At 39.6% G+C, this 118,956-nt stretch overlaps 1 protein-coding gene across 6 annotated transcripts; it reads left to right on the top strand.

Annotated features, from left to right (window-relative positions):
* The first annotated feature begins 46,504 nt into the window (after positions 1-46,504).
* Ptpn12 (protein tyrosine phosphatase non-receptor type 12) lies at positions 46,505-112,253 on the top strand. Of its 6 annotated transcripts, none has more exons than XM_036181127.1 (18): positions 46,505-46,655; positions 69,603-69,711; positions 77,103-77,179; positions 79,214-79,309; positions 81,975-82,013; positions 84,702-84,773; positions 87,599-87,658; positions 89,613-89,755; positions 93,119-93,185; positions 95,624-95,701; positions 95,798-95,893; positions 96,823-96,908; positions 99,024-99,991; positions 103,115-103,195; positions 103,752-103,819; positions 105,495-105,525; positions 107,895-107,996; positions 111,754-112,253. In XM_036181127.1, the coding sequence occupies exons 1-18, from the start codon at positions 46,557-46,559 to the stop codon at positions 111,813-111,815; spliced, it is 2,334 nt and encodes a 777-aa protein (XP_036037020.1). In that variant the 5' UTR covers positions 46,505-46,556; the 3' UTR covers positions 111,816-112,253. The 6 variants fall into 6 exon arrangements, with proteins under 6 accessions (XP_036037020.1, XP_036037021.1, XP_036037023.1 ...); XM_036181131.1 differs by lacking the exon at positions 46,505-46,655 and adding an exon at positions 46,926-47,225; XM_036181128.1 differs by lacking the exon at positions 107,895-107,996.
* The last annotated feature ends 6,703 nt before the right edge of the window (positions 112,254-118,956 follow it).

Here is a 118,956-nt window from a genome sequence, read left to right as displayed (position 1 = left end):
AGGGGACCCAAGGCCCTCTCCTGACCTCCACAGGCACTAGGAATATATGGTGCACTTACATCCATGCAGGAAAACACTTATACACATAAAATAAGTAAATAAATATTTTTTTAAAAACTGGAGAGAAAAAAAATGTGAAAACTGAGCCTTTCTGCAAAGGGTATCTTGAAAGTGATTTGTCAAAAAGGTGAAAAACAGTAAATGATGAACATTTTGAAAATTAAGGCTATTCTTATGTAGCATCCAGGCTTTTATGCCATAGTACCTATGACAGTCACTATCTTTGGGAAATAGAAAGAATTGGATAGAGAGCAGGCAAAGGGAAGAGAGATATTATGCTGTATTTTGATTATTATATACATGCAAGTTGCACTGATAAAAAAGTTTTAAGTAAAATCTTTAAGACTCTGTCTTGGTGTGTGTGTGTGTGTGTGTGTGTGTGTGTGTCTGTGTGTGTGTGTGTGTGTGTGTGTCTGTGTGCATGTAGGTCTGTGTGTGTGTGTGTGTGTCTGTTTGTATGTACCAAAAGTTAGCAGCAGATGTCTTCCTCAATCTCATTCCATCTTCCCAAGACAGGATCTCTCACTGAACCCAGAGCTCACTGATTTGGCTAGTCTAGATATCCATCTTACCTAAATGTATCTCTTTTGTCTGTCTCCAAAGTGGGCTTTCATGCCCACCTGGCCTCCATTGTGGATCTAAACTCTGGTCCTCATGCTTGCATGCCAAGCGTTTTATCCACTAAGCCATCTTCCCAGCCCAGCCCCTAATCTTTTGAAATATCAAATACCAGAATGTAATATTTAATCTTGGAGATGCAGAGATGGTTCAGTGAGTTATAGCACTATTGCACAGCAGAGAACCAGCATCCATAAAAATCTGGGAGTGGCTGCACTGTAACCCAATGATGGATAGAAAAGTCTCTAGGGGGAGAGATAGAGACAAAATTGTTGCTAGGACTTTCAGGTTCAAGGAGAAGCCTTTCCTAAAGGAATAAGGGGGAGAGTCAGAGAATGAGACACCTGATACCTTCCTCAGGACTCTGAATGCACAGGCACACCCACCACACCCACACATACATGTGATTTTACAACACACATAGTTAATTTTGTTTCCAGGTTCCAGAGAATTATGACTAGTAGGCACTTAAAACACTTTAAATAAATTATAATATGTATTATTTGTTAATTGTTAATATATTAATATTTGACTGTGAAAACCAATGTACTAAATTGGAGTTTGTTTTTTTAAAGGTTTTACTTTTATTTGCTGGATCCAAATTTGCCTATGTATGTTTTAAAACCATTCACTGTTGCTACTGCTTTCTAGTTACTCATTAATAATGTAAACTTTTACATGCAGATCTATCCATGACCATATGTTTGGCTGGAGGAGGAACCCATTAAAAGAATGAAATTCCTCATCCTCACTACTTCTCTCAAGGATATATATGAATCCAGAACTGATTATGATAAATCAATATTCATACATTGACAAGGGCATGCTTGAGCCTGATTTGAACTAATTAGCTCTTTCTAAGTAAATCCTACTTTAAGAAAAACAGTTGCATCAAGAGATCAATTACTTTCTATAAAATAAGATTTTTTTTCATTTTGGTTTTTCTTGTGATAGGGACTTACTTTGTAGCCCAGGCTGGCATCAAATTCATCAATCCTCCTGCCTCAGCTTCAAAACAGTTTTTCTTAAAAACAATAAACATATAAAAAACACTTTTTAACTTCAAACTTATAGTATGCTGTAGCTGGAGAACTTCTCTCCCGATTCTGCCAAGCCCCTGAAGTCCTGCAGCCCACTTATAAAATAAACACACAGATACTTGTATTATTTAAACTGTTTGGCCTAATGGCTCCGGCTTCTAGCTAGCTGTTCTTATATCTTAAATTAACCCATTTCTTTTCATCTCTAAGTTGCCACATGGCTAGTAGCTTACCGGTATCTTAACTAATCTTCTCATGGCAGTGGCTGGCAGCATCTCTCTGCCTCAGCCTTCTACTTCCCAGACTTCTCCTCTCTCTTTGTCCTGCCTATACTTCCTGCCTGGCTACTGGCCAATCAGCTTTTTATTTATCAATCAATCATCCACAGCAGAATGCCATCAGGTTTGACACAATTGCCTCAGTACTTACTCTGTCTTTGTCAGTATCTGTCTACAATATTCATCATCATCATCATCATCTCTCTCTCTCTCTCTCTCTCTCTCTCTCTCTCTCTGTGTGTGTGTGTGTGTGTGTGTGTGTGTGAGAAAGAAAGAGAGAGAGAGAGAGAGAGAGAGAGAGATTCTTTTCCACATTTGGGAAACCTAACATTAATAAATATTATATGAATACACTGTCCATATTCAAACTATCAATTTCCCAATGATAATTTGTATGTGTGAGCCAGTGAGTAGTGTATCTGCATGTTCAAGGAGGGTAAGCTCAGAGGCAGAGGCCAGGCATCTTCTTCAATAGCTTTACACCTTTCTTTTTTCTTGAGACAGGGTCTGTCTGGACTTAGACTCACCAATGGGCTAAGTTAGCTCGCCAAGGAGTTTCAGGGATCACTTCTATCTCCACCCACTCATAGCACTGGGTTTACACATGTGCCCAGCCAGGTGAAGTTTTGATGAGTTGTGGAAATGCAAACTCAGGTCCTCATGCTTGCATGACAAACATCTTACCAGCCAAGCCATCTCTCCAGTGGCCCCAAACTGATCTTTGTGAAAAGTTATCTCTCCTCCAAAGTCCAACCCAGAATCACTCACTAAACTGGATGTGATGGTGCACACCCAGGATTCCAGCACTCAGAGAAGAAGCAATAGAGCCAGGAGCTCAGCTACTGTCAACTCAAGGCCGATCACTAAAAACAAAGCAGAATCAGCAGATAAAGATGCCCAGAAGTCATTCACTGTATTCAGTTATTCTATCTGTGAATCTGCTTCAATCTTAAAAATTGCTCAGACTGTTTCAGCATTAACATTATTTTAGAATAAGGTCCATTTGTTTTTATACACTATCCTCCAATCTGGATTTCTTTGTGCTTTCTCATTATTAGATCAAAGTGTGTGTTTTGGGCAAGAATACTTACTAAGTGATGTGTCCTGGCACACCACGCTAGGGACATATGCTGAGCGCTTCTCATCAGAGATAGGAGCTTGATCACTGAGCTGAGGTGATGCCCATTGGGAAAACAAGATAAATTCCTGGTGGCAAAAAAAGAAGTAATTAGATAAGATTTCATAGTTACTTTTGTCATTGGTCTGAATATTGAATTTTCGTGTGACAAAATACAGAACATACAAAGTGAGGAAATGCACACTCCCTGATAGTAAATGTCAAGGATCCAAAAGAGAAACATTACTTACTTATGACTATTTTAACTACATGATCTTACAAAAATATCTTTGGTTTGTTTCATGCATACTCTCTACAACACATTTTGCATACTTCCAAAACTTGTACATGTCTGAAATATTTTAATATTATCCCCATTTCACACAATCGGAAACTAAAGGCAAAATAACTCAATAACTCCAGGTTTCATAGGTTATAACTGAATCCAGATTTGCCTGCTTTTCAAACTTCTGCTTGTTCTAACATATCGTGTACAATTAAATAAAACCTGTCTGTATGTGCTATCTACAACTAAGTATATGTTACTAATTACTATAAAGTTCTAGTGGTGAATTGGTTTTTTTTGGACAGTATCTTCTCATGTAACTCAGGCTGATCTGGAACTCTATGCAGTCTGGCTGACTTGGAACTTGTGATCCTTCTACCTCAGCCTTCGGAGTGCTGGATTACAGGCATGTGCTACCATGACTTGCTAAAAGCATATTTTAAAATAGGCACTGAAATGGGTATATACTAATAGTGTTCACACACACACACACACACACACACACACACACACACACACACACCCCTATTACCTATGCATCTGTGTGTCCATGGTTAGATGGATATCTGTGTCTATCTCTGTACTTCTTTCTTCTTGGCTGTTTGGTTCTCTCACTCTCTACCCTAATGCTCTCTCTTATCTGTGGTGATATTTTATTTGTACTGAAATGTGATTTTATTTGTATATTAATAAAGTTGCCATGGGGTCAGAGCAATCCACAGCAGAAGCTGGGTGGTGGTGGTTGCACACTTTTAATCCCAGCACTTGGGAGGCAGAGCTAGGTGGATCTCTGTGTGTTCAAGGATACAGCCAGCATGGCGACACACGCCTTTAATCTCAGTACCAACCATAGAAGACCTGGAGGTCCTGTACAGACAGGCAGTGACGAGGAGGTCATGTGGCTGGGTTACAACCAATGAGAAGACAGAACAGAAAGTCTATATAAAAGACAGGACACAGGAAGTAGCTCTCTTGCAGAGAGGAAAGACAGAGCAGCAGTGAAGGGTAAGGTTTTCAGCTCTCAGCTCTTGCTCTGACCTCTTGGCTTTTGACTCTGCAATTGGCTCTGTGTTCTTATTTAAAAGACGGTTACGTCTACACTTATCCTTTTGTATGTAGGCTCATTCCTTTTCCACATATTTCTCCACCTCTAGAATGAAGTCGTTTTCTCCTCTTATGCCAACTGGAAGTTGGACATTCATCATGATCTTAAAGGATTGGTCCTGAACCCTTGCCAGTTAGCACTTTATCAGTGCTTTAGGTGGCAAGAATTGAAACTAATCCCAAACTGCAGGGAGTAGCTCCATCCTAGAAAAAACCTCATTAGAATGAAAACTTCCAACAAGATAGAAGTGAGTGGATAAGAACTGAAAATGTTTTGTGAGATCCTGTAGTAGAATTAATTACTTTATGGAAGAAATACAAGAACATACCTTATACACTATACAGTATATCAAGAATGAATAGAAAGAATATAGTATCTGGGAAAGTCCTGTCCTAAATATGCACTGGAAAGAAGCACATTTAGGAATAGGTATAATTCATTATGTATTAGTGATGTAAAATTGCCAAGAGATACGCCACCTTTGTTCTCCCATTGGTTAAATCTTAGTTATAGCAATGTTTCTATGCTGCCTGTTCACATCAAAATGTATTCCTTTTAAAGAAATCCTGGAAGATACCTGTTTATGGACAGTTTACAAACTATTTGGAAATCACAGGGAAAGTCAATCTTACCTACAAGGACAGACTAGAGAATCTGAGCTTATGAATCTACCCTCCATGTCTTTCAGAACCATAAAATAGACTAGAAATCTCCCATATAAAGCCAGAGAAATCTCATTCATGGGTTCAAAGATTATTTTGCTGTTAAGACAACAGATCAACAAGAATGCAGCATGCTAAGCATTTTGTTATTATTTCTAAATTTTATATCAGCCTGAAAGGAAGTAATATTAACCCTAAGAGCTAATGTCTTTCAATAATAAACATTTTCTTCCTTAATGCCTACTAGAGGAGAACAAGGAGTTCTCAAGCATTCAAATCGAATGTGCAGTAGAATGCTGTCCTTTGATCATAGCATGGCTATCTGCATCAGAGCAATTGACTACCCACATGAATACATCCCAAGATCAGTCCTGTTGAAGTTCCCCCATAGGAGGGATGGGAAAGGTCATTAGACCTTCATCTGAGAGTCTAGGTCCTTGTTCCTGAACTGCTCTCCCAGACGTATGTAATCCTACCCTAATGCTCTTGGTCTCAGGAAGTACCAGCCTATGTAGAGATTGAATGTTAGCTGAAGGGGGCTTCTACTTTTACAGCTATGAGGAAGTCACAAGCATGCTAAGTGGGATATTTTGATAATGTAACTGTTTGAGGGTCACCCACCCTCTTATAAGTAACCAACTCCTTGTCCATGTTCCAGTATGTGGTGATATTTTATTTGTGCTGAAATGTGGTGATGTTTTATTTGTATGTTAATAAATAAAGCATGCCTGGAGGTCAAGGGGAAAAGGCTAGCCATTTTTAAGTAAACATAGAAGTCAGGCAATGATAGCACATGCCCTTAATCCTATCACATGGCAGGCAGGGCCTCTGTGTTCAAGTGCACACTAGGGAACAGCCAAGCATGGTGACTTGCACCTTTAATCCCAGTACCAACCACAGAGACCTGAGGGTCTGTACAGACAGGCAGTAACAAGGAAGTGAGGTAGCTGGGCTAAGAGCCAATGGGAGGGCAGAACAGCAAGGCAATAAAAGCCTGGGTAGACAGGAAGTAGCTCTCTTGGGAAGCTACGGCAGCGGCGTGGTGAGTTAAGGCTAGCTGGCAGCTCTCACTATTTCCCTGATCTCTAGGGCTTTCACCCCTATATTTTGCTCTCTGTTTCTTATTTAATAAGACCATTTAGAAATTTGTCTACACCAATAATAACAATAAATCCATTGGTTCACCAAGCTGGGCTTGGGCAGAATCATTCCTTTGGTCTGTCACTGATGCTCTCTATATAGACATTTATTCATGTCTACCTAGGAAAAGCCAACACAACAAACTTTAAAAAGATTAATAACATAATTTATTGTTCCATTCCTTACATCTAATAAATAGCCATCCTGATGGAGAGGAGTTAGAATAATTTAAAGGTACTGAGATTTCATAAGCAGCCAGTTCAAACTGACATTAAAATGAGTCTATGGCCCCTTACAGTGCATAATAAGCCCCTTTGCACTGTGTGTGTGTGTGGGGGGGGGTATGTGTTATATGTGTACATATGTGAGCTTGTGTGTAGAGGCCCAAAGATGATGCTGGTGTCTTTCTCAAAATCTGTCTCCATTTTGTTTATTAACAAATGGTCTCTCACTGAACACAGAGCCTGCTGTTTCCAGCTAATCTGGCTTCCTAGCGTGTCTACAGATCCTGTCTCTGCCTCCTTAGTGATGGGATTACAGGCAGCTGCTGTGTCTGATCTCATGAGGGATCTGAACTCTGGCAGTCACTTTATCCACTGAGCCTTGTATACTCTATTGCAACGTGCTGGGGCACTTCCTGTGGCTGCTGATGCCACTGAACATCACTTGCTGGAGAACTTGGGAAGGGACCATCTGAGCCCATTTCTGCCCATTGCATACCAGAGTCAGTAGGAAGCACACATTGTAAACACAAATAGAACTTCCTGGCTTAAAGATGAGTAAACACTGGCCCCCACATTAAAGAAGGAATCTCTAAGATTTCGATCCTAGAAAAAGAGCTCTCATAAGCAAAAGCTGTATGGCAAAAGGCAGCCCTGTGGATAAGGTACCTCTGACCAGACAGGGCTGGAGACAGGGAAGGAGGGCGAGTTTGACTGCATGAAAGGCAGAGAGATTTTCCTTGTGAAAACTAAATACTGAGTGTTTGTTTCTGTCCAAAAGAAAAGTAGACAGTGTCACATTTCAGAAGACTTAGTAAACAAACACAGAGAACCTTGCAGTTCAGAATTTCAGATCTACTGATCTCCTCTGGTAATTGAGCCACCCCTACCACTGTTTTAGAAGATAGAAGTATCTCCAATTGAATGAGTAAAATGTAGACTAGTTTGGGGGGACTTTATACTCCTAATATATACCTCTAATATTTCTCAACAATTTAATTAGCATATAAAAGGGAATTAGGACAGGAGGTGGGAAGATGGGTCAGTTGGTAAAGTGCTTGCTTCAAAAGCAAATGGACCTGAATTTGGATCACAAGCACCCACACAGAAATCCAGATACAGTGGCATATAGCTATAATCCCAGCACTGGGGAGGTGAATACAGATCATAGATCTCACTGGCTAGACAGACTTGCTAAACAGTAAGCTCCAGGTTCAGGTCCAGTGGAAGAGCCTGCTTCAAAAACTAGGGTGGGCAGTGATTAAATAAACATCTAACATCAACCTCTAGCTTCCTTTCAGGTGATTGTGAATGTACATACACACATACACATACACACACTCACACACAGGGAGATGATGGCATCGGAGGAAATACAGAGAACTCAGAAAAACACATTGATGATTCCCCTGCCAGCAACATCCTTACCACAAACCACTAATAATAACCACAGCATTTTTTGCTCCTTTATAAAAATATGAAAGCCTATAATATACTAAGCAAAGAATTTAATTAACTCAACAGTTTCAGCCATTATTATTATCAGAAAGCAAATTAGTAGTAAGGTGCCTCAGTTTCTTCTGTGGAAAGCTGGAGTGCCGCATGAGGTGTTTTGTTCCGTGGCATGATCTATGCTACCTCTTTGAACTTTTTTTTTTTTCATCAGGTTTTTGGTTTTTCAAGACAAGGTTTCTCTGTATAGCCCTGGATGTCCTGGAACTCACTTTGTAGTCCAGGCTGGCCTCAAACTCACAGAGATCCACCTGTCTCTGCCTCCCGAGTGCTGGGATTAAAGGCGTGGGTCGTCATCGTCATTGTCGTCTTCGCCGCCGCCGCCACCACCACTGGGTGGTGGTGGCACACGCCTTTTATCCCAGCACTCGGGAGGCAGAGCTAGGCAGATCTCTGTGAGTTTGAGGCCAGCCTGGCTTCTCTTTCAACCTTCAGACTGTGCTTCTGTGTCTGCCACACTGACCAGGTTGGTTGCATGTGGACTATGAAGTCAGATCTTGGGTCTGGGACTCTGGGGAAGCTGCCCAACTCTCTCTGGAGCAAACACCTCATTGTTCCTGCTGTCCTAACCATCTTTTCTTTGTCAGCCAAATTGTCTATCTGTTTGCTCATAAATGAAAGTGTATGGTTGGGGTTTCAAGACATTTAAATCCTGTGGAAATGTCCATAATAATGTTTTATGTTGTCTTCCCCAGGGAGCCTCAATAAAGGAGTTATCCTTTTCCCCACCTTTGGAGAGACTCCTCACTCACTCCAAATTAATGTCGCACACAAGTTCTCATGAAAGAAAGAAGTTGGGAATTTTGTGGTTGGTTTTTGCTTTAGAATTTGACCCAGTCAAGTAGACATGTACGTTATCTATTATTAATTATGGACTATCTATCCAGTGATGAAATCTTCATGAAACTTCTAGGGCACACATGAAACCAGTGTGCAAGTTATTAAGCCAATAATACCAGCTACACTAATAAAAGCAGATCTCAGGTCTGTGACCTTTAAAATGTGTTTGTACTTCTGTCACTGTTTATCAAATGGGATACTCGGAGGCAAAACAGAGTCCTTGTTCACACCACCACTCTCCCCAAATTACAAAATTATTCTATGTAATGATCAAAAGCCAATTTTGAAATGACCATGTGAGAAACATTCAGACATCTTTTATGACTAAAAGGATGTCACAAACTTTGTTTGTTTTGTGCCTTTATAACAAGATCTATAGGGTACAAATTTCCCATTTGTACTTCAGTGCAAGACAAGTAATATGCACTTTGATAAAAGAGTAGGCTTCATTTTAGTAGTTAGTAAGAACCCTGAGGATCTGGAGAGATGACTCAGTGATTAAGTGTTTGCTGCTCTGGCAGAACACCTGGGTTCAAGTCCCCACATGCACATGACAGGACACTTCCTCTTTTAATTCCAGATTCAGGGGATCAGGGCTTTCTTCTGACCCCTCTGGGCTCCTGTGTGTACCCACAGTACACAAACTTACACTCAGGAATAAACATACCCATGAAATGTTTAACATTTTTTAAAATAAGAACTATGCAGCTTATATTTCTGCCACAAGCCCAGAGCTATGTTCTTTGTGTAGTTTCCACACCTAATAGTGCTTACATTTCACTTTGATTGCTCATGATCCTGTGCCTTCTGCTCCCACTATCCTATTAACACACCTTTATCATAAACTGTACTTTATTAGAAACTACAAAATTTTTAGAAAAAAATTCAGATAAATAATTATACATTGCCAAAACAGTATAATTTTTTAATTAGCCACATTATAATAAAAGCTGGTATGCTAAACCTTAAGCTAGAAGAAAACACTGGGCAATTCACGCTCACAAGAGGTCCATGCTAAGACATCGGCTGTTCCTACTATGCAGTGCTGGTGGCCGCTCTGGTTGTCACCCTCAAACAAGCAAAATGACTCTAAGCAGAAATCCATACAATATTAATATAACCCTGTACACCAAAGACTCTCAGGCAGTCTTTTAATTCATCCTATAAATCATTTGGTCCTATACCTAAATTCAATTTTAAAATATTGTTTCTTGGATTTGTAGTACAAATGTAAATAAATATGACGCATTTTTGCTGTGGTCTCTAAAGTTTATAGCTGGCTGTGTTTGATTTTAGTGACTATTTGAAGTTATCTTGAAATAGGATCCCTGTCAGTCAATAGCTGAATACACTTGTCCATGAGAAAACCTAATAAACGCGCTGCTGAAGCAGTCTCCTGGACTTACCTTTCTGGTATGTATGCATCAGGGGGGCTCAGCTGACATGATGAGAGCCAGGATTCCCATGTACCCTGCTTAGATTTTTTCAGCCATACTCTCCAGCTCTAATATAATTCTGGTTCAAGTCCTTTTATGGGGTCCATCATCTACAAACTTCAAATTGATTACTTAGAAGAAAATCAAACATTAATATCAATGGTGAGAAGTACAATCAAAGAAAAAAAAACATTGAAAGTGTCCTGTGAATGCTGTTCCTGGGAGGTAAGCCAGTCCTTTCCTAGTCACAAGTGTGCTGTGGAAAAAAGATAACTTTAAAATTAATACTCTGTTGATCATTTGATTATTTCATAAAAGTTGAGAAGGAATAATCAAGTGATGGAAATGAATACATCACTGTCTCTTCCTTTTTAACTTTACTCAGGGCCTCATGTTATTTAAGGAAGTCTATTGTTTTGTTGATGTGTTGTGTGATGTGTGGGTAGATATTCACAAGTGTATGTAGATGCATACATGTGCATGTAGGGGCCAAAGAATAACCATCAGTATAGTACCTTAGGAGATGCTTGTTTTTAAGATAGGTTCTATCTCTAAGACAGGATACTTTCCAATAAGTCTAGGCGGCAGACAACAGGTTCCCAGGACCCATTGGTCCCCCTCCCCAGCACAGATCACAAGCCTCTGCCACCACACCCAGCTGTGTAGGGAAACGCTGGAAATCAAATTTAGATGTCTTCATGGCTACAAAGCAAATGTTTTACCAACTAAACCATCTCTCCAGTCTAAAAATTCTTCAATATTTAAACAATCTTACCCCAAACTCAGAAAATAACTAAAACAAGCATATAGGCTGAGAGAAGCATGCCTGTGTTAGGCTACCTGAAAGAAATGAACTCAGTCCATTCTTCTAGATAACCATTCACAAACTGGATCTCCTTAGCTCATAGAAATAATTAACCTGACTTATGTAATACTTGAAAAAAATATTAAGCATCTTTGAAAAATTTAAGCCAGAGGCTGAGCAGTGGTGGCTCACGCTTTTGATCCCAGCACTCTGGAGGCAGAGGCAGGCAGATCTCTGTGAGTTCAAGACCAGCCTGCTCTATAAAGCAAGTTCCAGGACAGGCTCCAAAAGCTACACAGAGAAATCTTGTTTAAAAAAAAGAAAAGAAAAGAAAGGAAAAAAAGAAAGAAAAATTGAAGGTAGGTATTGGTAGTACAAGCCTATATTCCTTGGGCGGTGGAGGCAGGAAAATCAGGAGTTCAAGGCTAGGATTTTTTTGTTTTGCTTTTTTTTTGTTGTTGTTGTTTGTTTGTTTATTTGTTTGTTTGTTTGTTTTTTGAGAAAGGGTTTCTCTGTGTAGCCCTGGCTGTCCTGGAATTTATTCTATAGACCAGGCTGGCCTTGAACTCACAGAGATCCACCTGCCTCTGCCTCCCAAGTGCTGGGATTAAAGACATGTGCCACTACCACCCAGCTCAAGACTAGTTTTGATTATAGTTTAAGGGTAGCCTAGGCTGCCTGAGATCCTGTCACAAAAAATTAAATAGAAAAAGAAATTGGGATTTCAAATCTGAAAGGAGAGACCACACTATACCAGATGTGTCAACATCTACTGGAGTTGAGAAATACTTGTTGCTCCATTTGATTAAAGATGGAGGCTATGGTCCACACATCACAGACATACCATCACCTCACAGATGGCCCCTGTAGTCATTTGCAATTGTAAGTCCTACAAATATCCTAATACTGGTCAGACCACCAGAGAGCTGAAAGCTAAGTCTGCATGGTGCCGCCGCCTTTTTGACTTCTGCTGTGGTGACTGTCCTGTCAGTCTGTACAGATACTCTAACATAGCCTTTAAACCTTATTTTCATCTCAGAGTGTGATATGTTGTCTTTTTTGCCTTTTGTTTTTTTCTTTGGAGACAATATCTCCATAGGTAGTCTGGGCTGGCCCCAAATATCTCATGATCCTCCTGACTCAACTTCCCAAGTACTGGGGTTATAATAGGTGTGAACCACCACACTGTTGCTAGAGTTTTCTCTCCAGGTCCCGCCAAGCCCGGCAGTCCTGCAGCCCACTTATAACATAAACACACAGACGCTTATATTATTTAAACTGTTTGGCCTAGTGGCTCAGGCTTCTTGCTAGCTGTTCTTATATCTTAAATTAACCCATTTTTATTAGTCTACAAGTTGCCACGTGGCTCGTGGCTTACATCTCGCTTGTCGCTTGTCGTGGTGGCAGCTGGCAATGTCTCTCTGGCTCAACCTTCCCAGAATTCTCTTCTCTACTTGTCCCACCTGTACTTCCTCCCTGGATACTGGCCAATCAGTGTTTTATTTATTAACCAATCAGAGCAACACATTTGACATACAGACTGTCCCACAGCACCACACCCAGCTGATAATATGACCTTTTTGGTGAGAATGCTGGGACACAAGCGGGGAAGCATTCTCACCATTCTATTGTGAGCTACATCCTCATTTCTTAGCAGCATGTTCTTAGCAAACACTGGCTATGCTCATCTGAAGCAGTGAGCTTGCTTTTCCCTCAAAAACACGGCTCTTCATCAGCTTATTCTCCTTTACCTGATGGCTAAAAATTCTAAAGTCAAATCTGCAGGCCATTCTCAGCACCATTCTTGGCTACAGCTCTGATTACTCTGTCCTTTGCTTCAGTCTTCCCTTTCACACTATGGACACAGTAACATTTATTATATTTTAGTGGAGAAAAATCAAAGACTAAAAAGTGTGATACCTAGTGTTCTAGTTTCATTTCTGTTGCAATAACATGCCCTGACAAAAAGCAACAGGTGCAGTGGAGAAGCAACAGGGAGAGGGTTTATTTGGCTTGCAGTCATTACAGCAAGGATGTCAAGGCAGGAACTCAAAACACCACAGCTGCAGTCAAGAGCAGAGAGAATAAATGCATAGTTTCTTGTTTCTTGTTCTCTTTGTTCCCAACTTGCTTCCTCTTAGACAACCTAGGACCCAGCCCACAAAAAGGTGCCACCCACAATGGGCATACAAGATTGAGGCAGGAGGATGATGAGTACAAATTCACCAGGACCAAAACAACAGAAGAATAAAAGGAGGGTGAAGAGATCCTAGAAAATTTCTAAATATGGAGAGCAGGAAACCAGTGAGGAAAACCAGCTTGGAGTAAGAGAATTGGATAAATATGAGCCAGTTGGAGCTGAGGAGTGAGCGCAGCCAGTACACACATGCAAGAGTGAGAACTGGAGTCTGAAGCCCTAATGCCCACATAGAAGCTGGGCAGCGTGGCACATGTCTGTAATCGCAACACTCAGAGGGTAGAGACAGTCTGATCCTTGGAATTCATTGGTAACCCAATCTCAAATAAGTAAATAGGAATCAGGACATGATAACATAAAGGGTTAGAAACCCAAGAAAAAAATAAAGCAATGCTTAAGAAAAGAACAAATGTAATAGTAAGATGCTGCTTGGCCTTCCAATCTGTGCCACTTATATATCACAGTAATGAAAGCATGGGCCCTGAGAAAGGAAGTAACCTAAGCTTCTTGGACAGATAGAAGCAGCACAGACAGTGTGGTAGTATGAAAGTCCTAAGTGCAAATCCACAAAGTTAAAGATTAAGCACAGTCTGTGATGATAACAAAATACAAGTATTTTAATAACACTTCCTAATACTTCGAGTTTGGAGAGCAATTCCCCTTCCTCAGCATGACCTGAACTTAGAAACTTACTTGTGAAACAGAAAAAAGTGCTAGCAACGAAAACCAACCTTGGAGAGTGGATCATAGAGCACCACTGTAACTGGAGTTTTCCTGTGCCCCACCAGTCCGCAGCCACTCAGACCCAAGTCAACACACAGAGTTTTAATATTAATTAAAACTACTTGGCCATTAGCTCAGGCCTACCACTGACTTGCTCCTACACTTAAACTCAGCCCATTTCTGTTCATCTGTATGTCACCACATTTTCTGTGGCCTTACTTGTGTGTCATTACATGCTGCTCCCAGGGCTGGCGGGCATCTCCCCACTCAGCCTTGCTCTCCCAGAATTCTCTTTGTCTGCTTGTCCTCCCTACTGTTCCTGCCTGGCCACTGGCCAATTGGCATTTTATTAAACCAGTGCACAAAAGCATCACCCCACAGCATTTTCCCTTTTTTATTTAATTAAAAAGGAAGTTTTTAACTTTAACATAGTAAAATTACATATAACAAAACAATTATCTAGCAAGAATTACAGTTACAATATCTAGTCTATTTGTATTTGGCAAAATTAAAGAAGATATCCTATCTATCCTATATTTGTGAGTCCAAGGTTTCATAGCTACCTTATCTCCTATCAAAACCAAGGAAAACCATAATTATAATTATCTAGTCTTCAACTACATCAAAGACCCCAGAAGGATATAATATTACCTAAGTAAACAGGAAGAGCATTGTAAGCAACTTCCAAAAATCTAGAATGACAGAGACAGCTGGCAGCCTGGACAGTCATCCAAAGTTCTTCTGCAATGTTGGGGCATCCCTCTTCACCTTATAGGCCAATAGTCTCTCAGTCACTTCTCTCTGTGTCCTGTAGAATGTCTGACTGTTTCTTCTGTGAAGCAGGAACCTGAAGGACCATTTCACCAAGAAAAGTTCAGTGGTCACCTTCCTATGGGTCCTGCATGTCCAGTTTATACAACATTTTGTCAAGCAGTCCAGGCAAGAACAGTTTCTTGCCCAAATGGCTATTTTTGCCAAGAAGAAGATAAACTCTACATGGAGTGTCTTCGATGCCCATCCTCCTCTCTGAAGTAAATTATTCCTGCCGGGAGTTTTTAAAACATTTTAAATGCCATATTCTGTAGGTCTATGAAGTGTTTGAAGATTACCTATCCATCAGAAATATATCTATGTATGCCTAGAAAACTTAACTAACATGACTTTAAGTTTGACTATCATAGAAGACTAATTATTAATCTGTATTTCTTAATTATACATTACAATTTTAAATGAGTTGCATAAACATAATACCTTAAATGAGAGTAGAAATATATATATATATAACAAAAATAACTTTAAATTTGTATAAATAAACTAAAATCCACAGCAATGTAAAACATTTTAAACAAGTTGTTGTTCTTTAAAAGTAGATTCAATAATCTACCCTTTCATCCTATCATATCTATATCCCCTTTCTTTTTTTTTTTTTTTTTTCGAGACAGGGTTTCTCTGTGTAGCTTTGCGCCTTTCCTGGATCTCCCTCTGTATACCAGGCTGGCCTCAAACTCACAGAGATCCGCCTGCCTCTGCCTCCTGAGTGCTGGGATTAAAGGCATGAGCCCCCACATGCCCCCCTTTCTTTCTTTAGAAAGAGATTGTATTTATAATCAACCCCCTTTAAATAAAAATAAACATTTATAAACAGTATTTTAGGAATCTGGGTGTAGCTTCTCATACTACATCCTGCTAAAAGGAGGCACTGGCAGTCTTATGGGATCCTGAAAAAAATTAAGCATTATGGTCAAGTCCTGACTGTTGTAGTCTGTGAGGCTGTATTCTCTGTGCCAGTTGCCTTGAAGTTGCTTTTGGATGTTGGATGATCTGGGTCATGGTGTCATTGGAGACCTTTCAGGGGGTCTTGGCTGGTCAAACCTTGATGTGTCTTAATCTGGAACAAATCCATAGCCTCTTGCTTCCTGTGGAAACAAAAGAAGCAGAGCCTCCTTTCCAAAGCAACATATCCTTAGACTCAAGTTTTGAAATTAAGATACCTTTAATATATATATATAGAGGCTTTGGTAATGGTCATGCCTACAGGGCGGGGCTGAGGGAGGACGCTGAAGACCCAGAATCGAGAGGAGAGGCTTCTCTTGGTTCCGGGACCCTGGACGCTGGAGGTGGACCAACAGAGTTCTCCAGAGAACAAGGCTGGACTGTGCCATACCTTTCCCAGACCCTGCAACCTATCCCTTCATTTGTAAGCTACCCCACAAAATAAACCTCCCTTTTAATTATGGGGAGTGGCCTTAATAATTTCACATATATATATGCTTAATTTAGTGGCCTTTACAATCAAATGTCTTTCTACAGTTAAAAATATCAAAAACAACACAATCCAAATTATCTGTGTAATGTCCATCTTTGGCTTATTTTTTATACTACCTTTACTATCTCTTTGAATCCTTTATTTTTTAAAACCATTTCTTTATATGACTGTCTATATTCATTTTCTTCTCTCTTCCAAGCCTACATATATTTTTATACACATTGTAAACCATTTAAAGTCTTGTTCCATCTTAATCTGCCTTATTGTGAATCTATTGCTTTAAACTGCAGCATGAGTAGGACTGAAATGGCAGCTTTGGCTGCTGGCTTTGCCCACCTCAGGTTTCCAACATGGCAGAACTATGTTATCCCCAGCTCTGGGAACCAGGCTCACTGCTAACTATGGGAAGCAATGGGTCTATGCTTTGATCCTGCAGCGTGTAGCCCAGAAACCTCTTTTTGTTTTTGTTTTTGTTTTTGTTCTTCTTGTACTAGTAAAAGCTAAATCTGTCACAATACCGTGCACTGTGCGGCTTGGAGATGCCACTGTGTACCATGACAAAAATCTGCCATGCTACACTCAAGCCCCTATGCCACTACAAACCTGCCATACTGTAGCTCACAGATGGCCTGAGAGACATAACTAGGAAGCTGTTTTTAGCCCCATTTTTTTTTTTTTTTAAGATCTTTCAGGTTTTAGGCCCCACATTGGATGCCATTTGTAGCTGGAGTTTTCCTGTGCCCCACCCAGTCCGCAGCCACTCAGACCCAAGTCAACACACAGAGTTTTAATATTAATTAAAACTGCTCAGCCATTAGCTCAGGCCTACCACTGACTTGCTCCTACATTTAAACTCAGCCCATTTCTGTTCATCTATATGTCGCCACATTTCCTGTGGCTTTACCTGTGTGCCATTACATGCTGCTCTCAGGGCTGGCATCTCCCCACTCAGCCTTCCTCTTCCCAGAATGCTCCTTGTCTGCTTATCCTTCCTACACTTCTTGCCTGGCTACTGGCCAATTGGCATTTTATTAAACTAGTGCACAAAAGCATCATCCCACAGCACACCACACATTGACACCCATACTTTCTTGGACCACTGGATGTGGAAAAGCAAGCTGCTGTGTCATGAGCCCCAAAGGAGAGGACAAGTAGTAAGGAATTTGGGACTCTAGCCAAGAAACTGCAAGAAGCCAACACACACGTGAGTGAGCCATCTTAGGACCAGTCCTCCCCTGCAGGCAAGCCTTCAAATGCTTACACACAGAGCCAGAATCACCACCTGTGATGGTTAATTCTGGCTCTCAGCTTGACTGAATTAACACCTATGGAAATGGTGAAGAAAATTGGTAATAACCAACAATGGTGTCCAAAGACAAATAGATCAAGCGGTCTCTGACCTAATCAAGATGAATCCCTGGATGGGTTTACAATATGATGACTTTTGGGAGGTGGTGAAAAGTAGAGTTGGGACCTGTGGGAGAAGCAGGTCATCATGACTGTCCTTGGGGATACGTTGAGCCCTGACCCCTTCCTGGATCAGATTTCTCTGTTTCCGATCTTCCAAGAAGTAAAGGGTATCTTCCACTCTCTGAGTTCTTCCTGGGTACAGTACCAGCCAACAATGAAGCCCTGAAGCCATAAGCAAAAACATGATTCCTTTCCCCCTTACTGTGTTTCTGTTAAGTATTCGGTTACAGTGACAAACATAATACATTTAAAAAATCTTTTAACATTTATAAATCTATTTATTTATTTATTTATTTATTTATCTATCTATCTATCTATCTATTTATTTATTTATTTATTTGTAGGGGGGTGAGTGTGTGCACCTGAGTGTGCACAGGTGTTTGTGTATAGGTCAGAGGACAACTTGCAAGAACCATCAATTAGTTCTCTCTTACCATGCTGGTTCTGGGGACTGAGCCTTCAACTCCTAACTCCTAGAAACTGAGAGGAAATAAATACTTGTTGTTTTAAGCCATTGTTCTTGTTGGTAATTTGCTACATGACAGCAGATTGCAAATATAAATTCTTTTTTTTTTTTTTTTTGGTTCTGTAGCTTTGGAGTCTGTCCTGGACTAGCTCTGTAGATCAGGCTGGCCTCAAACTCACAGAGATCCGCCTGCCTCTGCCTCCCCGAGTGCTGGGATTACAGGTGTGCACCACCACCACCTGGCTGCAAATATAAATTCTTAAACTGATAAATAAAAAAATATAATATAGGTATATAAAAGACTGTTCTTTGATTAAAAAAACAAACAAACAAACAAACAAACAAAGAAAGACATTGTTTGCTGAGGACTCCTAATATAGACATGGAGAAGAAGGAGAGAGTCTGATGTTTTTCAGTAAAAAGATTTTGTTCAGGCCTGGTAGTGGTGCGTAGGTATTTAATCCCAGAACTCGGGAGACAGAGCTAGGCAGATCTCTGTGAGTTCAAGGCCAGCCTGGTCTACAAAGCGAGTTCCAGGAAAGGAACAAAGCTACAGAGAGAAACCCTGTCTTGAAAAACCAAAAAAAAAAAAAAAAAGATTTTGTTCCTTATCTGTTATTTTTAGATTATTTATTTATTTTATGGGCATTGGTGTTTTATCCACATATGTCTGTGTACCACATGCATGAGTTTTAGATAGTTGTGAGCCACCATGTGGTTGCTGGACATTGAACCTAGGTCCTTTGGATGAGCAGTCAGTGCTCTTAGCCACCAACCCATCTTTTCCAGTCCTCATAACCTGTCTTTTAAAGACACGCTGCAGACATTTCATTAATTTTTTACTGTGAAAAAGTTGTTGGTCAGTAAGACGAATTGCTAAATTGTCTTATTAATAAAAAACCTGGAACCAGATATTGGGATGAAAATCAAAATATCAGAGGATTAGGACAAGCCACAGCCAACCTCACCTCACCAACCCCTCAGCCTCCAGAGAGATCTACTTCCTGTATACTCACACCTATATGCCTTTCTGTCCCTGCCACCTCACTTCCTCTTTCCACTCAGCTACATCACTTCCTCTTTCTGCCCAGCTTTGTCATTTCCTGTTTGTCTGTACAGACAGCCAGACTTTTATGGTTAACTAGTGTTGGAATTTAAAGGTGTGTGCCACTACACCTGGCTCTGTTCCCAGTGTGGCCTTGAACTCACAGAGATCTAGACGAATCTCTGCCTCCTGAATGCTAGGATTAAAGGCGTGTGCTACCACTGCCTGGCCTCTATGTCTATATAGTGGCTGGCTTTTTCCTTTGATCTCCAAGTGTTATTCATTAGAGCACAAATGAAATATCATCACATTTTCCCTTTTTTTATCTAAAATAAAAAAATTATAACTAAGATAAGAAAAACCATATACAATAAGTACAATAACTATATATACTATATACAGACAATAAATACATCAACAATGTCTAGTCCATTTGCATTTGACAAATTCAGAGAAAATATTCTATTATCTATCCTATCTTTGTGAATCTAAAGGATTTTATCTAATTTACCTTCTATCCTGATTTGCATTACCAACCAAAAACTATCTTTTGATGTCTTTCAAACTTATACACTTTATACCTCTTTAGTGAGTTTCTTTCCTGAAATTGTTAACAAGGAAAACTATAACTATCTAATCTTCAGCTCCCTCAGAGACCCGAGAAGGAAATGAAAACACAGGAAGTGCAAACAAGCAACTTCCAAAACCTGTGAGTTATGACAGAAACAGCCAGCTGCCTAGACAGTCGACCGAGGTTTCTCTGCAGTTTTGGGGCATCATCTTTGGCTTACAGGCTTAGCATATTGGACAGGCTCATCTGTGAAGCAGGATTTTCTAAAGAGCCTTCCTACCTTGACTTGGCAAGGATCTACAGTCCTTTGTTTTGTCCTGCTTGTCCATTTTGGACAGCATACTGTCAGCAGTCAATGCAAGGGCACTTTCTTGCCCAGTGGCTAATTTTTGCCACAATAAAAGTAAACTCCATATGGAGTTTCTTCAATGTCCATCATCTTCTCTGAAGTAGATTGGTGCTGCCAGGAGCAGACATGTATCATAGTCCAGAAAAAAAGAAAAAAAAATCTATGCTATTAAAACATCTTAAATGCCATATTCTGCAGATCTCTGAAGTGTTTGAAGATGACCTGTCTATCTAAAATATATCTCTGCTTGACCTTGAAAACATACCTAATATGACTACAAGTTCAATTGTAATGACTAACTACTAACTTACATTTCTTTATCTCCTAATTAGTTGGTAACAATAACTTTCAAGGGCTAGCAATTTACATTACATTGTTAAATGAACTGTGTAGGTACAAGATTGAACAAGATTGAAAATATATGTATGATATTTTCTACCAAAATCAATCTCAAATTTGTATCAATAAACAAAATTTATATATAATATGCAAAAAATCCAATCCAATGTAAAATATTTAAAACTAAAACTAGTAGTTGCCTTCTAAAAGTAGATTCAATATTGGTCTACATGTGTTGAAACTTTAAAAATCTGATGAAATTCATACAACACACACATACACACACACACAGAGAGAGAGAGAGAGAGCAACTATGTAGCCTTGGCCTGGAATTTGCTATGTAAACCAGGCTGATCTCAAATTCAGAGATCTCTTGCTTCTGCCCTCTGAGTGCTGGGATTAAAGGTGTATATGACATTTAATATATTTAAACTCAGGTGTGGTCATATATTTGATGTGTGTGTATTTATAGATATCCACACATATACACATCTATATAAATGTAACATTTGGACGGATAGTTTCCAAAAAGGTTGAAGTATAGCTGAAAAAAATATAATTAATACAGAATTAGAGAAACGTTAAAAGTGATTTTCATCAAATGTAGATGTTATATTGTTTACTTGGTAATATATGTGCAAAGTGAATGGTCATTGACACATCGAAAGCAGTGGTTCTCAACCTTCCTAATGCTGTGACACTTTAATACAGTTCCTCAAGCTGCAGTGACCCCCAATCAGAAAACTGTTTTTGTTGCTACTTCATACCATTAGCAATAACAGTAATTTTGCTAATGTTACGAATCATAATGTAAATATCTCTGTCTTCCAATGGTCATAAGTGACCCCTGTGAAAGGAATCATTCAACCCCCAAAGGCATCATGAAAACCAATGATCTAAAGGCTCTAACAGCTCTAGGAACATTTGTTGTTGTTGTTGTTTTTCGAGACAGGGTTCTCTGTGTAGCTTTGTGCCTTTCCTGGAACTTGCTTTGGAGACCAGGCTGGCCTCGAACTCACAAAGATCTGCCTGTCTCTGCCTCTCGAGTGCTGGGACGAAAGGCATGCGCCACCAACGCCCAGCAAAGATTTATTTATTTATTATGTACACAGAAGAGGGCGCTAGATCTCATTACAAATGGTTGTGAGCCACCATGTGGTTGCTGGGAATTGAACTCAGGACCTCTGGAAGAGCAGTCAGTGCTCTTAACCTCTGAGCCAGGAACATTTTTTAAGGAGAAAAATATATTCAGTATTGTTCCAGAGAACAGCAAGTTGGGCAGTAATTAGAGTACCACCTGCAGTCTTCAAGGAAGTATTATTTTGGCTAAAGGAAAAGAGCTACTTATAATCAAGAAGATATATGCAATACAAGAAAGATACTAAATTACATTTTCTGGAAAGACTTACAGCATAAGAGACACTTGTAAAGTGATTAAGAGCACTGTCTGTGACCCACACTGCTTGCTTGTGAGCACTCAACTTTCCTGTGCACAACTTGGATGCTCTTGGCCTCCCTGGGCCTCTACATTGGCATCTCTAAAATGGAGATAGTAGTGGGACCTACGCAGGAGGCCTGGCTCCTAAACAATTCCAATGAATTCATAGACATGCAACACTTGACACAGTGGCCAAGGAAGAACAATAAAAGCATTAATAAAAAGCATGTTGTAAGTGGAGTTAGCAACAACACTGTGAGAGACTTGAGTGGAGTCTGCTTCTCTGACATAGTCATGCCTCTAGAATTCATATAAAAGATGAACATGAAAACAATAATTTGAATCCATGATTATACAGGAAACACAATTCCTATATAAGCAAATGTGAGGTAGTTTGGAAAATTCTAAAAGATTTCATGGTCTTCACATTTTATTATATAGCAAGCACATTTGTACTTAGATCATGTGTTTGGTCCTTTAGATGATACGAGGTTTAATACGGCTGGATGTGGAGCCTCTGGCCACTGTCAGGTACACAACCTGTTCTATCACATTGGAGAAATTATTTTAATCTCTTCAGTCCTCAGCTTCCTTGTCTGTAAAACTAGGACAGGGAAATACATAACTTAAAACCTTTGCTTTAGAGTCTATGGTACTGGTCGTCTGTGCACAGAACTCAGATGAGGCCTGGGGTGATGCCAGTAGTAAAATGCTTGTACAAGGCTCTGGACTTTTACCTAGCTCTGGGAATACAGAGTACAGTCATGAACACATGACATGAGTCGGCTCAAATAGTGATTTTTTAATCATACTTAATCAGCATGTATGTTTTTTTTAGCATATTTTAGAATATTGTTATTATCGTTATTATTAGAGGCATTACAGAATTGCCGTTAAGAACTTGAGCTCAGCAGTTAAAAGCACATAAACTGTTCATGCAGAGGACCCAGGTTCAATTCCCAAAACTTGTGTCAGGTCATTCACAACCTCCTATAACTCCAGCTCCAGTGAATCTGACAGTCTCCACTGGTCTCCACAGGCAACTGCACTCACACACATACCACCCAACACACACGTGATTTTAAAATAACAATGATAAAGCTTTTTTTAAAGATTCCAATTCTAAGTGTGATTGTGCATGACTCTAATTCTAGCACTTGGGATGGGAAGGAGGAAGGATCTCAAGTTCAAATCAGTCTAAAATACACAGAAGGCCTCTCTCAGAAAGCCAAGCACTGTAGATGTAGCCCAACGGTAGAACAATTGCTCAGCAGGCTGAACGCCCTGGGTTTGGTGCCCAGCAGAAGGAATGAGAGCAAGAGAGTGTAATTTCAGATTCTCAGATTTAAAAGTCTGTATTCAAATTTCATCTGTGCCATGTCATCTGTGTGGCAACTCTGGTGTCCACAAAAGTAAAATGAATGCAAACTTAGTTGTCTGGCTGAATGAGATAACATATATTAATATAAAGAATATAAACGTTAGCTACTACTAATTATGAAGCTATAGAACTAGCCATCTAACATTGCGCTTAGGGGCAGGCGGACCGATGTCTTACAAGAGCGATGTTCACTTCCTATTTGGCTACCACTCCTGCCACATTTCATCACTTCCACCTCATTTGAGTCTGCAAAAATCACAAATCAAGAAATAAATTCATTAGGCCATATAACCCTGAAATAATAATTATTTTTCAAGAAACAGACCAAAAGCCAGGCCTAAATACACACAGCTGTAATCCTAGCACTTGGCCATCCTCTATTACACAGTGAGTTTGAGGCCCGTCCAGTCCACGTGAGACCCTGGGGAGATGGGAACAGAGCGGGGTGGGCAGAGGGGAGAGCCCATATACTCTTTATTACCATGACTTTTTGACTTTTTACTGCTTAAGTAAGGAACCCAGTAATGTTTGTTGTCATTTTTTAATCAAATAAATTTACCTATAACGAATAGAAATATAAAAAGCTGGTCCAAGACATCAGAAATAACTTTTCACCAGGAAAATCTTGACATGAGCACAGTTGTCTATTTCTGTATATCTCTCACTTCATTTCTGGTGGGGATTGAATCCACAGCCTCGTGCGTGCTGAGCGAACACTGTCGACCACGGAGCTGCTGCTGCAACTATCTTTCACATTCTAATTATTTTTTAAAGATATCAAAGTTGTAAGCATTCTCTAAGATTTCTTTGTAATTATGTGTATGGGGGTGGTATGCGTTCTGGTTGCAGGTGCCAGCAGTCAGAAGAGGAAGTCGGATCCTCTGAACTGGAGTTCCAGGCAGTTGTGAGCCACCTGTGAGGGCACTGAGAACTGAACTCCTGTCCTCTGGAAGACCAGTGACCTTAACTGCAGAGCCATCTCTCCATGCAGCCCCTGAAGCACTTTAAAAAAAAAATAGCCTTTACTACATCAAATGCAAGGGGTGGGCAAGCTATAAATCAATCCACCTATTGTTTCTTTAAAGCTAGATTTATATGAAATTCCTGCCTCTTCTGCAGAGGTAAGACACTGCCCTGTGTGAGGCTGGAACTAACAGTGCTCTCGCCTCCCAGGAAGAAGCAGCCTCTCCCTTTGTTCTTGCTCAGTCTTCAGAGTGAGCAGCACTCAGCGTGTGACATCGACAGTCATTGGGTTTGCTCTTGTTGACTTGGGCCTTACAGAGGATGTCTTATTCTACAACATGCTCTTTGAATTTGGTTTTGATCAACTGATTTCTCTTTTGTAAGAGATCTGGCTGCCTTTGTTGAGTCTATTCTGCTCTCACCTGGGACAGCTTGCTCTTTTCCTGAAAGGGTTTGTGCCCACAGCTTGGCTTCTTTGACTTCCAGTTAATTACATGGCCTTTTTACTCTCCCAGCTTGTGCTTGCCTTTCAGCACGCATTTGCATTAGATAGCGACAGGTCAAAGCCTCTTGGCTTTCTTTGCTTTTTAGATTAGGGAAACGATGACCAGCTGATCATATTCCTTCCCTTCATTGAAGCCAATGTTCACTGAGCACATGATGAGCCCATGCAGGGATGACTTTTCTCAGCAAACCTTGCACCTATAAGTAACTTACCACCAATGCCCTTCAGATAAACACTTCAGAAATAGGCAGTAACTTGAGCAAGTTCAGTTTGTTATTTGCTGTAAGAAGCAGAACACTGACTGTGGGGAATGACGGGAATCAAAGGTGGGATTAGAAAGGATACTCTATAGGTGTCTTATTAGGGTTTTATTGCTGTAAAGAGATACCATGATCATGGCAATTCTTTTATATATAAAAACATTTAATTGGGGCTGGCTTATAGTCCATTATCATCATGGCAGGAGGCATGTCTGCATGCAGGCAGACATGGTGCTGGAGAGGTAGCAGAAAGTTCTACATCTGGATTGGCAGGCAGCAGGAAGAGAGGGTGACACTGGGCCTGCTTGAGTTTCTGAAACCTCAAGACCATTCCTAGTGACACACTTCCTGCAACAAGGCCCCACTCCTAATAGAACCCCTGCCTCTGGGCCTCTGGGCAACATTTTCACTCAGACCACAGCAGAATTTGTCTGTTAGGTAATTCCAGGAGTTGTTCAGGAAGCCAGGTTTTACTCTGGATTAGAAAACAGAAGTGATTCTGTCATTAGATATTTTAAAACACTCCCTGAGGAATGAAGCACAGAAGAAGCTGTGAGTGATAGGAAACCAGAAAAGGCAGAATAGGGAGGTATGGCCACTTTGCAGTTTGCACAGTGTTACATGTTGTTATCTCCAACACTGTTCACTGTAGGAAATTATTGAAAGTCACAATGTGGAGCCAAGCATAAAGCTAACTTCCTCCAGAATGGCTTTTTGGTTTTTCATCTCGGCTAGGACCTGTGGGTACCACTGATTGGCGATACAGCACCTTTACTCAGCTAAGTCCTGAAGTCACCTTCAGCCATCTAGCAAATGCTAGCCCAAACTGTTGCATGGAGCACAGGTTTATCCTTGTCCCAAGGTGTATTTTTTAGAGGCTCAGCTAACTGTCTTAGCGCAGACTCCCTGCTAGTCTCCCAGTGATGACCAGGTGCTTTGTGCCCTTGTAATCAGAATTAAAGCTAGAATTTGCTAGAGGTCAGTACATGTCTTTAGCAGATGGTTTCTGGCTAACTAACTCTTCTGGGTCCATTTCCCCTTCTCTCCAATGCTTTTAAACTATGCCTTTACATGTTTGCCAGCATTTTTAAGTTATTTTTAGAAAGCTTGGTTCAAGTAACCTAACATACTATTATTAGTCAAAATATTTATTTTATAATACTAAAACATATTTCTATTTTTTGCTTGCTTTTTTGGCTTTCCATATACACACATTCCTGTTATATTTAGTTATAAGAACTGTAAAGCTAAAAAACAATTATTTATAACTTCAAAGCACAACTTATGGCTTTGGGTATATGTGGCATTATACTAGCAAAGTCTAAACTATTTCTAGGTCTTATATGTAGGTCGTTGCTCTAGTTTGCTTTCTGTTGCTATGATAAACACCATGACCAAAAACTACTTTTGGAGGAAAGTTTATTTCCTCTTACAGCTTACATCATTGGAGGAAGCTAGGGAAGAAACTCAAGGCAGGAACCTGGAAGCAGGAACTGAAGCAGAGGCCGAGCAGAAACACGCTTACTGGTTTCCTCCCCATCACTCTCTCAGCTTGCTTTTGGTTTGTTTGTGTGAGGTACAGTCTCATGGTATAGCTCAGATTTGTAGATCAGGCTTGCTTCGAATTCACAGAGACCCACCTGCCTCTGCCTCTCTATTGCTGGGATTAAAGGTGTGCACCTTTAAGCCAGATAAACTTGCTTTTATACCACCCAGGATCACCTGCCCAGGGGCACACTACCCAGAAGAGCCAGACTCTTCCACATCAGTCATTAATAAAGAAAATGCCCAAAGGCTGCCTGTAGGACAATCTAACGGAAGCAGTTCCTAAACAGATTCTCTTCCCAGACATGTCTAGGCTTGTGCCATTGACAAAACTAGCCATCATGGTTATAAATTGCTAAACTCACATTATCAATAGGTACTAGTCTGACCTCTTTGAAAAATGCATCATTTCCTTATCATTTGTTTGTGGTATCTATCGTACTATTTGTGAAAATATATACTTATCTTTAGAACTATTTGTTTGATAGCATATGGTAATTTAGCTCATTTTTTATGAATGTGATTTATTTCTTCCACTAAGAACTAAATTCCTGGAAGAAATTGTGTATTGTGCATCTTTGCAAGTTACATGTCACCTTACTCAATATTTTTGGTAGGTCATGTTTTTAAAGTTTTGTGAAAGATTTAAATAATTATTTCCTGAATAAAACCAGATTTAGAAGTAGAGTACTTCATGAGTTTGAACGTTATCTGGGCTGAATAGCTGGTTTGAGGCCATTTTGAACTAGACAGAAAGACCCTGTATAGGGTAGGGTAGGTTTAGAAAACATTTTAAAAACTGTAACACAGGAGATAGGTATGTGGCTCAGTGTGTAGTGCAAATTCTAATTGGTCTTAAAAATAAAAACCTGGATTCAGATATTGGGGTAAATGATGAAAGATCAGAGAAGTAAAGGAGCCAGCTAGTAGAGAGACTTCTTACCTCTACCGAATCCTCAGACGGAAAGAGGAGCCCCTGACCCCAGATTGAGTCTCCTCCCACTTTATATTCCTGTCTCCACCTCCCATGTGCTGACATTAAAGGCTTGAACCTCTTGTGTACTAGGATTAAAGGTATGAGCCACTAGTGGCTGGCTCTGCCCTTTGATCTTCAGGTAAGCTTTATTTGTCAGAACACAAACAAAATATAATATATCAGTGGGTAAAGTATTTACTGTGCAAGCATGAGGAACTGAGTTCAGATCCTCAGCACCTACATAAAAAAGCCGGGTGTGGAGTAATCCAAGTGTTCAGTAGGGCCAGGACAGGAAGATCTCTAGAGCTAGCCAGTTAATTTAGCTAAAATGATGAGCTCTGCAGGGATTTAGCAAGAGAGGCCCTTCCTCAGAACCAAGTGTTAGAGGAAGACATATGAAGTCACCCTCTGTGCTGCAAACACGTGAGCCCAGGCACACACAGTTTTAGAGCTGGCGAGATGGATCAGCAAGTAAAGGTGCTTGCCACCAAGCCTGATGACTTGAATTCAATCCCTGGGATCCATGTTATGGAAGCCGAGGACTGATTCCAAAAGCTGTGCTGTGACCTCTGCAAATAAATAAGTGTAAAAAATTAAGTAAACTTTTTTTTTTGAGTCAGAGTTCCTCTGTTTTAGCCTTGACTGGCCTATAAATTGCTATATAGACCAACCAACCTGTCTCTGCCTCCCCATTGCTGGGATTAAGGGAATGCACTACCACACCCAATTATAAAATGTTTTCATTATACTAATATATGGAATAGAGAAAGACTATATTATTATATGGTTTTTCTTCTTAAAATAACTCTTCTTAAAATTTTGAAGTGTGGTAGGCCTTTTACTGAGCTGGCTTTACCCAGTACAGATTTTTACCATTTGAAAAGTACCTGTTGTTCCTGCTTCCTATCTTTTAGATATTTCCCATTTACACCTATGGTAGACAGAGTTTGATGATTAAGCTAAGACTGAGAAAATACCAATAAATTGATTAGTTGGACTTGAGGCATATTTGTTTATATATGCACATTTTTAATATGTATATTCTAATGGTAGTGTTTTGATTCAGAGTAACCTCTTATTAAGGGAATTCAAATGAGACAAAGTAACTTTTATATTCAATGAACACAGTAAGCATTCAACAAACATTGATAATTTTAATGGAGTAGCATAACTTTCCTTCCTTCTATATCTTCATGACTTCAAGGAGCCAGCCTAGTGTCTACCATCTTAGGAGTAATTAAAATGTGTAAAAAGTCAATAAATCTTCAAATTTTCTGAGGTTTATTACAAAGACAGAAATACAAAATTTTATAGGCATAACACAGAGAAGGGTTTCCTCAAACCAGAGGCAAAATTCCCAAGGCTGCCAACAAGGAGTGGGAAGTATTTAATGACTCTGTGGTTCCAAGACAAAGAGCTCAGGTTGTTCTGGGGCAGAGACAGAAGAATGATGCAAGCCTGCTAAATGAATTAGTGTATGCTATGTTGGGGAAATCTTTAGATTTGAAGGGGTACCCTATACTAGTTGCAACATTAGTATAATAAATTATTGCTCTAAAACTTAGTGGGTTACAACAACAAATACTATTTATCTTTCTCATGCTCTGTAAGGAACAGTTTAGCTAAGCAGTTCTAGCCCCTGAAGTTGTAGTCATCCACTGGTGAAGTCATCTGAAGGTCTGCCTGGGGCTAGAGAATCAGCTTCAGAGGCACATTCCCATAGCAAGGTGGTGCTGGTTGCTGGGAAGCCCCATTTCTTCATCTTTTGAACCCTGGCACAGACTTGCTTGGGTACCATTATGCATGGCATCTATGAATGTGACATCAAACAGCGAAGGTCAGAAGTGACCGTGTCAATTTTTGATCCATTCTTAGAAGTGACACTATCTGAACTCTGTGTCACACAGACCAAACTTAGTATGAAGTCGGGGGAGACCGTTCGAGGGCATGGATATCAGGAAGTGAAGATCTCTGAGAACTGTCTTGGATGTTACATACGATGAGGGCAGTAATTGTATCAGTAGTCTAAAGTACTGTCTACTAATGGAATGAGACAGAATATATGGCAACTTAGCAAAGTGGAAGATACTGATACTAGAACCTGGTATAATTGAGACAGACAGAAAAGCTTACATAGGTTTAGTGAGCTGCCCTTAAAGAGTGACTATCTTAATTTTTCTAAATGACTTCGATTTCAGGAGACAAGTAATTTTTAATCTTGGCAATGTAGATGACTCAAGTAGGATGAGCCTCTGATGTCACTGATTGAGATCAGGGCCTGGGGATCATGTTTTCTAAAGACTCCTAGGTTGAGCAGGGAACATAGTTCTATAGTAGAGTACTTGCCTAGTATGTTTAAGACGTTGAGTTCAATCCCTAATAACACACACACACACACACACACACACACACACACACACACGATTCTAATCTGTAACTAGGTGTTGGGAAATATTATTTTAAGGTGTGTTACTTTTGTTTATGTTGCTGCATTTGTTTAACTCTGTGAAGCTGTGATACTGTGCCTGTCTAAAGCACCTGATGGTTTAATAAAGAGCTGAATGGCCAATAGTGAGGAAGGAGAGAGACACAGGTAGGGTTGGCAGGCAGAAAGGATGAATAGAAGAAGAAATCTGGGAGAAGGAAGAAGTAGCCAGTGAGGGAAAAGGACTCCAGGGGTGTAGACCAATTTCTAAATGGTCTTATTAAATAAGAAACACAGAGCCAAATACAGAGTTAAAGCCTAAGAGATCAGAGCAAGAGCCACGACTACCTTTAGCTTACCACTCTGTGTAATCCTTCCAGAGAGAGAGAGAGAGAGAGAGACAGAGAGACAGAGAGAGAGCTTTCTGTGTGCCTTGTGTTTTATTGCTTTCCTGTTCTGCCTTCTCATTGGCTCTAAGCCCAGCCACATGACTTCCTCATCACTGCCTGTCTATATATACCTCCTGGTCTTTATGGTTGGTACTGGGATTAAAGACTCAAGGGTCACCATGCTTGGCTGTATCCTTGACCACACAGAGGCTCTGCCTGCCATGTGATCGGATTAAGGATGTGGGCTACCACCACCTGACTTCTATTCCTGGCTCAATGATGACCTCTGATCTCCAGGCAAACTTTATTTATTAACATACAAATAAAATCACATTTCAGCACAATTAAAATATCACCACACAGGGTCTCACCACCCAGCTCCCAAATAAATCATACATGGAGGTTTATTCTTACTTATAAATGTCCGGCCTGGGCTGGAGAGACGGCTCAGAGGTTAAGAGCACTGACTACTCTTCCAGAGGTCCTGAGTTCAATTCCCAGCACCCACATGATGGCTTACAACCATCTATAATGAGATCTGGCACCCTCTTCTGTATACATAATAAATAAGTAAATCTTTAAAAAAATAAAAAATAAATAAATGTCCAGCCTTAGCCTGGCTACTTTCTTGCCTTTTTCCTTAACCTAGATTATCCCATCTAATTTTTGCCTCTGGGCATTTTTCATTCTCTTACTTCTGTAAATCTGTGGCTTGTTGTGTAGCTGGGTGGCTGGCCCCTGGAATAAGCCTCTTGTGTGTGATTCATTTGGGAGCTGGATGACAGGGCCCCCAAAAGAGTAAACAACCAACAACAACTAGGTTTGACATCTAATACTATAATTCAAATCCAAGACTTTCTTGCTATTTCAAATGCCTAAGATTCTATCAGGAGTTCATTATATAGTAGGTTGGGAGATTCCTCCTATTAACTGCCTGGAAGAAATTTCTTCAGAAATTCCAGGGTAATTTCTCAGTAATATTCTACAATGTAAAAGTTTGCTAAAAACAAAAAGATCAAGGAGATCTCCTCTTCTGGTATCATATTATCAAACACAGTGAATGAAACTCTGCCTTATGCCTATCACTTTGAGCAATGTTCGCCCAACAGCAATTCATTCACATCATATTTATTCTCTCTCTCTCTCTCTCTCTCTCTCTCTCTCTCTCTCTCTCTCTCTCTCATCCTTCCATCTCTGTTTACAATTACTCAAGGTTTTTAAGGTATCCAAACTTTAAAAATGTCTCCTTGAGCAGGTTAATCCCAGCACCGGGGAGGCAGAGGCAGGCGGATCTCTGTGAGCTTGAGACCTGGTCTACAGAGTGAGTCAGCCAGGACTGTATAGTCAGACCTTCATTCAGAAAACAAACATCTCCCTGGACTCAAAAAACATAACTGACCTCAAGATCTTTCCTAACCTGACAATACTGGCCTTTCTCTGCCTGCTTTTTAAAGGGATCCCTAACTTCCAGTTCTTGCCTCTTTTCATCTCCCTCTGCACTGTTTTCCAGGACTGAAACAAACTCACTTCAGCAGTTACATCTGTTACTTAGTTTTGTTCCAAATCTTTGTTTTCCCATCCAGAACAACTTACATTCCAGAACTTCATTTTTGTCACCTCCTGTTAATGGAGCCAACCCAACACATTCAAAATCAGCCTTCCCCAAAGCCACTTTCCAGGGAGCTTTCCGTCTTCCATTTCTATAGTATTGAAGTGCCCCACACTTCCTCAGTTCTTAAAATGTTTGCTTACTTATTTATTTTGATTTGTACAGGCATTTTGCCTGAATGTGTGTCTGTACACCCTGTGTGTACAGTGCCAGAAGACGCCAGAAGAGGACATTAGATCCCCTGGAACTGGAGTTACACACAGTTGTGAACCACTGTGTAGGTGCAGGGAATCAAATCTGGGTCCTCTGGAAGAGCAAGCAGCTAGTGTTCTTGAATGTTGTCTATGTAGTCCCCACACTTCCTTACTTTAACCTCATGGTTCTCTTTGCTTTTTATCCCACTTTATTGGGGTATAATAATAAAATGTATATATTTGAGGCATATGGCATGTTTGGGGACACATACACACACACACAGTATCTGCTCTTTGGCTGGCAACATGCTTCTAGTCACTAACTGTAGAAGAGCTTCCCAGAACAGGCTGTCATACTTCCTGATACCTGTTATTATTATTTACTGTCACCTATATTATTTTTGTGTAGTCAGATTTTTCTTTGGGTTGCCAGTTCACAAATAATGACATGGAGACTTCTTTTTAATTATAAAAATTTAGCCTTAGCTTAGGCTAGTCCCACTACCTCTTATAACTTAAATTAACCCATTTATATTTTAACCTATTATTTTGCCTCATGGATTTTACCTTTATTTCATTCTATATGTCCGACTCTCTCCATGTCTTGTTGGCATCTTCCTGCACCTCAATTATCTCCTACTTCCTATGTCTGTGCCTGGAATTCCCGCCTATACCTCCTGCCTAGTTATTGACCAGTCAACTTTTTATTACCCCAATCACAGCAACATATTTTCACATGGTGTACAAATATCCCACATCACTTTTGCTTATTCACTTCCAGCTAGTACTTTAGGGAATCTTTAGGACATCACCTAAGATTTGGGAGATTTTACATGAAATACATATTTAGACTTGTCTTAAGAAGTCAAGTGAGGCCACAAAAAGGCCTATCTGCATAGAACTGGTAAGAGTGGGCAGTAAGTGTCTCTGTGAAACTCAAATAAGTTTGTGTCGTTCTCACAGTGGCCACTGGAGATGCCAAAGCTCCTCTTATGGATGCATGTACATGTGTGGACAGAAGCCACAGGACAACCTTAGGTATCATTAGAAGGTATCATCCACCTTGGTTTTGGAGGCAGGATCTCTCATTGGCTTAGAGTTCACCTATAGGCCAGTGAGGCTGACTAGCCAGAGTCTGTGATTTCCCCACCTCTGCCTTCTCAGTGCAGGGATCAGAAACATGCATTATGTTCCCAGCTTTAAAAAAAAAAAAAAAAGCCAGTGGTGGTGGTATACCCCTTTAATTCCAGCACTTGGGAGGCAGAGGCAGATGGATCTTTGCTGTGGGATGTCTTTCTATACGCAGTGAATATGTGTTTCTCTGATTGGTTGATAAATAAAGCCGATTGGCCCGTGGCAAATAAGGTTATAGCTAGGTGGGAAATTGAAGAGATAGACAGGAAGAAGAAAGGAGAGGGGAGAGGGATGCCAGCACCACTTGGAGAAGCAAGATATGAAAATACTGGTAAGCCATGGCCACGTGGCAACTTATAGATTAATAGAAATGGGTTAAGTTATTATAAGAGCTAGCTAGCAAGAAACTTGAGCCATAGGCCATCTAGTTTGTAAATAATATAAGCCTCTTTGTGTTTACTTGGGACTAAGCAGCTTCAGGATACAAGCAGGAAAGATTTGTTCCAACCTTGGGCTGGGAAGGATACAGGAAAACTTCTGAGTACATTTGGCTGCTCAACGTGTTGGCTTGAGTTTCCACCTAAAACCTGAAAAAGCTTTAAAAAAAATTCTGCAATAGAGCTAAAAACAGCTTCTTAAATGTGTATCTTAGGCAAGCCATGAGCTACAGTATGGCAGGTTTGTGGCTTGTGGGCTTGACCTACAGCATGGCAGATTCCCACCACAGTACATAGAGGCATCTCCAAGTCAAGAAACGTGGTTGATTTAGCTTTTGCTAGTACAGACAAAAAAATAGTTACATGCTCTTTTATAGAGGTATAGACCCACTGCCTCCCAGAGTCAGTGGAGAGCATGGCTCCCAGAGCTGGCAGTGAGTTACTCCACCATGTTGGGAAGCTGAGGTGAGTGGAGTCAGCCACCAGGGCTGCCTCTTCTGTTAGGCATGCTATGCTACAGTTTAAAGCAATAGATATAAAAAAAGACAGATTCAGATGGCATAAACCCTAAACAGTTTACAATGTGTGTAACAATGTATGTAGGCTTGGAAGAGAGAGGAAAAGGAATATAGACAGTTATATAAAGAAATAGTTTTAAAAAATTAAGTCTTTAAAGAGACAACAAAAGTAATATAAAAAATAGCCATGTAAAGATGGATATTACACAGAGAATCTGGGTTGTGTTGTCTTTGGGATTTTTAACTGCAGAAAGACATTTGATTATAAAGGCTGCTGAGTTAAACCAATATGTATATCTTAAAGGTATCTTGACTTCAAAATTTGTGTCTAAGGATACATTGCTTTAGAAAAGAGGTTCTGCTTTTGTTTTCACAGAAGATGAGAACCTGTGGATTGCTTCCAAGCTAATATGTTTTGATTAACTGAGACCCCCTGAAAGGTCTCTGATGACAGCCATGGCTCACATGAGCCAATATCCAGAACAGCTTCAAAGCAACTGGCTAAGATGATCCATTCTCACAGACTACTACAGCCAAGATATAATTATAATTATTAATTTTCTCAAGATCCCCATAAGATTCCAGCACCTCCAACCAGTAGGAAGTAGTATGAGAAGCTATGCCAAAATTCTAAAATATTGTTTATGAATTTTATTTTCATTTAAAGCAGGTTGATTATAAATGCAACCTCTTTCTAAAGGAGAGAAGGGGATATAGATATGATAGGATAAAAGGGTAGATTATTGAATCTACTTTTAAAGAGCAACAACTTGTTTGAAATGTTTTACATTGCTATGGTTTTTAGTTTATTTACACAAATTTAGTTAATTTTGTTATACTGTGTGTATGTTTCTACTCTTGTTTAAGGTATGTTTCTGCAGCTCATTTGAAATTGTAATGTATAATTAAGAAATACAGATTAATAGTTAATCATCTATGATAATCAAACTTACAATCATATTAGTTGTTTTTTAGGTATATAAAGGCATATTTCAGTTAGGTAGATAATCGTCAAACACTTTAAAGATCTATAGAATATGGCATTTAAAATGTTATAAAAACATAGACTTTCTGGACAATGAGACACATCTGCTCCTGGCAGCACTGATTTACTTCAGAGAGGAGGATGGGCATTGAAGACACTCTGTATAGAGTTTATCTTCTTGGCAAAAATAGCCATTTGGTCAAGAAATTGCTCTTGCCTGGACTGCTGATAATACGTTGTATAAACTGGACATGCAGGACCCATAGCAAAACAACCACTGAATTTGCCAAAATGGTTCTTCAGATTCCTGCTTCACAGAGGAGACTGCCAGACATTCTACAGGACATAGGGAGAAGCAACTGAAAAACCCTAGGTCTATTTGCTGAAGATGGATGCCCCAACATTACAGAGAAACTTTGTGTAACTGTTCAGGAAGGCAGCTGTCTCTATCATTTCCAGCATTTTGGAAGTTGCTTACAATGCATTTCCTGTTTACTTAGGTAATATTATATCCTTCTGGGGTCTTTGATGTAGTTGAAGACTAAATAGTTATAGTTATAATTCTCCTTGGTTATGATAAAAGATTAATTAGATAAAAAACTTTAGACTAACAAATATAGGATAGATAGTATATTTTCTTTAATTTTGCCAAATATAAATAGACTAGCTATTGTGACTGTAATTCTTGCTTGATAACCGTTTTGTTATATGTAATTTTACCCTGTTAAAGTTAAAACTTTCCTTTTTGATTAGACAGAAAAGGGGAAGTGCTGTGGGATGTCTCTCTGTATGCTATAAATATGTGTTGCTCTGATTGGTTGACAAATGAAGCTATTTGGCCAATGGTGAGGCAGAATAAGGTTAGGTGGTACATTCCAGCTGGAGAGACAGAAAGAAGAAAGGCAGAGGGGAGAGAGACACCAGCACCACCAGGAGAAGCAAGATGTGAAAATACTGGTAAGCCATGGCCACATGGCAACTTATAGATTAATAGAAATGGGCCAAGTTATAAGGGCTAGCTAGCAAGAAGCCTTCCATAGGCCATGCAGATAGTAATTAATATTAAGCCTCTGAATAATTATTTTATAAGCAGCTGAGGGACCGCAGGCTGGGCAGGACTGGAGGAACCTTCCAACTACAGTTTTTTGTGAGTTTGAGGTCAGCCTGGTCTACAGAGAGTTCCAGGACAGCCAGGGATACACACAGAAACCTTGCCTTGAAAAACCAACCAATCAAACAAACAAACACAAGAACCAAACATGGGTTCTGAAAATCAAACTCACTTTTTCAGCTTCTCTTGAGTTACCGCTATAGATTTCTGCTTCATTCTCAATCCCATGGTGTCTATGACCTTTATACTCTCATCTCCTCCAGCCCCTAGACGGTCCATTCACATATTGCCACATTTTATTATACTTAGTTGTTTACTTGATGTGCTTCTGTTAGATTATAAGTTCCTTAAAGGTATGAGTTATGCCTTGTTTGTCCTTATAGTTGCTGATCTATTCTTGATGCATACAGTGGTTAATAAATATTGACTAGATGAATAAATGATTACCTCACATGATTATTTGCAAGTAGGTTATTTTTTAATACACTGATCCACTTCCTAAAATCATATTCACGCCACTGATCTGGTTTTGTTCTGGGAGTATGAAAGGATAAACATATTAAATTTTTGAAATAGCATGGCCTCAAATCAATGTGTATTAACATTGGTTTTCTATTTTTATTCTTAGAAATGATGCCATATATTACCTTTAACACCTGGAGGCAAATGATTGATAAGTAAATTTATGAGTCAGCTAATTATACCATAAATAGGACACTCATCAGTATGGCTGATGGGTATGCCTTATAAATAACACCAGCTTTAGCTGCCAATGTTCTTAATGAGGAAAGGAATACAAAAGGACTGTAAGAGCCAGTTATGAGTCAATCAGTTTTTACTGCATGAAGGAGAGTAAATGGCACTATTCCAGGTAATATACTTTGTATTGCTTTCTTGAAAGCCACAGCAATATAAGAGTCAAAAACTAAATTTACACACACACACACACACACACACACACACACACAATTTTAAAAGCCAATGTAGATAGAAATTGGATGCTGGTGAGTTCAGGAGCTTTGCAGACCAGCAGGGAGGCCAGGGCAAGTGAGCAAAGGAGAATGGTAACTGAAGAAGTAGTTGGCTGGACTCAGAGGATCTAGAGAGGGAAAATGCTGGGCCGGAATGTGCAAGGCAGCCCTTCTCTAATGAACAGCCAATATCCCTTCCTATAGCAAGAATTCGAATTCTTACTATTTTGAGATTATAACCACATATATACATACACAAATGTACACATCTAAGTTCACAATGATCAATACATGCCGATTCAGTTTTGCGGGATGGAAAAAGTCTAGAGATTTGTCTCGGAACAATGTGAATATATTTAATAATTAAGTAATTAAAATTAAGATGGTAAACTTTATGTTACATGTTTCTTACATTTTTAGAGTCAGAATCTTGCTTTGTGGCTCAAGTGGCCTTGAACTGATAGCAATCTTCCTGCCTCAGCATCCCCAGTACTATGACTACAGGCATGCATTTTACATTCATAATAATAATAACAATAAAGACAACACCCTACTCAACATAAGGCTACAAATGCATACAAAACAACATTCTACATACAAGACAATGGTTAACAAGCAAACAGTATGCTAAATGAAAGAAGCTACATAGGAGCTTATACAGTACATGATTCCATTATACAAAACACAGAGTCTAAGAAATTTACAGGGACAGAACACAGATTAGTAGCTGTCAGAGTTTGAGCAAGGAGTGAGTAGAGAGCAAACACTTAGTGCAGATGTGGTTTTCTTTTGGGAATATTATGAAAATGCTGTGAAGTATACTAAACACCACTGAAATGTTCGTTTAAAAATGGTTAACTAAGCCAGGTGGTTGTGGCGCACACCTTTAATCCCAGCACTCGGGAGGCAGAGGCAGGTGGATCTCTGTGAGTTCGAGGCCAGCCTGCTCTACAGAGTGAGATCCAGGATAGCCAGGGCTACACAGGGAAACCCTGTCTCGAAAAACAAGTAAACAAACTAAGGGCTGGGGAGATGTTTCAGTGGGTAAGATCTCTTGCTAGGTAGGCATGAGAACCTGAGTTCAAATCCTTGGCACTTATGTAGAAACGTGGGCACGGACGCAGCACTGGGAGTTGGGCGGGGTAGACACAGGTAGATCTTGAGATCTCTCAGTGAGAGATATTGTCTCAAGGAAATAAAGCAGAGAGCAATAGAGAAAGGACATCTACATCCTGCTTTGGTCACTACATGGGTACACACATCTGTATACTCACATGCTTGCGCCATACATAACACAAAACATGTATACATAAAAAACAGATAATTATATATCAACTTAATTTTTTAACTGAAGGAAGTTTTCAGGAAGGAAGGTATTGTGTAACTTTCCCTGGGAGCTGTGAACAAATGTCTATTCAATTATTCTATACAAAAAGGACACAAACAACAGATCTTTGAAACAATTCTCTAGTTTGCAGAAGAATATGTTTTTTTTGGGGGGGTAACTGATATGTGAATGAGTGAGGGACTAATTACAAGAGCATGAGCAACTCAAAGGCAGAAACCTCATAGAAAAATCATCATGTTAAAGAATCACTAGTCAGATGTTCAGGTAGTACATTTACTTTGAAGTTATTTGTAAAATTTTCATCTTTCTTTGAATGTTAAATGGCACAGGAATATCAAATAGAAAAAGGTAGAGAGGGTAGATCTCACTACCACATTCTTCTGCAGTGGTTGATTCTATATGTATGCAGCCTTGTGATTGGGCTGCAGTTTCCTTGAGTGGAGTGTCACACGGGCTATCGTTTCAGCCACTGGATTTCCCTGTTAGTATTTTAATGTGTGTGGGTATTTTGCCTGCATATATGTACATGAACCATATGTGTGCCTGATACCCTCAGAGGATGACAGATCTCCTGGAACTGGAATTATAGATTGCAGTTAGCTGCCATGTGTGTGCTAGGAATTGAACTCAGGTCCTCTGGAAGAGCAGTCAGTGCTCTTAACTAATGAGCCATCTCTTTAACTCCCCCCTCTACTTTTTTGTATTTTAGAGATTATAATATAATTACATTTCTCTCTTCTTTTTCTTCCCTTCCCACTATCCATCAAATTCATGGCCTCTTCTTTCACTGATGTTTTTTTGTGCGTGTATGTATATACATATATATTCCTAACTATAACCTGCTCATTACAGGTTACTTGTACGTATGTTTTCTTAGGTGACCATTTGGCAGTGTGCAACCACTTGGTGTGCTCTTCTCTGGGGAAAACCAAATACACCATTCTCAGGTCTCCTTAGTTACCCATAGGCCTGTGGGTCGAGGCCTTCATTCCATCCGGTTTGGCGTCCTCACCATGTCATCCTTCTCCTCATGTGTGGGCAGTCATGTTGGTTACTTTACGTATGTAGCTTCTGACATTGGTAGAAGCCACAATTTCACAGAAAACTCCCTGATCCTCTGCAGTGTTCCCCAAGCCTTAGGTGCAGGAGGATTTTATAAATACATCTGTTGGGACTTGGCTCTATAGCTGCGTAATTTGATTAATGTGGTTTTCTGTAGTAGTTTCCATCTGTTGTGAATAGAAGTTTCACTTGATGAGGCGTGTAGACTGTACTTATCTGTGTGAATGAGGACACATGTTTATATGGTTGTTATTAGGGATTATGCTGGTTCAGTAAGGTGACTGTAGATTCTCCTCCAATAACCCATGACTTCACTAGTACTGAGTAGTAAGTTAGGTTTCCGTTTCCAGTGCCAGGCATGGTTTCCCTCTTGTTGAGTCTGATTAGAGAGCTTTTGATTACTGCCAAGTATGCATGCCACTAAGGCATCCTTAGAGTTACCACGCCATGCTAGTCATCGATGCTGTTTTAAGCATTCATAGCTGGGTAGGTGGCCTCCCTCCTTTGGGAGTTTGCATGGTGCCTTTTGGTGCCATGAAAGCTAGTCCTCGGAGAGAGGACATTCCGGTCAGTTCCAGCTGGGGGGGGGGGGGTGTCTCTGGGCCTGTTTGTGAAGTGCATGCTGTCTTCAGCAACAGGCGCTTACTTTCCACTTCTCCCCCTTCTAGTATTCTAAAGCACATTTAAAGATGGAGCAGAGATTAATATGTTTAAAAGCTGTAAATAATAAGCCTTAGGAATACAAGTTATCAAATTTTATCTTTTCCAAACTTGTTTTTATTTGCCTTTCTTTGGAAAATGTTGTTGACCCAAGATATTAAAAAGTGTGTTTCCTCAGCCCAGTTTTCTTTTTATTGGGTTAAACAATTTCAACAAGAAATTCACAATCAAGAAAACGGCCAACAGCTGTTTTGGCTGAGCTGAGACTGAGGAATGCAAGAGTCAATGGACACCAAGAATGAACTGGAGAGGATCTCCTCCCGAACTGGAGAGGATCTCCTCCCGAACTGGAGAGGATCTCCTCCCGCGCCTTCGCTCCCCTGCAACTTCCTGGCTAGCAGGCTGCCTGGAATGCAGCTTAAGAACAGCCTGAGGACACAGTGAGATGGGAGGTCAGCATCAGAATCTCAGGAACCGTTTGAATCTCACCTTTAGTGACATAAATATCAGGCATAAGTGTTGTGACTCAGTGGTTTGTGTAACAAGCTGGAAACTCAGGACCTGTGGGTTTTATTCATTAGTCTCATGTGTGTTACTTCAAGTGAGCTAATCATGTTCACTCCCTGTGTTCTATTTAGCCTTTCTTCTACTGATGAGGCTAGTGATAACAAATTGATTCCCAAGATTGTTTAAAAAGAAGAAGAAAATAGAACTCACAAACATCCTAAACACTCTAGAAGCAGCAATAGCCGTAGCTGTTAGGAGAAAGAGAGTCACAAGTTAAATCTGCAGGTGAACCGTGAAAGGATAGCATGAGTATGACCAACCTCTTTCAGGTTATTAACTTTTCAAAGCCATCTCTTGCTGAAATCACAAAAGTGCCATCAGTTTTTAAAATGCTGTTTGGCTCCCTTCTAATTTCTCATGTATTTCCCTACATTGTAGGTGGCTAATAAATAGGAAAAGAGTAAAGAAATAAGACAGGAAGGGAGAAATGGAAAACGCAGAAACCACCATGTATAGCTAGTTTTTTATTTCGCATTCTATGTGCAAGTATGATGTATAGCACAGTAATGCTGAGATGCAGTTCAGGACCACCAGGTGGCTTTCCTAGGAGAAGACATACAGAGGTTAGGTGACTGGCCCCACGTCAGTGATAGAGCAATCTCTCTGACTTGAAAGCCTGTTTCCTATAGCATTGCCTATTCTATGTCAAGAAAAGCTGGATTTATTTAAGTATAAAATCAACCAAACCCATCCCTGAAAGTATCAGAAGTCAGGTTGCTTCAAGGATTCTCCCTGGCGACCATGTGGGCTGCAGCCTGACACCTCCACACACTGCAACATGCCTGATTTATGTCTTTACTAATCAGATTCTTCATCATCGTCTTCCTCACCCCCACCTCATGGCTTCTGATTTCCAAAATCTAACCCTACCTCATAGCAGTATACATTCCTGCTCTCATTATTCTAATGACTTCTGTCTTGCTTTCCAAGTTCAGATTTCTATGAGAAGCAACTGGCTCAGCTCATTCTCCCATACCAAGTCACAGGCCATTGGCCAGTTTCTACAGATTGAAACTTGAGTAATAAAATAAGTACCCAAACATTCAGATATAGCTGAGGATGAACAAGACATTAAATTTCCCCTGAAAACTATGATACTTCCCATAGCTTCCCATCTGCCATAAAACAAAAACAAAAGTAAACAAGAACTCACAGCAGAGCATGGGAATGCATGTTGTAACCCCAGCATTTGGGAGGTGGAAGCAGGAGGATCAAGAATTTACAATTGTCTTTGTCTGCATAGTAAGTTTAAGACCTTGTCTAAAAAAAAACCAGTTTCCTCCAAAACAAGCCCTGCTTCCTTTATTCTTTATTTACTTGTTCCATAAAAGATCCTGACATTCTTCCTACCACTTGTAATAACACTTAATTTTGTTGGAAAATCCATATGTTTAAATAGCAAAATATTCAGAATACAAAAGGATATACAGTCTTGGGCATAGTGTTGCACACTTACAATCTCAGTATTTGGGAGGTAGAGGCAGGAGGACTATAATTTGAGGCCATTCTGTCTACATAGCAAATTTGAGGACAGCTTTGGCTTCATGGTGAGACCTTGTCTCAGAAACCAAATACTAAAAGTAAAGGTGCAGGGCTAGAGAGATGACTCATCAGGTAGGAACACCTGTGGCTCTTCCAGGGGACTGAGTTCAACTTTCAGCACCCACAGCAAGCAACTGACAATCACCTGTAACTCCTGCTCCGGGAATCTGACACTTTCTTTTGGCCTCTAAGGGCACCTGTACACATATCATGTACACACACACACACACACACACACACACACACACACACAAATAAAATCCCTTTTAAAAATAAAAAGAAAATAATCTCATATTCTCAAGGCCTTTCTAGAAGCAGCCACTACTTAAAACTTTTTAAAGTATTCTTCAGAAAAAATGATATGGATGAATAAACATTTTACACACATTAAATTTTAAACAAATGCATAAATAGTACATCCAAAATTGGCCTTGCTTTTCTGAAAACCAATAGATATTTGGGACCCTCCCATGTCAAAAGACAAAAATTGTTTTTATTTTTAAAGGTAACTTCGTAGAAATTCACTGTGATTTTGTCTTACTTTCCTGTGTGTCATGCTAAGGTAGAAGCCAGGGTCCACAGACGACTACTCTCACTGTCTGTCCAGGCTTCCTCTCCATGCCTACGCCAGTTCCCCAGTGCCGGTTCTGCAGCCTCTCCTCTCCATCTGTCTTTGTACTTCACCTTCAGTGTCAGCTTCTGGTGCTTCATGGCTGCCTCCTGGTAGCTCTCATTTCATCCCCTCTATTCATTCATAACTTACTTTAAAGTGCCAGGTTAATATTATCATCTATTTCATTTTATTCTAGCATCAGAAACTTTGGTGGCTCCCAGTGTCCACAGTACCAAGTGTGACTCCTTAACTAAGGTTTATCTCTCTCTAGAGACCATCTGCTTTGGAGCTTCGTACCCATACAGAGTCTGATTAAACTCCCACTCCGCTGCTTTCAACCTTCCTTTCCCTGCTTCTCTGGCTTGGGTGCTCTCCTTCCTGTTCAAACTCCCTCGGCCTTCACGGTCTGCTGTGAGACCACTACTCATTCTCTGACGGCTTGCTCTCAATGCTCTTCCCACAACTGTCAATCACCTGTTTTTAACCTCTCCTTTGGCATTTTCTAATTTAATGTTTTTCTGTCTTCTGAAGACATCTTATACATCTTAGGAAAGGGAGCCCTCCTGAAACCTGTTTTCATCACAATACACACACACACACACACACACACACACACACACTCACACACACGGGAGTGGGTGGCGGGGGTAGGGGGAGAGGGAGAGAGAGAGAGAGAGAGAGAGAGAGAGAGAGAGAGAGAGAGAGAGGTTGAAACAGGATCCAAATATATTTAGAAATCTGGAATTTCTATACATTTATTTGTGTGTGGAGGTCGCCTTGAGGAAGCTTCTCTTCTTCCTGGGAACAAACGGGCCATCAGGCTTGCTAGAAAGCATCTTGATACACTGAGCCATTTGATGGTCTCCCAAATACATTTAGAAGAGGGAACCCTGGCAGGAGAAAGGGCACACAGAGAGAGGACAAGCATGAGCAAAGAATACGGCATGCATGTGTGAGGCTATTGTAATGAAACTCATTATTTTGTACAGTTTCTAATCATATGGAAAGTTAAAAAGAAGTAGCCAGATAATCATCAAGGAAAGCTAAGCCTTTCCAAATAGTGGGACCCTTCAGAGACACTTAGATTTTCATCAGCCTGTAGACAATGCCAAAGTAGCTGCTGTGAACTCAAGAAACCCTCAGGCATTGCACGGGCTTTCTCATGGCAAAGAGAAACCCTACTCCAGCCCAAATTAGACTCAGTCTGTTACCCATCAGACTGCCAGCAACTCTTACAAAGTGTGTCCATATAGTGTTCACCGATCACTAACTGGTCTCACGGCCTTGAACACATCACAGGTGTGGGTGGTCACAGTGACCCAAGCTGTCTGTACTCCTAGCACCTGTCATGGGTTCAGTCTGGGTCGCAGGATGAGACCCTGCCTCAGAGAAACCAAAATATAAAAACAAATAAATAAAAGTGAAGGCCCTTTTTGGCCATCTACTTTACCGCCTTCAAGCCTGAATTCTTTTGCTTATATTTAGTGAAATTTAGCTTTTTAGTGGGTTAAATTACACTTTTTTCAAAAGTTTAGTTTAGAAATGAAAATATTCCTTAAAGTGATTGTTTTATGAAACAGGAACTCATCAGGGGACCATGGCTGGCCTCAGACTCAGTATCTTCCCACTTTACCTTCCTGACTGGGGGTATTGCAAGCCTGCCTTACCACACCTGGCTCCTGAAGGTTTAACTATAGAGCAGAACTGTATCTCTTGACAGGCATGTGGCAATTACCTGTAATCCTAGCACTTGAAAGGCTGAGGTAGGAGGCTGGTGAGGGCTAGGCCAGCTTGGGTTACGTACTGAGACTGTTTTAAGTCAAACCAAACTGGTGGTGGTGATGCATGCCTTTAATTCCAGCACTCGGGTAGCAGAGACAGATCTCTGTGAGTTCGAGGCCAGTCTGTTTCAGAGCAGGCTCCAAAGCTACAGAGAAACTTTGTCTCAAATAACCAAACCTATCCATCCATCCATCTATCTATCTATCTATCTATCTATCTATCATCTATGTACAAAATTGTATACTGCTACTCAAATTTGTTGCCTTCAACTTTTTAAAATTAAATTTCATGGTGTAGCCAAACATTAGTTCAGGAAATGTACCCTGCCTTGATATTTCCTATCTTAACCAAATTTCCTGGAACCTGCTCTGTGAAAACATGTTTGTGCGTGTACGTGACCAATCAGTCCATGGATCAAAACCCTCAGTTGGCGACAGCACCACCACAAACTCTTGTCCCTTCGGGAGGCAGTGTTTGTTGCTACAGTCAAAGCAAAGACGCTATACTGGGGGTGGCGGTGGACTTTGGCAAATCACTTCATTTATGAAAAGATAGATTACATCAGCACATTCTCTGGTAAGAGTTAAAGATTCTAGCCTACGAAGGAAGGTCTCCCACTCAATTCTAGACCGTGCGAATTTAAAGGTAGGAAGATATATTGTCTTCCACTTGGCAAACAGCGTCCTTCCCTATGTGCGATGTGAAGGACTCACTCTGAATTCCAAGCTTTCACTCATTGGGGTTAAAATGGATTTGCAAAGAGTAAGCCCTTTCATTCAAGGAAACGACTGGCTTCTCCTAGCCCAAGTGTCAAAGCCGGGGGTGCCCATCACCGCTTAAGGAGAGCACCTACGGGCAGTGAAGGTGGATGTGGCTCTACTACAGTTCCCAGCATCCCTCTGTCCCACCCGGCTCCGGCCTCCCAGCCCGCGGCCGGCGGTGGCGCTGAGGCACTCTGGGAATCCGCTTTTCCTCCCGGCCAGGCGGGGGGGACCGCAAGTCCCGTCTGAAGCGTGCTATCCGACCCACTAGGCTTGGCCCGCTTCCACGCGCGGGCCGGCCACCGACGCCAACCTCGCCGCGCAGAGCGGCGAGCGCCCAGGCAGGGACACGCCCCGGAAGCGGCGTCCAGCCACTCAGAGCGGGCGGGGGCGGGCCCCGGCAGGCGAGCGGGGGCGGCTGGTCCGTCGCTCTCGGGGCGGGGCCGCACGGGCCCGCGCGTCTGGGTGGCGGCGGGGGCGCGCCCGTGGGGAGAGGCGGCTGCGGCTGCTGCTGGGGGGGGGGGGGAGGCAGGACCGGGAAGGGGGCAGGGCGGGCGGAGAGCCGTGTTCCTGAGGCGGCGGCGGCGGCGGCGGCGGCGGCGGCGTCTGGGCCTGGGGAGGGCGGGGAAGGAGGATGGGGCAGGCTGGGGGCTGGGGCCGGCGCTCGTAGTGAGGAGAGCCGCGCCGCTCTTCAAGTTGCGCGGGGAGCCGGCCGGTGCCGCCGCAGCCGCAGCCGCCTCGCGCGGCGGGGACGGAGGGCGGGCCAGAGCGAGCTGGGGAAGACGGAGCGGGCGCTGCGGCGCGCGGGCGGACGGCGGGGGGGGACGCGGGAGGATGGAGCAAGTGGAGATCCTGAGGAGGTTCATCCAGAGGGTACAGGCCATGAAGAGTCCGGACCACAATGGGGAGGACAACTTCGCCCGGGACTTCATGGTGAGTGTCCGCCCTCGCCGTCGCCTCGTGTCGCCCGCCCCGAGCTGCCCTCGCCTCTCCGGGCCGGCCGGGGCTGCCAGCGCTTTGTGTGCGGTGCGAGGACGGGCGCGGGGCGCGCGCCCAGCCGCCAGCGCCGCCGGCGAGCTTGCGGGAGGCGAGGTCGCCCCCGCCCCTCCGCCTCCTTTTCCGCGGGGCTGCGCGGCCCGTGCTGCGCCCGCCGCCCGCCGCCGCCCGCCCGCGAGCCAAGGGAGCGGCCGCGGGGCCCGGCCCGGGGCCTCCGACCCCGCCGCCCGCGACTACCTATTGTCTCCCCGGGCGGGCGGGCGGGCGGGCGGGCGGCGGCGACTGGGGTGCGGGCTCGCCTTCCCACGCCCGCCTTCCCCTCCGGGGAGGCCCGAGGCCAGCTGTCGGGCTGCGGCCGGCAGAGCGGCTTGCGGCTGGCGGAGCGACGGCGGTGTCCGCAGGAACTCGCGGAGCCCCTTCGCTGATGCCGGCGTCGGTCCGGGCGACGGTGGGACTACGCCGTCGCCGAGTTCACGGTTATTATCACCGCTTGCCAAAGGGTTGTCCGTAAGCAATCTTTACCTGATCTCCACTTGTCCCGTCCCGTTTATTTTCTGAGCCCCAGGTTCAAGGTGGTCGTGTGGCCAGTGTGACTTTAGGTGGTGGGGGTCTGCGTGGATGGGGGTTATCCTGGAGGAAGCTCACTCCGGACTCCAGGGGATATTGCCGAGGCCGGAGGGGATGTGACTATCACTTCCTATCCGGGGTGGGGGGGGGGAACTTGGGAACAATGGTCCTGGTGGGGTGGAGGCGACTGTACAGGCTGAAGCCCTGAACTGGGTGATAACCTTCCCGTCCCCCTTTTCCGCCACCTCCCCCCTTTCCGCACTCTGCTTGTGTAGGCAGGCTTGAGTGGAGGTGAGGGTTAAAAAGTAGTAGGTGAAATTGCTCTAGGTACGTAATTGGCGGGGGGTGTCAGTTCCGCCGGCGTGAGACCAGAAGCCGACTGCCTACATTATCCCCTCCCGCTCCCTTTATTTTTCTACTGGACAATGTTCCCTCTAGGGTTGTTTCCCGGCTTAAGAGGCGGTGGTTGCGGCGGCTGCTCCTACGGATGTTGCGCAAGACTGGGGCGTTGGAAACCCTGGAGGTCTGGGGAATGGAAAAGGAAATGGGACTTGGGAAGTCCTTCGCTCATTAGCGGGGGTTGGGAAACGAGCTAGGGAAAATTTTGCTCCTGGACAAGGTGCACTTCTAAGAATAATCAGTTAAATCTGAAACTTGGTTACGAAAGCCATACAGTTGAGGTCTATAAAAATGAGTGGGCACAATTCGTTGGCAAGTTTTTACTTCCAAGTGCAGATGAAGTGACTTTTAGTACAGAAGTAGGTATGAAAGAGATTTCTGTCTAGTAAGACTTTAAAGGTGTTAAAGTTGGCACAGTATTAATAGTATTGGGGAGCTTTGTGATTTCCACCTCTCAGATTTATAACAGTAGAAAGTAGGAGCAAGATTTTGTTTAATATATAGTAAAGACTGAAAAATGTAGATCAAATAATCCAATTATCCTTTATGTTAAACATTTTCTGGTATTTAGGTAGTGTTTTGGAAAGAGGACTTTTGATCTCTGAAGGTTAAAGTGTAATTTCTCCTTCCTACCATCAAGAATTTTGATTGTGTTAGTATCTTTTGAATGATGTCATTTACAGAATTGGATAGTCCTCTTTTTACTACTCTGTAGGAAATGTCGAAGAAAACAGTTTATTTAGGATGTTTAAAACTACTGGCTTTCAGCCTTTCTTGGTTATGGAAGGGGCCATGTGGTCCCTGGCTGTCAGTGGTTTGCATGCTTGTCACCCTGCTGTCTGGGCATATTCTGTCAGGGAGCTTTGTTTGGTAATGCAGGCCGTTGAGACAGGTGCCCAGTCCCTGAACTTTTGGTCGGAATAGAGCCTTGAGTTTCTTGCTTTGGAGATGTGTGGAGGATTCCTATAGGAGATGTCGTTTCACAAGGACCAAATCTGTTTCCATTCTTCTCTCATACCAAAGTATAACTACGTAATTCTACATTAGAAATTTGATGACTAAAGCTATTCTTTTATAGTGCTTGCTTTTTTTTTTTATTTCCTGACTTGATAAGCAACAACTATAAATAAGACTGTTGGCAGTTGACTTTGCCCCCCCCCCCCCTTCATATTTATTTCTAGAAGGCTGGAAAGGAGCTATCCTCTGTCATGGAAAGAGAATTAAAGGTGATCTGATAAATTCTAACTTGTTTTTCTTAAATTCTGATGTGGATTAAAAACTCCAATTTAAAATCTTAACATTATAGAACTGAGTCTTAAAAGGTATTATCACTATTACAACTGTGTCATTATAAAGTAATACAGTTTCAAAATTGGAAATTATAGGTTACTAATTATTAATAGTAGTAACCATTAATGGTAATACTTATATTTGGGAAAGTCATTCATACTTTGGTCCTATTCCAAGCATTGAGTTATTTCCATTATTCTCTCTGTGTTTACGTTTGTAATGGTCTGTGTCACAATAAGTACACATTCCTTTGTAAATGTTGAGGGGTGTTGTTTTCTGAAGGGCAGGCAGCTGAACTCACTCTGTGGTCCAGGCTGTCCTTGAACTGGAGGAAACTCTGCCTCAGCCTCTCCGACACTGAGATAAAGCTGTGAGCCTGCCATGCTTGTGCCATAGTCTTGTCTTTTGGAGTGTTTTAACTTAGATTTTGGTGTCTTTTGTTAATTACAGCTACTTTCTAGGAATGATTTTAAGAGGCTGTGTCACAGTGTGACTTACAGTTTAATCGTTTGCTTATAGTTGAATATTTAGTCTATTGTATTTTTATTAAATACTTTGATGAACACAAATAAAGCCTCTACATTGTTTATTGTTTAATAGCCTCTTTACAGGAAGTACTAGATCAGAGGGTACAATATATATGTTTATACATATGTTTACAACTTTAAAAAGCTACTTCATATAACTGTCAATAATGTAAATCTATTGTAATGATCTTGATTTTATTTAATGGTTTAGAAATTGTATCTTGTTTGGTCTGAAATTTTTAAATTTCTTTTTGTTGTTTTTGAGTCTATATCTCAAATAGCCTAGACTAGCCTTGAATTTGAACATATAAGACTGACCTTGAACTCTGGATTCTCTATCCTCTACTACTCAAGTGCCAGAAGTATTTGCTACCATGTCTGGCATGAATTTCTTGATTACTATTGATAGAAAAATTTCTATCTCAACAGTCAGGAGCTTAGGTAGGGAGGTGGTGAGTTTCAGACACACCTAGTTTGTATGAGAATGAGACCTTGTTAAAGATGGACAGGAGAGAAGGAATAAACTATAGTTTTGTTTTTCTCGGCCTTGGCCTGAGGTACCCATTCTCTCGAAAGGAGAAACAGGCACCAAGATTTTATAACCTATGCCAGGCGCATCATTCCTGATATGCTAATTTTGCTAACAGAATACATAACTAACTTGTGACTGGTCTGGAACTTGATCTTTACTCTTAACTTTTAGACTAAGATGGTGGTACTCATTGGTATTTGACAGGTTTTTAAAATTTTTATTTATTTATGTGTATGGGTATTTTGCCTGTGTGTATATCAGTGTACCATGTGCATACCTGATGCTCAGAAGAGCCCCAAAGAGGATGTCGATCCCCTGGGATTATAGTTACAGACAATTGTGAGTTGTCTTATGGGTGCAGTAGAACAGCCAGTGCCCTTAATGTTGTCTGAGACATCTCTCCAGCCCCTAAAGTTAGGTTTTACTCCATACATATCCCCTGAAGTTGACTGACACAGAGGCATCCTTGAACCATGTATTGAGGACCAGAGAGCCAGTATATAATGCAGACAGACAGAAGGTGACACCTAAGACAGGTAGGGTTTGGACTGTGAGAGGTGTGGTGATTCCTCCTTTTCTTCTGCCACTTAGTGAAGGAATCTTACTATATTTAATATTTATATTTTCCATGGGGTCATAATGGTACCTGTGCACTTGCAGACATGTTCAACCTTTTGATGCAACACTAAGTTGTCATCTACAAATTTACATAGAAAACCATGCAATTGAGTTAACAAAATAAAACATGCTCCAGAAAGATCTTATGTTAAATGAGTTTACAATTTGGTGTTGGCCCACATTCCTCCTTATCCTGGGGTGTATGTGGAAAGCTGCAGGTTGGAAATACCTTTTAGGGTCACAGGGAAAGTGAGATTATTGAGAACAACAAATGTGCTAGCTTAACATTCCTGTGGTCTTCCCTTCCCTTTCCCCACACCCACCTTCCCAGCCTGCTCGATAAGGTTACTGTAAGCCTTATCTTATTCAGATATGTTCTGTTAGGGAAGCTGAAAGTCTCTGGAGGGCCATCGAAGGTTTTAAGAAAGGTAGTTACTTGGCAGAAAGGACTTGATCTGAATTAAGTCAAGGAAAATAGAGCATTTATAACAGATTTGATGAGGATTAACAAGCCTTAAGCCCAGTGTGGTGATTGCACTTGTGGTCTCAGCACTCAGAAGACCGAGGATCCTGAGTTCAAAGCAAGTTTGGGGTTAAACACTAGGCTGAGGGTGGAGGAAGAAGAGAGAGATGTCTCAGTAATTTACTAGGTGTGAACATAGTATTATGTATGACTCAAAGATTTCTAGCTTGGGATACAGTCAAGCTAGGTACAGTGGATAAAGGAATATGAGAAGAAACGAGTAGAGCTGATCAAACAAGATCGCAGGAGAGAGTTTCAGAGAAGAAGATGAGTTTAGTTTGGGACATGTTAAATGCCTGTGAAGTGTCCAGTAATTTAAGGAGGTAGGAGTCATATGAGTTTGAGGTGGTAGTTGAAAGCTTACTGAGTGACTAAGTTGATTCAGACAGTGACAGCTTTAGCTTGAAATAGCATAGGTCTTAAAAAGCAGCTAGAGGGAGATGTTTGTGATTGTTGCTGGGAAGGTGTGGAGGGACAGGAACCAGGATGTCAGAAATGCCTGGGAGGGATTTGAGAAAGGAGTTGTTACTAGAGTCAAATAATAGTGCTAGAAGGACTGGTAGCACCCATTCCATTCGGCAAGTGGGAATTTTGCTCTCTAAGAAAAGCAGTTTATATGAGATTATGAAGAGCCAGATTACAATGGTTTAAAGAGAAAATAGATGAAATATAGGTATGGTTCCCTTCCACTTATTTTAACATTGTGAAACTAGACAGTAGAATCTGCAAAAAGACCCAAGTTTTGAGAGAGAATGTTTTTTCTATTATTTATTATCTATGCATTTATTTTCTTTTAAGTATAATTAAGTAAAACCCTGAAATCTTCAGATTTGGTGCTTGTATTTGAAATGTTAGAAGACAGGGAGGATGAGTAAAGGTCTACAAAGATCTTATGCTTCAGACAGTAGGTAAGTTTGAAATATTTGTTCACTAATATTGTGGCCTGTAGGATTGTTTAAAGATAATAATAGCTTTATAGAGATATAATTGTCTACCATTGAGTTTATTCAAAGTTCACTAGTTTTTAGTACAGCCACAGAGTTGGACAGTCATCACCACAGTCAATTGCAGAACATTTTCATCACCCCATGTTTGTTTGTGATCACTTACTGCAACCATCAGGAATCAATCCCTTTCTGTCTCTTGAGAGTTATTTGCCTGACCTGGACAGTCTATTTAAATGGGATTGGAATATTTGTTTTATGACTGTCTTCCCATAATGTTTTGTTTTGTTCGCTTTGTTTTTGTGTTGTTCCTGGTTTTGTTTATTTGGTTTCTTTGAGTTAGGGTATTGCTGTATCCTTGTTGACCAGGTGCCTGGCTTGCCTCAAGTCTTCGCAGTGCTGGGATTAGAGGCCAGTGCCACCATACCAGGCTGACAAGTTTTCAAGATTCATTCATGTTGGTTGCATTGTGGGCTAAGAATATGGTTTTTTTTTTGTTTTTGTTTTTGTTTTTATTTTTGTTTTTAATGACTGAATTATAATCTACTAGGTGGAGAGCATGTTTTATTTATTCATTAGTCTGTTGACTGGTATTTGAATCGTTTCCCCCTTTTGGCCACTATGGATAATAATGCTGCTGTGAATGTTTGTTTGTAACTTTGTGTGGGTGTATGTTTTCAATTCTCTTAGATACACATCTAAAAATGGAATTAGTGGAATTGTGCAGCTGGTTGAGTTTCTTCTAAAACTGTACATTTAACATCCCACATAATGGAATATATGTGGTTTCCAGTTTTGCTATATCCCCATGTCTATCTATCTGATTATTGCTATCTTTGCGGGTGTGAAATAGTATCTTGGGTTAGCTTTCTATCTTTCAGGATTTCGTATATGTAACTAGTTTTTGAAAGCCAGTGATAGGAAATATTTTAACATCCTTAAAATTGAGTTAATCTTAATGCTTAGTGTCAATAATTTGGTTACTGCTTTCTTGCCCATACTCTGTGTTCAGCAGACGTACTTAAATTTTAAATTTCAAAAGTAACAGCAGACCTTTTAATTTTCCAAACAGATCTTTGAACACTGCACTAAAAATTTACTTAATGTGTTAATTTCCTATTGTGATTTCTGTATTTATTTTTAGAATATTGTTGGGTTTTTTCAATATTTGAGTTTAGTTTAGAAGAGGTTTTGAAAGGATGAAATAGACATTAACATTCAGATAAATTTAATTTTTCATACATTAAACATGTTTATGTTTCTATACCACTCATTTCATTAAACTCATTTACATTTCTGACTAACCTCATCTGGAAATCTTTTAGACTAGAGGCCAGCACTTAATTCTTGAGCTGTCCCTATGCCTAAGTGTAAGCACTGCTGTCCATTGCATGAGTAGAAATTGTACTTAGGTTTACTGCTATTAAGACAAAGTCCATAGTAGTCTTGGACTCCTGTGAGAGCTGTTTTCCCCCCTCTCCTGTGCACTGCTGTGTCACACAAATGTGGTAGTACTTTTAGCAGTCAATGGGAAAGAAAAAGGGTGATAAATGATTAGAATGGTCAGTGAGATGACCCTGTGGGTAAAGGCCCTTTACTGCTAGCCTCAGGGTCTGTGTTCAGTCCCTTGAACCCACATGCGGAAGGAGAGAACTGAGTGCCCAGGTTACCCTCTGATCTCCACTTGAGCACTGTGGCATGCACACACGTGTTTGTGGAGAGGTGGCTCATGCTGCTCTTAAAGATGACCCAAGTTCGGTTCCCAGCACCCACATCTGGTAGCTCACAACTGCCTATGATAACTTCAGTTCCAAAGGGTCCTCTTCTGGACTCCATAGGCACCTAGATTCACATGTGTACACAATAACATATATATACATATATATATATATATATATATATGTATATATATGTATATATATACATATATATATATATACATATAAGTCATTTTTTTCTAGATTAAAAAGAAAGCTAGACTGAAGTAAAACCTTTAAAAGTATGGTTTTGTTATTTGCTGCTGCTTCTGCAAAAGTCTGAAAATACTGTCCTCTGTTTCTGTGAGTGCTGCTTAGTGCGCTTAGATATTCAGGGGTCATCTAAGTGGGGTATAAATCATGCACTTTTAAGGGTATTGTGTTAGAATGTTCGTTTTCTATAAAATACCCCATATTAAACTTATTGTTTTGAATTAATTAATGAAATCTGGATAACCATATCACTGTGATCTTGTGTGAACTGGTAGATGTTTGGGGAGTAATTACAAAGTAGTACTTGCTGTCTCCTTGCCTCCAGTTTCTTGTCTCATTCAGTCCATTCCACGGATCATATTCACTTTCCTAAAATACTTTGAAGTGTTGGTATCTTTAGACTAAAGGGAACCATACTAGTAAAATCAGAAGACACACGTTTAACCTCTTCCTTCTCAGTTGTATAGTTTCTTTTAATCTATAGACGACACACTGGAAGCTTGATTCATTTGTATTTCCTCTCTGCACCCTTAGTTTCTCATGTCCCCCTCCCCGTCTTTCCTCTCCTCCTCCCCTTCCTCTCTTCCTCTTTCTGTCCTCTCTTTGCTTTCCCTTCTCTCCTCTTCCTCTCCAGGGATGGAAGCAAAGGCCTTCAAGGTAAATACTCAACTGTACTATGAGCACTGTCTCCAAAACACGATTTCCTAGTTTAGAGGCCTGTATAAAAAACCTGTGTTGCTTGACCCGACGTTACAGAGCCTTCCTCAGAGTCCCACTACCTTTGCAGTGTAAATGCCTATACTTGGTGGTATGTGTTTTTTCTTCCTTCTGAAATAAGTTATTTCTCAGCTTTGAATGTATTTATCAAATAAATGAAATCTTGCATATATGTGGTGTACTGTTGGACATACTTCTTCTTAGAAATCATAAGTTTGCCTTTTACAGACTCAACTTCGAAGATAAAAAATTAAATTTTTTTTAGGCTGGTGTGGTGTCAGACTCCTTTAATCCCAGCACTTGGGAGGCAGAGTTCCGAGTTCTCTTGAGTTCCATAATAGCCTGATCTACATAGGGAGCTCCAGGACAGCCAGAACTACATAGAGACCTTGTCTCATATAAATAATAAGTAAGTAGATAATTTTTTTTTTTTTGCTTGTAGCCTAAACTGGCCTCAAAACTTGCAGTAGCCCTACCTCACCCTCTTCTATGCTAGAATTAGAAACTTTTACTACCACACCCTATTAAAAATGTAGATTGATTTCACTATTACCTAAAGTTTATAAGCAAACATGTACTTAATTCCCCGCTTTTCCATAATTAACATATCAATAATGTAGTTGATGTGAAAGCACTTGTTTTCCACTGTAAAATTGGATTTCTAATACCATGTAGAAAAAAGCCCTTTCGCCAGGCGGTGGTGGCTCATGCCTTTAATCCCAGCATTTGGGAGGTAGGTGGATCTCTGAGTTTGAGGCCAGCCTGGTCTACAGAGCTAGTTCCAGGACAGCTAGGGCTACAGAAAGAAACCCTGTCTCGAAAAACCAAAAAGAAGAAAGAAAACAGGTTTTGATTAGGTTTGAATTTAAAGGTGCTAAGGATATGAAATTGTTCTGAACCACCACTCTTCCAAAAAGAGGCTGAACTCAGTCGACGTTTTTCCTATTCTTACAGTGGTTACTAAGCTTTGTTTTAGATTCATGTAATTACTGACAGTGGTAGACACAAGATAAGCAGAGTGGCTTTGGAGTGTGAGGTGGGGATCCGGTTAATCTTGGGCGTTGGGACTGTATATTAGTCTACGCTTCCTGTAACAGCTTCTTTTTAGACTTGTTTTAAAATTTTTTGACATGTGAGTAACTAAACTAACTGGGTAGGCACTAAAGATGGTTACAGATTTGTTCTTTTCATCTGTAGTCTCTGTCATACACTAGTTATACAAGAAAAACAGTTATTGACATTTATGAGAGCTCACCATGTTCTAGGTACTGGGTTCGGTCCTCAGCTCCGGGGGGGGGGGGGGGGGGGGGGAAGAAATCTGAGTTTAGATCTCCAAACAACTGTGAAAAATCCAGGCACAGTGGTGTACCCCTGTAATCCCAGAATGCAGAGGTGGAGGCAGGAAGATCCCAGGAGCTCACCACCAGCCATCCTAGCCAAATCAGTGAGCTGTAGATTCTGAAAGAGGCCCCCCTCTCAAAAAATAGGTAGAGGATAACTGAGGAATACACAGAACATTGAACTGGGAAGAAATCACATTTAAAGATGTCTTTAGGTTTTAAGGTTGTATTTGTGCTCTAAACAAAGCAAGACAGGAAAGGAATTATAGATCCTGTGCTACAAATGTAAAGAACTTTTTTTTAATATAAGATCTTTATTGACAGATAATTCACATAGTATACAGTTTTCCTGTTTGCACAATTTGATAGACTTTAGTCCAGCATCCTCATAGGCCCATGTTTTAGAACATTGCTGTCTTCAATTTCTTTCTTTCCTTTTTTTTGGGCGGGGGGAATGCCGAATGCTGTTTATTGAAGGAGGGAGGAGGTCTTAAATATAGGCTTACAGCACAGTGGGAGAACCCTGGAGGGTAGAAGTGTAAAGAACTTTTTTTAGATCTTTTCCCCCCACCTTTGTATAGGATGGTTTTACTTCTGGTGTCATAGACTCTAATGTTAAAAAATACTGAAACTGGAAATTAAGGTTGATGGATCTTGAAAGGCAACAGGCTGAGTTTAACCCAAGACACGGAATGAAAACAGATGCTTTCCTATGACATTGTACTGCATAGGCTAGCATTTGCTTTTATTAGCTATAAAACATTAATAAAGCCTCCCCAAGTAGAACATAAATGTCTAGAAAATTTTCCAAAAACTTTTGTTTGATGTTAATAGCCTACATCCAAACTAGGTTAAGAGTATAAGGGAGAGGGAGAAAAATCTGTTGCCTAGGTGACTGCATGTCAGCCCTTCTGTGATTCTCCCATGTCTATTTGACATATTGGGGCTGTTTTTTTATTTGGCTTTGCTTCTCTGCACTCTTCTGTTTTACCCATTTCTGCCTAATAAAGGCATCCCTTACATCTTACAATAACTAGTCTCTTTTGAGTTTAAGGGAAAAGCTCAGAATGACTAGAATTGTTACAATCTCACTTTCAAGTTACTGAGGCAACTTGCCATTGAGGTGAGTGTTCTGTTGTGTTAAGTGAAGTTGGTCAAGGTGAGGGCTTATTCATATGTGTATGGGAGAAACTTGTGAAGCGAAAGGGAGAAATGTTTTACCAGGGGAGGAAGGCAGCCCAAGAAGTGTATAGTATAAGACAAGATGTTTTTCAAAACCAAACCTGAAGAAACTATTTTAAGGTTCCATCTGTCTTTTAATCACCTTTCTGTTATTGGAACAAATACTTGAGATTGTCACCTCTTAAAAGACATAAATGATACTTTGCACTACTGTTTTTGCAGTATATGTTAAGTCAGTGTTCTGTTCCTGAGCTAGTATCTTCCTAGCCCTTTAAAGCTTCTTATTTTATTATATGAATGTTTGCTTACATTTATGTATGTGCACCATGTTTGTGCCTAGAGAGCCCTTCGAGGCGGGAACTGGAGTTCAGAGGGGTTGACCTGCCCTGTGGGTGCTGGGAAGTGAACCGTGTCCTCTGCAAGAGCAGCAAGTTCTACCTGCAGGGCCATCCTCCTGCACACTTCGCTTTTGATATGGAGTTCTGCTAAATTGTCTGTGCTGCCCTTGAACTTGGGTGTGATTTGGGATTATAAACCTGTGTTATCAGGCTTGGCAAACAGTTGTATTTGCACTATACTTCCAGAGGATCCAGTTCATGATGGTTGGTCACATTGCTTTTTGCGTATATGACAAAGCAGTACATCATGACAGAGTGGCTCAGAATAGACACTGTCTCATAGTCAGGACATGGGAGGAATGGAGTTACCCACAGTCCCATCTGAGGGCATTCCCTCAGAAACTCAATGACTTCCTACTAGTCTTCACCTCTTAAAATCCTTCCCATTTCCCAGGAGTTTAATATAGTGCATAGTATGAAATCTTCCTAGTGTGTTAAAGAGAGGTGGGTATGGTGGTGCATGCCCTTAATCCCAGCACTTGGGAGGCAGAGGCAGGCAGATCTCTGAGTTTGAGGGTAGCCTGGTCTATACAGCAAGTTCCAGGCCAGCCAAAGCTACATGATGGGACCCTGTCTCAAAGGAAAGAAAAAGAAAGCAGATGTTACTTTCTGTTCATTCCAGTGTGTTCATTCCAATATATGACTTTTATCTGCTGCCCACTATAGAGGGCTATCTTGAGGATCACCTTTACTCTGTTTATTTTCTTTCTCTTCAGAATGGATTTGTTTTAATTTGTGCCTAATTTTGACATGTTACACATTTGTTATTGGGAAAATACTGGTTCATTGAATTTACTACCAACTTCTAAGTGTTAATACATTTTATTTATAATATCAAGTAATCATATGTGCTAATATTACCTCCTCACTGGAAAGTATTTAAACAGTGAAAGCTGTTAAGCTTGTGGTGAATTCAGGAGTGTGAGTGTGTACGTTTAACATTTTGAATTATTGCTTGAAGGCTCTATTTATGTCTCTTTTCCTTTGAAGTGATAGGCTTTTAATTGTTCATTTTGAAGGAAATGTCTGGGGTTTAGCTCTTTGTTGGAATGATTGCCTATACATGTGAAGCCCTGGACTTGGTCTCTAGCACTAGAAGGAAAAGGGAAGGAGGTTGTCTAACAGTTAACCAAGCTAGTATACAAATGATGTTCTATGGAAAGGTGGCTAGTTCCCCTTATAACTGAAAACCAGCCTAGGCCTCCTTTGTGCTAGGATTACAGGAATATGCTACCACATCTGGTCAGTTTGAAATAAGTTTCTCTTGAGGTTTCTTTTTTTTTATCCTATCCATTATTTATTTGCTTAGTGTAGTGGCAGTGATTGAATCAAAGACTTTGTGTCTCCTAGGCAAGAACTGGTACTGAATGGTAGCACTGGTCCACATCCCTAGCCCACATGTATTATTTAGAAATGTGTTGTTTAATCTGCAGGTAGTGCTGCTACTGATTTCTAGTTAGATCCCATTTCTCTTTAATAATAAAACACTATATAATTTTTTTTCTAAATTTGTTAAGTTTTATATTATTGTGGCCCATATTTATGCCCCATTACCTGGTCTGTCTTGGTCAGGGTTCCTTTGCACTTGAGGGGAGCATGTATTCTGTAGTTACTCGTGAAATAATTTATAGGTGCCCATTCTGTCTGGTGGATTGATGGTGCTGTTGAGTTCAATTATGTCCTTACTGATTTTCTGCCTCCAGCATCTGCCTGTTGCTGATACATAGGTGAAGGCTCTAGCTAGTAAGTGGACTCCAGTGTTCCTACTTCCATTTCTGTCAGTTCTGCCATGTGCTGTGATGAATTAGTGTTAGATGTGCACATAGACCATTGTGTCTTCTTGGAGAATGGACTCCTTTCTTGTTTTGTGATAACCCCATTAGTCTCCATCATTTAACTTACTGTAAAGTCCACTCTATCCAAAATAAGTATGGCCATTTTCTTGATTCATCTTAGAATGATAGATCTTTTGTATGTTACCCCTTTTTTGATTCAGGTTCTCTCTATAAAGCCCAGACTAGCCTGGAACTCTTTTTTTCCTGCCTGTGTCTTCTGAATGCAGAGATTACACGTATGTGTCACTACAGATGATCTGGTCATCCATTCACTTTTAATCTATATATGCCTTATTAAAATTAATTTCTGTAGTCAATATATAATTGTCTTGATTCTTACCTATTCTCATAATCCGTTGTAATTGATGCACTTATATTTATATATACTGACATTCAAATGGTTAGTAATTTACAGCAATGTCTGCTATATGTGTTACGTTTTATGTTTTCATTGTTCTCTTTTTAATCTTCTACTCTTTCTGCCTTTTTGGCTTTTCACTGAGCACATATTATTTTCTCTTTTCTTTTATTTGTATTCTTTTCACCTTTTAAAGTGATTGACTTATAAGTTATTATGTACATTTTCAGTTAATCTAACTCACTTTTTACATTTTTAAATAAGGTAAGACTTGTATTAGTTTATTTTGGATGTTGTTGTTGTAGTAGTATTGTTTTGCTTTGTGTGTGCTCCACTCCCACTCCATGCCTGTGATAAAATACCATGAATGAGCAGCTGAAGGGAAAACTTACTTTGGATCTAGTTCCAAAATGTTAGATGTCTGTAATGGTGGGAAGGCATGGCAGCAGGATCAGGAAGCTAGAGTTTCCACCCCCTGAATACATGGGAGGCAGAAGGTGAACTCAAAGCCTATCCTCCATGACACACTATCTCCACCAAGGCCCATCACCCTGAAGTCCCATCACCCCCAAACAGCACTACTAACACCATCTGAGACTCAAGCATTAACAGATGAGCCTGGAAAGGGGCACTTTTCATGACTAAGTACTTACTCCTTTCTCTTATTTCTTCTTTACTGCTAATATTATTTCATTTGAACATAATCATACACAATATACACATAGCATGTAATTTTTTGTGCGAACGTGTGAATTTTTTACCTGTTAGATTAAGAATAAGTGAAACAGCAGCTTTAGTCTAGCCTATACTCCTAGGAGACAGGGAGAAGAATACTAAGTTCAAGGCTTATCTGCGCTATGGATATGACTTCAGGACTAACTTTTACAGCTTAGTAAGAAATTACCTTTATTTTTTTTTTTCAAGATTTTATTTTATTCTGGTTTCTGGAATCACAAATAATTCTTATATTTGGCCTTCTTTAGGTAAAGTCACAACATGACTCTTCCACAGGTATCATATCAGATATCTGCACACCAGATATTTACATTATGATTTACTTTATAACATCAAAATTACATTTATGAAGTATCAATGAAATAATTTTGTGGTTGTGGGACACTACAACATGAAGAACTATATTGAAGGGTCACAGCATTAGGAAATTAGAAACATAGGTATATGGCATAATAATTAAGAAAAGAAGGTAAATAATTATTGAACACAGGAGAGCAAACTATCAGCCTTTCCAGTAATCAGAGAAATGTAAATTGGTGATCATTAATTTTCTTTGGAGGGGCTAACTGATTTGGCAAAATCCAAAAATTTATAACTGAAAAAATTAGAAACAATAGCAGTATAGAAAAAGTGGTATTTCTAGGTCTATTCATGGGAAAGTAAAATGGTGATGCCTATTTGGGAGAGCAGTTGGCCACTTGTAATAGAATGCTGTCTAACACACATCAAATTCTTGAGTCTTTCTGTAGTTCATGGATATATATACAAAATGGTATGTCCTAGTAGATCATTTAAATTTTTGTGAAACTTTAAGTATCTTTTAGTAAGATAATTTACCCTGCTGACACATATATAAGATGAGGTGGACTTTCAAGGAGAGAGAGATTTTGCATTTTCCCTTTATACTTGGAGAAAAGAGTTAGTGGGCCTGAAGTTGCTCTTCTTAGGAAGATCTGCTTTGTATAGTAAGCCCTAGCTGATATCTGGGAACTTGGGCTTTTAGAAGGGTTCCCTTGTTAAAAGTGGTTCATTGTGTCTTGATTTTTCAAGCAATGTTGTTTATGTTAAACACCTGCCTTCATGCAGGATTTTAGACGGTTGAGATATGCTGCTCCAAGAGTGCCTTGTGGCTCAGCAGTGAACCCTGGGCACCGCCTCTCTAGTGAGTTTGTCTGGTAAACAACTCTTTACACAGCCTGTCACAACTGATTCAGGAATTCATGGGTCCTTTTGACATCACTGAGAGCGAGCTGTAGGAAACTTGTACTTCCTGGCTTTCTTCTCCTGGGCTTTGTTTCACACACCTTTCTCTCTGCTGCTTTTATTTCGTATCTTCTGGCCATAGCTCTGAGTGTGATTACATTTTGGATCTTCCTGGATTCTTTGGCAAGTTTTTTTTTTTTTTTTTTTTTTAATATGTAAGTACTGTCTGACCTCTTTGTTTGGCACATGACTACAGAGCTACAACCCTGGAAAGAGCAGATTTTGATGGACATCTAGAGTCCTTGCCAAACTGGGGAAGAACATTCTTCAGGAGGGAACAGATGAGCATGTTTGACAAACGGAAGGCTAGTAGGGGCTGGCACGTGAGGTGGTAAGATTAGGAGATGAATCGGAAGTAGGCTGATTAGCAGGCCAGAGGAAACAGGATGAGGTTTCATTAGTACACTGCTGGGAATTGAACCTTGGTCCTCATGCGTGTGTTAGATAAGTGCTCTATCCCTAGCTGGAAAGTATGAGTTTATGCCAGGTATACTGGTATATGTTGTCCCACCCTCACCCTGCTCCCAGGCAAAAATAAGATTTTTTTTTTTAAGAAGCTGAAGTTGAAATAGAAGCTTTGCCTGATGAGATTGAGGGTAATAAGTGAATTAAAAAAAAACTTTGTTCACAGCCCGGCATGGTGGCACACACTTTTAATCCCAGCACTCAGGCAGAGCCAGTTGGATCTTTGTGAGTTTGAGGCCAACCTGGTCTATAGAGCGAGTTCCAGGACAGCCAGGGCTGTTACACAGGAAAACATGGTCTCAAAAACAAAAAAAACCAAACCTTTGTTCAGGTATGTTATTTAAGACAAGATGACTTTGGCCGTAACTCCCTGAGTGTACTTCATTTCCTCAGGTCTCTGATGCTAAGTAGGTTCAGGCCTGGTTAGTACTTGAATGGAAGAACAAGTTAAGGCAAACTACTCCACTTTATTTTTTTTAATCAGTTTCAAATCAATATGATTAAACAACAATTTTAAATTTTACTCTCTCCAGTTGTACAGGCTATATTATGTAGCTCACTTGAGTGTGTTATAGATGTGATTAGAAGGATGTCAGTTCATTAACTGTGGTGTTCTGAATGTAATTATCAATGCCTATTAATGTCTGAAAGATATGCTCTGTTTTACTGAATGTATAGAAGACACCATAGCACTATGGAATAGAAAAGATTACATCTATCAGACAGTGGTTATAGTCATTGTCAGTAGTGATGGGATTGAAAGCCAGGGATGGTAAATAAGAAGCCCTAAACAGGAAAAATGATGTGAAATCAGTCATCATGATGTTGATGATTGCATCTGAATCATTAACTTTTTTTTCTTCAAATTTTTGATGCCTCTTGAGATTACTAACAACCTGCTAAAAGTAATTTCAGTAGAGATATAACAGAAAAAAATTTTTTTCAGAAGGTTAGTAGTTTACCAGGAAATGTTGGGTTTTTTTTCTTTAAAACTTTGACCACAGCTTTGTGGCACTCTAGTCTTGTAATAATAATTATTTTCCATATAGTGGTGAATATATTTGGGCTGTTTAAATTGCAGATGTGATAATTGGCCTGTGCGATGTTTATTTTGGCAGTGATAAATATCCGTGCTGTAAATTTTTTTAGTTGGAGGTAAAGAGAATTGATGCTATTGTCAGTTAATGTATAACAGTGAGTATTTTATTAATGATGGGTTGCTTTAGTCCCCTATGAAAATTGGTGCCTGTTTTCTTGAAGATAAGATACATCATCATTTGAAGTGAGATATTACTAGGAGCCACATTTGTGTGTGTTGTTGGAGACAGGGTCTCAGCCTGGGATGACTTCAGACTCTTAAGTAGCCAAAGCTTGCATTGAATTCTTTATTTCTTTCTTTCTTATTATTATTTTGAGACAGGGTTCCAGCATGTAGTCTTGGCCTTCCTGGAACTCTCGGAGATCTGCCTGTTTCTGTCTCCTCTAAGAGCTGGGATTAAAGACAAGTGCTACAACTTTCAGCATTTCCTTGAATTTTGGATCCTCTGTGCCCCAAACACTGGGATAATTCTAGTTATGCACCACTACACCCAGATTAGGAGCCCCAGTTTTAATGCCTGGAGTTTGGGATTTCTGAGATGTTTACTGTGGGGACAGGGAGAAAAAAAATCTTTGGAGTTGGAATTAACTTAATTAATAGACATTGGCTGCATGAGTTTAATGGGTGGGGAGGCATTAGATAAAGAAAAGGAAGGTGCTGGTAATAGAAATGAGCCTGCCCTGTGAACTGGAGTGCCCCTCCCCACAGACACCCTTGTCCAATTTACTGTGTAAAGTAAAATTTTCTTTTGTAGTTAAATTTGTTCAACAAAACTAATGCATATGGCAGTTTTTTTCCCAAGAGAGTTCTCTATGTAGTCCTGAATGTCCTAGAACTCACTTTGTAGACCAGACTGACCTCAAACTAAAAAAGATCCACTTAACTCTGTCCCCCTATCCCTCCGAGTGCTGAGATTAAAGGCATATGCCACCACACCTGGCAGCATATGGCAAAATTTTATTACATTTGTTTATTATTTGGGGGGTGTATGTGTGTGTGTGTGTGTGTGTGTGTGTGTGTGTGTGTGTGTGTGTGTGTACACCACAGTGTTCATGTGGAGCTCAGTGGACAACTTTCAGGAGTTTAGTTCTTCTGTGTGAGTCCTGGGGTTCAGACTCAGTTCATCAGACTTGGTAGCAAGCGCCTTTATTCTGCTGAGCCATCTCACTGGTCCAGTATGGCATAATTTTATTGGTTTCTGATTTAAATGATGTTCTACTTTTATTTCTATAAAATATCTTCATGGTAAGTAAAGAATAAACTTAGATTAAAAGTTTTTGTCTAGCTAGGAGTGGTATATACCTGAGGTCCCAGCACTTCAGAGGCGAATATCTGTCATGGATTTTAGTGATAGGAGCTGTTGTTAATAAAATGTGAAGCTCTGGCCTATATCTTCAGGGAGTTCTAGTTCTATCAAGGATGATGTGTTTGTATATTGGGATGTGTCATTGACTAGAGGTACATATAAAGAGCTGAGATAAAGATGAGGAAGCAGTTTGGGAGGAAGTAGATGGTGGAGTGTGTTACAGTACTTAGTCTCAGGAAAATGTTTCAAGATGATTTCTATTCTGGTATACTGAGAAGCAAAGACAAATGGAATAAATGAAACAGAAGTCAGCTGGAGTAAAGCACACAATAGATTTTGTTTTTGTTTTGTTTTGTTTTACCTAAGAGACGCTGAAATTCTCATTTATTTACCTCATATATCCTTTGTTAATCAGTCCTGCCTATCAGCTTCAAATGAAAAAATATGGTGTTTTTTGCCAGTTTCACTTGCTGATGTAAAGTTTTGCCATGTTTGTACAGGGTTAAATAAATAAGTCTGGTGTTTTACAACAGAGACTTAAACTTTTTTCATTTGGAACCCATACAATAGATATACTGATCAAACATTACTGATAATAAATCATAATTCTTAAAAACAATTCTTTGGCATGCACATAATTATACTATTTATTTAAGATGAGTAGGGCTAAGGATGTAGTTTAGAGAGGTAGAGTGCCTGGCGTTGAAATCCACACTAATTAAGGGTTTAAGATTAGAGAGATGTGAATGCTAATAAGGTAGATATGCTTTTAAAAAGCTGCTGAGCTCAGCTTTATAACATGGGTTCTGGATGTAACTGAGGTCCCATGCTAATTGCAGCAGTACTTTATCAACTAAATCATACTAGTTTGATTTTATTCAAACATCCTAAGCCAGTACAGTCCAGAGATAGGCTAATTTGATAGTTATATGTTAATTAATAACAATATTTTTAAAAGTCTGTTTTCTGTAATTAAACCATGTTTTTACAGGAGCTGAAAACTGTGTGTGTACAATTTAAAAAAAAAACAGTACTATAGTTGATTTCATATGGTCCTCTCAAATCTGAGTTGAGTTGTTTCAGGCAGTAACTGTTGCATGCACGAGGGCATGCACAGGGGGTGCACATTGCATGTTAAGGAAAAAGACTATAGTCAAGTCAACCAATCCATCGCAGATGAGCATGAACCTCAGGTTTGTGTGCTTGATTTTAGATTAATTCTTGGTTATTTTGCGTTCAGAAACTCTGTACTGTTGCCAGTTTTTCCTCCATCTACCACATTCTGTCAGTTGTAAGAAGTAGTTTTCCTGTGTCATTTTCAGAATATTTTAATCCTGTATTAAATCCTTGTAAGCCCTTTTGTTATAGCCCATGCTTCTTCTTTCATTTGTTACTCAGCTATGGTATTCCTTCTTCTACCCTCCCTAGACTTTTTAACTACATTTTTTCCCTTCCTTACTAATGCCTTCCCTGATTTCCTATGAAAAATCCCTAAGCATCCTTCTTGGAATTATTTGATATTGCAAACCTATATGTAAAATACAAAGGAACCTAATAATTGAAAAACTTCTGTTTTACCAAGCTAATTAGTCAATACTCCTTCAAAGTCTTGGTCAGACATACAGCAGCAGCACCTGCCAACTGACTAAAAATGAAAGTGTTCTAGTTAATTTACTCCAGACCTATTGAACATCTGGGGCCCTTGGCAGTCTGACATTCTAAAATGCTTTACACTGTACAACAGTTCCAAGGAGACAGATTGACCCACAATATATTTCTCTTTGAGACTCTGTCTAGGAAAGGTTTCAAAGAAACAAATCTGAAGTACAAGTAATTTTAAAAGAATTTTTAATTGGCTAATAGTAATTAGTGATTATTGAGCCATTTTATGTGTCAGACTCTTTGCTGAGTCTGGAGGTCTTACCTATTTTATAAAGGTTGTAACTGGATTAAATGTGATTATCCAAAATTATACTAAAATTTTAATTAATGCAGCTAATTGTATAGCTGACTACATTTTTGATAGGAATAAAGTCTCTACATAAATGTCTTTTTAATGCAGCTTGATAGACTTCTGGATGTTGACCTTTTTCAAAGTGAAAAGCAAAGTTTTATTCTGTTTCATGTTGCATATCTCTAAAGTGTGTGATGATTTTTAAGATACTATATTTAATTTTGTATGTGATTTTTAATTTACACATAACTGTAAATATATATCTGATACATTGTGACATTTTAATGCATATGTATATGTATATGTATCTGTGTATGTCCATACACACATATAAAATATGCAATGACCAGATCAGGCTGAATATACCATTTATGTAGACTCTAGGTTGGTTTTTGTCTTATTTTCATAAAACATTCTTCATTTTAAAGTTGACTATATAATTCATTCCATGATATGTCAGGCTTTAAGAACATTGGATAAATAAAAATTCAAACTTAAGTACTTATTTATGACATAAAAACATTCTCTAATAATTACCAACTTTCACATAAAAACTTTGTAAATATATTTTTCAGTAATTTTCCCACAAGGAAAGTGCTTGATGTGAGCAGTAGGTGTTCTAGAAGTATGATAGCATCTTATACTTCAGTTTGGCCCTGTTCCTTTCTTTGTAGTTAACTCTTGTTTCTGTAATAGTGATATAAAGTACATTTCTTTTCTGCCAGTGGTTCTTTGGCTGTTTAAATTGAGATTCTTCAAGTTCGATATGTCACATAATACTTTATTTTAAGGTACTATAAATATCTTAAAATAAATCTTTTCAGATATCTGATCTTTGAGCAGAGAAAATAGATATGCAAGATGTGATTATTAACAGGGACTAATGAAATCTATAAGCAATCTTTCTGCCTTTTCCTTTGCTTTATTTTACATTTAATTTTTGGGGTAGGCAATACATTCATATAACATGAAAGTGTGAAAAGACATAGTACTCTCCTTCCTGTCCATTTCTCAAGAGTTCTCATTTCCCTTCCCACAATTGCAACCTTTGGTACTTGATTTCTTGGAGAGATGTTTTATACATATGTACAAGCAGACATGTTTTAAATTCCTTTAATGTTAATAGTAGAGCACTTTTGTGTTTTCTTTTTACATTAAATGAGAATTTTTGATATGGTGCCATATTACTATATTCAAGACAGAGCTTCCTTCCTTGCCTTTTAGTCATATTTAATTGTATGAAACAAATGTATACAGTTCTACTAAATAGGCTGTTTTTTATTGTTTGTGGACTTCTGCTATTATGAACATACTGCAATAAAGAGCTTTGTGTATACATTAGTTCATATGTGTGCCAGTTTTATCTTGAGGCACATGTGTAGAAATTTAAGATGTGTGGATTTGTAACCGCCAGCTGTTTCCTTGTTTGGTAATGTTCTTTTTGGACCCTGTCATATTGACATCTGGCTCCAATGTAGCCAGGGTCTTGATCCCATGAGTGCTGGGGTTGCAGGCATAAGGAAGCCTGGATGGTTTATACATGTATATGTATATTTTGAGATTTTTATCACTATAGGAAAAGTCACCATAAGCATGTGAAATTTTACTTAGGCAGTGTGCCATTATATGGCGTGATTTTTCTTAAAAGAAAAAAAATGTGTATTCCTGTGTTCTGTCTCTAAAATTTAGTCTTTTTTTTCCTAAGTAAAACAAAAATAACCATTTCCCATGTAAGTGCCTGTGTGTAAAATTATTTAAAGTAATATCATAACAATATGACAAAATTCTTGTGTTAAAATTCTCTGATTTTTTTAAAAAAAATAGTCATGAAAATTATTAATTGCTTGAGTATCAGCATCATGGGCTATAAAAATTAACTGGTCAAAAAAATTAAATTGCTACCAGGTTTTTTTCATTTCATATGTATTTAATAATTTGAGTACTAAAATAAAAGTGCTTTCGATATGTCTTTAATCCATCAAGAAAGTAATCTTTGAAATTAATTTTTAGAAGTGTAATTGAGTAGAATCTAAACAATTCACAATGCCAACTTTCAGTTCTTCTGAAAGCAGGAAGTATATTACTGACAAGCAGAAATATTCCAGCCCAAGGAACATCCCTTACTGCCATATGTGGTAAGAATTTGTCACTAGCCCACAAACCACTTCTGTAATACAGTGAATAAGCAGAACTAGTCTTTGTTGAACATTTCCAATCCAGTATGAAAGAACTTTGTTTAGCAGTGTTTTACAAGTAATTATTAGCGTATGCCTTGGAAAGAGCCTGGCACATCAAGGGTGCTCCAGGGTTATTGAGAGAAGAAGTCTGTACGTAATTCCTTGAGACATAACAACCCGGGTGTGGTGGTGCATGCCTTTAATCCCAGCAGAGGCTGGCAGATCTCTGTGAGTTCAAGGCCAACCTGGTCTACAGAGTAAGTTCCAAAAGCTACACAGAGAAACCCTGTCTCAGAAAACCAGGAAGACAAAAAAAAAAAAAAAAGAAAGAAAGAAAGAAAGAAAGAAAGAAAGAAAGAAAGAAAGAAAAACTTGCATAACAAGACCCTCTATTAAACACAGAATTCTCAGCTTTATTGATATCTTTAAATAAAATTCCTCTAGTTGTTCCCCTTGCTGTTCATTTGAAATAAACATTAATCTTACATTTGCACTTATTCTAAAAAGAAATTATTATTAGGGTTAATTTTTAAGGGATAGGGAAATTAACAGCTTAGAGGACTAGGAGAATTAGTTGTGAGGAATTGGGTCAACAGAATTCATTGAAGAGTTCTTTGTAAATCACTAACATTTTGAAAATATCAATGTTTCTCTAAACTTGAATTTTATTTTTTTGTATTTTAAGCGATTAAGAAGATTGTCTACCAAATATAGAACAGAAAAGATTTACCCCACAGCCACTGGAGAAAAAGAAGAGAATGTTAAAAAGAACAGATATAAGGACATACTGCCATGTAAGTTTGAAATGCCCTTGATAGAATAAAGAGAAATGCTGTGTAGCTTTTGTGACCCCACTAGCTTTGCTCCTGGACTGAATAGCTAAGGAGGTAGTGTCAGTCCTCCCCAGGGCACTACAGAACAATTCCTAACTGCTTCTTAGAAGCCCTTCTGTCTTGTAGCATTTTTTAAAAAAGTAATGTAGACAATTGGGATAGTTTCTTAAATGCTGAAACACTGATTTATCTGTTAGCTAATCACAGATGAACCTTAATTGATTAACTATGGATGAAAAAGTAGGCCATAAGGTGACTCAGAAACCTGTGTCTGCTGTCCTCAGCAGTCTATGTATCTAAGCATGTTTAAAGTTGAAAACATACTTTTATTATAATTATATGCTAAGATAATATTGTTTTCTAGATAAGTTACTTTAAACACATGCTTAACTCAGAGTCCACATTTTATAAAGGAAAATTTTACCTTAGGCCTGCTTTTTCTTAAAGCTGCCATACTGTTTCCCTTCAAGTGTCTTGAACTATCTACATTCCATAGCACCATTTCCTTACGTGTCATTATTAAAACTCTCTGAAATATCCTGATGTTCTCAGTGATCTAGTAAGTAACCTCACTAGATCCGGTGGTCTTTTTTCAGTGTTTTTTCTTTCCTATTAAGTGTTTGTATGCCATTGACATTTTCTGAAATTTTCTTCTTCCGTGATCACCCTCTTTCAGATCATTTCCTCCTCCTCTTGTCTTCCTGTTCCTCACTGATTCCTTGGGTGTATGCGTATCTGTATTCTGTACGGAGGGCTGGCCTGAAGTCAGCCTCCTGTTGAGTGGTTCAGGAGCCACTCTGGTTTTGTTTTCCTTTTTTTGAGATTTTGATCTCACTGTGGCTAGGGCTTTCCAATTAAGCTAGATTACCTGGCCAGCAGGCCTGGGGTATCTGCCTGTGTCCACCTTTTTAGTGCTGGTGTTCCAAGTACCACTCATGCCTGGCTTCTTAGGTCTTCATGGGGGACTGAACTCAGGTCTCACGCTTGCACAGCAAGCGCTTTCTGACTGAGCCGTCTCTCCAGCCCTCCTCATTGGTCTCTTTACCTCAATTCAGTCTTTCTACTTTCTGTTAACTGTTCTGCATTATTCTCAGGTATGGATTGTGTGACTCGACAGTATTAATAAAATTAACAAGGGATAGCACAGAGTAACAGTGATGAGTTAACCACTCTGGAAGTTCAAATCTGGACATCATCAATTTGTAGCTGTAAGACCCAGGATTTATAGTGTTCGCTGTGTCTAGCTTTTCTCATCTGTAAATTGGAGTTATAGTGACAATACTTCTAAGGACTGTTTTGAGTGTTGGATCAGATATCTGCTAATCTAGCACAGTAACCACTCAAGGCTTTTGCTTTAATCTGTTCAGGCTGTCATTTGAAAAATGCCATAAACTTGGCGGCTTATAAACAAAAGTACATTGAGAGAAGTCCAAGATCAGGGCACCAGTAGTGTTGGTATGTGATGAGTGCTCACATTCCCTGGTTCATAGTTGGTACCTTCTCGCTGAGTCCTCATGTAGAACAAGGAGCAAACAAGTTTCCTTGGGCCTCTTTCACAGTGGCAGTCATTGCATTCATCAGAACTTGCTCTTCTCGCTTCCTAAAGGCTCTTCTCGTTGATATCATTGCATTGGGAAATAGGTTTCAGCATTTGAATTTGAGGGGGTACAGTCAGTTAGACCATAGCATTAATCCACCTTGGAATGGGAGTTGACATGGATTTCTGGATACTTTATTAAACATAACATAAAGGTCTTCATGTGACCTTTCAGTACTGTCCACTGATTTCTCTGTAGTCTAGAGAAATAAATATTCACTGGGTCCAGGTTTCTGTTTTCACATTCATTTTACAAAAAGTTGTGAGCATAACCTTTGGGCTGATGATGCAGAAAACAAACAAACATGCAAAAATCCCTCATGTTCTAGCCTAGGTGTTAGTGAATGTAAGTTCACACAAGCTCTATCTTGTGATGATCAGTGCTAATAGGAACCATATATAAAGGGTAAGGGCCATTGAGAAAGCTGGCCTACAGTGGGAGAGATGAAGGTCAGTGACGGTGTGCTAGTAATTGGTTGCTGGTTTCTGTGATAAGTAGGTTTTTTCCCTCATAATCATATTTGCAGATGGAAAAACTGAGTCTGGAGAAGTTAAGTAATTTAACACAGTGCTCACATAATGAAAGATAGTTTGTATCCAAAGCCTTGAAGTGGCACTCAAGGATATTGGGCACAGGTGTTCTGGTGGTTCTGCTGCTCCCTGACTCTAGGGGTACTGCTGCACAGCCGCAGCTCGCCCTGCAGTGGAGACTTGTCTAAGCTGAAGGGGAGAAGCATTGCTTAGAGTGCCAGCTCTCGCCTTCAGTGGTAGAGCCAGGCTGGAGGACCTGTTCTTCCTTAATTATTGAAGGTTTCACAAGAAGAGTTGTAGTCAATTTCTGCCTGTTTAGATTTGGCATGTTATATTAGAAGCAATTGTACTTACATATTTGTTAGAAAATAATTTGTCAATTTCCTTTGAATGTTGAACATGTCCATTGTTCGTAGAAACACAAAGCATATATAATTTTTAAAGTAATTTATGTCATACACTAACCAGCCCAATCCAGTTTTAGGACATTTCATTACTTCCAAAAGTTCTATATTCTTTAGTCCCAGGCAATTGTCAGTATCCTTTCTGATTCTAGATTTGGTTTTTTAGAAATTTGACATAAACATAGTGTAATATGTGATCTGTTGTGCCTGACTTCATTAACTTAGCACATTTTTAGTTATATTTGTGGTGTTATAATATTAGTAGTTAATTTCTTTTCAGTATTGAAGAATATTTAATTCTCTGGCTATATTACATTTTGCTTATCCACTCTGCATTTTATGTATATTGTAAGGAATGCCACTAAAAATATTTCTGAACGATGCTTTTTGTATAAATAGAATTTTATTGTTCTTAGGTGCCTATGTAGGAATATAATTGTAGACCTACAGAAGTTTATATTTAACTTTTTTTGTTTTATGAGGCAGCAAGTTGCTGTATAGCCCGGGCTGGCCTCTACATTCTTCATCCCACTGCCTCAGCCTTGTAATGCTGGTGTTACAGGTGTGTACCACACAGCACCTGGCTTATGTTTACCTTTTTAAGACACTAAGATAAACTATATTCCACAGTCACTATATCCCCAACAGTGGTATATAAGGACCAGTTTCCCACATTCCTACTAACACTTGGATTTTGCTTGAGACTATGTCAGTTTGTTATTAAGCTACTGCCTTCAAGTACTCTTCTGCCTCAGCCTCCTGAGCAGCTAGTTACAGGTGTGAACCATTGCACTTACTTAACAGGTTTCTTCTTTCTTTTCATGTGTTTGGGTCTCTCACATTAGTGGTTGATAGTTCTCTTCAGTTGCTCTATAGGGCAGAGTATGAATCACATCCAGACTAGTCTCCCTCTCTGGATTGTTCAGGAGCCCTGTCTCTGCCTTTCAAGGATGGAATTATAGGTGGGCCATCACACTCAACTGCTCTAACCACTAAGACATTTCTTTGGGCCCAGGCTTTTTTATTATAGTTTTTCTAGTGGTTCTTGATATATTTCTAATTTTTTCTTGATATATTTCTAGCTTTCCATGTGCTGTTAGCCAATTCTTTGTATATCTTCTTTGGGGGTGAAAAGTCTTCAAATTGTTTAAACAAAACTTTATTTTAATCTTACTGTGTTAAAAGAATTCTTTCTGTTGTTGTTGCTTGGTTTTAGGGTAAAGAGCTTATAGTGTGTGGTCCAGGTTGGCCCAAACTTTTGATCCCCTCTGCCTTAGCCTCCCAAGTCCTGGGATTACAGGTGTGGGCCATAGTGTCCAGCAAGTGTTGTGTATATGTCCTGGATACTAGAGACTATTCCTAGAATTGAATTTTTTCTATGTTTAATAGAATAAGAGGTTATTTTCCTGTGTTTTCTGGTTTGTAAGAGCCTTTGGAGTTGGTGAATTGGAGATACTCCACCTATTCTAATATTAAATAGAAAGATTGTGTTATTCCACTTTGTATATACTTAAACTTTTTCATCTTAGAAAATTTTAAGAGTGAGAAAGTGAGCCCCGCCTGCACGTAGACAGCCTACATGACGGCTAATGATTCTGTCATTTTGGAACCAATTGTTGTACTCTGTCTTTGAGGCTCTTTGACTAGAGAGTGGTATTCTATATGGATAACAGTTTTAACTGGGACCCCTTATTACTTGAGAATATTAAGAGGAAGCTTTATATGGTTATTCTAGTCTCATGTATCAAAAGCAACATTTTGGCACATCCATTTTCTTTCTAAAATCACATTAAAAAAGAGGAGGCTGCCAGGCGGTGGTGGCGCACACTTTTATCCCAGCACTCGGGAGGCAGAGGCAGGCGGATCTCTGTGAGTTTGAGGCCAGCCTGGGCTACAGAGTAATTTTTAGGACAGGCACCAAAGCTACACAGAGAAACCCTGTCTTGAAAAAAACCAGAGAGAGAAAGAGGGGGAGGGGAGGGGGGAGAGGGGGGAGAGAGGAGAGGAGAGAGAGGAGAGAGAGAGGAGGCCAAGTAATATGAATGAAATAAAACAGTCCCTGGAAAATGTGTTAGAGATAAATAGTTTTCAGTAACTAGTATATCTTTCTTAGACCTCTAACTACAAATTTCCAAAATAAAGATCCCATCCCAAAAAATGAAATTAAAAGAGCATTAGCACTTTATGTAAAATAGGAACCAATGAAAAATAAGTTATTCGTTGCAGTTGTCCATTGTACTATTTCAATCAGGTTTACTCATAGCTGTTGCCATCTCTAACTTATGTTAATTGGTTTCCATATTTATTGTCTATGGATTAGAAAGCTATAATGTGATAGTCATGTTTGAGTTTATTGTGTTATGATCCTTTCTAATCAAAAGGTACTAAGTATTGGGCAGTTCTAATACCTTATCAATCAGATGACTAAGGTTTTTTTAAATTACAAGTAGTAAGATGAATATACTTCATGAACCATCCTGCCCTCAACCATGATGTTATGCATTAAGAATGAACATAATTCTGTGATTTTTAAAATTTATTTGTGTGAACATGTATACACATTTGTGCCTGTGTGAGTTTACGTGCACCACATGCTTGCAGGTTCCAGAGGAAGGCCAGAGTTCATCAGGTCCCCTGAAGCTGGAGTTAGAGGTGGTTGTAAGCCATCTGATAGGGGCCTTGGGAATCACACTGAGATGTCTAAAGAGCAACTGCTTTTAACTACTGAGCCATCTCTCCAGGCCTCAGTCCTATGGTTTTCTCCAAAATATATAATTCCCTCCCAGTCATAGGTAAAAATCAGAGAAACTTATAATTGGAAGAGACATAGGAAAAAACATAAATCTATATGTAATCTTGAAAAATGAAAAATGGTTGCAAATTGTTATTTAATAGTTTTATAACTGAATTTTCTGGCTTTGATAATTAAGCTGTGGTTATATATCAAACCAGGCATGGGGGCATATTCCTGTAATCGCAGCACTTAGGAGGCTGAGTACAAAGAATCATGAGTTCAAAGCCATTCAAATATTCCCACCCTCCAAAACAGTTGTTATTATTATTAGAGGAAGTTCAGAAGCAAGTAGTTGTAACTCTACACTATTTTTGCAGTCTTTGTTTAAATTTAAAGTCATTTCTAAATGTTTATTGTAATTTTTTGGGTTAATGAGGTTTTGGGGTTTTGATATTTTGAAAGAGAGTCTCTATGTCCTTGGCTGGCCTGGATCTTGTTATGTAGACCAGGCTGACCTCAATCAAACTCACAGAGATTCTCCTGCCTCTGCCTCCCCAAATGATGGCATTAAAGGCATAAGCCATTATGCCCAGTCTTAAATTCTTTTAAGTCAACATAAAGGCTGATAAGATGGCTCTGTGAGTAAGAGTACTTGCTACCAAGTTGATGACCTAAGTTCAATTTCCAGAATCCACATGGTGGAAGGCGAGAACCAACTGCTACAGTTTGTTCTCTGATAAACTCCATGGGACACACATGTCCCTCAGCATCTCCTGTCCCCTCCTATCAAAATAAATAATACTAATAATACTGGCTGGGCGTGGCGACGTACACCTTTAGTTCTGTCAGGGCAGAGGCATGTGGATCTCTGTGAGTTCAAGGCCAGCCTGGTCTACAAAGCAAGTTCCAGGACAGACAGACAAGGCTGTTACACAGAGAAACCCTGTCTGGAAAAACCACACACACTATACATACATACACATACACATATACATATACACACAAATATACATATACACACACACTATATAAATATATATATATATATATACATATACATATACACACACAAATAAGGATTTACATAACTCAATGCAAATGAAAATAAAATGAGTCTTGATATTGTAAGATAAAAGAAAGATTGCATTCTTTACCTTACATCTCTAATTTTTTTTCCAATCCTGTCATAATTTAGTATTTTAATTTGTTAGTCATAGTTACTGATTTTCATAATTTTTTGTGAAATATGAAAAGGTAGATTTCTTAATAAGAACTTTGGGAAAGGAACTCTTGAGTAATAGTAATTAAAAGGTTCTGAGGTTCGATCTGGGAAGATGGCTCAGCAGTTAAAAGCTCTGGTTGTTCTTCCAGGAGACTAGGTCCAGTTCCCCAGCACCCACATGGCAGCTCACACCACAGCCTTCTGTAACTGTAGTTCCTAACTTGTGTGAGCACTACACATGTACACAGACATACATGCAGGCAAAACATCCATACACATAGAGTCTTACTGTGTTTTGTATTATTTTCTTTTAAGACAGAGTTTCTATATAACCCTCTATGTGATGGAACTTGTAGACCAGGTTGCCTGGAACTCAGATATCCACCTGCCTTTATTTGTGAAGTGCTGGGATTAAAGACAAAATTTAAATTAAAAAACAAAAATACTGGGGTTGGGGATTTAACTCAGTGGTAAAGTGCTTGCCTAGCAAGCACAAGGCCCTGGGTTCGATCCTCAGCTCCAAAAAAAACCCAAAAAACAAAAATACTGAGACTTAACCCTAGTTAATTTGGGTCAATGCCTAATGTTTTTTATTTTTAAAGTTCCAGAGATAATTTTTACATTTTGTGTTGCTTTTCTCAAAGGTTTACTTTTTGTTAAATAATGTTAAAAATTACCTTCTTGGCATCTAAACTTCAGTTTCTATTTTTTAAAGTAAATGTGGTGATACATTTGTAATCCCAGCACTTGGTGGCTGAAAGCAGTTCAGTGCCTTTGTGAGCTACATTTTGCCACAAAAAGCCAGAAAAGGGAAATGCTTCAATGCCACCTGGATCTAAGTTAGGATAATCTTTTGTCTTGTAGTTGACCACAGCCGAGTTAAGTTGACTTTGAAGACTCCATCTCAAGATTCAGACTATATCAATGCAAATTTTATTAAGGTACGTATTAAAATGAAGGGACTTTTTCTTGCTGCGCTTAATGCCTTCCTATATACAGATTTTATTGAAGGTGTTGACTGCCCAGCATGTACTAATAAGAAAATAAATAATAAAACCCTTGCCTTGTACATCTTACGTGCTTTCCTCCTAGCCACCTTAGCCATATACAGATGAAACTGCTGGGGTGGGGGATTAGCAGAGACAGTTTTCTATGTGCTGTTTTTACATTGAAAGCTTATAAATACTACTATAAATTGTTCCTTGAGCTTAGCTGAACCTAAATGTTGTTGAACCATATGGTAGTTTCCAATTTTTCTTGGTAACGAAATTATAATAAATACTGTTCTTTTGAACAGTTTCTTAGGATAAATTAATAATGCCAAAATTACTAGGTACTACTGATTTAAATTTATAAGATACACCAAAATTTTTTAAATCTTTGGTAATTGTTACTATTTGTGATGATAATTCAGCCATATGTGGTGACATATACCTGTAATTCCAACATTCAGGAGGCTTAGGCCAGAGGATTGCAGTGAATTCAAAGCCAGCCTAGTTAGAGGATATGACTTGGCTCAAGATAAGTAAATACATAGATAAATAAGTAGATAAAAATCGAATAATAGGGGCTAGAGAGATGGCTCGGTGGTTAAGAGCACTGGCTGTTCTTCCATAGGCCCTGAGTTCAATTCCCAGCAACCACATGATGACTCACAACCATCTGTAATGAGATCTGGTACCCTCTTCTGGCCTGCAGGCATAGTACATGCAAGCAGAACATTGTATATATAGTAAATAAATAAATATTTTTAAAAATGGAATAATAAAGTGAAAGTCATTTTGTTAGGTAACTGTAGTCAGCCTCAAATCAAAAGTATTGAAGTGATAAGCTGGTTGCTTGCTTTGAGACACAGTTTTCTTTATGTGGCCCGGGCTGGCTTAGAACTTGAGATTTCTTGTCTTGCCTTAGAATCCCCAGTCATGAGATTGTAGGCTTGTTCTACTATTCCCTGCCTGTCATGTGTTTATACTGTTACCAAGAAAGAGATGCAACGTCCTGTGTGACTGAGTTTAAATAAAGGCTATAGGTTATTTTGTGCTTTTTGGATCTAGTTATATAACTATTAAAGCTTTTCAATGATTTTTGTATTGGCAGTCATAAATATTTTAATAGGTATTTTGTTGATAATAAATGTTAGATAGTAAGAGTGGTAAAATTAATAATTGTCTTTGTAATGTTGAACAAATATGGTTTCAGAAAAAGAATCCTTTAACAAAATAAACTTACTTATAACATTAAAACAGAATTTATGGATTAAACAAAAATAGGTATTATAGTCCAGATAGTGTCAATATGTAGACTCTTTTATATGTGTGTGTTAAGAGTGCTAGTTTTTCACTGTACTTAGGACAGTGATTCAAGTATATGCCAGTTCATTTGCTTAGTCGGCTATCTGGTTTGATCTGTTCTTAGCTTATTTCAAAGCCCTGTAGTGGGCTGTGAATGGACTCTTAAGGCAGCCATGGAAGGAACTGCTAACTAGTTTTAGTATTGTTCTTAGAATTAAATTGTGCTTTTGTATTTCTGCTATAATTAATTTTTTTGACTATGTATTTTTTGTTATTTTCTGAGACAGAGTCTCTCTGCATGTTGCGTTCCAGGACAGCCAGGGAACTCACTATACAGACCATACTAGCCTCAAATTCACAGATCACAGAGATCTGCATGCTTCTCTGAGTGCTGGGATTAAAGGCGTGCACCATCATGCCCAAGATTTTGCTTTAATTTTTGCATTAATTAAATCACAAAGTGATTTAATTAATGATTGTGTACAATACATCCAGTAAATACAAAGTACTATATTGATTATCAAAAACAAGTGAATTGTGCACATTTTGCCATGTTCTATGCACTGTGAAAAGAAATGGCTTTAGATGAAAGCATTACTAATAAAACTTGAAACCTTAATCTATTGAGTTATGAAACATACTTGATAATCATAGTAAATGTGAAGTTTACCTTTCACCTTTCAGGGCGTCTATGGGCCAAAAGCATATGTGGCAACCCAAGGGCCTTTAGCGAATACAGTCATAGACTTCTGGAGAATGATATGGGAATACAATGTTGTGGTAAGTGACTTATTGTTGCTTTTGAGATCTCTAATATGTAATAACATTAGGTATCTTACTGAGTAAGAAGTACAACAACTTTTTAGGTATAATTAATGGTTTAAGTGTAATGACATTTCTGGAAAAGACAAAAGCTAATTTTGAAGATGGTTCATTAAATTCTCATAAACAGGTTCAGATATTTTAAGAAAAGTGTGCAGAGCTGAAGAGATGGTTCATTGGTTAAGAGCACTAACTGATCTTCCTGGGGAGCCAGGTTTTATTCCCAGCACCACATTGCAGCTGACAACTCTCTGTAACTCCAGGTCCAAGGGATCTGGCATCCTCACACAGACATATGTATATGCAGACATTAAAAAAAGAAAAGAAAAGTGTGCCTACAATCTAAATCTTGTCTTGTCCTAAGTTAATAACCAATGATATAGCTACTGAATAACTTTAAAGTCATTAAAAAAGATTAATGTTTCCATAGACCAACACAATACTTAATAATATAGGCATGTTTTTTAAAAATAATAAGTATAATTATGTTTACTTTAATCTGAGAAATTCATATATGCATTCAGTGTATTTCTGTTGTATGTACTCTCTAATCCCCATTTCCAGCTCTTGGATATCCCCCTTTGTATCACCCTTCCAATGTCTTGTCCACTTAGTGCTACTCATAAACACATCAATATGGAGCCATCCACTGAAACCTGGTGAGCCTACCGATGACCAAAGAAAACTGACTTGGAGCTGGAGGTGACTCAGCAGTTAAGGACACTGGCTGTTCTGAAGGATCTCGTTTTGATTCCCAGGACCCACATGGTGGCTCACAACCACCTATAACTCCAGTTCCAGGGGGTCTAATGCTATCTTGTGACTTCACATGCACATAATGCACAGAACTACATGCAGGCAAAAGACCTGTCCATAGACAAGAAATTTTTTAAAAAATATAAAGAAGAAACTGTTTCCCCCTTCCTAACAGCCATCAATTGTCAGCATCTCCTCAGCTAGGAGTAGGAACTCAGTGTGCCTCTCCTCCATCCATGGCAGCCATGTCTTTTAACCTTTTCTAGAAGTAGACTCTTTTGGGTCCCTCTTCCTAGGAAAATAGAAGTAAATATATTAACTATAAATCATTAAGTGAACTACAAAAGAATTTAAGGAACCTGTCTCCCCACCCCAGCTCATTCAATTGGAAACATATCTAAACTATTGGCATTTTAGTTCCTTTGGCTTTTTTTAGATAAAGGGAAATAGTGTGCCCTTAGTTTGAAAGCAAGGAAATATGTGATTGTTGGATACTGCAAAGAGCCCATCTGTTGGACTGTGCATCATCAGTGGAATCAACATTTGTTGTGTGATGTGGAAGCCCAGTCACAATGAGTTCTCATTCCTCTCATGAATGTATTACAGTGATTTTCACACATTGGCATCCTCCATTATCCCTTTGAGAGATTAATAAAGGAGGGTGGGATAACAGCAGTACTTAGTGTTTGTTGTCAATTTCACTTTCAAATGATTTGGTTTTTCGAGACAGGGTTTCTCTGTGTAGTTTTGGGCCTGTCCTGGATCTCGATCTGTAGACAAGACTGGCCTTGAACTCACAGAGATCCGCCTGCCTCTGCCTCCCAAGTGCTAGGATTAATGGCATGCACCACCTCTGCCCAGCTCAAATGAAATTTAAAGCAGGAATAAATTTTGTAGGTAATGGAAACATATCTGGATAGGAGTTTGGATTTCACAGATGTGCACATTTGTCAGAATTTGGAGAATGGTCACTTAAGATCTGTGTATTTCATTGTTACATGTTTTCAAGGGAAATACTGTATTAAACATTATTGCGATCTAAATAATGTGCATGCTGAAGTATCTAGCGGAGAGTATACTGGAATACATTTACAAATAAGATGATAGAGGAATAAAAAAGTACAGTGATAGTTAAATAAAAGTTTAATGGCTGTAATGTATAATTTTACTATGAAATCTTTCAACTTTTATATTTTAATACTATTATAAAATGAAGAAGCAGATAGTATAACTTACATTTAGAGTATAACTTACATTTAGAGGCTGTTAATTTTAATATGTTCAACCTTTAGAAAGGTTACATTTAAATGTACTGTAATATTTGGTGAAGTTAGGTAAATAATTCTCTAGCAGTCCTTTTGTTTAATTTAAAAGTAAGAAATAAATAAGTCAGATTCACAGCTCAATCCAAATGAAATAAGTCATTTTAAGTGACATCACGTACTTACTGCTGTGTAGGTAGTTCTTGTTTAGAAGATAGTCTTGTTATCTATCCTATACTTACTCTTGAGATTTTTATTTATGTTTAAGTGTGTTTGCCTGCATGTGTGTTTGTGTTATGTGTGTGCAGTTGCCTGCACAGTCAGAAGAGGGCATCGGACCATCTGGAACTGAAGTTACAGATAGTTGCAAGCTACCATGTGGGCTCTGGGAACTGAAACCAGGTCCTCTGGATGAGCAGCCTCTTAACAACTGGATGGTTTCTCAACCTCTATACTATGCTGTATATATTAAAGCTACTTTTGAATATAGACCAAGTATACTTTTGCTCAGGGTAAAGATAATTATTGACATTTGTTTTTGTTTTTAAAAGTAAAACTATTTTTAACTGATACTTTATTTATTTCCCACACTAACTCCTTTTTAGATCATCGTAATGGCCTGTCGAGAATTTGAGATGGGAAGGGTATGTATATGGCTTAACACACTGTATTTTGGGGGCTAGAAGTTCCTGATCATTTATTACTTCACAGTAATCTGATCCCAAGTAGTTAAAGGAGGGTATACACTTCCGTTATATGCTCTGCTGTTTTATACAATACATGGAGCAAAATGGCCTCTAAAGCATAAACATCTTTTTGTATTTCAGAAGTACATTTTATAATACTAAAAATAATTGTATATTGTTACTTGCAATTTTCAAATGTTTCATGGTACTTAAGTCAAACAGTTCATTGTCTAGAAAGTAATTTTTGAAATATTAACAAAATTGAACAAAAGCATATCAAAGCAATCCTGATAATGACAGCTTAAGCTGCATATGGTGTCATACACCTGTAATGCCAACACTTCAGAGGCAGAGGTAGGAAGCATGCCACAAATTTGAGGCCAGATTGGTTTGCATAATGAGTTCAAGGCCAGTCAAATCTATATAAGACCTTGTCTCAAAAAAAAAAAAAAAAATAGCATGAATGTTCTGATTAGTTTCTGCAAAAACCAGTCTCTCTCTATATGTGTGTATGTGTCCATGAGTCTTTACATACATGTGTGTGTGTGTGCAAGTATAGTCAGATGTGTATCTGAGTGTGAAAAACCAGAGGTCTGCATCCAGTCTGTATTTGTCTTTCCCTTGCTCGGTCTCCCTCTTCTTGTTTGAGATAGGGTCTCTCACTAAACCTGGAGCTCATTTCAGCTAGACTGGCTGGCCATTAAGCATCCAGAATTCTGTCTCCTCCCCACAGTGCTGGGGTGACAGATGGATATCATTATACCTTACTTCACACAGGTTCTCAGGTTTGCATAGGAAGTTAGACTCATTGAACCCTCCCACAGCCCCACCACCACTTGTTTATGCTGTCCTCCCTTCCTCCCTCCTTCTCTCTCTCTCTCTCTCTCTCTCTCTCTCTCTCTCTCTCTCTCTCTCTCATGTTTTTTGTTTGTTTCAGTTTTTCAAGACCGGGTTTTTCTGTGTGGCCCTGGCTGTACTGAAACTTGCTTTGTAGACCGGGCTGACCTCAAACTTGAAGATCTCCTGCCTCTGCTTCCCAAGTGCTGGGACTAAAGGTGTGCACCACCACTCCCAGCTTTTGTTTATACTATTTTCAAAGTTCAGAAAAGAAAATGTTTGGTTGGTTTATTTATTTTTTTGGTAGTGCTCAGATTGGACGCAGACCTTACACACACTAGCAGACACTTGTCACTGAGCTTCCCGTTGCTTTCATTTTTAGCTGATGTTGTGTAGAGTGATGCTTTATTTCATACCATGGGATGTCCTACAGCATCAGTCCTGAAAGTGTCACCGCAAAAGATGGTAATCTAGTTACAAAGAATAGTACTTAATTAAATGCATTTGACATCTAGATGTGACACACAAATCAGACTTCAGGAATACATTGTGTAGTATCTTTATATGAAGTTCTTTATATTCAAGTTCTAAAAAAATGGCTATTAAAATTTTCATTAAGAGATGTGCTACAGAAGCAAGGTAAATATTGTATACATGTCATAAATAACGGAGAAGCCATATTTTAACTAATTTCTTTTATTCTTTGGAAGTAATTTGTTTACTAGTATTAAGTAATGTTGGGACAGAAAATAAACATAATAAAAATCTAAAAATTGAAGACTAATCAAATATTCTATGTAAATGTTAATACTCTTTACTATTATTTGATTATAGTTGGAAATTTAAATTTTGTTTATCTAGTGTTTTATTTTTGTTTTTCAAGACATGATTTTTTTTGTGTAACTCTTGACTATCCTGAAAATCAGTCTGTAGACTAGGCTGGCCTAGAACTCGCAGAGATCCACCTACCTCTGCCTCCCAAGTGCTGGGATTAAAGGCGTGCGCCACTGCTACCCAGCTCGTATAGTGTTTTTCTTTTTTTTGTATTTATTGTATTTGTGTTTTAATTTTACACATCAGCCATGAGTTCCCCTGTCCTCCCCCCTCCCGCCCCTGGTCCCACCTTCCCCCTAGCCTCTCCCTTCCATTCCCATCTCCTCCAGGGCCAAGACTCCCCTGGGGACTCATTTAAACCTGGTGGATTCAGTACAGGCAGTTCCAGTCCCCTCCTTCCAGGCTGAGCAAAGTGTCCCTGTGTAAGCCCCAGGCTCCAAACAGCCAGCTCATGCACTATGGACAGGTCCCAGTCCCACAGCCTGGGTGCCTCCCAAATAGTTAAAGCTATTCAGTTGTCTCTCTTATCCAGAGGGCCTGCTCCAGCTGGGGGCTCCACAGCCTTTGGTTCATAATTCATAGACCTGAACATCACAGAATGGAAGAAGCAGAAGAAAACAACCTTATAAGTAACATCATGAAGAGGCTAGAGCCTTATATAGAAGAAATCAAAAATAAAGTGGAGGATAAAACAAAAAATGGGAAGAACGCTATAAAAAACTAGAGGTGTTTTTCTTAAATACTGCTAAAGTTTAGAATTTCTCTTTTTAATTTCATTAATGACCTCATTGTATAGGTGGTGAAAATCACTCTTAATTAGCACAAGCCAATAGAATAGTATAATTAGCAGTGGCAAAGTGCTTCTTATACCAAGCAATGCTTCTTCTTAACCCTAGGACACAAAGAATTTATAAAAGCTTAAGAAACATCATACAGTTACTGACTTATTTTCTATATATCTTCTTTGGACTACAGAAAAAATGTGAGCGCTATTGGCCTTTGTATGGAGAAGATCCTATAACATTTGCACCATTTAGAATTTCTTGTGTAAGTACCTATTTTTATTTATTTTAAAAATTTATACTTTGAGCCAGGTGGTGGTGGCTCATGCCTTTTATCCCAGCACTCAGGGGCCAGAGCAGGTGGATCTCTGTGAGTTCAAAACCAGCCTGGACTCCAGAGTGAGTTCCAGTAAAGGTACAAAAGCTGCACAGAGAAACTCTGTCTCGAAAAATAAACAAACAAAAATAAAAATTTAGGCTTTGAGATTTTCATGTATGAATACAATAGATTTGGTCAGCTCCGTCCCTGCCTCATTTTCCAACTCCTCAAACCCACTGACTACCTCTCCTCCCTAATTTCATGACCTTCTTTTCATCCACCGAGTGTAATTGGTTCAAGTGGTGTATGGCCATCTGCTAGAGCATCCACACCCTAAAGAAAGTTAACTGTTCCTAGCTCAGCAACCAACAGCTGCCAGTAATCCCTCTCCTTGGAGTGGGACTGTCTGTGCCCCTCCTCCATCCATATTGGAATTTTTATTGGCTCTATCTTATGCGGGGAACTATAGCTATTATGAATTTCCATGGGCAGCAGCCCTGTTATATCCAAAACAGTTTCATAGCAGTCCTCTCACCTATGGCTCTTAGAACTTTCTGTGTTTCCTTGTCTACAGTGGTTCCTGAGCCTTGGGGGAGGGGCTGTGACAGAGATGTCCCATTTGTGGATGAGTGCTCTAGACTCATTTAATTTCTTCTCTTTAATCAGTGAAGAGTATCTCTGTTAGCTGGGATGGTGGCGCACACCTCTAATCCAAGTACTCAGGAGGCAGAGGCAAGTGGATCTCTGAGTAGCTGGCCAGCCTGGTCTATAAAGCGAGTTCCAGGACAGCTAGGGCTATGTAGAGAAACTCTGTCTCAAAAAAAAAAAAAAAAAAAAAGCAAAAAGCAACAACAGGAGAGTTTATATATATATTAACCTCCACCTTACAAAAAGAAGCTTCTTGAGGGTTGAGAATGGCACTGATCAATTATATAAAGATCAGTATTTGGAAAGCAGTTTATCCATTTAGCAAAATCATAGAAGTGGTTTCTTCCTTAGAGAATAGGACCTGTCCTGCCATAGTTGTAGTTCCCAGTGTCAGGCATGAGCTCTATCCTGTAGAGCAAGCTTTAGTTAGGTTCAATGAAAGGGGTCATATAACATTCCTGTCATAATGACATCACCAGGCATATATTGCCAGTTTCGTTGTTATTTTAGCTCACAGTTTATAGCTGAGTGAGACTCCACCAATCTGAATGAATATCACCTTCCTACATTATAAAAGCTAGACCGTAGGGAAGAAGCCTCCACAATACCTATTTTTATATACATGATTTAATCAGAAAATTTGCATTGTAGACTGATGAACAATTAAGTTGATATATGGTATGAACTCAGGCTGTTGCAAGCCTAGGATTCAATCCTGTGTAAACCTTTACTTAACTGTAGTAAGCAGTACTAATGTTTACTCTGCTTTTAAATTTAGGAGCTTTGGAAATGACTTTTACGACTGTTAGGCTTTCCTTGTTTTTGATTCTGTTAGTCTTTTTATATCTCTTGATAATAATTATGTAACCTTGATCAAATTATCTGTGAAAATTGGTATACTCACTTCTAATGGAACAAATGGAAAACAACATTGTTAACTGGGGTATAGTAGGTCATATTAACCTTGCCTATTATCCTTCCCCACATTTTAAAATTGTGTATAAAGTTAAACTTGAGAATTGCTATCCTAAAAGTGATGATTATTCCTTATAGCAGGTAATTTGACATGAAACCTAAAATGTAGGTGTCAGCTCTTGCCCACCAGGCTTTTTACAAATCCTTTTGTTGCATATGTAGCCAAGCCTGCCTCAAACTTGAAGCAGTCTTCCCACTAGATCTCTGCTCTCTAGAAGTCTCCCCTAGTCTTCAAGTGCTGGGGTGACAGGCATGAGTTACCATACTGGCTTCTTGATTCCTTCTGAAAAGTAAAATACACTTTCCTCTTAACAATGTTTGAAAAAAAGGTTGGGCATGGTAGCACATGCCTTTGTGTGTGTGTGGGGGGGGGGGGGGGTGCATGTCACAATCATGACAGCAGGCTGATGCTGAGGCCAGCCTGGTCTGCTGAGCAAGTTCCAGGATAAATTAAAACAGTAAATAAAAAATAAGTTCCCATTCTAGAATAGTATTGGATGTCTATATTATTAATTAGCATATAGTAATCTTGTTAATGACTGACCTAAGCTGTCTGTGGTTACAATTAACAAGGCAAAAAGAACTCAGCAACAGACAAAAACAGAGCTCCTTCTGATGCTCTAGCTGAGAGATGGCATCAGACTTAGAGTTGTTCATGGTTCCTGTAACCATGATAAGAACAATGACTTTGGGGTTTCTTCCCTCTTGACTGTGTATTTAAATTGACAGTTGAGAAGGCATGGCTGAAAATGGGTGCAGTGGCAGACTTTAAGGCATGACATTCTTTTTGGCTTGTTTTGAAAGCATTGTTCTGGAGAGGATTCTACTTTGCTATATTCTGTTAGAGTCATGATTAAATAATCCGTTAATAGACCCTTTTTAAACCCTTTAAGAGTTAGACAGAACTTTAACAAGTAGAGGCTATAGCCCAGCATGTGTTTATCCTAGCATGCACAAAGCCTTGGGCTCAGATCCTAGCACCATTGAAAAGCTTAAGTGAATGACTTTTAGATTTTTAAGATAATTATTAGATATGTCCAAAATTCTAAATGTTAATTTGTAATTGTGTACTTTTAATTATTTTGTTTTGATATGTGTGCTTTTTCATTTTAGTGTTTTTACTGATTGACAAATTTTTTTCCTTTTAGGAAAATGAGCAAGCAAGAACAGACTACTTCATTCGAACACTTTTACTTGAGTTTCAAAATGTAAGCAACTCCCATTATAGAAAAAGAGTGCCTCCCCATCTCTCCCTCCCTGCCCTCCATTCTTGCTCTGAGTCTCAGTCTTGCTATTATGCAGTTTAGGTAGTATTTGAGCCTTATGCTTATCAAATTGCATAATAAAATAATGTAAATTTTAATTTATTTAGGACGAATTAAATTGTGCTTTCTTTGTTGCTAATAGTTTTCTTCTATTAATAGACACATTATAGCATTACTTATTACTCAGCTGTAGTCACAATTTTTTAGAGACAAAACTAAATTTTCATTTAGAGGCTGGCATATAGTTCAGTGCTAGAGACCTTAGTCTAACAGGCACAAGGGTTCAATCCCCAGCAATATAAGAAATAAAAAAGTAAATTGTCATTTAGATTTAAATTATATTTACCTCAGGGTATTGATTTAAATGTTTCAGATGAAATGAAATGATATTTTCTCTGGGAATAAACCAGACATGTCTAAAAGGACATTGGAAAAATGCTTCTCAACTTTTTTCTCATCTGTTTTTGTTAGTCTAACTTGGTCATGAGATACATCATTCTTCCCAATTCTTTTGTGAGCCTACCTGCTTTCTTTTGACAAGCTACCACCCATACTTGTTCTTCTCCCTGACATTACTAGTCATATCCTTTTAGTTGAGTCACTTATTATATTTAAGTTGCACATTTTATTTTATTTTTTATTATTATTATTTTTTTTTTTCGAGACAGGATTTTTTCATGTAGCTTTGTGCCTTTCCTGGAACTCACTTTGTAGACCAGGCTGGCCTCAAACTCACAGAGATCTGCCTGCTTCTGCCTCCCAAGTGCTGGGATTAAAGGCATGCACCACTACCGCCCAGCCACATTTTATCTGTAGTTAGTACCTTCTACACGTGTGAAAGATCATAGTTGTCCTAACTGTAAAAGTGTGCATTATATATAGGCATAGGTAAAGGAGATGTGAGGAGTGAAATAACATGCCTGCTTAGTAAATGACAGTTACAGACTTTGAATATTGGAACTGAATTCCAAGCTCCGTTCTTTCTGTTGACATCTAGACTAAGCAATCTTAAAAATTATCGTGGGGCTAAAGAGACTGCTCAGAGGCTAAGAGCCCTTGCTGGTCTTGCAGAGGACCCAGGTTACTTTCCAGCCCAATGTGGTGGCTCACAACTCTATAACTCCACTTTCAGAAGATCCAAAGCCCTCTTTTGACCTCCAATGGGTACAAGGTACACACACATAAATGAAAGAGTTACTGAGGCTTCTTTGGATCATTGATTTATGTGGGTATTGCTTTCAGTACTTACTATAAAATTAAAATTTGGAAAAAGTTAAAGACATGGAAATACAAACATTATCTGATTGAAAGAAAAGGAAAGTAAAATCTTAGCATTATTCTGAAAACAAACCTCCCCTGTTTCTATCCCAGTTGCCCCCAAAGGGTTGAGAGGAGACAGATAGTTTGCTAGACCACAAATAGAGAACCAACAATCTATAGTGAGGAAGTGGAGTTGGACATTCTTCTTCTTTTTCAGGATATTATTCTTTTGATCCTTTAACTCTAATGAATTCTAAAAATTATATATCATCAATTTCAAAGTGTGGATTAAAGAGTATGTTATAAAATCTAATAGATAAAGAGCATGTTACATATGTTAATGTCACTTAGGCTGCAACCTGCATTTGTTATATCCTATAAAACATTAGGCAGGTTACTGTGTCTAAATGTCCTTACCTATAAAATAGAGATGGCATGAGCACCACCTTCCCTGTGGAAGCTAAATAAGTCATTACATAGGAAGCATCCTCAGAACTGGTTGTATGGTGAGTAGTAATAAATGGAGGTTATTGTTTATTTGAGTTTTTTGAAGGTATCTTAGAAATGATAAATGAAATACATAGCTTAGAAATTTGTAAATATATTTTTCTAATTACTGAATTCGTCTTTTATGAAGGAGTCTCGTCGGCTCTATCAGTTTCATTATGTGAACTGGCCAGACCATGATGTTCCTTCTTCGTTTGACTCTATCCTGGACATGATAAGCTTGATGAGGAAATACCAAGAACATGAAGATGTGCCTATTTGTATTCATTGCAGGTACAAAAGGATTTTCTAAATGTAGATAAGTACAGTGCTTAAGTTTGTTGTGAAATGAAGTTTTATTTCTACATTAACTTGATGCATTATATCTTGAGCTTTCCTAATTCTGTTATAGTATGTTTGAGGCCCTGTGAATTGATACAATCTAATCTAGTTAATAGACTGTCTGAATGTTACCGTAAAACATCGTCATATTCCCCGTTATTATCAAGTCTGGCCAATTTTTATGAGTGATAAAGCCTCAGGCTTTAAAAAATGTATATAGATATGCAGAGAAATACACCGTTGGTGTCCAGACAAGTGCTGGGTGTGGTGAACATGGCTATAATCTCAAAACCAAGGAAGCTGAAACTAGAGAATCTCAGAGTCCAAGGCCAGTCAGGGCTACCTAGTAAGACTATCTTTAAAAAAGAAAGGAAAAGTTAATTATCTTACACTTACTAAACTTGAGAATTTAAAAGACAAATCCATTGTCAGTTACACAGTAAAGATGTCATTTGTAAGATATACCCCAATTTCAGAGCTCTTACAATGTAGACTATAAGGTGTTTCCAAGTGACAAAACTTTCAGTGTTGTTTTCTTCCTGAGGAGCAAGCCTCCAGTCTGTCCCACTGCCTGTCCTACCATGAATTATAGTTTTAAACTGCCTGAAATCATTAGCAGAGCATGAAACCAGCATTCTCCTCCCCCCCTTTTAAGAAATTGTGGTAGGTGGCATTCACTTATTGTTAAATACGCCAATCTCCCAAGGTTTTCTGAGGATCGAAGGCCTTAAAAACCTTGTCTTATGTAGGCCAGGCTGGCATCAGACTTGTTCAACAGCCAGGACTACTCTTCCTTCCCTCCACTACCCTGCTCTGATGACAGGTGCATGCCATGATACCTGGCCTAGCATTTTGCATTGAGTTAACTATAAACTATTTGTACATGTTTACTGGACAACTTTATTAAATTGTGCTATATAGCGTTACCTAAAACTAAATAATGACTTGCCCTCTTAGTAGTCTTAAGTTTAGGTATGTATATACACAAACACACACACACACACACACACACACACACACACACACACACACTCATACACACACATACACACACATACTCACACACATTCACACTCACATTCACACTCACACACACACACACAACTGCTTTATAGAAATGTTTTCACTCTTTGCAGGTAATGTTTTAATTCCAATTACTTTTTGCAAAATTAATCACTTTGACATGTAAACCCCAGCCTTCAAGTTCTAGGGCAATGGACATGTCATTGTTTATCTTTGAAGGAGTAACTAGTTTTATGTCCAGTGTGGGTTAGAGGTTAATTGTGTTAAGTAAGATAACCCTCTGTTTTTAATTGAATACATCGAGCTGTTTTATTGTCTGGTTATTTTTCTGCTCAGTTGGGCAGAAGATAGCTTTAATTTTCCATGTTTGGGAAATTAAGACTGCGTCCCTAAGCATTTCTGTGATTTTTACATCCTTAAATACTGTGACTCCTTTGTCCCCTGTCTCACCTGATCACCTTTCTACTCCAGTGTACCCCAGGTTACATTTATGATAGAACTCTTTGCTGCAACGCTTTTTGGGAAGGTTTTTAAATGTGTGCCTCATTTGGATGACCATCAGTATCTTTTTTAAGATGGGGTCTCAGGAGCCTAGGTGAGCCTTGAACTTTGACCTCTTCCTCCCCCAGTGCTGGGATGGCAATCAAGGATGAGCCACCATACCCGACTTGGTTTTAATTTAAAAGTATTCAAGAACTTGATAGTGTGGCTCGTGCCTAGACTCACTGCTTGAGAGACTGTATGAGGTAGAGGCCAGGGGCTGTATAGTGAGACTGTCTCAAAATGAGGAGGTGGGGGCAGGGGGAAGAGGAAGAGCAACAACAGAAAACCCCCAACAAACAAACAAAAGCCAGGGGTAGCCAAGGACACTGAGCGGGTAAGCATCGAGTTAGACAAGGACGATCTCACCCCTGTGTTGTTACTTTCTGCTGCTGCTGCTGATTTTATTGTTAGTAACATGTAGGATATTTCTAAACCTAATGTTGAATTTCATTAGATAAATCTATGTATTTCCAAATAGTATAAAAGCTACTTGACTCCTGATTTTCAGACATAAGAGATTTATTGGTTAATTTCTTTTTAAAAAGATTTTAGTTATTTTAATTTTGAAGTTTTCTTACCTAACTGGTGTCTTATGATTAGTGAAGAGGACTACTTTCTGCCTAGTAAGTAAATAAGCTCCAGAAGTGGCTTGCTGGTAGAAATTTGGGAATCATCTAACACATTTGTGAATTAAAGCAATTTTTCCATAATTAGTTCAGTGGTGTGTTGTAGTCAATTGGTTAAAAAAGAAAAGTGTTTTGTTTGGGAATTGAAAGAGAAATTGTTTTGACTTGATCTTTTTCTTTACAATTATTTAAAATTATTTCCTGTTCTGTCATGTTATCGGGTCAGTAACCATAATTCTTGAGTCTACTTCAGTTGGATTTTTCTAGTTTTAAAAATTGATTATTTAATGCTTTTAAACAACAAAAGTGTTAACTGCGGTAACTTAAGCACGTCTACAAATGGAGCGAAATGTGTCTATTTGAGATGTAGTGTGTGTGTTTGTAGGCAGGACCTTTTTTCTTTCTTTTTTTTTTTTTGCCCTGGAGCTGAGGATCGAACCCAGGGCCTTGTGCTTGCTAGGCAAGCACTCTACCACTGAGCTAAATCCCCAACCCATATAGATAGGATCTTAAAACCTGTCTCAGACTGGCTGGGGACTCGACCACTCCCCTGCCTCAGCTGCTTACGTGCTCCATCAGCACAGGCAGGTTTCAGCACATGCAGCTCTAGAGTATATTTACAAGAATGCTTTCCTCTTCATTAGCACATCATTTTGGAAAATCTAGCTCTCCTCCTCCTTCAGGAGGTGGGGTAGTTAGGTGTCTTTGTTTATAGGATGGGGCTGCAGACAGCACTGCTGGCTCTAAAGCTGACTCCTAGGTCTTGTAGTGTTCCCCTTCCCATACCTGTTAACATTTACTGGTTCTTCTAGGCCAAAACATAAAGCCGTCTTGAGCATTTTATTATGCTCACAACTTTTGAGAATAACTTTATCTCTTCGGGCTGTTACTGGTACAGAGTTAAGGCTTACTTACAGCTTTCCTGTGAGTCACTTACTGTTAGAAATTACTTGAATTAAAATTTTAAAGATTGAAATTTTAATGTCCCTGTACTTTCATTTGTATTTTGTTCACTAAGTAGATTTTCATCAATGATATCTTAAATGATCTTTGCTTCTGAATGTAAATATGCCTTTTAGTTTTAAAAATCAAGTTGTTTCTTTCTCAAACTTTGTGTCTTTAGTGCAGGCTGTGGAAGAACAGGTGCTATTTGTGCCATAGATTACACATGGAACTTACTAAAAGCTGGGGTAAGAATGATTTTTATAGCATTGTATGCAATTATATTTTGAGCTTCACATTAATATTAACTGTTAAAATTACAGCATGTTTTCTTAGATTATGTTTCTAGGATTAGTTTTACCATGTAAATAAAGATAGTGAATATAAACATTACATACTGCCTGTGATTCTGGACTGGACACCAGGGCAGGGATTTGTTCCCCACTAAATGAATACCACCTGCATCAGGGAAATGGCTCTACATGAGCTTCAGATAAAGATTCTGACCAAGTCAGTGCTCTGCTCCTTTCTCCTGCCAGATAGTTCCTGTATTCCATGGGGGAGGGGCATGCAAATTGTAATTTCACCTGATGCAAATGTACTATATATATTAAATATTTCCACCTGTAGTGTTGACTATGGGGCCAAAGTGCCGAGAATAAAATTCTGGTCTGTAATTCACTGTCTATGGGATTTTAGTTGTTACAGTGTCTGTTGGCATTATTGTTTCTGCTTCTTCGTATCTCCATAAGTTGTGTTTGATGTTGTGGGAGGGAGACACACAGGTCAGTAAGAGCTCTCTCTGTCTGTGTGTGTGTCTTTTACTGTCTGTACTGGGTTCATTTCCTGGGGTATGTCAGCCGTCATCTTGTAAAACATAGTCAGGTATAAAGTTCAGTTTTCTTTACATCCTGTCTCTTTTCTCTTCTCCCTGCCATTGTACCTGTGTCCCACCTGTGGAGGGGGCAATATATGAACAAGTTTTAAATAATTCCTTAAGAATCTCTGTAGGATTAAATTTCATTTTTTTTTTTTTTTTATTCCTCAAAACTAACCTTTCTCTAATAGGAAATTTTTAATGAGAAACTTGGCTAGGATTCTCTCAGATTTTGTTTGTTTTGAAGCACAGGGTCTCACTGTGTGGCTCTGACTGTCTAGAACTCACTCTGGAGACCAGGATGGCCTCAAACTCACAGAGGTCCACCTGCCTCCTGAGTGCTGGGGTTAAAGCCATGTGCCAATGGGCCTGGATCTCACTTTTACCATAAAAATAAAAAAACTATGGGTAGATTTGTGGCCTAGCAGTAAAGAGCATTTGCTGCTCATACAGAAGACCAGAGCTCAGTTCCAGGACCCACATGATGGCATGTAACTTCAGGTCCAGGGTATCCAGTGCCTTCTGACCTCTGCAGGCATCAAGCAAGCACTTGGTGCACATACATACATGTAATCAAAACACACATAAAATACAAATAAATAAGTATTTTTAAAGTAAAAAATTAAATTGGAAAAAGAAGAGATACTTAAATAAATACCAGCAAACAAAATTTGGGGAAAAATTTAAGTATTTGTTTGAAGCATCATTAAAGTTGTATTTTTCAATTGTAGTCTCCACTTGATCGATTTTGTCTTAACATAAATGTAACTTATTCTGGAACTAGATGTAAAAATCCTTTAATGTCTGTCTTCCTCATGCTCCAGAATGACTTTATTAGGAACTAGATGTAAAAATCCTTTAATGTCTGTCTTCCTCATTGCTCCAGAATGACTTTATTAGGCACCAAATTCTAATCACTTCTTCCCTGTTCAGATTATTGTCATCTTTCATGGAGAAGTAATTGGCAGAGTATGTATCTCAGGATTGTAATCTCAGTTTGAAATGTACAGGTGTTATCCAGGTGGTTCTATAGTCATCACCTAGAGAGGAAACTTATAGAATGTCTAAGGACACAGTGGCCTAGAGAGTGAAGTCAAATTCTTTATTATATTTACAGTCTGATTTCAAGTAACCTTACCTTAGGCTTTATCCATATTCAATTTCTTAGTTCTCCAAATAATCAGTCTCCCATGGTTGTATATATCACCTTCACAGAATAACCTTTTACTCAAATTTGTTTGTGTGTGTGTTCACATGCATGTATGTATGGTATATGTATGTGTTCATGTGTGCACAGGTGTGTGCACTTGCATGTGGTGGTCAGAGGTTGATATCAGTTGTCTTCCTGGCTCATTTACCACTATATTTTTGAGATAATGTTTCTTAGTAAACTTGAAACTCACCGACTTATCTAGGAAGGCTGTTCCCTCAGCACTAGGGTTTCAAACTCTAACAGCACCCCTGGCGTTGGTGTGGGAACTGAGGAGCTGCACTCTGGTCCTCACACTTACATGAGCACTTTACAGACTTCAGCCTTCTTCTCAGCCCCTTCGTAACTATTTAATTTCTACTCAACCATCATAGTTTCTCATGGCCTCTATACCCTGTATGCTGTAGTCATGCTCTGCAGTATGTGACTACTGAGGATCAGTTGAACTTTGTCCATCGTACCATCTGTGTCTGATAGGTATTCACAGTAAATGTTTGCAGTTATCCAGCATGTTCATAAAGTCTGTGTGAAAACTTGTTTTTTTTTAAACTATGTTCTGACATTGTCTATAGTTACATATGTTAAATTCTTTGTTTTAGAAAATTCCAGAGGAATTTAATGTGTTTAATTTAATACAAGAAATGAGAACTCAAAGGCACTCTGCAGTACAAACAAAGGTATAATTGATTTTTTTTTCCTTATAAATTAATGTTTTCAAAATGTTTTCTCTGGTGTTTTCATTGTCTCCTGTTTATTATTTCTCTTTCTAATAGGAGCAATATGAGCTTGTCCATAGAGCTATTGCCCAACTGTTTGAAAAACAGCTACAGCTGTATGAAATTCATGGAGCACAAAAAATCACTGATGGTGTAAGTATTCTTTGCTTACCAGCCTTGGCAAACTTACTTGTTACCAAGATGTAGTATTTGTGATCCTGGTTATAGCTGTGTGAGAATGTTATGACAAAAGTTACTTTACCTGACCTGGGTTTTACTAACTTACTTCACTTTTACTCTGTTCTAATTGAGATTCAGTGGCTCAAACTCAATAAGTAAAATATAGAAAAGATCTTAAAGTCAGTATTCATTATTTTTCAAGTACACGCTGTTTTAAAACTTAACTGCATTATTCTCCCTTCATTTTCACCCACAACGCAATAATTACAAGTTGGGTGTACTTGAATTTTATTTTGGCATGGTAGTATAACATTTTGTACTTGTGTACATTGTGTATACTCCATACTTTTTTGTGTTGTGGGACAATCTTGCTATGTAGTTCAGGCTGTTGGAGGTTCTGTTGCCTCAGCCTCCTTGAGTGTTGGGGTTGTAGACATTATCACCATGCCCAATGTATTTCATGTTCTTTTAGAAAGCAGAATTATAGGACCACTAGTAAGTCCCTTTTTGGTTGTTGTAATTCATTGCCATTTTAACTTAAATGGTCTTACTGAATCTTCAGTTTTTAAAAATTATGGTCGGGCGGTGTTGGCGCACACCTTTAATCCCAGCACTCGAGAGGCAGAGGCAGGTGGATCTCTGTGAGTTCAAGGCCAGCCTGGTCTACAGAGCTAGATCCAGCAAAGGTGCAAAGCTACACTGAAAAACCCTGTCTGGGCGGGGCGGGGGGGGGGGGGTGGGATTATTAAAGGGTATGTGTGTGTTTGCATGTGGGGTTAGGGATACATACCTCAGCTTGTATATGGAGGTCATTGGACAACTTTGTGGGTTCACTTTCATGTGTCAATCAAGGAAAATTATTTTTCCTGTAATTTTAGTGAAACCTTTTTTCCCCTTGGCAGAATGAAATTACCACTGGAAATATGGTCAGCTCCATCGATAGTGAAAAACAAGATTCTCCTCCTCCGAAGCCACCAAGGACTCGGAGGTCTGTGTGTCTTAGCACATTGTCTCTAAGAGACCTAACTAAAAGGACAGATTCTAAACATGGAGAGGCTTAGTCTTACTGCAACTTGATATGTCATGGTTTGTTGATATGCATGAGAGGCCTGCCCTTTCCTAAACAGAAACAGAGGAGTGGATGGAGAGGGGAGGAGGGGGAGGAACTGAGAAGAGAGGAGGGAAGGGAAACTGGCCAGGATGTAAAATAAATAAATTTATTTTAAAAGGAAGGAAGAAAGAAAACAAAATACAATATAAGTGTCAGACTTCTAACAGTAGATATAATAGAAGGGATAAAGGAAATCACAGATGAGATTTCCAAGTGTTTATTACTGACTCCAGATGGGCATGCTTAGGGTCACATGCTTTTCCTACAGTAGTTCTCCAGCTTTGTGCTTTCTGTGTTGTTTCCTTTCACTGTCAAAAACATCTTTGGGTCTCAGATACGATTTGTAAAGTTATTGATAGAGATCAGAAAAGGTGGGTTGGGATTTAGCTCAGTGGTAGAGTGCTTGCCTAGCAAATGCAAGGCCCTGAGTTCGATCCTCAGCTCAAAAAAAAAAAAAGAGAGAGAGAGAGAGAGAGAGAAGGTAAAAGCATCCTTCTCAGTTCTGAGATATAAGAAGTCTAGAAGACACCATGTTTTCAGTGTAAAAAATACGTAACTATGGGGCTGGATAGATGGCTCAGCAGTTAAGGACCCAAGTTCAATTCTCAGCAACCATGTCATGTTGCTGAGAACCACCTGTAACTCTAGCTCCAGGAGAACCAGTATCTACTTTTAGCCTCCATGGACATACATGCACACTCAAATACATAAACACAATTATTTATTTTTTTAAATGTGTGTGGGTGTTTAAAATTCATTTACACCTATCTACCCCATGTGTGCCTGGTGCCCATTGGGGCCAGAAAAGAGAATCAGACCCCCTGAACTGTAGTCACAGTCAGTTATGGGCTGCCATGTGGGTGTTAGAAGTTGACCTGTGCCAGGATTCCACTGTTTATCATTTTCTTCCATTAATATATTACCTCTCTAGCAGTGGGTGTGTGTGTTGGGGGTGGAGTGTTGTGTTTTGTTTGCTGGTAAGAATTGAACCCCGATTTACTTGCATACTGGACACTCATTACAACTAAGCTATACTTACTCAGAACCATAAGGCTGTAGAGAACAGTTATTCTCAACTTAGAATTTTATAACTTTGTAAGAAATCAGTACTTTTGAAGATACAAGTATACAAGTCCTCTAGAAGGTTACATCTGTTGAGTGAGGTGGTACATACCTATAATTCCAGAATTTGGAGGACAGAGGCAGGAAACTACATTTAGAGCCAGACTAGGCTATGCACTGAGACTCCTGTTGAAAAGGCAACATGATTTTAAAAGCAAAACCAATTTTAAAACAAAAAGTATATAGTTGAGAGAGTGTAGCACACCAAAATGAGCTGGAAAACATGCGAGTCTGAAATGCAGGTTCTGTGGTAGCCTGAGGATGGGGGCCCATGCTGTCTGAAGAGGGATGACTGGTATTTATGCTTCCCTGGTGTGCTGGGACACATAAGAATCTGCTGGAAAGTTAGAACTTGCTAAGAACTAACCATCTAACTCAAAACACTAAGAGAAAAACAAGAAGCTCTAGAATGAAAGAAAGAAATCGTAAGTGTCATAAGTGTGAATAAATAACGCTGATGGCCATAGATTGAGCTAAACAAAACTGCACAAATATGGAGAGGTAGAAGAGGAGGGAATTCCAAAGTAGGAAGTGTAGCCTTTAAAACAAAAAGGTCAAGAAATAATAGCAGTGTTGACATCTTAAAATATTGAGATATATCTTAGAATCTAACTAAATTTTTTTTCTTTTTTCCAATATGTCGCTCTGGCTGTCATAGAATGGAACGGGGGAGCTACTGATTTTCATTAAAATCATACAACTTTAAAAGAATACATCTGTGTTACCTTGATAAATACTGACTTTCCGTAGTCTTACAAAATAGAACTTTATAGCCATGTTGTAATATAATAGTTTTAGTTACAAAATTATCATTAGTCAACTTACTTTAAAATGTTAAACATTCTCAAAGTTCAGTCTGTTGTTTTCCAGTTGCCTTGTAGAAGGAGATGCCAAGGAAGAAATACTGCAGCCACCAGAAGCTCACCCGGTGCCACCCATCTTGACACCTTCTCCCCCATCAGCCTTTCCCACCGTTACTACTGTGTGGCAGGACAATGACAGATACCACCCAAAGCCAGTGTTGCACATGGTTTCATCAGAGCAACATTCAACAGACCTCAACAGAAATTATAATAAATCATCAGACCCCACCGGGAAAAACGAACCAACTGTTGAAAATGTAGATAAAAAAGTAGAGCGAAATTTAAGTTTTGAGATTAAGAAAGTCCCTCTCCAAGAGGGCCCCAAAAGTTTTGATGGGAACACACTTTTGAATAGGGGACATGCGATTAAAATTAAATCTGCTTCATCAACTGTGGTTGATAAAACCTCCAGGCCACAGGAGTTAAATTCAGGTGATCTCAAAGTTGATGGTGTCTCTCAGAATTCTTGTGTGGACTGCAATACAGCACATTCAGACAGAGCCCCTGATTATTCAGAAGAAATTCAAAACTCATACACACCACCACGGCCAGACCGCTTGCCTCTTGATAAGAAGGGACATGTAACATGGTCATTTCATGGACCTGAAAAAGTCACGCCTGTATCTGACTCATCTGAAGGTAAATCACCAGATAACCATTCTCAGCCTGTAAAAACTGTGTGTTCAGCAGCAAACTCTCCAACAGAAGTGGATGCCTGTGAGCTTGTGGATCACTGTGACAGCTCCCCTCTGTTGAGCGCACCACTCAGCTTTACCAATCCTCTTCACTCTGATGACTCAGACTCAGAAAGGGACTGTGATGGTGCTGTGACCAAGAACAAGACGAGCATTTCAACAGCAAGTGCCACAGTTTCCGCTGCCAGTAGTACCGAAAGCCCTTCCACCAGGAAAGTGTTGCCAATGTCCATTGCTGGACAGGATGTGACAGGAAGGCCACATTCAGGTGCTGACAAAGGTAATATGGTCTGACCCAGCTCTTTATTGTCTGTCCATCTCTCTTCTATGCAGTTTAGTTCTACTGATGCATTATGATTTATTTCACAGCATGCTTGAACCTACAACAAAATTTAATTGTTTTATAAATAACATTTTAAAATAAATTTATATTTACTGTTACCATAATTTGATCATTGTGTCAGTGAGCTGTGTTTTTCATAGTATTCCTATTGTTACTAGAAGATTGCTTTGGTCTTATTTTGTCTAGCTTAGTGCTTTGTGTAAGTCAGATTTATCTGACTAAATAATTGGAAATAAACTAGAAAAATAATTTGAAGTATCACTGATACAAACACTTGCTTAGCCATTAATTTCACCCATGCTTCTTGTAAATACTTAATAGTCCTTTTTCCTATTTTTGACTACAAAATAACTTTTTAAAGAACTCTTCACAAATGCTTACAAGTAAAGTTGCTTTCAGTTGGAAGTTAACCCACAGCAGACTGCAGAGTACTCAGCTGACTAGAGGCCATTTAACACCTTCTGGCTTGAGAAGTGTGTGTAGGCACTGCCGCCAGGTCTGTACTTCATGACTCTGCTCTAAGCCGCCTGCTGGGTCATGAGATATACTGTTTCAAGACAGGGTCTCCTGATAGGCCAGGCTGGCCTAGAACTCAGGATCCTCCTGCCTCCACCTCCCTCGCACTGGGATTTTGGTTTGCATCATTGTGCCTGCTGTATAGTATTGGTTCTTGAAATCTTCATGGCCTTCCTTCTTGCTTTGTTTCTAAGATAAAAGCCTGAGATGTCATTTTTCTGCCTCAATCCTCTGTGCTCTGAGATATCCAGGAATACATTACGATGACTGTCAAAAGTAGAGTTGTTTTTCAGGGCTGGAGGGATGGCTCAGTTGTCAAGAGCACTGGTTGTTCTTCCAGAGGCCCCAAGTTCAATTCCCAGCACCCATATGGCAACTCATCACTATCTGTAGCTCAAGTTCTAGGGGATCTGACACCCTCACACAGATATATGTGCAGGCAAAACACCACTGTACATAAAATAGAAATAAAATTGAAAAACAAGTAGAGGTTGGTTTGTTTTATTGTTTTTTTGAGGTGGGGTTTCTCTGTGTAGCAGTCCTGGCTGTCCTGGATCTCACTCTGTAGAGCAGGCTGGCCTCGAACTCTCAGAGATCTGCCTCCTGAGTGCTGGGATTAAAGGCATGAGCCACCACCACCAGGCAAGTAGAGTTATTTTTAATTGTTCCTAATCACTTGCCTTGTATCATGTATTGCTTACTTTATAGTTGATTATTACTTAATTTGTTACTTGCTTCGTAAAAACAATTGACACAAAATTAGGGAATTTTGTGTTAGAATTTGTTAGTGAATTAACACAATAATTTTGTTTTGATAACCAAAAGTAGTACTGCTTGACAAAATTTTTCATTACGAATTCTTTAATTAGTTCCTTTCTTTCCTTCCTTTCTTTCCAAGTACCCAGGACCTATACATGCCAAACATGCACTATGAATTTTGACTTCAGTTTTTCCTCACCCTGAAATTTTTTTTCAGATTTGACTGGAGTGGCCCACACACTGTGATGTAAAGTACTTTGTAAAGTAGTGAAGTCTCTGGCTGTATAGTTCCTGGGGTGGGGGAGAGGGGCTACTGGGAATTGGGCGTGGGTCTCTTACATGCTGGGCAAATACTCTAGTCTGGAGCTCTAGCCCCAGTCATGATTATGTAATCTGGACAGAAGCTTGTAGTGTATGAAAGGCCATTTGGAGATCTAAGGAGAAGCATGCAGTTGGAAAGCAAGGGCCACAGTTAGAAAACAGAATTCTTGACAAGTGATGGTTATCAAGAAAGAACCTGACAATTACTTACTTAGCAATGTACAGAACTCTGTGCCAGTATCCTGTGTCCTTCCCTGAAGTAGCCATCTCCTTACTGTGGGAGTTAGTGATAAGAGGACAAGGAGAAATGATGCTTGGTGGCTTATCACCTCTCCACTGCCACTCTTGGATAAGGTAAATAGTTCTGGTACTCTAGGTAGATATACCAAGTATTGTATTGGGACTCTGGACTGAAGGCTATATTTTGTGTGTATGTCACCAGCTAAATAAACATAAGAGGGGCTGGCCGGGCTTGTTCAAAATTACTTGATTTTCAGGGGTTTTTTTTTTTTTTTTTTTTTTAAATGCTTATGGCTATCAAATATGGTAAAACAAGATAATATCCTGCCAGACTGTTCATTTTCAAAGAAAACAAGCATAAAGCCTGGGCAGAATAATATAGAATCCTCAGTATAGTTTTCTTTATCTGTCCTGTCTTGACCGAGTACACGTGTACAACTGTATGCTCTTGATTTCTTTCTTTCCCTAAAGTGAGAATTAAAAGACCTAGTACACTGGTTTATCCTGAGTTGTAAGGCTAACTTATATGGCTTGCTTAATGCTTTGTCTTTTATCTTTTATAGGGGCTAATTAGATTTCTCCTGATGTAAAAATCTTTAAAATGACTTCAATTTATATCCTTGATGTAGAGTCAGATGACACTGTTCACAGTACTTGGGGTAGTACATAAAGGGTTACTAAAATATTAACAGCTATAGTATATCTATTAGAAAGATAACTTGCACTTCAAATGTTAGTGTAGTTGCTTGAAATGGTACTTAAGTTCATAATTTCCAAATGAGTGAAGATTATAAGGTGAATTGGACAGATTACTTGGTGTGCTAGAATTTATGAGAGTTAAGTGGCTGAATCATTTAGGAACACTGGCTATAACCAAGTGACCAGCTTTCTTTGCACACAGAACATCACCAGGAAAACCAACAAGCCAGTGGTTTCCTTACTGAAGACTTTCACCCTCCTGGTACAGTCAGAGTGATGTCTTCAGAGTTGAAGCTGGTTGGTACAAGAGGCATTCACTTTGTACAGTAGCAGTGGGGTTCATTCCTTCTTTGCTCAGTAAGATTCTTAGGTCTACTCCAGCGTGAATGTAATGATGTTTGTGACTAACTGTTTGGTACCTGGCAGGAATTTTTTTCTTTTCTTTTGAACGATATCAAAGTTCTTTGTTGTTTCAATGGTATTTTACTACTTTTTAACTGTCTGAGTTTTATGTGTTTAATTTAGATGTTGATGTTAGTGAAGAGTCACCTCCTCCCCTTCCTGAACGAACTCCAGAATCTTTCGTATTAGCAAGTGAGCAGCATAGTGAGTATTTCTTCTACATTGCTGATTTTAGTCTAGCAGCTGAGTAATTAAAATTAAAATGTGAGTTTTAACTGATGCTGACCACTTGAAAAACTCTGTAAGTAGTATTGTTTTTCCTTCCTGAGATTGGGAATGATCATGTTTTTAGTAGTCACTGGAAACTACTGACATTAAGTTAAATGCAGTATTTGTAGTTGGTGTCTTATTATTGATTAATGACAACATTACTACTTCACTTTTTAGTTGATATAAATTAACGTTGAAGTTGGGTTGTGTGGATGGGCATGTTTATGAAAACAGTTTCGATTCAAGGATTAAAGACAGAATTTTTTGTTTTTTTTGTTTTGTTTTGTTTTGTTTTTTTTTTTTTGAGACAGGGTTTCTCTGTGTAGCTTTGCACCTTTTCTGGAACTCACTTTGTAGACCAGGCTGGCCTCCAACTCACAGAGATCCACCTGCCTCTGCCTCCCGAGTGCTGGGATTAAAGGTGTGTGGTGTGCCACCACTGCCCGGCTAAAGACAGAGTTTTAATATATTGAAATTTCATTTTTCTCAGATACATCTGTGAGACCTGAATGGAGTGAACTTTCTCATCAGGAGTGGTCTGAACAAAGAGAATCTGAAGTGAGTCATTTGAGAACTGGAATGGCTTTAGCTTAGCATCTGTCTTAGACCTTATTGTACTAACCTACCAGCTTCTACCATGGATGTAGCTTACAGTCTTAGAGTTTGTTATCCTAATTTACTCAGAAAAGGGAAGGCTTCCCATGGACTCATACTGGGTTGCCTTGCCCAGCCTTAGTACAAGGGGAGATGCTTATAGTCTTACTGGAACTTGATAAGCCATGTTTTGTTGATACCCATAGTTGATCATTTTTTATTACTGATTCTTAGGGGTTTTTTTTATGTTGTTGTTGTTGTTGTTGTTTTATTTATAATTTTTTGAGACAGGGTCTGTGTAGCCAGACTGTCCTCATACTTACCCTGTGTTCAAGGCTTTGAATCTTTAAACTTTTGAACTGCTGGCTCTCTTGCCTCTCTACTGCCTTAGTTCAAGGATTTCACAAATTATACATCACCACATCCTGATGTATACTGAGATTTCTGGTTAAAAGTTGATGTAAAATGCAAGATACAGGGGTTTTTTTTGTTGTTGTTGTTTTTTGTTTTTTTTTTTTTTTTTTTAAAGATACAATATATTTTTTAAAACTCCCTGGCCTTCATAAGGCCATCTCTTTAAACTACTTTTGAAAAATTTACAAATTAGACCACATTTCAAATCATTTTGGAAGTGTAAACAGGACTTACTATTTGGGGAATTCTACTACTATATTAGATTTTGTCCCCTGTAATACACGATTAGGTTTGTTTTATATTTAGGAAACACTTGGTAGTGGTAACTTGTACTCAGGGATACCACAGTCTGTTAAAACATGGTGGATGGTTGGTAGATTACAGACGCGTATTCCTCCATGCATTATTAGTTCTTAGTGGGGAGTGGGGGCTAGGAACTGTTTGCTTTGTTTTTTAATACAGTGTACATTAGTATAGTAAGAGCTGTAGAGATGGTTTAGTGGATCAGAGAAGTTGCTGTTCAAGCATGAGGACCTAAGTTCCAATCCTAGAACCCTTGTAAAAATCTAGGTGTGCCCTCAAATGCCTGTAACCCCAGCACCCAGTACTGTAAGGGGGGAAAGAAGATAAACACTGATGCCCCCAACTGCCAGTCCAGATCCACATTCAGTGAGAGACTCTGCCACAAAGGAGCAAGGCAGACAGAGACAGGGAGAGCAAGATATCCCTCAATGAGAGACTCTGCCACAAAGGAGCAAGGCAGACAGAGACCGGGAGAGCAAGATATCCCATGTCATCTTCTTAGCTCTGTACACACAAAAGGTGTGCAATTACACACATACACACATACATCAACACACAAAAGGGAAATTTTTAAATAAAGCATAACAAAATTTCAAGCATAATGAAACACCATTGCTTTCTTTTTCTTTGGTGTTGAAAATCAAGATATAAACCAAGCATGGTAGGGCATGTCTGTTATCCTAGCACTTTGGGAGATGAAGGAAATAAAATCAGAATTTAAGGCCACCCTTTCCTATACAGTGATTTTGAAGCCAGCCTGGGTTATGTGAGATTCTGTTTCAAAAATAAATGAATGCAATAACAGGAGAGGATTTTTTTGATACAATTTAATTGGGGGGGGTATATGCCTATAATAGATAAAATATTGCATTTATTACACATAAGATGAACTTATTGCAATAGCTTTTAAATATCTTTGCAGGGCTTGATAACCTCTGGAAATGAAAAATATGGTAAGTTACTAGGTTTTTTTTTTTTCCTTTTTACCATAAAATAGTATGTTTCATGCTGGTTAGTCCTTTCTATATATGGAGGTCTTTAGGATAACTTCTTGAGGAAATACAGTTCTGTGATAGAATTTTAAGATGGCTGCACCCATAGATGTCATTAATCTGACTTGGAAAGTCATGGGGACATTTATTAACAGAAGTTACAGGTTTATGGGAAATGGGTTGCTTTTTTATTGTTTATTAAATTATCCAGAAAACTGAGGGTATAGCTCTGATTGAGCACACAGTTAATAGATCTAAGGTCTAGTTTATTTCTAGCACCAAAATTAACAACAGTTACAGTTACTTAGAAATTTGCTTCTGTTGAATAAATGTTCCAAATTGACCTACAAGATGGAAATGTGTTTATAAATACCAATTCTTATAGCAGTCTTCTGTTGAGGGTGTTTGTATTTATTTGAAAATAAATCAGTAGTTATACTATTAAGCTAGGAAATTTTCTGTTTGATTGGGGATGTCTCAGTGGGTATCTGGTGTGCATGAAGTTCTAATTCCCCAGCTTCTCCTCCCCCCCCCCCCCCCCACACACACAGAGATGAGGCATGGTGGTGCATACCTGCAGTCCTAGAAGCAGGAGATGCAGAGTCAAGGCCAGGGTGTACCACACAAAACTGTCTCAAAAGGGAGGCAGGGGAGGGACATTGGGCGGATTTCTGCCATTGTAAAATAGATCAAGTTGTTACTAAGTTTTTTATGTCTGTATTAGTTACCTGTCTTAGAAGATGATAATTAAATTAACAACATACAACTGACATATGGTGGCCTCAAATGGTGATATCACTGTTCCTAAAGTACTGCTAGTTCCCTGGATTTCACTGTCCTAAAGTCTGTTCATTGTCTTCTGAAGTATCTACAGTTGGTCCCTTGGTATCACCTGCTCCTTTCTTATGCTCCAGGTAGCACTCTCTTCTTTCCCGAGTTTTGTAAACCTTGGCTTTTTAAGAAATTGAGGTCTTAAATCTGCATCACCTTTCTCCTTAGATGGCCCTGAGGACCTTATCACCATTAGTTTCGTTTATGTCTCTCCTGTTTCCATTGTGTCTATGTGTGATCCTGTTAAGAAGTTTACCACATTAAGATGATTTATGCATGTCTCTATTGGGCTGGCAGCTGGAAGGCCATAACCCCCCCATTCAAGTCCTGCTCTTGGCAGGCAGGGCTTTGTGTTCCCTTGAACTGAACTTTCTTTATTTTAGAGCTGGTGAGATGTCTGAGAGGGTAAAGGCACTTGCTGCCATGCCTGACAACCTGTATTTAATCCCTAGGACTCACATGGTAGACGGAGAGACCCCTTCTGAAAATAGTTCTCTGGCTTCCACACATATGCTATGGCTTTTGCATTCCCATAAATAATAAATGTAAATGGTTTAAAAGAAAACCAAGTAGGACATGGTGATGCATGCCTGAAATTATAGTGTTTAGGAAGCAGGCAGGACCTGGGCACATAGCAAGACTCTTAACAAATGGAACGAGTTGGAGGGGTGGGCAAAGAAGAGCATGTCAAACCTTAGGTCTCTGACTCTTCTCTAGGCCAGGAGCATCCTCAGGGCAGGAAACATCTTTAGACTTACCCTTGGTTTCCAGGGAGGGGTTAAGGGAGATTGACAGAAGCTATGAAGAGACTGGGCTGGGCATGATGCTCACCTGCCATCCCAGCACTCTGAGAATGAGGCCAGTCTGGGCTACAGAGTAAGTTCCAGGCCAGCTGGGGGTGCATGGTAAGACCCTCAGGAAGGAAGGGAGGGGATGGGTATGTTGTGGAAGAGTGAATGTTAATTACTTAAAGAAAACAACAACAACAAAAAAAAAACCTTTCCATTTCTCTTTAATGAGTAAATTAACTATAATTTAAGCAAGATTTCAGATGAATTATTATTAGCATGGGGGGTGGGGGTGATAAGTTGTCTACTAATTAGAAACTTGTTTGACTATAACTACTTTAAGAAAGTATAGCATGCCATGCTTGGGATTGACAAGATGAGATAAGTGCACAAGAACCTCTGTTACGACTGCTGGGTTGTCGTACATGTATGTAACTCAGCACTCAAAAGGCTGGAACTGGAGAACCAAAGCCTCAGAGCAGTCTGCACTATGTAGTGAGACTCTCAAAACAGCACCACAAAGTCACATAACAAGTGCCTAGCATGGTCCGTCTACCCAGTCCCCTTGTATTTACCATCAGAGCCTCTAGAAATGACATCCATGAGGTAAAACTTGCTCCTTTATTCTGTACCCTTCTTCCAACAGAGTATTGTGACTATGTGCTACCTTAAAGGATGTTGATTAATACGGACTTATTTTTTTTATTTTAGATGCAGGGGGTGTCCACACAGAGGCATGCACAGAGCGTCCACCTGCTTTCAGTGACAAGAAAGATCAAATAACAGAAAGTCTAACAGAAGCTACAGATATTGGTAATTTACTTCATAATTCTAATAGGCAGCGATAGTGGCATTTAATACTTGTATCTGGCACTAAGAGACAGAGGCAGATGGATCGTCATGAGTTCAAGGCCATTCTGATCTCATAGTGAGTTTCTGGCAAGCCAGGACTATAAGATGCTTTTCAAAAGATCATCATAACAAAAACTGGAGAAGTGGATCAGTCATTGAGAGCACTTCAACCAGGCCTTGAATCCAGTACTCAGGAGGCAGGGGCAGGCAGAGCTCTGTGAGTTTGAGGCTGTCCTGGTCTACATCGTGAGTTCCAGGACAGCCAGGGCTATGTAGTGAGAGAGTAAGAAAATATATACTACTACTATTCCAGGATTTCCATAAAGCAGTTTTATCATGGTAAAACATTTTATTTCCTGGTAATTGTATGAGAGCACGTATGTGTGGCCTGGTGTACATGTGGAGATCAGAAGATAGTTCTTGGAAGTTGGCTCTTCTCTTCCACCATGGGTTTCAGGGTATTGCTCTACAGCTGTCAGGCTCGGCAGCAAGCACCTTTACAGACCGAGTCATCTTTCTAGCGCTTACCAAACTTTACAGTCTGTCATACTCAGACTCTGAGAGGGTGTCAAGAGTAAAAGCATGTATGGTTAAAATTGCTTGAAATTAATTATGAAATAATTATCTTACTCTGTTTCAGATAGAGATTAAAAGTCAATTTTAAAAAAATGGTGGTGTAAGGAACTGGGAGTATGACTCTCAGTTGATAGATTGCTTGCCCTGGGCTTGATCCCAGCACCATATAATCCCAGCACTTGGGAGGGGCAGACAGAAAGATGAGAAGTTCAAGGTTGTCTTTGTCTATGATGAGAGAAGCCAGGCTGAACTATAGGTAACTTGGTCTCAGAAGAAAAGGAAACTAAGAGCCCAGTGCAAACAGTTCTTTTGTGTTAAAGAACTAACTGTCGTGATTGGTTTAACGCTCAGACGGCTTGGCTTGAGCCGATGCTCTTCCTTTCATGCTGGGCTCTTTAAGGAAGCAATTATTTTTTCAGTTAACCCAAAATACATTCAAGTTTTATTTGTTCCAGAAAATTAGGGTGTCTATGGATGTATTTTTTTTTTAATTGAAAAATAGATTCTTCTCTCATACAGTACATCCTGGCCACAGTTTCCCCTCCCTCCACTCTTCCCAGCACCCCCCACCTTCCCTCACACCCAGATCCAACCCCTTTCCATTTCATCTTCAGCAAAGAGCAGGCCTTCAAGAGATAACAACCGAACAGGACAAAACAAGATACAGTAAGACAAGGCAAAGGCTCTCACACCGAGGCTGGACAAGGCAACCCAACAGGAGGAACAGAGTCTCAAGAGCAGGCAGAAGAGTCAGAGATACACTCGCTCCCACAGTTCAGAGTCCCACAAAAACACCATACTAACAATAATAACACACACACAGGACCTGGTACAGACCCACACAGGCTTGCTGTTTAAGTCTATGTGAGCCCTGCTGAGTTGATTCCGTGGGTCATGTTCTGCTGTCCTCCAGCTCCTCTGTCTCCTACAATCTTTCCTCTCCCTCTTCCATGGGGTTCCCATGCTTGGAAGGGAGAAACCTGAAAGAGACTTCCAATTTTGACTCTTCTCATAATGTCTGGCTGTTGATTTCCACACCTGCTCCCATCTGCTGCCAGAGGAAGCCTCTGACTAGACAAGGCACTCACTGATCTATGAGTGCAACAGTATGTCAGTAGCAATTGTCTCGTTGATTTTTTTTTTTTTTTAATTTCTCATTCATATTTGGTTCATGTTTGCTTCTACCCTAGGTCTCTGGGCTACCCAATCTCCCAAGTTCCTGACCATCCGGGCAGTGTAGGGCATGGTTCCCCCTTTTGTGTCTTGGACCTCAAGTTAAGCCAGACATTGGTTGACCACTCTCAGAAGTTCTGAGTCACCACCACCCCAGCACTTCTTTCAGGCAAGACAGATTATAGGTCAAGGATTTTGTGGCTGGGTAGGTGTCCAGATTTCTCTCTCCATATCCTGTACCAAAGAGACTAGAATGTAGACATGAAGGCACCATATAGGCACCATCTCCACCCCTTCACATTCGATGATGATGTCCTCATCAGTGGAGCCCCTCTGTCTTTTTTTGTGACAGGCCTGGTGACCAGCTCCCAGAACTGCTCCAAGGTAGCAAAAAGAAATGCCAACAGAGTAGTAGGACTTAGAAAATTCTTATCTCTATGAGGGTCTTTAGAAAAGGAATTTAATCCAAATGCTGGGATTAAAGCTATGTGACACAACCACCTAGCTCAGTGTTCTGATTATTATTGTGACGAAAGGACTTTCCTCTTTGCCCTCATCTATTTGGTGTTCTGTACGCTACTGCTTCTTCTTCTTCTTCTTTTTTTTTAATGATGTATTTATTTTATTGTATGTATATTAGTGTTTTGCCTACATGTATGTGTGTGAGGATATCAGCTACCTCGGAATGTCGGATGTCATACAGTCGTTAGCTGCCATGTGGGTGCTGGGAATTGAACCTGGGTCCTTTGGAAGAGCAATCAGTGCTCTTAACGCCTGTTTCTTGTACCTTCATAAGCATGTCCTTCCTTAGGTTAGGAAATTTTTCTTCTAGGATTTTGTTGAAAATGTTTTCTTGGCCTTTGTGATGGGTTTCTTCTCCTTCCCCTACTCCTATTGTTCTTAGGTTTGGTCTTTTCATAGTGTCCCAGATTTCCTGGCTGTTTTGTGTCAGGAATATTTTAGATGCAACATTTTCTTTGACCAATGTATTCATTTCTTCTATCGTATCTTCGATGCCTGAGAGTTTTCTGTCTCTTGTATTCTATTCCTCTGTAGTTCCTGTTCACATTCCTAAAATTTTAATTTCTAGAATTCCCTCTGTTTCTTATTTCTTTATTGCTTCTATTTCCATTTTCAGATCTTGAACAGTTTTACTCATTTCCTTCAACTGTTTTTTCTCGGCTTTCTTTGAGAAATTCATTCACTTCCTCCAGATATGTTTGTGTTCTGGATTTCTCAAAGGACTTTATTCATTTCTTCTTTAGGACGTCTATCATCTCCATATACTTGGTTCTAAGGTCTTTTTCTTGTGCATCAAGTATGTTGGATTATTCAGGGATGCTGTCATAGGATAGCTGGGCTCTAATAGGACATACTGCTCTGGCTGTTATTGTGTTCTTACATTGGCATATGAGCATCTGGGTTTGAGGTGATTAAAGATAGGCCTAGGTCCTGATTTCTGGGTTTGTCTTTGTTGAATGGGTGTTTTGCTTCAGATTTTCAGAGAGTGTGTTGGCTGTGTGTTGCCTTTTTTACATTCCTGCTTGGCTGGTGTGTTCTTGGGGAATGCTTGCTGGTGTTAAAAGCTGGGGGGATGGTCTGTAGGATCCACAGGAAGCATGGACAGGGGAGGGGCTGTAGCTGGTGTTCTATTGCAGCACTAGGGATGACCCTGAGAATTGGGTCTAAAAGAACAGAAACAATGGAGAAAGTCCATGGGCAGCCTTCTTTACTTCTGGAAGTTGAGCTGGGGGTGTCTGCCTGAGTTGGGGTCTGGGACACAGTGGTATGGGATTGGGGGTTTGTCTGGGATCCACAGGGTTGAGGGCAGGCTGCAGCTGCTATTCTGTTGCAGCATTAGGGTCGACCCTGAGAATTGGGTTTGGAGAAACAGGTATGGATGTATTCTTAATGTTTTTAAAGTATTTTTGAAGGTTAACATGTGATTGCGGTATATTTTTGTCTATAGGCTTTGGCAATCGCTGTGGAAAACCTAAAGGACCAAGAGATCCACCTTCAGAATGGACATGATTCAGGGAGTTAAAAGACACTTTAAATTATACTGGAAAATTCAAGTGCCACTGAAAGCCAGATTTATAGTATTCCATCTTTAAAATGTGGGACTAACAGCAGTGTAGATTGTTACCTTAATATTTTTTGCTGGGACCATCTACCTGCCTTATACTACACTTAGGAAAATGTATTACATATTGTTAATTTTGTAACTTCAAGTATTATTGCCTTAATGTATCTTAACCCTGTTACAAGCTGCTTGTAGACCTGTAAATATGGTAATACTTTTATGATAAATTGACTTAAAGGACTACTCTCTTGCTGTTTTATCATGTATGCATTATGTTGCACATGTACAGGGCAAGTAGGTATATAATTTGATAAAGTTGAAGTCATAAAATATTAACAAGATGTAAGAATTTCTGCATGGTCTAAGTCTTTGTGTACGTTATTTGTAAATTAGTTGCCCTGAAATTTTAGAAAACAGTTTCTGAATTTTAAAATTGCTGGATTCATGCAGCCAGCACTGCAGGTTATCAGAGATCAAAGACTATAACAATAATGCATTTTGTAAATTGTAAGCAAGAAGTTATTTTTATATTGTTACTGTCTAATTGTTTGTCCTGATGGTTCTTATTTTCATCTAGTCATGGACATTCAGTAAGTGCCTTGGAACAATATTTAATTTGCTTAGCTCGTGTGTGTTACTTTAAACTTTGAACTCAACTGGCATTAGAAGACTATCAGAATATGTGTATGTTTCAGGATATTTGACCTGCTATTAAAAAATACAGTTTTACAGTGCTACATCTTGTATTGCTTTTTTTATTCTAGAGAAAACATTTTATTTTTTAATTGTGTGTGTGTGTGTGTGTGTGTACGTACGTACATATATTTAATTATTTAATCTGTAGAGTTGTGTGCATGTGAATGCTAGTGCCCACAGAGGCCAGAGGCATCAGGTGTCAGGTTCCCCTGGAGCTGGAATTAGAGCAAATTGTGAGCTGTTCAACATGGTTGCTGGGAACTGCACTTGGGTGCTCTGGAAGAATGGTATGTGGTTTTAGCTGCTGAACCATCACTCCAGCCCCTCATTGTATTCTTTTAAGTCATGAGCTGTGGATGGGGTTTAATCACTTAATTACAGAATAAGAAGGCCTAGAACTAATGCTGCATGCCTGCAGGCAGGTACATGGAAGACTAGGGAAGGAGGACCCTGTGGTCACTTGAGCCTACAAGGTTTAAGACTAGTTTGGGCAACATAATGAGATTGGTCTCAAAAAGAGTAAGAATGAGACTAGAGAGTGTCTTCTGAGAAAATGATGGTGGCTTAAGCCCATTCCCAGCACCCGGAGTTTAAAAAGGGTGGAGAAACCATGAGACTGAAAAGAGATGTGTTAGCATTTGTTGTTTCGCTTTGTTTGTTTGTGACTTTGTTAAGTTGGTCTTTTTATTTTTGAGCCAGTATTTCATGTGTCCCAGACTGGGATCAACTTCGTTATGTAGCCCGGTTGGGCCTTGATTTGCTGCTAATCCTCAGTAGTGTGAGTATGAGATGCCATTCCCAGCTTTATGTTAGCATTTAAAAAAAAAAAAAAAAAATACTTTCATGTTGATTCCTTAGAATATAAAAAGTTTTCATGTATTTTAGAAAATGGTAGTCCATGCCAGGTGGTGGTGGTACAGAGGCAGGTGGTCTCTGAGTTTGAGAACAGCCAGGGCTATTAATAGAGAAACAACCTTTCAAAAACCAAAAAAGAAAATGGTAGACTAGTAGATAATTCAACAATTATAATATACAAATATAAATACTTTTAGGCTGTCTCGTTGCTCTAGTTCATGCTGTCAAGATATTTTCCTAATAATGCTTAAATTGATACAGCAAGTAACTGAAAAAATAATGTTAGGGGCTAGAGAGATAGTTGAGTCAATAAAGTGCTTGTTACCCAAACTCAAGGGCCTGAGTTCAGATCATCCTCACTCAACATAAAAAGGTATGGGCCAGGCCTGGTTGTGTACACATTTAATCTTAGCACTTGGGATGCAGAGGCAAGCAGATCTCTGAGTTTGAGGCCAGCCTAGTCTATGTAGCAAGTTTCAAGGCAACCAGGTATTCATTTCTAAGCCAGTGTTGGAAGGTAGAAGCAGGGATTCCTGGGAGTTTCTGGTTTGGTATTCTAGCTGAATCAATGAACTGACTTCAGGTTTGATGAGAAACTCTCAAAAAATGCTGTGGGTAGGACGCAGGAAAGATGGCTCAGCAGTGAAGAGCATGTGTCTTTTGCAGCATTAATTACCTATATGTGTTGTATATAAATTGTAGAGTGGAAATTTCAACATTTCAAATGTGTGTCTTAGTTACTATTCTCTTGCTGCGAAGAGACACCGTGACCAAGGCAACTCTTAGAAAACATTTAATTGGGGGCTTCCTACAGTTTCAGAGAGTTGAATCCACCACTGTGGCAGGAAGCAGACATGCGTGTCATTGGGCTAGTAGCTGAGAGCTTTATATCCTGAGCCACAGACAGCAGCTGCAGAGAGAGAGATTGGGCCTGGTTTAGAGAACAAGCATTCAAACATGAGTCTATGGAGCATTCTCATTCAGATGACCACGGCATGCACATTTTAGGTTTCAGCTTTTTTACTTGGTATTGTCTGCTGCTTACAGCAGTCTGGCACACAGAAGGCCTTAGGTTGGACTGCAGCACTGTCTGCCAGAAAGAAAAAAAGCCTGTCATAGGAAACATCTGAGTCAGATGTGACTAGCTGTGGCCCAGGAACACAGATTCAGGTTTCTCTGAATAATATCCACTGGGAAATGAACATCTGTAGTCACAGAACAAAAGAAAGTCATAGGATAACGTATTTACCAAATACATTGGGTCAGTGCTGGAACCAGGCATTAGCAATCCTTGGCCTGTCTCTGATTAATGTTTATACTACCTAGAGCATTTAGTGAGACAGTTTCTTCCATTTTTGCCTGTAGTGGAAGTGTATTTAAGCTCATTGCCCCAGTTTTGCCAGGTTCTGCCCCAGCCAGCAGGGTTTCAATGGGGCGACCCACCTGTGGGAGCAAATGAAAGGGACAGAGGGCACGAGAGATGGACAGCAAGACAAGATTCGGATCAAGCTGCCAATTTTGTTTTTCTCCACAAGGCTTATATAGCATAAGAGGGGAAGGGGCAGGAAGGAGGGAAGGGGGAAAGGGGCGTGTAGAACATGGAAGGGGTGCAAGACATGTGAGGCAGATCATGCAACTGCGAGATGTCGGCTAAGGTCACTGTTCAGGGGCTGTTTATTCTGTTGCTACTCTACCTGACCATGGAATGCTCTTTACGTTCGGTTGTCATGGCACCTGACTGTGGGATGTTCTCTTATCTTTGGAGGCCTCTGGTTACTGTTCTGGGAAGGGGCAGTGGGCTTATGACTTGTTCTCTGGCCTAGCTAGTACTTTCCATGGTTCATGTTTGGTTCCTGACATCTTGGTCCCTAACAAGGTTCGCCGTGCTGCTCCCCAAATCTCTGCCCTATATCTGAAGTTACAAAAGACTTTAACTCTACTTTTATACTATCCACTGGCTTAGCACGGTGGGGAGCCATTATTTTCCAAGTAATATTTTTCACATTTTGGCCATTTTCTTCATATATTGATTAGTACAAATTAATAAAACACAAATCGGGTGTCATTGCTGAGGTGTATTCTGTCATAAGTGATCTAGTGAGATAACCTCTTAGGAAGGGTACATGTTTGAAACGATTGCTGTTGCTTAAAGTAACAGTGTTAAACTCTGTGGTGTAAAAGGTTTACTGTGTGCCAGTTTGTCTTTTTATGTTCTAAAGTTTTGACTTGGGGAAAGTGCAGATGCAGATAATTAGATGCACATAGAAAGGGTAGTCTTGGTTTCCAGGATTCCAGCTTGAAAAGGAAAATGTCAGTTTTGAGTGTGTTTGGTTTTTTCCCCTTTTTTAAAATGTATTATATTTGTGTTTTAATTTTGCACATCAGACATGGGATCCCCTGTCCTTCCCCCCTCCCGCCCCTGGCCCGACCTTCCCCCCAGACCCTCCCCTCCATTCCCATCTCCTCCAGGGCCAAGACTCCCCTGGGGATTCATTTAAACCTGATGGATTCAGTACAGGTAGGTCCAGTCCCCTCCTTCCAGGATGAGCAAAGTGTCCCTGTGTAAGCCCAAGGTTCCAGACAGCCAGCTCCTGCATTAAGAACAGTTCTGGGTCCCACTGCCTGGATGCCTCCCAAATAGTTCAAGCTGTTCAATTGTCTCACTTATCCAGAGGGCCTGTTCCAGCTGGGGGGCTCCACAGCCTTTGGTTCATAATTCATGTGCTTCCATTTGTTTGGCTATTTGTCCCTGTGCTTTTCCAATCTTGGTCTCAACACTTCACACTCTTACAGTCCCTCCTCTTTGTCAACAATTGGACTCCTGGAGCTCCACCTGGGGCCTGATGAGGATCTCTGCATCCACTTCTATCAGTTATTGGATGAGAGTTCCAGCACGACTGTTAGGGTGTTTGGCCATCTGATCACCAGACTAGGTCAGATTAGGCTTTTCCTCGAACATTGCCAGCAGTCTACAGAGGGTGTATCATTGTGGATTTCAGGGGACCTCTCCAGCACTCTGCCTATTCCAGTTCTCATGTGGTCTTCATTTATCATGGTCTGTTATTCCTTGTTCTCACTTTCTGTTCTTGATCCAGCTGGGATCTCCTGCTCCCCTAAGCTTTCTTTCCCTCAAACCTTGCCCTTTGTTACTCCCACTGTCTTCCAGGTTGTTCATGTAGATCTCATCCATTTCTCTGTTATTAGGCGATCCCTAGAGTCCCGTTTTCTATATGGCCTCCCTGGAGTTGTGTAGCAGTCTAGTCATCTTTGTTTTACATCTAGTACCTTCCTATGAGTGAGTACATACCATGTTTATCCTTCTGAGTCTGGGTTACCTCACTCAGGATTTTTTCTAGATCCACCCATTTGCCTGCAAACCTCATGATGTCATTGTTTTTCTCTGCAGAGTAGTACTCCATTGTGTATATGTACCATATTTTCTTTATCCATTCTTCAGTTGAAGGGCATTTGGTTGTTTCCAGGTTCTGGCTATTACAAATAATGCTGCTGTGAACATAGCTGAGCAAATGCCCTTGTGGTATGATTGATCATTCATTGGGTATATGCCCAAGAGTGCTACAGCTGGGTCTTGGGGGAGATGGATTCCCAATTTTCTAAGGAAGCGCCATATTGATTTCCAAAGTGGCTGTACAAGTTTGCATTCCCACCAGCAGTGGAGGAGAGTTCCCCTTGCTCCACATCCTCTCCAGCATAAGCTGTCTTCTGTGTTTTTGATCTTAGCCATTCTGACAGGTGTAAGGTGGTAACTCAGAGTCGTTTTGATTTGCATTTCCCAGGTTATTAGGGATGTTGAGCAATTCCTTAAATGTCTTTCAGCCATTTGACCTTCCTCTGTGGAGAATTCTCTGTTTAGTTAGCCCATTTCTTAATTGGACTGTTGGGCATTTTGATGTCTAATTTCTTGAGTTCTTTATATATTCTGGATATCAGCCCTCTGTCAGATGTGGGGTTGGTGAAGACCTTTTCCCATTCTATATGCTGTCACTTTGTCTTGTTGACTGTGTCCTTTGCTCTACAAAAGCTTCTCAGTTTCAACAGGTCCCATTGATTGATTGTTTCTCTCAGTGTCTGTGCTACTGGTGTTATATTTAGAAAGTGATCTCCGGTGCCAATGTGTTCAAGAGTACATCCTACTTTCTCTTCTATCAGGTTCAGAGTAACTGGATTTATGTTGAGGTCTTTGATTCACTTGGACTGAAGTTTTGTGCATGGTGACAGATATGGATCTATTTGCAGCCTTCTACACATTGACATGCAGTTATGTCAGCACCATTTGTTGAAGATGCTTTCTTTTTACCATTGTACATTTTTGGCTTCTATGTCAAAAATTGTATGTTCATAGGTGTGCAGGTTAATGTCAGGGTCTTCAGTTTGATTCCATTGGTCTACATGTTGGTTTTTATGCCAGTACCAAGCTGTTTTTGTTACGGTAGCTCTATAGTAGAGCTTGAGGTCAGGGACCGTGATGCCTCCAGAGGTTGTTTTATTGTACAGGATTCTTTTGGCTATCCTGGGTTTTTTTGCTTTTCCATATGAAGTTGAGTATTATTCTTTCCAGGTCTGTGAAGAAATGTGTTGGTAATTTGATGGGGATTGCGTTGAATCTGTAGATTGCTTTTGGTAAGTCGCCATTTTTACTATGTTAATCTTGCCTATCCATGAGCGTGGGAGATATTTCCATTTTCTGACATCTTCTTCAATTTCTTTTTTCAGGGACTTAAAGTTCTTGTCATACAGGTCCTTCACATGCTTAGTTAGAGTAACCCCAAGGTATTTTATATCGTTTGTGGCTATTATAAAGGGTGATGTATCACTGATTTCCTTCTCAGCCTGTTTGACTATTGTATATAGGAGGGCTACTGATTTTTTTTTTTTTGAGTTGATCTCATATCCTGCTATGTTGCTGAAGGTATTTATAAGATATATCAGTTCCTTGGTTGAATTTTTGGGGTCACTCATGTATACTAACATGTCATCTGCAAATAGGGAAAGTTTGACTTTTTCCTTTCCAATTTGTATCCCCTTAATCTCCTTATGTTGTCTTATAGCTATGGCTAGAACTTCAAGTACTATATTGAATAAGTATGGAGAGAGGGGACAGCCTTGCCTTGTTCCTGATTTTAGTGGTATTGCTTTGAGTTTCTCTCCATTTAATTTGATGTTGGCTGTTGGCTTGCTATAGATTGCCTTTATTATGTCTAGGTATGTTCCCTGTATTCCTGATCCCTCCAAGACCTTTATCATGAAGGGGTGTTGGATTTTGTCAAATGCCTTTTCTGCATCTAGTGACATGATCATGTGGTTTTTTTCTTTGAGTTTGTTTATATGGTGTATTACATTGACAGACTTTCATATGTTGAACCACCCTTGCATCCCTGGGATGAAGCCTACTTGATCATGGTGGATAATTGTTTGGATGTGTTCTTGGAGTCTGTTTGCCAGAATTTTATTATTTTTGCATCAATGTTCATGAGGGACATTGGTCTGTAGTTCTCTTTCTTTGTTGCATGTTTGTTT

Source organism: Onychomys torridus, chromosome 3 (assembly GCF_903995425.1).
Source record: "Onychomys torridus chromosome 3, mOncTor1.1, whole genome shotgun sequence".
Classification (NCBI taxonomy): Eukaryota; Metazoa; Chordata; class Mammalia; order Rodentia; family Cricetidae; genus Onychomys; species Onychomys torridus.
The sequence above is the reverse complement of the archived record's forward strand: the minus strand, read 5'-3'. Positions and strand labels throughout refer to the sequence as shown.

Bases quoted from the DNA above. Each gene is read 5' to 3' on its own strand.
- Ptpn12 (XM_036181127.1), top strand. From the start codon at position 46,557: ATGGAGCAAGTGGAGATCCTGAGGAGGTTCATCCAGAGGGTACAGGCC. The intron at 93,186-95,623 runs GTAAGAATGATT...TCTTTGTTTTAG, and splicing joins GGAACTTACTAAAAGCTGGG to AAAATTCCAGAGGAATTTAA. The intron at 95,702-95,797 runs GTATAATTGATT...TCTTTCTAATAG, and splicing joins ACTCTGCAGTACAAACAAAG to GAGCAATATGAGCTTGTCCA.